Source organism: Balaenoptera ricei, chromosome 3 (genome assembly GCF_028023285.1).
Source record: "Balaenoptera ricei isolate mBalRic1 chromosome 3, mBalRic1.hap2, whole genome shotgun sequence".
Lineage (NCBI taxonomy): Eukaryota > Metazoa > Chordata > Mammalia > Artiodactyla > Balaenopteridae > Balaenoptera > Balaenoptera ricei.
The window spans coordinates 47,990,345-48,134,523 of record NC_082641.1 but is presented as its reverse complement, the minus strand read 5'-3'; the positions used below and the strand labels follow the sequence as shown (position 1 = coordinate 48,134,523).

The 144,179-nt window shown below is 38.5% G+C and overlaps 1 protein-coding gene across 1 annotated transcript; it reads left to right on the top strand.

The window, feature by feature from the left end:
• Positions 1 to 23,297: 23,297 nt before the first annotated feature.
• Positions 23,298 to 132,501, top strand: DEPDC1B (DEP domain containing 1B). Its single transcript, XM_059919311.1, has 11 exons — positions 23,298 to 23,376; positions 33,481 to 33,746; positions 69,872 to 70,007; positions 74,016 to 74,143; positions 76,034 to 76,164; positions 78,461 to 78,508; positions 87,296 to 87,436; positions 114,358 to 114,524; positions 117,158 to 117,334; positions 127,687 to 127,872; positions 132,340 to 132,501. Exons 1-11 carry the CDS (start codon positions 23,329 to 23,331, stop codon positions 132,499 to 132,501), a joined length of 1,590 nt encoding a protein of 529 aa, XP_059775294.1. The 5' UTR covers positions 23,298 to 23,328.
• Positions 132,502 to 144,179: the final 11,678 nt, after the last annotated feature.

The following is a 144,179-nucleotide window of genomic DNA, read 5'->3' as shown; positions in this document are numbered from 1 at the left end:
GTTCCAGGATCCCATCCAAGATACCGCTGCATTCAGTTGTCATGTCTCCTTAGGCTCCTCTTAGCTGTCATAGTTTCTCAGGCTTTCCTTGTTCTTGATGACATTGACAGTTTTGAGGAGTACTGGTCAGGTATTTTGTAGAATGTGCCTCTTTTGGAATTTGTCTAATGTTTTTCTCATGATTACATGTGTTGTTAGGTTTTAGAAGGAAGACAATAGAGGTAAAGTATCATTCTTTTATCATATAAATGGTACATACTATCACCATGACTTTTCACTGTTAATATTAACCCTGATCACCTGGTTGAGGTAATGTTACTCTTTTTTTTCTCCTTTTATACTTTATTCTTTGGAAGGAAGTGACTATGTACAGTCATACTTAAGGATACCCCCTTGAGGGCAAAGTATCTGCATAAATTATTTGGAATTCTTCTGCTTGAGTAAGTTACCTATTCTGTCCCACTTATTCATTCTCTCATTTATTTACAGTAGTATGGACTCATGAATATCTACTTTATACTCTGGGTTATAATCTAATACTACCTCATTTATTTTGTTGCTCAAATTCTTCCAGATTTCACCACTGGGAGCTCTTCCAGGTGGCTCCTGTATCACTTTGACATATCTCTACTTCCTTACTTTCTGGCACTACAAGATGCTCCAGACTTATCTTGCATATTTCCTGCCCCAGTCCTGGAATCAGCCAATTCTCCAAGGGGCCCTGGTTCCTTTGACTGGAGAATGGTATTAGAAACCAAGAGCTGGCACCAGGTGTGCTCACTGCTACTGGGATGTCATTGCTTCTAGGCCCTATCAGCTGACAGAGCAAGGAAGTATATGTGTGTATACTAACCAGTGCATATGCATATATCTATAAATGTTTCTATATGTAACCATCTGTATCTATATTAAGATAAGCATAAGTTCATATTAATATCTTCAATTCTAATCCATTACTAAATAGGTCACTCTAGCCTTTGCTCCTTGCTTATCTGTAACTGCTTCTGAGAAACCTTGCCCCAACATCTGCCATGTGTTTACTTAATAGTTCAATTCTAGTATACATGGATAGTGGTTTCAGAACTGTTAACCCATACCCCACTTGATCAACTAAAGTTCCTTTTGCCTTTCATTTACAGACTCCACTCATTTCCACAATTACTTAAGTCAGCACCTTTCCCCTTCATCCTCTTCAATGAGGTTGTTTCATATATTTGTAATAGATTATTTTGTCACATTCTACCTTCTATCCTGGGAACCTCTCACCTTCTAAACAATTTAAAAATTTTTTTTGCCTCCTTTAAGGTTGACCCTTTGTGCTTTAAATCTCTTTGAGTTTTGACAAATACATGGTGCCATATATCCACCATCACAGTATCATGCAGGATAGTTTCACTGTCCTAAAAAATCCTCTGTGTTTCACCGGTTCAACCCTTCCCCACCCTGAACCCCTGACATCCACTAATCTATTTACCATCTCTATAGTTTTGCCTTTTCCATAATGTCATATGAATGGAATCATGCAGTATGTAGCCTTTTTGGGTTAGATAGTTTCACTTAGAAATAGTCATTTAAGATACCTCCATGTCTTTGTGTAGTTTGATAGCTCATTCCTTTCTGTTGCTCAGTAATAATCCATTGTCTGGATGTACCACAGTTCTTTATGCATTCACCTATTGAAGGACATCTTGGTTGCTTACAGTGTGGGAAAATTATGAGTAAAGCTGCTATAAACATTCACATGCTGGGTTTTGTGAGGACATAGGCTTTCAAATCGAATGGATAAATGCCTAGGAGCACAATTGTATGGTAAGACCATGTGTAGCTTTGTAAAAAAACTGCCAAAATGTCTTCCAAAGTGGCTGTACCATTTTGCATTCCCACCAGCAATGAATGAGAGTTCCTGTTGCTCCATATTCTCATCAGAATTTGATATTTTCAGATTTTTGGATTTTAGACATTCTAGTAGGTATATAGTGTTATCTCAGTATTGTTTTAGTTTGCACTTTCCTCATGACAGACGATATTTAGTATAATCAAGTTCTTTCTATTCCTCACATGGGATGCTTTTTATTTTCTGATCTTTGCAAATTCCACACATTATCCAGCCTTTGTTCAAGTGCTTTCTCCTCCGTGATGTCTTTACAAACCTTATGAGCCCTTAACATCACCTTCCTTTTTTGACTTTCTATTGCACTATAGCGGAGTTACATCATACTCATATCTAACTTGCTCAAATTCAGTTACAGATCCACAATCTTTGTCTGTGATTATTAAACCCAAAGTTTTAAGTTTGCAGCACATGTATTTGGTGGCCAAACCTGACTTGGGCAATGAGAGACCATCTTTTTATTCATCCACACAGAGTGAATATTCACATATTTTACTGCAGAAATATGGATGTGTTTGATTATGTAGTGCTGCCCAAAGCTCTACTGTGATGTTAAGTAATATACTGTACATGTACCACATATTCTTCTCAAAAACATCCTAGGTTACATTTAGTAATCCTCAAGGGAGTAATGGTATTTTAATTTTCTAGGGACTGGGAGGAAATGGATCTGAAGAGGCTGAGAGATAACCTTTGGCTTCTGAGAGCAGAAGGGACCTTCACTTTCCTTTGATAGTATCTCTGGGGAGAAACGGCTGCAGGGGGCATCTGGTCAGACAGGTCCAAAAAGAGCCTAGTAAAGATTTCTGGGCCTTGAGGCTGTAGAAAGGGGATGTTGAATCCATGGGGAGAGGGAGGGAAGGTCAGTGGGCATAGCGAGGGCCATGTCTAAGGTCAGATGACAAAAGTCATGCTCCCTCACCCCACCTTCCCATACCTTCAGAAAACTGTGGAAAGAACTGAGGGTAAATTTTTATCTGTTATATAGGATCAAGCAAATAAGGATAAAGGTCAGGGTTAGAAATTAAGTTGGACTTATAAAAAACAGAAGCAGTTCTATTTCTTGGAGTCATGAGTTTTGGGGCTAAGAATCATACCTGACATATAGAGGTAAAATTACGTCTAGTCCTCACAGAGAGGTTGATCCATGTCATTGAAATAAACTGCTCAGGGTTTCACATCTTGGATGTCTTTGAATCAGCCTTCCAACCTGACTACTGATTCACAGATCAATGCAGTTTCTGATTTTCATTAGTAGATAGCCCTGTGGTGTCATGTGAACTGATTGCTTACATTATGGTACTTTTCCATGTATTTTCCTCACCTGTGTACTGTATAACTCTCCAGCTTTCTTCTTTGTACCATTTTGCAAAGTGAATCAAGATAAATGCTTTCTGCAATTCCCCTACCCATTGTAAGAGTAATCACAGTTGTCAAGAGAGAAGCTTTAAGACTTCGATTTTTAACAATATAAATCAATTTCATACCTACAGGCAAAGTAGCCTAGTATGGCAATTCTTCATTTAAAGTACATTTCCTTTGCCATTATTTACTTCTTTCACTAGAGAGCACTTTTGCATAAAACTGCAATATATTTTGTCCTAGTTGAATCAGAGTTACTCCAAAGGAGTAGTATCTAATTTTGTGTCCCTGGCTATAGGAGGGAAGGGAGCACCTGTTTCTGCTGGCTGGTGGTGATGGTGATGGTGGTGATGGTGATGGTGCTGGTGGTGTGATGTGTGATTGATTGTTTTTCGTATCTAGTGGCCTCCTTCGGCACTTCAGTGACTGTTCCAATTTCTTTCTTCTGGACTACTGTTGACTACTATGGACTAATTATGCAGATTCTTCTTGGTCTTCCCTCCTAGAGTCAAACACATGAATCCCCAAACTGAATATCACAATTACTTTTAGAATATCTTATCTGTGATTCACAATCACATTGTCATTTTTGTACAGGAGTCTTTCTTGTCATTTCTTAATAGGCTCTAACACTTAAGAAATGTGTGAGACCTGTACTACAATGAGTTTATCTTTGCCTAATTCATTGTTGTATGCGTGCATATTTTTCTTTTCTTTTTTCCAGCTTTACTGAGGTATTATTGACAAATAGGAATTGTATATATTTAAGGTATGCAACTTGATGTTTTAAATACATTGTGAAATGATCACCACAATCAATCTAATTAACAAATTCATCACTTCACATAGTTACCATTTCCTTCCTTCCTTCCTTTCTTCTTTCTTTCCTTTCTTCTTGCTTTCTTGCTTTTTTTGTGGTAAGAACACTTAAGATCTACTCTTTTAGCAAATATCAAGTATATAATACAGTATTGTTAACTACAGTTACCACACAGTACATTAGATATCCAGAACTTATTCATCTTGCATAACTGAAACTTTGTGCCCTTTGACCAATATCTCCCCATTTTCCCCTCCCACCCAGCCCCAGGCAACCACCATTCTACTCTCTGCTTCTATGAGTTTGACTACTTTAGATACCTCATATCGGCGAATCATGCAGTATTTGTCTTTCTGAGTCTGGCTTATTTCACTTAGTGTAATGTCGTCCAGGCTCATTCACGTTGTCACTAATTTTTTCAAATGTGTCCTTGTAGGGGATATGTTTTTATGGCTGTACATAGCCAGCTGGCAAACATATGTATGACACAATTTTTAATAATCGAAGATAATCTGGGATAATATGGAAAAAGACATGGGATATACTGATAAATAACTTTTTACTCTGATACATGAGGTAAGAAAATGGGGCAGAGTATTACCATGGCTTATAAATAGCCAGATGGTGGGATTCTTCAATACTGTAAGAGCTACATTTCAAATCTTTACCCCTAATTATTTAGTAGTTGAATAACATATTGATCCTTCAGTTTCTCCTTTCCTTGTTTTACAAATGGAAAACGTTGTTAGAATAAGGCAGAAATATGTGGTTTATGGGTTTAGAGGCAGTGGAGGAAAGACGGGTCAGTGCATCTGTCTAATTAGGGACGGCTTCAAGAAGAAGAGCACCAAGACAAGCCCATAATGATTTGGTTGTTAAGACATCACTTTTTTTTTTTTTTTACAGCGTTTACAATGTGAAACTTTCAATGCTTAGTTGATTGTACCTTGCATGTACTGTGGAAAGTAAACAAGTTTATTCTAGTTTAAGTACAGAATTGGGAAGAAGAAACAACTTCATTATTTTCATTGTTTTTTTTTTTCCGTCTAATGCTTCTTTTCAAATATATTATTTTTCCAAGTCTAATTTAAAAGATAGTATAAGCTAAAAGTAGAAAATGTGGAAAATACAAAAAGTACGATTGGAAAATGAAAAATCTACTTATATTCCCTCCATCCAAAGAAGTCCACTGTTAACATTTTGTTATAAATTTCAGGTAACTATCGACAAATAATGCTACTTAACAAAACAACCTCAAAAGCTCAGTGGTTTACAACAACAAATATTTATTTTTCCACTCATGGGTCTGTGGGTTGTTTGGGTTGATTTTGGCTGAGCTCAGGTTTGGCTCTAAGCAACAGGTCTGGGGTAAGTCCATGTCATGTGACTTATTTTGGGCCCCAGCTTAAGAAACAGTACTACAATTTTCCAGTGAAATGGTATGAAGCGGGTATAAGCTGGGCTGGGAAAGAGTGGGTGGGGCTATAGATGAAACAGCATTGGCCGTAAGTTGCTAATTACTGAACTTGTGGGTTTGCTATACTATTCTCTCCACTCATTCATATGTTTAAAATTTTACGTAATAAAGAGTTAAATTTGTATCCAAATACTGCTTTTACTATTAGAAAATTCTTTTGATAACAATCCTTTAATATTTGTATATATTATTATTATTATTATTTTATTTGTTAGCAAGTACTGTGGATTCAGTGTCTAACCTGTGATCGTGTAATGGTCATGAGCTCATCTTAAGATCCTTCCAAAGGTCCATCAATTTTTATTGAAGCTCCTGACTTGTTATATTTGTTTGATTCACTGTGTGTTCAATAATAGATGCAGACAAAATTGGAAAATGTTTTAATAATGGGTATACCAGGATCACCACTCCCTCCTCTGCCACTGCCCCCCACCCGCCCTAGCCAGAAATAATCACATCCAAAGTAAGTCTACAGTTTGTTTGTTCATAGACCATCTGTCATGCTATGTATTTACTGCAGATTCCCAGGGTTTATCAGCACTATAAACAGCCATTCCATCTTTCTGTTAAACCCCAAGAGGACTCCAAGGGACTGAGCAGAAGGGCTATCTACCCCGACCCCAGCCAGCTCTGTCCACCACTGCATTTAAGAAAGTAAGTCCTCAATGAGGGGCTAGCTCATCACAGTCTCGTCTAGACTGAGGTCTTGGAAGCTCACAGCCCTTAGGACAAAATCTTTTTCCCACATGGGGACTCTTACAGGACATCCTCTTTGTCATCAAACATTATTGCAAAATCCCTACAGACATAGGGAATGTCCACTGATGGAAGACTCAGCCATAAGATCAAGAGTGATCTACCTCCACAGCCCTACCAGGATTTTCACCCATGAGAATAATCTATCTGTGGAATGAGGACAGCATTCCTAGAAAGTGACTGCTAGCTGAATAGTCCAAGTTCTTTGATTTTTAAGTACCTGTAACACCACTAATTCTTCTACTACACACAGGTGAATTAATAGTCTTAACCAGTAGTTGAAATTACTTTCTTTGTAGTGCTAGTAATTTAACTGTTTGGTTTGGTTATCTGCTGTTGCACAACAAATGATCCCAAAGACGTTGAAAGATAAACTACCACAGGTTCTGTGGATCAGGAATTTAGACAGGGCATAGCATATACTGCTCATCTCTCTTCCATGACTGAGGCCTCTTGTTCTGAAGATTCTAAAGGCTGGGAATGCCTTGAAAGGCTGAGGGCTGAAATCATCTTGAGGCTTCTTTATTAACATGTGAGGCACCTGGGCTGAGCTGATTCCAAGGCTGGGCTCAGCTGGGCCATCAACCAGTGCCAACACTTGGCCTCTCCCAAGCTTGGCTTTTCACAGCATGGCGGCTGGGTTTCTAGAGTGAGGACCCAGTAAAGAAACTTCTGTAGAGTGAGTGGTCCAAGAAAACTGGGGGGAATCTGCATAGCCTTTCAGGACCCAACTCCAGAAATCACATGGCATCATTTCTGTCCTACTCTATCAGCTGAAACAGTCATAAGCCCACTGGATTCATTCGGGAGACAGAGCGGCCGCCTCTTGACGGGAGGTGTTTCCAAGCATTTTGGGGCCTGTTTTAAAACCACCACATAGCTTCAGATTCCAGTGGGAGCTGCTGCGCCTTCAGAGTTCCCCAGGTGAGCTGCTTCGCTATCGGCATGATAACTGAATGAGTGCAGGGTAAACTATTGTCTGGCATTGCAGTCTGGACAAAGTGCTTTAATATTCTTGCTTTTCCAAAATTCTTTCCCAGCATTCCTATCTCTAAACCAAAATGTGTAGTTTGACCACCTCATTTGTGTTTTTAGAGCTTTTTAAGGGCTCGATTCTCTTCTGTATTTTCTGTGGAGCATTCCAAATATATCATTTGTTTTGGTATTAGGGAAGGAAATGTTTCCTCTGGCTGTCTAGCCTCCATTTTCTGTAGTCAGTGGATAAACCGGTTGGGGTTATAGTCTGTGCAGGGCAGAACAGAGTATTTTTGACACCCCTCCAGCTGTGGTAGCTGCAGGAGGCCCCTTCCACAGTGTCCTCACCTGGTGGAAGTAGCCAGTGAACTAGGCAGGCTCCCACCCTTGTCTCCCCAGTACCAGATACCAACCCTTTTACGTAATATTGGCTACTTCTGTTTCATCCCTGGCAACCTTCCCGTGGCTGTCCTTTGCTCACTCTTCTATTAATTAATCTCTTTGCATTTCTTTAAACAAAGGCTCTTTTTATGTTTACATAGCAACCCTATGCTTTCTCATTTTAAAATGGAACATTTAAAAAGTTTTGTTTTTACTTTTTTCTTTCATTTATATTTTTCTGTATCTCTAATTTCCACAATAAACATGTATACTTTAAAAATAAATGCACACTCATTAGGATGGCCACTATGTAAAAGAAAAACCAGACAGGAACCAATAAAGATTGGTAAATTGGAGAAATTGAAATCCTTTTGCAGTTGCAATGGAGAAAAGTTTGGTATAATAGTTCCTCAAAAAATTAAAAATAGAATTACCATGTAATCCAGCAATTCCACCTTTGGGTATATATACAAAAGAATTGAAAGCAGGGACTCAAAGAGGTATTTGTACACCCATGTTCATAGCATTCTTTACATTAGCCAAAAGGTGGGAGCCACGCAAGTGTCCATTGATGGATAAATGGGTACAGAGTTTCAGTTTCACAAGATGAAAAGAGTTCTGGAGATTGGTTCCACAACAACGTGAATGTACTTAACACTACTTGAACTGTACACCTGAAAATGGTTAAGATGGTAACTTTTATGTTACTCCTTTCTCTTTGCATTTACTATGTCAATCAGATTTGGTGTCAGTTCTGCTAGCATTGTAAAAGGAGTTGGAAAACTTAAAAAAGAATTTTTTTTTAGAGCACTTCCACATGCCTCACAGATTGTATGTAGCTTTAAGGAATCATTCAGATTATTCTCTGGACTCCCTTCCTCCCAGCTATCACTGCTAAAATTTTCCACCTCTCCAGGGCTGAGACAGACCAGGTTTTCAGTGGTGCCACATCTTAGGAGAGCAAAAGGGCAGATCCTTCGGAGTAAGAGCAGGGTGAAGGTCAGCCCTGTGCTCAGACTCTTCCCTCCCTTCACCTCTCACCCATCCCTTCCTCCTCCCTGCAAAAGATCCAAACAAAATTCCAGCTCTTATCCATCTCTTTCTCTTCCTCCAGAGACCTCCACCCTGCCTTTGAAGGCTTTTGGAGCATGTTTGTTTATTGGCTTTGTGTACCTATGTGTTCCTAAACTCTCATCATTATCAACTCCAATCTCACTTCTGTGCCCTCAGGGTCCTATGGAGTGAGCACCTGCCCAGCCTGCCAGCTACCCCACAGTCCCTTACCCTAGCTTATGACAATAAAGACCTCAGCATTTTTTTGGTTTCTCAGATATTCCAATTTCCTCTCTTTACCTCAGAACCTGCTAGACTCACTACTCCCAAACCCTCTGCCACCAGCACCACTACCCCCAACACACACACACACACACACACACGAGCCTTTTCCCCTTGAACTGAGTAACTCCTATCCACTTTTCAGATCCTAGATCTCAGTTCCTATTTATTTATTTATTTATTGGTCGCGCCACGCAGCATGAGGGATCTTAGTTCCCCGACCAGGGATCGAACCTGTGTTCTCTGCAGTGGAAGTGCAGAGTCTTAATGACTGGATTGCCAGGGAAGTCCCTCTACGTTCCTATTTTAAGGGAACCCTTCCCAACCCAGAATATGCCAGACTCCTTGATGTATGCCTAGAACTCAGTGTGCCTATTTTTAGAGACTTACAGTGTTTTTAGTTAAATATTTATATGATCATTTGATTCATATTTGCCTTCTCCACTAGACTGTAAGCACAGGAAGGCCATGACTGTGTGTGTCTTGCTTCAAATTTTATCCCGGGTACTTAGCACAGTGTAAGCATTCAAAAAATATTTGTTGAATCAATATAGAACTGTAAAGATAAGTTGTGAGCCTATTCTATATTACACTGGGTCAGGTATTGAAGGGTAAAGGGTTTAATACATAACACCTTATTTTTCACCTGCCCGAGTTTGGAACAAACTTGGAGATAGATGTAGGAATCAGGCAGATAAAGATAAAAAAAAAAAAATTTGTATCAAAGAGAAATGGCATAATAAATACCATTTCCAGTTAAAAGGAATGGGAACTTCTTGGAGAAATGGCTGCTTCCAGGTCTGGAGAAGGAAATATATTATATGAGCTTAAAATATCTTGTAGCAGAAATAAAGACACTATTTAAAAACTAATGGGGATATATGGAAACAACACAAGAGCTGGTTTCAAAAAGACAAATGACAGAAATGGATCATAATTTGATAAATAAACAAGGAATCCCTGAGTCCATAATTATACTCAGAAATGCAGGCAGTGAGGGGAACGGAGGAAAGCTCTTTTTTATAAAAGAACTCCAGTTAAAAATGTAGAAGGAATGATAGAATTAGAAAATCACTATTTGCAAACACCACTATTGCAAATCACTATTTGCAATCAGTAATAACTGATTATCCATGGATGCTAAAACCATGGGTATAAGTTTGTTGGGGAACAGGATATTCGTATGGGCTCACAGTATCACCCAGCAGGTTACTTATTAAGTATAAAGGGAAAAGATACCTTTAAAATGAAGAGATCTGGTGGGCACCACCTTAACCAAAGTGATTAAATCCAGCATCGGAGATACTGGAACAAACTGACATTGTGTTCTTCCTGATGTGATGCAATTGGAAGCATACGACATCACAAACCTGGTATTCGTGCTAAATATTTAACATGAATTAATCATAAGGAAGCATCATTATGGCGTATTTTATGACACAGATAGTCTGGCCTTTTCAAACTTGTCAGTGTCTCCTGAAAAGGAGGGAGATTATTCTATAGATTATGGATAATAAAGAGACAAGACCATTAAATGCAGTGTACGGTCTTTAAAACAGGTATAAAGGAACTTTTGAGGTAAACTAGGGTAATATAAATATGGAATGTATAATAGATAATAATGTATCAATGTTAAACTTCCTGAGGGTAAAAATTGTATCATGATTAAGTAGAAAAATGCCTTTGTTCTTAAGAGATACCTATTGAACTATATAGGTTCAGCCAAAAAAAGGAAAAAAAAAAGAGAGAGAAAGATGACAAATGGAACACAATGTTAACAACTGATGAATGTACTGAATGTATGTGGCGAGTATATATGCTTTGAACTTTTTCCAAATAAAAGTTGGGGAGGTAAGGTTTTAGGAATAGATGGCTTTAAGTCTGTTGACTAAGTGGACTTCCTTATATCTGAACTAGCTAGATTTACCTTGTCATAGTCAGTCACTCCTGGACCGCCATAGTCTTCTCCCACCTCCTGTTCCCTCTGCCCCTTGCCGTACAATTTATGGCTCAGAGTAGCAGAACAGAATCAGTAAACTTTAAAGGCAGGCAGATCCCACAGAAAATCCAGTAGAGCCTGAGCCATGCTTGCCCAGTTTCACCTCCTAAACTCACTGTTCAGAGACGTTATCAGACCAGAAATATTCCTGTAGGGCAGTGGTTCTCAAGGTATGTTGTACATCAGAATTGGGGATCCTACGTCCAGGCCATACCTCAGTATAATTAAATCACAATCCGTGGAGGTGGAACCCAGGCAGCAGGAGTTTTCGAAGCTCCCCAAGTGATTCCAGTGTGCAGACAAGTTTGAGAGCCATGGCTCTTAGGAAGTTTCTCCTTGGAGAAATACGATTAAGTAAGGAATAAGTCTTCACTCTCAATATCAGTCAGGGAAGGCCCCCAGGTTGTGATAGGATGCAAGCTCAGAAGGAAAAAAAGCTCCTAGGGGTTTTAGAAAATAAAGATAGAAAGCCCTTCCCCACAGCCATCCATCTCCTACCCAGCCGTCGTGTCTGTCCTTGCCACAGTATTGCAAAACCTTCTTCTTAGTTCTAGCAGCTGTTCTGTAGACCTCAAAGGATTTTCTACATAGGCTATCATGCTGTCTGCAAATAAAGACGGTTTTACTTGTTCTTTCCGATTTGGATGCTTTTTCTTTCTTTTCTTGCCTCATTGTACTAGCTAGCGAGTACAATGTTGAATAGAAATGATGAGAGCAGATATCCTTGTCTCGCTGCTGATCTTAGGGAGAAAGTATTCAATCTTTCATCAGATACGACGTTACCTGAGGATTTTCATAGATTCTTATTAGGTTGAGGAAGCTCCCTTGTATTCTCTAGTTCGTTGAGAGATTTTTTTTAAAAATCAGGAATTGGATATTGTCAAATGCTTTTTCTATTTTTTTCTCTTCCCTTATCTTAAAAAAACTTTTAAAATAGAAATTTCAAACATAACAAGAGTAGACAGAATAGGAATAAAGAACCCTCATGTACCCATCATCCAGCTTGTTAAAAATGGAAATTTTCGGGCTCCAACAAAGTTCTACAGAATTAGAAAATCTTGGGGGTGAGGCACAGTAATCTGCATTTTAAGAAGTCCTGCAGGTGATTCTGATGCATGTTAAATTTCTAAAACTACAGCCCTTAAAGACTGAGTCTTTTAAAAGATAACTACAATACAATTTTTTTTTAAAAATTTTTATTTATTATTTATTTATTATGTTTATTTTTGGCTGTGTTGGGTCTTCGTTTCTGTGTGAGGGCTTTCTCCAGTTGCGGCAAGTGGGGGCCACTCTTCATCGCGGTGCGCGGGCCTGTCACTATCGCGGCCTCTCTTGTTGCGGAGCAGAGGCTCCAGACGCTCAGGCTCAGTAGTTGTGGCTCACGGGCCCAGTTGCTCCGCGGCATGTGGGATCTTCCCAGATCAGGGCTCGAACCCGTGTCCCCTGCATTGGCAGGCAGATTCTCAACCACTGCGCCACCAGGGAAGCCCCTACAATACAATTTTAAACTATAATTCTTGATTATCTTCAAATATCTGTTCAGTATTCCATCTTCCAATTGCTTTTTTTTTTTTTTTTAATTTTATTTATTTATTTATTTATTTATTTATTTATTTATTTATTTATTTATGGCTGTGTTGGGTCTTCGTTTCTGTGTGAGGGCTTTCTCTAGTTGCGGCAAGTGGGGACCACTCTTCATCGCGGTGAGCGGGCCTCTCACTATCGTGGCTTCTCCCGTTGCGGAGCACAGGCTCCAGACGCGCAGGCTCAGCAATTGTGGCTCACGGGCTTAGTCGCTCCGCAGCATGTGGGATCTTCCCAGACCAGGGCTCGAACCCGTGTCCCCTGCATTGGCAGGCAGATTCTCAACCACTGTGCCACCAGGGAAGCCCCTACAATACAATTTTAAACTATAATTCTTGATCATCTTCAAATATCTGTTCAGTATTCCATCTTCCAATTGTCTCCCAATTGCTTTTTAAAATTTTTAGTTTTTATAATTTTTATAGTAGGTTGAATTATGATCTAAATAACTCCACATGCTGTGAATGGTTGATTTGTCTCAAACCTCTATGGGCTCTCCCTCCACCCTCCATACCCCTCTTCCTTGTAATTGCAAGTACCCGGTCACTTATAGACTTCCCCACATTCCAGACGTTGCCAATTGCAATTCCCCATATTTTTCCGTCCTCTGCATTTCCTGTAAATCGGTAGTTGCATCATAAAAATGAGGTATGGTCAGGTTTAGTTTCAATTTTTTGGGCAAGAATCCTTAGTAGATGAAGCTGTGATCCTTGTCTCTTTAAAAGCTCCTGGCTAAAACTTGATGCTAGCTATTTGCACTGCAGCTCTGTAGTTACTCTAGGTTCTGCCTCAAACCTCCTGTCTCATTGTACCCCCCTGTTCCCATCTCCTTGGGCTCTGTATTATTCCTGGCCTCGCTGGGAGGCCTGACTTGACTCTCCTCAAGGCCTTTAACATTCCTTTAGGATGTTACTTCTGGAACTTCATCATCATGCAAAGAGGAACAGGTAAGAGGCACTTTCTCCTAGAATGCTGCCCAGGTCCTCAGGACACTCCTGGCAAGGCCTGCAGAACCCCGCCTCCAGCCCTCAGCTTGTCTGAGGGAGAGGATCAGATAATAATGGCATATCTGTGGTCACCCCTCTGGTGCCCCTATGCCCTGAGGGAGCTACTTTCAGGAGACCTGGAGTCAGGCCTGGCATCTGTGTTTTAAGTAAGTCTCCAGGGTTCTGGCATGTAGACAGGCTGGAGGTCACTTCATAGTGAGCTCTGAGGAGCTACTCTCCCTCCTAATCCCTCACTGGAGCTGGGATCACAGCACTGCCCTGTTGTTAATTCCAGGAGCAACCCATTCACTGACTTTTTTTTTTTAAGTTATTTATTTTTTGGCTGTGTGGGGTCATCGTTGCTGCGCACAGGCTTTCTCTAGTTGTGGTGAGCGGGGTCTACTCTTTGCTGCAGTGCGCGGGCTTCTCATTACGGTGGCCTCTCTTGTTGCGGAGGGCGGGCTCTAGGTGCGCGGGCTTCAGTAGTTGTGGCTCGCGGGCTCTAGAGCACAGGCTCAGCAGTTGTGGCGCACGGGCTTAGTTGCTCCGCGGCATGGCGGATCTTCCCGGACCAGGGCTCGAACCTGTGTCCCTTGCATTGGCAGGCGGATTCTCAACCACTATGCCAACAGGGAAGTCCCCAGTCATTGACTTTTCAGAGACAGCTGGATAAGGAAGTGTAGTCAAGCGGGTTTGAATGTCTAGAAAGTCTCTCTTTAATTAAAAAAAAATTTTTTTTATTTTGCCATATTACATACAGTAAGATATATTTTTTCAATGCTTTTCTTTTTAAAAAAAATTTATTTATTTTATTTATTTATTTTTGGTGGCACTGAGTCTTCGTTGCTGTGCGCAGGCTTTCTCTAGTTGAGGAGAGCGGGGGCTACTCTTCATTGCAGTGAGCAGGCTTCTCATTGCGGTGGCTTCTCTTGTTGCGGAGCACGGGCTCTAGAGAGCAGGCTCAGTAGTTGTGGCACACGGGCTCAGAAGTTGTGGCTCGCGGGCTCTAGAGCTCAGCTCAGTAGTTGTGGCGCACAGGCTTAGTTGCTCTGCGGCATGTGGGATCTTCCCGGACCAGGGATCAAACCTGTGTCCTCTGCATTGGCAGGCGGATTCTTAACCACTGTGCCACCAGGGAAGCCCCTCTCTTTCATTTTAAATGAAAAGGGAAACCCCACAAAAATCCACAGATGGTATATCCGGTCAAGCTTGAAACCAAATGCTGTGTTTTGTCCACTAAATAAAATCCTTTTGTCACTTCTCCCCTCCACTTTTTATAGTTGGCTTTCGGGTTACAACATAGATGGACTAAATTCCTGGTAATTTGTGAGTTGGCTCTTGTTCCCTCTTTAGTCTGGGGTAAACTCTTTCTTGTTTCTTTTTTTCTTACATAGTAGAAGATCCATACCAGTTATCTTTAGGCAGGTAGAGACTGGAGATCTGCTCAGGTCCTGGTCATGTTTTGTTTCTTGATTGGGGTGCTGGTTACAAGGATGGGTTCAGTTACTGAAAATTTCTCAAACCCTATACAGATAATGAGTGCTTTTCTCCATATGTTATAACCCAATAAAAAGTTGAAAGAAAGAAAAGAAAAAGGTCTGTGTCAGAAATAAACAAAGAAAAATATAAAGTATAAAGTAATCATCGGTAAGGACAAAATGCTTAAAATAACTTTGTTTTTTATATCCAAGCCAGTTTCAGCTACTTGCCTCTGAAAGAAAATAAGAGTGGCAGTGTCGTAGGCGAACACAATAACCACTGTTGCCTTTGTTAGCCCTTCAAGATAGCCCAACACATAACAGACACCCTGCCCCAGCTCACAGACCTTCCTTGTTCCCCAACTGCTTTCACCTCCCAGTCTCATTTTCATCCTGCTCTGGCTTGGTGCTGCCGCCTGCTGTCCCACTTCTCTGGGCTCTTGTGTTTGTTTGTGGTCCATGGGCCTTAGCTCCCAGGGTCCTCTGCTGCTGCCGCCAGGAGTAGGAGATTCCCTGTTAAGTATCTTACCTCTGCCCTGGGCAACTTACTACTTACAAGCGTCTGGCTGTGAGACCGGGCAGCAGCGTTTTCTAAAAGTTCTGCACATTCTTCTCCTTCTCCACTTTTTTTTTTTTTTTTGGTAAATTGAATTCTTTGGGGGCTATCCTAAGTATATTTGCTGTTTCAGGGACCATTTGTGATGCATCTTTTAAAAGTGCGATAATTTTATCCTACCTTTAGATTTTTCTTAAAACTGAGCTTAGGGGCTATGGGTCAGACAACTGATGTACTGATACTAGAATTTATCATTTAACTATTGGTTCGCTACCCGAAAGTTCAATAACATGTAATGATTTGTAATTCTGCTGAGGTGAAAACTTGAATCTTGAGCCTTTGACAGTGAAATAGAGGAGAAAGTCTTTGATGAATGCCCAGAGTTGAAGCCTCTAGGGAGGGAACCAAGAGAGTGGGGTAATCCCCTAACTGAGCTATCCCTGGCCCAGGACAGGCTGAGGAATCGCAGAAGATGAAGTGCCCAGAGTGGGCAGACAAGCCTAGACTCAGAGGTGAAGCAGCAGGTTTTTTTTTTTTTTTTTAAGAGCTAGAACAAACAGTTAATTCTCACTACTATCTTATTCTATTTAACTTTACACACACTTCTTTGTATGGAAACAAGAACTACACATCTAAGAAATATTCTAAACCCCGCAACAAAGCAGATATTGTGAAAGTTTATCAAAAAGATAACATTAATTTTAAGGTGACTTTAAAGATGTTTGGTGACAACAGGAAGATAGTTCAAAAATAATTTAATTTGTTGTACAACAAATGGCTGCTCTGTTAAAGTGTTTGGTCTTTATGAAGATAAATGAGACATATAATTTTTTAGACTGTCATGGGGCAAGGCAAATTTAAATTTACCTTATAAGAACCAACAGAAGTTTTCTATTGAAACAGCAGGTTTGAGGGCCAGAGAAACTTGTCAGTCAGGGTAGTAAGCTAAAGGGCTGAAATGGGACAGTGAAGGCCTCTGTTCTTCTCTCTATATTCTTCCTTCCTCAAAGTCCTCATTTATCTGTAGGTCTTCAACTTCCCCAACTCTACCCTGCCCTCTTCACCTAACATTTTCAACCATGGGTCACCTCTATTTGGATGTTTCACTGTCAGTCAAAGGCTGCATATCCAAATTCCAACTTCTTTTGGCTTTTAGCATTTATGAGGAATAGGTCCATTGACTTGGGTAATTCTGAAATACAACTATAGCATAATATTGTCCCCATAAGATACATAAACACAAACAGTAGAGAATATCAAAGTCACATTGGACATGAGATCCTAGGGGTTGGCTAGGCTCATGTACAAGCTGGATGACATTCTCTTGCATACCAGCCTCCAAGGTGGGAGTTTTAAAGTTTTGCCTCATCAAAATTAGAAATATGTACATGGATCTTTGGAGTTGCTGGTAAGGAGTCAAAACCATAAGTCACCTGTGGAATCTAGGTACCTAGGATTTTAAACAAGCTACCTTGGTGTTTGTTGTCTCTAGGATCTTCCTCCTCGAATCCTATGTTCCTTGGCCAGACAAATGTTCGTTTAAAATTTTTTTTTCTATCATATCACTTTCTTAGATGTAGAGAATTATACTTAGCCATAGCAACACAGAGGCATGGCTATGATATGCCAGAAACTGAACTTGTTTCCAAATATGAGAAACCATTCAGTTAGGTCCTTGCTAAAGATTTTCTTATGCTAACTTCAAACTATAATGGTGTGATCGTGAGGTGGCAGGAAGTCTGTGTGCATGTGTGTGTGTGTGTTTGCATGTGCATGATTATAACACAAGGCATGGGGTATGGATTGTATTGGGTTGGCCAAAAAGTTCGTTCGGGTTTTTCTGTAACATCTTATGAAAAATCCGAACAAACATTTGGCTAACCCAATATCTTCCCAGACTCAAAAGGGAGAAGCAAGAATGGATAATCTTTTAACAAAAAGACCTACCAGAATAGTAGGTTCAGCAGCAAATTGTATAGGTTAAATTGAAAATATAAAAGTTAGCTATTATATTGTGGAGTACATACCTATAAGAAATACACTTATAGATAAAATGAATCGATCTTTAGGAGATGAATAACTTTTTGGTTTTTTTGGTTGATCTGGGTCTTAGTTGCGGCAGGTGGGCTCCTTAGTTGTAGCACGAGGGCTCCCCAGTTGTGACATGTGAACTCTTAGTTGAGGCATGCATGTGGGAGCTAGTTCCCAGACCAGGGATTGAACCCGGGCCCCCTGCAGCGGGAGCATGGAGTCTTATCCACTGCACCACCATGGAAGTCCCGAGATAACTTTTTGAAGCTTAGTTTTACTTGCTCATTCATTTATTCATTCAACAAATATTTGTGGAATGTCACTATGTGCCAAGCACTGTGCCAACCAAATTTATTTATTTTTCCTGCAAGTGTATTGCAACAGTATCCCTAACTGGTTTTCCTGCTTCCACTCCATACCTACACCCATTCCAGTCCATTATCCACACAATGGCAAGAGTGCTGCTTAAAAAACCCTATTTAAGATCTTGACACACTCAAAACTTTTTAATACATTTGCAACAAATTCAGAGTAAAATCCAAATCCTGTGGCTCATAATGTGGCCTCAGAAGCTCCTTTCCACTCTGTATTCAACCCCATCTCCTCCTCTCTCCCTTTCACGCACCCCATTCCAGTAACACTGGCCTCCTTCCCGTGTTCCCTGGACGTGGCAAGTATGTGTCCACCTCAGGCTTTCACATGGGCTGTTGCTCCACTGGCGTGGAAGGTCCTCCCTTAGACAGCTACCCCTCTATTCCACTCAGATTGTCTACCCAATGTCACTTCATCAGAGAGAACTTTCCTGACCACCTGAGCCAAAATAGCATCCACTCCCTCCACCCTTCTCTCTTTCTTCTTCTACTTTTCTTCCCAGCAGCCAATTACCACCTGATATATTATATATATTTTTATATATTATAGTTAGCTTGTCATCCCTTTCCCCACTAGGATGTCAGCTTCTAGAAATGAGAACTTTGTTTTATTTACTTCAGTATTTCAGTGATTGGAACAGTGCCTGGCACATAGTCGGTACTCATACATACTTGTTGAATAAATGAATGAATGAATACAAATTCTCTATTTCTTTGGGACATTTATTTTTTAAATACTGAAATAAAAATATTATTCAACAGTTTCAATGAAATAGTATGGTTTTATGTTTTCCATATATTTTTATCCTTTCTTCTTCACCCATACCCCAAAGAATATGATGTTCCTATTAGTGAATAGGGTTAATACAAGCTCTGGGGGAACATTTCCTAATAGAACAGTGACAGTACAGACCAATAGCCATGGGAATCAAGTCACAGATATTACAACTTCTAAGAACCTTGGCAAATAGACAGTCTTGATGGCTTAAATGCCAACAAACACAACTGAATGTAGTTGTAGTACAATCTGAAAGGCTCAAGTTGAATGTAGGAACTGAGTGACTTGGGTTTCAGCAGAGGAGTTCTTTCAAAATGACCCATCCAATCGGCTGGGAGACCTTTCAGGCAGCAGCAGAACTGTATGTAGCAGTCAGGAATCCCCTGGGGAGTGAGGGCACCACTCCCAACTGTTCCCTACTGGGCATGATTGAGAAACACAGCTTCCAACCCCACAATATACTTGAGGCCTATGTTGCTTTCTTGCACCATAGCTTGGAACTTCCTAATATCAGTGACAAGTCAGGTGGTGATGGTGAAACTGCCCATTCTCAATGTGCTAATACTCACTTTATAAAGATGTTCTGAGGCTGAGGCAAAGCTGCTACAGGATCTTGATGGCCTTACACTTATATATGCCAAGAAGAGTATGCACAGCAATTTATTAAAATTGCTTCCACTGTGAATGTGGAAATAAATTTTAATTATTTAACTGAGAGTTCAACTTTCTTGGGGGGTAGTAATCTGAGTAAATACGTATTTCATATGCAATCAATCCCAATGAATACAAACATAGTAACAAGCCAAACTATAATCAGAGGGTTGAAAAGAACTCAAGTGTTTTGTGAAACTCAAGTTTTTTACTCAGGTTTTTATGAAACTCATTCCTAGGAATGATCATTTGGATAAACTTATGAAAGGTTTCTATCCTTCTCCCCCCTCCTGAAATGTGTCTTTGCATAAATATAAATGTGAAATTCTACTTTACATTTGGAAATTATCCTTTTTGATTTGTGAAGGCATTAGTAAAAACCAACCAACCAAGCAATCAAACCAAAGCAAACCAAACTCCACAGGCTTTGGCAGCAGAAGGTACAGGTTCAGTTCCAAGTTCTGTCAATTACTGGCTGTGGGACACTTAACCTCTCTAGTTAAGCAAGTCACTTAGTCCCTGAAGTTTAGCTTCCTCAACAGTAGGATGGTATTATCCATATTTGCATATCCGTATGGTTCTGAGGATCAAATGAGATAATGTGACAAAGCTTTGCAAGCAGCTTTACAACTGTAAGGATTGTAATTTATTTCTTAGAAGTAGTGGGTAACTCTTTCCAAAAAGGAACTGAGTCAACTTACGATGTATTTATATAATACCACAGAATACATAGAAAATAAATGTAGAAAAATGAAATAATGCACCATTATATTCTTTATAGTTGTTAATCTATCAAACAAAAAAATAAACTAGCATTTTTTGTGCTTATTCAACTGCGGTGCCTATGGATTTGGAAGGAAGATTATGGTATGCTCAGGCATGGAAAGCCAGAGGATAAACTGTAGACTCTCCCTCCTGCTTCAATTTTACTTGAGTAAGTTAAAACATTTTTACATTAAAACAAAGTTATATATTAATTTTTTTTTATTGAGTGTTTACTATGTATCAGATACTGTTTTTGGAACTGGGGTACAGTGGGAAACAAGAGGTCCTTGATCTCATGGAGTTTATAGTCTAGACAGAGCAACGGTTCACAACTGGATCAGGGCCAATACTCTTTATTCTGCTGAAATGAAATTCACAGGTAACCAACCTACACATAATTAAAATTAACATTTTTTTAATATAACGGTGAAATAAAAAGGAAGTAATTCATAACAAAGCAATATTCGTTTCAAAATTTAAATAAATACCTAAGCATGCTTACATCAGAAAGATATAATGAGATAGGCAAGTACTTGCATCTACTTATAAAAATTAATTTGGGGGACTTCCCTGGTGGCACAGTGGTTAAGAATCCGCCTGCCAATGCAGGGGACACGGGTTTGAGCCCTGGTCCAGGAAGATCCCACATGGTGCGGAGCAACTAAGCCCGTGCACCACAACTACTGAGCCTGTGGTCTAGAGCCCGCGTGCCGCAACTACTGAGGCCTGCGCGCCTAGAGCCTGTGCTCCGCAACAAAAGCCACCGCAATGAGAAGCCTGCACACCGCAACGAAGAGTAGCCCCAGCTCGCCACAACTAGAGAAAGCCCGCGTGCAGCAACGAAGACCCAACACAGCCAAAAATAAATAAATAAATAAATAAATTTGGATTAAAGAGAAGTAAAGATAAAGTCAACTGAATATTCTTGTCATTCTTCCTTTATATTTGACATTTTGAAATAAGGACTAAATAAGTATATAGCACCTGTATGCATAATTCTCATGAATTCAAGAGTTGCAGATACAGAATGACACAGATACATGTCTCAAATACCATTAGCTGCGTTGCCATTACTGATGCTCTTGTGACATGGCGAGCAACTTTTGGTACAATCCCAAATGGGACAGGGTATCATATTCCTGGAAACTTCAGTGTGTACTCTAGCCGGCTAAAACTACTTTTTATTTTACATGTAAAACAGTTAGGTTCTAGGCTCAGATAATAACAAACAGGTTATTCACTTACCTGAATGTCCAGTGGACAATAAAAAGGCATGTAGAACATGGGCTAATTGTAGGTTGTGTGGCCTGACTTAAGCACCAGAAGACATCTAGCTCCCCTGGCCCCTGCCCACAAAATACCAGTACTGGCCTTCCTACCTTTTAGAAGATCAGAAAACAACCTCAATGCCCAAATGCCCCAAATGCTCCCAGAAGCTGGAACCCCTTCATTTGACAACCATTATTGTAGAAGTAGAAGAGAAGAAAATAAGTAATTCTAGTTACAGGTAAGTGCTCAGAAGGAAATAAAACAGTGCAAGAGTAGGGTGGGCGTGTCAGGCTTCTCTATACAGGAAGGTCAAGGAAGGCTCTTCTAAGGTTGGCCGCATTATGAACTGAGACCTGAATGGTGAGATGGAGACGGCCTTGCAAAGAGCTGAGGCAAGAACATTCCCAGCAGGGGAACCAAGCGGACTGTGAGGTTTGAATGGAAAGAGGACCACTGTGGCTGAAACATAGGTCAGAAAGGTAGAAAGCACTGGCATTTTAGGGCAGAGAGAAGGTGAGAAATTTCCAAGTTGATTTATGTGATGCTGAAAGACTGGTAGATGATCAGCTGTCTAATTTGAACTACATTTACAAAGACTGTCTTGTGGCCTCTGATATGTAGATCATTGGGAGATATGCCTTTCCAGAAAAAGGAACTATCTTGTCTTTGGCTCATGACCAACCCTTGGGAGAATGTTCAGGAAGCAGGGCATGATGTCTTGTATCAGATCACAGTTCCACCACTGTGGCAGGTGCTGACAATTCCCAGATGGACAAGGCTCTGAAATTTCTCCTTCTGTCTCTTGTGCCCCATTGGTGTCCCTTGCCAAGGACAAGCAATATTTCTTCCACGGAGTTTAGAGGTCCAAAAAAAAGAAAAAGTTCTGATAAGGATTGGAAGTAAAAAAATATCTTTATTGCTTTTTTCTGATTACAAAAGTAATACATATGTTATCATCTCAGGAATTTTTGGGGCTTTCTAAAATGCAGCTAAATACATATCTAGGGCAGCAAATGCAGGAAGAGTATTAACAAAGGGTGAGAATCTGATCCTTTACTTATCTCTTACCTATGATATCTCATCCTGAATGGTCGCTGAGGTGACGAGATTTGAACTTTGAACTTGTAGGCATAGAGTGGTGACCTCATTTATCCCTTTGAACAATTGCAAATCAATTTGTAAACCATCAATTCCTAGGGGGAAAATTCTGAGCAGCAAAATGCACTCAGAGCCCTGTGGCATAAGACTGAAAATTTCAGTCAGATCCAAAAAACAAAGAACTCAAATTCCAGGGGAAGACTACTCTACCAAAAGAACAACACAGGAAGCTGAATGGGGCTCTTTTCCAGCTCTTTATTGTTCTTACACGCTGTCGACACTCCCTGTGGCCAAGGGCTCTTATCTAGTTTTTACAAGTCCCTCCACTTGAAGAGGCTGTCCCCTCGCTTCCTTTCACTACCCACTTCTCCCAAACTTCGCCGCACCACCAGGTTCACGGTGCACTTGGAAGGGCGGACAGGGATTTGCCTCTCCAGTCCAACCGGCTTTCGGTCACTGAATTACACACGTTCATCGACCCTTCTGCGGAGACTGCTTGCGTGTGCGCGGGGTGGGCGAGGGTGGGCGGCGGACTCTGCCCCTGGTGGTTGTGAGCCCATTGCCGCTCCGCAGCAGGAGGTCTCGGAGGAGACGCCCACCGCCCCCTCCCTGGGGCCCCGGCGGCCCCGCCCCGCAGTTCCCGTCACGTGCCGCCGCACCGCCCAATCAGAGCCTGCAGCGCGTGGGCTCGGGATTCAAACTGCGGCGCCTCGGACTCTCCGGGATCTGCGCTGGTGTGGCCGCGGCCGCCGCTGCGTGCGGGCCATGGAGCACCGCATCGTGGGGCCGGGCCCATACCGGGCCACCAAGCTGGTGAGTGTGCATGCGGGGATCCGGACGAAGCGAGGCCCCGGCCTGAGTGTCGGCCGCGTATTCGTCAGTCCTCGCTTCTCCAGGGCAGGCCGGGCCCGGGTCTGGAGGCGGGACGTGTTTCGGGTCGGGCGGCGGTATTCTGGACGACGCTCAAAGAAAGGTTAACCGGGCCTGGGGCCCAGCCCGTCCAGGGTGGGCGCAGCTTCGATCCCGAGACGTTGGCTGGGTTCTCGCCAATCAACGGCGCCTCCCTGTTTAAAGCGCCCGGAAGACCAGGGTGACACCCCTCTCCCCTCTCCTGTCCTCCGGAATCCAACACCCCAGTCCGTAACTTTAGGGCCACCCGCCGCCTGGACTGTGTCTCTGTCCCGAGTGTCACTTGTGGTGACACTTGAGGTTCTTTCTAACGGTGCCCAGAACAGAGGTGGATCGCCCTGACCCCGTTTCCGGCTCCTGACGTTTCTTTTTCTGTGAGCACCGACCTAAATGAGGAGGGTGGGCCCGGACTTATGGTTTGAAAGAGCCTTTGCAGACCCTGGTCCAGGGTGCTGCCTGTTTTCCTGGGAGAAGAGCTTTGGTAATCAGAGTTCTAAGGCGTACTTGATTTCTTTGTGACCTGGAGCAAGTGATTTTAGCGATTTCATAATGGAGTAAGTGGCGATAATTTGGTAACGTCTACAGCAAGTTTTAGACAACTTTCTATGAAAGCTTAAAGGTGATTTGGGAGGAAAGGACTGCTCCCCTTGGCCTGTCAACACTTCTGGCCACAGCTAACTTGGGAATTAGGCTCATTGTTCTATGCACCCCAAGGGATATCCAGGAAAAGATGAGAACAGGATGGAAGGAGTTACTGTACTCATCTTTGCAAACAATGCACTACAGACACCCATAATGATTCATTCATTGAAAAAAAATTCAACACATATAAATTTAGGTTTTCCTTTGGACCTGCCTCTAAGAGGTATGGATGCTGGTAGCAGGGAACAAATAGGATTTTAAAAAACCTCTTTTCATATCTGCTTCCACTTCACAATTGCCTCTACCACTTGAAACCATCTGGGGTCAAGGCTATTGGTAGGTCCATCTTTAAGGATGAGATACAGGTTGTGCTTTATAAGGGACTTTCAAAAACTTTACTATTCTTTGTGGAGGGAAAATAACACTCCCCTACTGCCAGTTTATTCACAGCACTAATGCAGGGGAAATAGAGAGACTCTGGATCTTGGGGTAACCAGTTCTCATTCTTCCAGCTTTAGACTAAAAAAATAAATTACATGATAATTGGAACTGATTTTTAATCTCATTCACAGAATTGTGTGAAGTACCACTTTTTAGAGATGCAGAGCGCCTATGTGAAAGGCATTCTTGATTCTGAGTCACATTAAAATATTATCAAAGGAATTTACAAAGAAAAGTACCCTGTTCTTCAGAAGTCTTCAGTCCCCAAGAAGTGATATTCAAGTCAGATTTAGCCAAGACTGATCAAGTTAAGTAGGAAATTAAATTATGTGAATAATTAATGAAAATACCTAAATATCACCAGAATTTCCTAGGTAGTCAATTCAGTTCTCAACTTTATTCTTTTTTTTTTTTTTTTTATAAATTTATTTATGTTATTTATTTATTTTTGGCTGAGTTGGGTCTTCGTTGCCACGCGGGCTTTCTCTAGTTGCGGCGAGCAGGGGCTACTCTTCATTGCGGTGCGTGGGCTTCTCATTGTGACGGCTTCTCTTGTTGCGGAGCACTGGCTCTAGGAACGCGGGCTTCAGTAGTTGTGGCACGTGGGATCAGTAGTTGTGGCTCACGGGCTCTAGAGCGCAGGCTCAGTAGTTGTGTCACACGGGCTTAGTTGCTCCGTGGCATGTGGGATCTTCCCAGACCAGGGCTCGAACCCGTATCACCTGCATTGGCAGGTGGATTCTTAACCACTGCGCCACCAGGGAAGTCCTCTCAACTTTATTCTATTTGAGAATCTTGATCGTAAACTAAGATTTTTGAAAACACAGAAAACAATAGCCATTTTTTTTTTAAGTGAGTATTACTGATTTATCAGTGATCTCCGTAGTCTTTACAGGTACTTTCCCCTCATTGTAAAATCTCTGTTTCCCTGAGCATAATTCAGTTGTGCTTTACAGCTTTCATCAGTTAAATCATAAAGTTTGTGATTAGTCCTCTCTTTATTTACCTGCCCCAGCTCGCCTTTCCTCCCTGGCTCCCAACTTAGCATTTCCATCTTCTCCCAACATCATCCTCAACCTAATCTTCGGGAAAAGCTTGGGAAAAACCTATTGGTACACAAAGAGCAGGCGTTTACTTCCTCCTTTCATAGCTCACTATACTTTCTCAAACCATGTACAGCTCCATTTTCTAAGACACCAAAGTCTTATCTGAAAATAGCATTTTATGGACTAGGTAAATTTCTATGCCCAAAATAAAATGACAGACTCTGTAAGTCAATTCATGGTGAATATGGAAGCTAATTAGCAACTTATTCATCTTCACTGAAATAGCTTTCATTTTAACCCACATATTAAATAGTTCATTAGTTAAAAAGAAATAATGAGAGGGCTTCCCTGGTGGTGCAGTGGTTAAGAATCTGCCTGCCAATGCAGGGGACACGGGTTCGAGCCCTGGCCCGGAAAGATCCCACATGCCATGGAGCAGTTAAGCCCGTGTGCCACAACTACTGAGCCTGAGCTCTAGAGCCTGTGAGCCACAACTACTGAGCCCACATGCCACAACTACTGAAGCCCGCATGCCTAGAGCCCGTGCTCTGCAACAAGAGAAACCACGACAATGAGAAGCCCTCGCACTGCAACGAAGAGTAGCCCCCGCTCACCGCAACTAGAGAAAGCCTGCGCACAGCAATGAAGACCCAACACAGCCAAAAATAAATAAATAAATAAGTTAAAAAAAAAAAAGAAATAATGAGGAGAAAGAAAATTGCTTTTTCTGAAAACTGCTTAAATCTACTGATACTTTCTTTGAACTTAATTCTGAGTTGTCTATATCTTCTGATGCAACTAGTGAACTTTAAAAGACTTATAGCCATCACTGAATCTGAGAGTTTGAATGGACTCTAAAGATTATCTAGTCCAATTCCCTCGTTTTATTGAGGCGTAAAGGGGTGCACTGACTTGATCAAGTTCACACTGCCAGTATGTGGCAAGTACATCTAGATCTAGCGTTTGTTTGCCTCTGAAGTCCCTGGCCAGGTGCTATATTATAGCACTACTATCATAATATTTTTGATATTAAGAAGTAAAGGAATGGAATAAATATTCAAGAGAAAAGAATAGGAAGCACATTTCAACACTCAGTATTTGTCATGTTGTTAAGCAAAAACAGTTGTATGATTTTTTTTATATAAATTTATTTTTATTTATTTTTATCTTTGGCTGTGTTGAGTCTTTGTTGCTGCATGCCGGCTTTCTCTAGTTGCGGCCAGTGGGAGCTACTCTTCCTTGCAGTGTGCGGGCTTCTCATTCTCTTGTTGCGGAGCACGGGCTCTAGGCACGCGGGCTTCAGTAGTTGTGGCATGTGGGCTTGGCAGTTGTGGCTTGCGGGCTCTAGAGCTCAGGCTCAGTAGTTGTGGAGCATGGGCTTAGTTGCTCCGCGGCATGTGGGATCTTCCTGGACCAGGGCTTGAACCCGTGTTCCCTGCATTGGCAGGTGGATTCTTAACCTCTGCGCCACCAGGGAAGCCCCAGTTGTATGTTCTTTATGCCTTAAACTAGGGGTTTGAAATAAACAAAAAATGTTTTTTAATCACAAAACAAACCTGTTTTGTCCCCTTTGCTATTAAGATTCTCTCGTAATATGTCATTGAAACAATCACATTCTCAAGCTCTATCTAGTTCTTTGTTGACGAAGGATATTTTCTTTCTAAATGTTACTGAGGATAGTGAGTTATTTTAAAGACAACTTTTTCCTTCTTGGCAGAGTAGCCAAATAACCACTGAATTATATTTGGAAATACGTGGGAGCAGAGATCACAGTCCTTGCTAGGTTTTGAAAATCTAAAGTGTCTCATGGATTGAGTAAATATCCTAAAGTTAAATGCTATTAAAAATCAAAATAAATAAATTCAAAATTCTTTTTATGAATTTTTCTAGAAAAGAGATATGAGTCTTTGATAAGGATGTCTTCTTAGAAAATTTCTAGTGTAAAATGAAAACTAGCTATCACCAGATTAGCTAAAAAACCAATCAGAATCCTAATAGATTTTTTTTCCCCCTGTGTGGGGATGCATTGAGTAGAAAGCTCATACAGAAGAGTAAAAGTGGAGGAATTAAAAGGTTTTAAAAAAGATGAGTATAGGTGATTTGACCTACCAGAAATTTAAATTTAGTATTAATAGACTGTAATCACACCATTGTAGTATTGTTCAGGAATAGACAAATAGCTCAGTGGGATTAAAAAAAAAAGAGTTCAGAAACAGAATCAAGGACTTCCCTGGTGGCGCAGTGGTTAAGAATTCGCCTGCCAGTGCAGGCGAGCCTGGGTTTGAGCCCTGGTCCGGGAAGATACCGCATGCCGTGGAGCAACTAAGCCCGTGTGCCACAACTACTGAAGCCCACGCACCTAGAGCCTGTGCTCCGCAACAAGAGAAGCCACCGCAATGAGAAGCCCACTCACCGCAACAAAGAGTAGCCCCTGCTCGCCACAACTAGAGAAAGCCCATGTGCAACAACGAAGACCCAATGCAGCCAAAATAAATAAATAAATAAAAATTAATTAAAAAAACAAAAAATACCAAAATAAAAAGTTTAAAAGTTTAAAAAAAAATAAAGTAAAACATAAACAATTTCAAAGTTCTTTCATAGCTGTCTATTAAAAAAAAAAAGAAAGAAACAATCAAGAAAGGTAGTATGTAAGGTAGCTTACTATTTCAGTTTAGTGAGAGAAGGGTAGCATAATTAACTCTCCATTTGGGAGAAAATAAAGTTGGAGATCTCCTCCCTCCCACCATAAAAAATTTCAGTTGAAGATTCAAATATTAAAATCCCTGTAAAATATTAAAAGAAAAATTTGATAAATATTTTTAATATCTCAGGATAGGGAAACTTTCCTAATTGAGGGAATAAACCCTGAAGCTATAAAGATAAGAAGATATATTTGTTTTCTTAAAACAATATAATCATCAGCGAAACCTTTATATAGCTAGACACCAAATAAACAAATTGATAAGTCAGGAGAAAACATTTCTAATATATTTGAAAAAGGATTAATATTCCCTATTTATATTCATTCAATACATACTTATTAAATACATGTACTGTATGTCAGGCACTGTCCTCAGTTGTGGGGATACTGAACTGAGCAAAATAGAGTAACTTTCCTGACTTCTATGCACTTAGATTCAAATTCTAGATTTAAACAGTTCTTAAAATTAAGTAAAAGATAGAGAAAGACAACCCAGAAGAAAAATGGCAAGTCTCAAATGAAGAAATAAAAATGACTGAAGATAAAGGCAGGAAAACACAAACAAAATATAAAGATACCATTTCTTGTATATAGATTGGCAGACACAAGAATGATAATATCTAGGAATGGCCAGAGATAAGGCAGTAGGCTCATACAGCATTGGTGGGAGTGTGAATTGCTACAACTGGTTTAAATAAGCTGATACCCTTTAGAAATCTGTTCTATCAAAAATAAATAAATAAAAGGATTGATACGTTAGGTTATGTAAACAAGGATATACTTGTGAAACAGCAAACTGGAAACAGCTTCATGCCCATTAGTTGGAAAATGGTTGAATAAATTATTGAACTCATTCATTCATAAAATGGGCTATATCTATAGGTACTGACACAAAGATATCCTGGTATGTTTAATGCAAAAGCAAGTTGTAGGATAATATGTACAATATGGTTGATCTCATTTCTTCAAAAAGGAAGTGAACAGCGACAGTGATAATAAACAATACATACATACAAAGGGAAGGATTCTATATATGTGTGTGTATGATTAATGGATATGTGGGATTGGAGAGAGACAGGGCAGACTCTTTTGTATACATTTCTGCATTTAATTTGTTACAGTGTGCATTATTCTGTAATTAAAGTGACAGTAGAGGAACTGCTAACCAGCTTGAGTCAAATAACAGGCATATTTACTTATATTTTGAAATATTGGGTCCCAGAGAGCCATATCTTCATTGTTTTATTAAGTAATGCATAAAGTACTATGCATTAAGTTTATCAATCAACCTAAAATAAATAAAACTCTTTTTTATTAACTCTTCTTGCCTCCCCATCTCCCAACATATATTAATCAGGACTGAAATGCAAGCTTGGTGTCAGCAGAGAACTGAAAAAAAGACCCAAACAACCAATGTTTAAAAATATGTGGAAATGGGGGCTTCCCTGGTGGCGCAGTGGTTGAGAATCTGCCTGCCAATTCAGGGGACACAGGTTCGAGCCCTGGTCTGGGAAGATCCCACATGCCGCGGAGCAACTAGGCCCGTGAGCCACAACTACTGAGCCTGCACATCTGGAGCCTGTGCTCCGCAACAAGAGAGGCCGTGATAGTGAGAGGCCCGCACACCGCAATGAAGAATGGCCCCCACTTGCCACAACTGGAGAAAGCCCTCGCACAGAAACGAAGACCCAACACAGCCATAAATAAATAAATAAATAAATAAATAAATAAATAAATAAATAAATAAATAAATAGAGTTTCTTTAAAAAAAAAAATGTGGAAATTGTTTAAAGCTATGTTGAAGTTCATAGGTTCTTGTTATAATGAAATGACCACTCGAGAAGCAGAGCATAGAGCAGGTTTCCAGATTTTATTATGAGGCTAAATACCTGAGTGACATGTGCCGACTTGCCTGTCCTCTTTGGATCTTGATTTTGCCCCACAGTTTTCTTCTAGCTCCAGAATAGATTGAACCTGTAATTTGTTTTAAGAGATTATCCTGGGAATTTTATATATTATCCTTACGCTTGAGGAATGCCTTATCTTTCACAGAGGGCTTTCGTAAGCATGATCTCATGAGACGTCACAGTAACCTGGTGAGGGAGGTGGGCAGAGAGTGAACTTAAATCAACGTTCATGGGCTCTTCCTGGGCTCTCTTTCTGCTGTTCATTATTTCATTCTAGCCAGTTTGCCCTGCTTCTCCTCTGTTTACATTCAAGTCCCTCTTTCATCCACTCTGTTTCTTCTTCGGCTACCCTTAATCTCTTCCGCATTCAGTGTACCAGTACAATCAGCTAGTTCATATTTATCAACTTTCAGGTTGGTAATTTAAAATTGTGGATTGCTCTCAAGGAGGATTTTAATATATGAGCATGTGTGTGTGTGTGTATATATATGTATGTTTTGTTTTTAGCCCTTTATTCTGCATAACGTGTACAGAAAAGCACACAAATTATAGGTATACAACTCAGTGCATTTTTACAATGTGAGCGCCCTATTTAGCCAATGACCAGATCAAGAAATATGACATTACCAGCAGCCCAGATGTCCCTCTGACCCTCCCAGTCTCTACCTCCATACATATTAACCACTACTTTGATTTCTAATACCATGGATTAGCTTTTGTCTGCTTTGAAACTTTATGTAAATACAATCGTATAGTACTTTTCATATCTGGCCTTCTTATATCAATTATATTTTATCTATGTTATTCATCTATGTTATTGCATGTAGCAATAGTTCATTCTCATTGCTATGCAGCATTCCATTGCATGAATAAATCAATTTGTTTATCTGTTCTTATGTTGATGGATATTTGGGTTGTTTTTGTCTATTAAGATAGTGCTATTATGAACAGGGTGGCTTTTGGTGAACATATTTCTGTGGCATATATACTTAAGAATGGAATTGCGGGGTTATACAGTGTGCATATAATTTCCAGTTGTTCCACGTTCCCTTGATAACACTTAGTATTGCCTGTCTTTTTCATTTTAGCCATTCTGTAGGCATGTAGTGGTATTGCATTATAGATTTCTTTCGCATTTCACTGCTAATTAATGAGATTGAATATCTGCATATGTTATGGTAAATTTGGAGATTCTTTTATGTGAAGTGCCTGTTTAAGTGTTTTTCCATTTTTCTGTGGAGTGTCTGTCCTTTCTTGATTTGAATTTTTTGTTTTGTTTTAGAAATTCTGGTTATAGGTTATCTTACTCTACAGCTTGTATTGTTTTTGTGTGTGGTTTTAAGAAAGTTAAAAAAAAAAGTTTAAATCTGGACCAACTTAATTTGGAGCATGGCTTATAGTAGTGTCAAATGAAGTAGAAAGATTGATATGCATAGGACAAAAAGATGTTTGAGTTTGGCCAGGAGAAAGACATGACTGGGAGTCAGAGTAGAATTAAGTTGCATGAAGTTAGGGGGTAGTTAAAAAAAAAAATAAGGAAAGTGAAAGACCAGTTAGGCGTTTGCTTGTTGAGTACCAAGTGTGTTTGTTGAGCCCGGTGCTGCACATCCAGGGTGCCTGCTTGCACAGACCCTACCTGGGCCCTTGAAGCACCTGGTGTTGTATACTCAGGGATGATTACTGTGGCTGAGAAAGTTAGCCATCAAAGGGAGAAGAGAAATGGGACAACAGGTGCAGAGGTGATTGGGCTGTAGAGCATATGAAGAGAAACCTGGAAGAAGAGGCCTGGTTGGAAGAGAAGACAAGGAACCAGTGTTGGGCAAAATAAAAAGAATATGCTGAGGTCAGAACTATCACTGAAAGAAAAAGGTGAAATCAGAAGAGCTGATTTCAGTAGGAAGGTAGGTGAAAAATAAGGTTCAGAGTCTGTAAAGTGATAGACTTGAAAGAGGAGCATGAGAGGAGAGAGAATGGTTACGAGAATAAGACTCTGAGTTTTGGGGACTTTTAGGAGGAATGGTGGGAAGACGAGGGTCCTAAGAAAATGTTGGAGTAATTATGCAGGAAGAACACCATATGTGAACATTTCATTTAATTTAGGGATGGCCGATGATGGCTTGGATGTCTAGATTTTTTTTTTAAATTAATTAATTTACTTATTTTTGGCTGTGTTGGGTCTTGGTTGCTGTGCATGGGCTTTCTCTGGTTGCAGCAAGCGGGGGCTACTCTTCGTTGCGGTGCACAGGCTTCTCATTGCGGTGGCTTCTCTTGTTGCGGAGCACGGGATCTAGGCATGCGGGCTTCAGTAGTTGCAGCATGCGGGCTCAGTAGTTGTGGCTCGTGGGCTCTAGAGCGCAGGCTCAGGAGTTGTGGCACAGGGGCTTAGTTGCTCCGCGGCATGTGGGATCTTCCCGGACCAGGTAGATTTTTTTTAAATAGGAAAATATTCTGCTGAATTTTTAAACATGCTTTGACACCAGGCATTGTATTTTATGCATCTCCCTTTTCCTCTCCCCATACAGTGCCTTTCGTGTAACAAACAGTAAATACTTGCTGAACGAGGTAAACTCATATTAAACATAGGGCTCTAAGAAGTGAATTATGCCTATTGAGCTCAGTTTCACCATTATTTTTGTTCATATGTTTCTCATTAATGTAAAAATCCGTTAAGTTCACATCATTGGACAACTTGATGGCAACATCTCCAGTAAATATTTATTGCATGAATAAATGCATTTGTAAAAGTTACTTTCTCTTTAGCGTGTAAAAGTTGTAAATAAAAAAAAATTTCAAGGCTCCATCTGTTATTAAGACAGTCTTTATTTATTTTTATTTTTTAAAAAAATTTATTTATTTTTGGCTGTGTTGGGTCTTCGTTGCTGCACATGGGCTTTCTCTAGTAGCGGCGAGAGGGGGCTACTCTTCATTGCGATGCGCGGGCTTCTCGTTGCGGTGGCTTCTCGTTGCGGAGCACGGGCTCTAGGCGTGCGGGATTCAGTAGTTGTGGCTTGTGGGCTCTAGAGCGCGGGCTCAGTAGTTGTGGTGCATGGGCTTAGTTGCTCCATGGCATGTGGGATCTTCCCCGACCAGGGCTCAAACCTGTGTCCCCTGCATTGGCAGGCGGATTCTTAACCATTGCGCTACCAGGGAAGTCCCCTTAAGGCAGTCTTTTATGGAAAAACTGCATTCATTGTCTTAAATATTTGGGATGTAATAACCTTGTAAAAAACTCAATCGATCACTAAATGCATTCCTCTCTTTTTGCCCCTAGTGGAATGAAACAGTTGAGCTTTTTCGCACCAAGATGCCGTTACGGAAACATCGCTGTCGTTTCAAAAGTTATGAATGTTGCTTCACGGCGGCCGAAGCTGTGGATTGGCTACACGAGCTGTTGAGGCGCAGCCAAAACTTTGGTCCCGAAGTGACCCGCAAACAGACGGTCCAGCTGCTAAAAAAATTCCTGAAGAATCACGTTATTGAAGACATCAAGGGAAAATGGGGCCAGGAAGACTTTGAAGACAACCGTCACTTGTACAGGTAATGGCAACAAGTCAGCTCCGAAGGGGAGGAGTTTGGGGAGGACCAGTGGATCTGGTCAGTCTATTGAAACTTCCTCATGTGAAAGAACTTACTTGTCCGTGGGCGTGATGCTTCTACTTGTGATTTGTTGGGTGGAGAACTGAATCTGCTGCTACAGTAAAATTGATTGCAGTTTTTCTTGGTGCTCTTTTCTTCATAGAGCACCCCTTAAGTAGTCTTTTGTTGCAGTGGCTTTTCAGTAAGGAAGCCTTTTTGTGCCTTTTGCACACTGGGAGGATGGCTATAGTAGCTTAGTACCTCTCCTGGGGAACCTGAAAGGGTGAAACAGTAGTTCTGGCTTGCACTTTTCTGAGCAGTGTGAAGGTGTGTGTTCAGGGAGTTAGTGGCAGAGGCGTCTGATCTTTAAGCAAAGCTCAGGCCTATAACGAAGAGTTGTACTAGAATTCCCCGATGTCTTAGATTAACCCTGCAGTGCGTGTCTGCTTTTCCCTAAACATTTTTGCTCATGTTTTAGTGCTGTTTTATGATTGCTCACTTACTACCACCCAGTAATCTGAGGGCAAGGATGTCTCTCTGCTGACACTTCTGTCCTCACTGCATGCTAGACTGTTCTATTGCTGGAGGTGGAGGAGACCTGCCTAGGATTCAGGGAATGGGAGAATACTAAAGAGGAATGAAGTCACACGAGTCCAGAAAAGAGGAATTGTTGAGCTATCTACAGAGAGGGCTACCAAAGTACTAAGAACCTGAGAGGTATTAAATGAAGAAACGAAGATATTTGCTGCCTTTTACTGCAACAGAAGAATAAGGAATGCTCTTACAGCACATTCAGTGAGGCATTTTGGGGTCACTGGGACAGCTGGGTTTGAGCAGAGAAAACGTGACTGTCTCCTACCTGAGTCCTTTCTTTGGTCCTTTGGGGACTAGGAGCTGAGAAAGGCCACAGAGCAAGGTGAGGGTGGTCACCAGACCAAGGCGAAGGCCAGACAACTTCGTATGTCTAGGATCTAACTTCATCACGGAATTTCATCAGCAGTCTCCCTCTTCTAGATGTCAAGATTGTCAGCTGGGCAATTAATTGTCTCTCCATTTGGCAGTTACTTCTGGCTTGCTGATCCAACTTTTAATTAGAATCTTGGGTGATTTTAGCCTGTTCTGAGACCATAGTGCTTATTAGTATCAGGCAGTGGAAACTCTATCCTTGGTTCCACATGCCATACTTCATTGGGGATTCTTTTTTTTTTTTTAAATTGCCTATGTTTTTTTAATTGAAGTATAAGTTGATTTACAATATTATATTAGTTTCAGATGTACAGCATCTTACTAAATTCTTACTTAGAACTTTCTTAGACATTAGTTCTAAGGTCTAAGAAAGGAACTGATAACAACACCACCGGTGATGTGCCAGACTCATTGCATAGTCGTCATTGAACTCAGCACCTGTAGATGTTGGTGGTATGATCTTGATCTTAAAGATTAGGAAATTAATGAGGCCAAAGTTACTGACTTGTCCAAAGTCACTCAAGTAGTAGTAAGAGTCAGGATTTAAACTGAGGTCTCTATCTCTGAAGCCTGTGTTCTTGTGGCGTGTCAGACTGCCTCCATTGCCACGGCATGAGGTTGACTAGCTTATTAAATAAACTAATGACTGAATGAGTAAACAGAATCATAAACAAGAAATATTTAGTGTAGTCAACACACGTTCATATATTCACAGAATTCCAGTAATGTATTAAGTACTATGTAATACATATTAAGTGATCAGCTGTCTTCTCAAATAAAGGAGGTAAGGTAAACATAATCAGCTTAAGCACTTACATAAATATAGCAGGGGATAGGTGGTTTCCTGGGTCTGTGAATTACAGAAAGGCATAGTTAGAGAAAGCAACATGAAATATAAAGACTCTTAAGAGTATTTTTTAAAGACAGAAATTACATACACACCACACACACCACAGGAGAATTTCATAACAGAAATGATGAGTGAAGCTTTTATTTTGGAATGTGTCAAAATCTTATTTTTAGTTTAAAAACATGTCATATTTGCTGTGTGACTGCATTTACATTTGTTAACTATGATTTTATTTTTCAAGAATCCAAGAGTTAAGTATAGAAAGTAGGGGGAAATAGTGAATTTTTGTGTGTAAGAAAGGAAAGTAAGATCCTAATATCTGAATGTCCCTAACAGAGGAGATTTTGCAGAGAAGGGCCCAGAGCTATTTACTGAACCACTCTTTGCTGTTAGTAACGTGGGTGACTAGAAAGAGAGCTGGACTGGCTGCCAGAGGAGACAATTTTAGATTTCACTAAAGGGTCCTCATAGTCGAGCCATATGCTGTCATCTGTGTCTTACAAAGCTTTGTGGCCCCAGACTTTGAATGAAGAGAACCAGTGACACTACCTTGTATTTTTATAAGAAATTTCAGTTTATGAAGCAATTCTTTATGATCTCATTTGATCTTCGTGACAACCCCGTATGGTAGACAGGGTGGATAGTTCATCCTCAGAGAACTAGACAGTTGTCTCTTTGAAACCTCTAAACAAAACATCAGTAAATTCCATGGTGATCATTGAATCGGCCCATTTATGTATGGGAACAGACAGTTACATAGGATTATTTAAACCTAATGAAGTGGGTTATATAGAAATAGAAGTGTGCATTATGATCATTACTTGTTTTGGACTATTAAATGAGGAAAGTGGCCTATTTTAGATCTTTAGCAGGATGGGTCCTTGGTCTGGAGCCTCCACTGGGCCCTTGCCCTGTTCTTACTACTGATGCTAGCTCTGGTATGCAGTTGTAACCAAGGTGTTCATGGCTTACAGATAGAAATTCACTGGCTCGGGTGTAGTGCTTGTGATCTAATGTGCAGGGAACCATTTTCTTTTTATTTTCCTACTTCTTCCTGTTCCTTTTTTTCTTTCCTTCTCTTTTTCTTTCTCTGTTTATACCACTTAATGTGTATGACTGGCATGTTCCCACTTCTTTCCCCTTTTCTTTTTCTTCTACTTCATTTCTCTCTCCTTTTCTTTCTGTCTTTTCCCTCATATTTGCTTTTTTTCTGGCTTATTTCCAAAATGTTTAATTTGAACCTAAAATTTGTTATGTAGATTTTGTCAGCTTTCTTGAACGTGACTTTCACTGTTCTCTATTTAAAAAGCAGGAGTCGTGCTACCCAGTTTTAAGACTTACTCTATAAAATCACAGTAATGAAGACTGGTGTTGGTGAAGGGCTGGATGGATGCTTGGGTCAGTGGAACAGAACAGAGTCCAGAAACATACACAAACATGGCCAGTTGATTTTTGACGAAGATGTAAAGGTAACTTAAAGGAAAAAAATTAGTCTTTTCGGCAAATGATGTTGGAACAATTGGAAGGCAGCTATGCTTACCAATATACCATCAACGCTCACAATGTTGGGACAGTTGGACATCTATTCATCTACATGCAAAAAAATGAACCTCAACCTAAACCTAATTTTTTTAATACAGAAATTCATTCATAGAATTCAATGTAAAACTAAAAAAATTTTAGAAAAACAGGAGAAAATCTTTATGCCCTGGGGTTAGGCAAGGAGATTTTAGACATGACACCAAAAGCATGATTTATAAAAGGAAAAACATGATAAATTGGACTTCATCAAAATTAAAAACTTTTGCTGTGTGAAAGGCACTATTAAGAGGATGAGAGGACAAGCGAATGTTGGGGAGAAAATATTTGTAAACCGCATATATGACAGTGAACTGGTATCAAGAATATATAAAGAATTCACAAAACTCAACTGTAAGAAAACAAACAACTCAACAAATAATAGATTTGAAAAGACACTTCATCAAAGATATGAAGATGCTCATCAAAGATATACAGACAGCAAATAAGCACTTGAAAAGATGTTTAACATCATCAGCACTAGGGAAATGCAAATTAAAACCATGGTGAGATACCACTACATATCTAGTAGAATGGCTAAAATAAGAATACTAATAATGCCAAAATCAAGAGAGGATGCAGAGCAATTGGAAATCTCCATTGATGGAGGGAAGCCTAGATTGGTAGTCACTTTGGAAAACAGTTTGGCAGTCTCTTTTAAAGTTAAACATGTACTTATATATGACTTCGTATTCCTGCTCCTGGGCATTTACCCTGGAGAAATGAAAACTTACGTTCACACAAAAACTTGTATGTGAATTTTTTTTTTTTTAACATCTTTATTGGAGTATAATTGCTTTACAATGTTGTGTTAGTTTCTGCTGTATAACAAAGTGAACAGCTATATGTATACATATAGGCCCATATCCCCTCCCTCTTGCGTCTCCCTCCCACCCTCCCTATCCCACCCCTCTAGGTGGTCACAAAGCACCCAGCTGATCTCCCTGTGCTATGCGGCTGCTTCCCACTAGCTACCTATTTTACATTTGGTAGTGTGTATATGTCACTATCGTCTCACTTTGTCCCAGCTTACCCTTCCGTATGTGAATATTTATAGCAGCTCTGTTAATTCAGATGTTCCTATGGGTGAATGGATAAACACTGAACATCTGTATGGAACGCTTCCGTGCGTATCCAGTGCAGTGGGAGGTGTGACTAAGTCAGAGCAGGAGGGAGGTTTTTTGTGAATAATTGAACTGTTCTGTTTGCTGATTGTGATGGTGGTTTTACAAAGTGTATATGTGTGTTAAAATTGATAGAGCAGTAAACACACACACACAAAAAAAAGAAAAAAGAATCAATTTTACTAGATGCTAATGACATTTTTTTAATGCTGGAGATTTGAAAAGTCTCTATTTGTACCTCTAGTGAAAGAAATCCGAATTTACATTGATTGAGGTATATGGCCCTTTAGTCATTTCCTGTGGCTCTGGGAAAAAGTCTTTGTTTTTTTTTGGGAAAAAGTCTTTATTATTACCCTATAGGTCTTTTGAAGGGGCCAATAGGAACTTCTTCAAGTTAATGGACTATTGGCTCCCTCTAGTGGACACCTTCTGTTTTTATAGTAAAGCTTAAAATTGTGATTGTGAGTTTTGTTTTTCTTTTGTTTTTATTCATTTCCTCAAGTCCTGAGTTTTGTTTTGTTTTTTTTTTTTTTTTTAAATTTTATTTATTTATTTATTTATGGCTGCGTTGGGTCTTCGTTTCTGTGCGAGGGCCTTCTCCAGTTGCGGCAAGCGGGGGCCACTCTTCATCGCCGTGTGCGGGCCTCTCACTATCGCGGCCTCTCCCGTTGCAGAGCACAGGCTCCAGACACGCAGGCTCAGCAATTGTGGCTCACGGGCCCAGTCGCTCCGCGGCATGTGGGATCTTCCCAGACCAGGGCTCGAACCCGCGTCCCCTGCATTGGCAGGCAGACTCTCAACCACTGCGCCACCAGGGAAGCCCCAAGTCCTGAGTTTTTATCCTGTGATAGTTGGATAAATTTTGTACATTTCCTATGCATCAGTTTTTTTCATCTATAAAATGACAGGGCTGGACTAGCTCTTTAAGGTCTTTTTCCATTCTAAACTTTTATGGTTCCAAATATTGAGTACTTATCATAGGTGTTTTCCAAGTCCTAGGCGATGAAGAAGATAAGAAAGAAATGTAACATTCTTTTCCTCCCTAATTTTGTAATCTCTTTTGAGAGAGAGTATGCATATATAAAAAAGATATGTAGCAGAACCAAGGCAGTATTGAATTAATTAACCAAAATGAACCTGTAACAAAAGCTTAGAGGTACTACACTGGCAGTCCTTGGGTTGACACAGCTGTTTTGTTTAAGTGGCATTGTGTTTTTAATCATTGAAATTTTTTTCTCATTTTTGTTTTTCAATTTTGTGTATTTTGTGAAGGTAATACATTCATGTGTTTCAAAATTTACAAAGTACCAAAGAGTATATACAATAAAAATTTCCCTTCTACCTTGCTCCCCCAGGTGGGGTTCAGGCCTTGAACTTGCATTGAAGCTTTCTTATTTTTATTATTTATTCTCAAGTTGTGTTGTTTTTTTTATACCTTAAATGCTAGTTTGTCCTGGATGAGAAGAAGCTAAATAACTTTCAGATGCACAATAGAAATAGAGTGGGGGGTAGAGGGGGAAGAGCAGGATAGAAAATAGTTTATTCTTACTTTTTCCCATGTAAAGGCTTAAGCAAAAAAATATAGAAAAGTCACAGTGTTAACAGTAGTTATTTCTGGATAGAGGGCTTAAAGACAGCATAGATTATTTTATCTCTTCTTAATTTTACACATTGAGTACATATTGCTTTTATTTTCAATTTTTAAAATCATTCCAGTAAAAGAATAATCAATAAATTGTATTGTTTGGAAGTTTACAATGATAGGATGAGTTCTTTTAGGCACCTCTGCTCCATACCAGTATCCCACTTGCTTCTGGATACTGTGGACTAAGAATGCTGCCTGCCATTATCAGTAAACAAAGGACGTTGCAGCCATCAAGCGATCAGCAACTGCAGCCACCCGCAACGTTGCACCCCCAGGGGACTCAGGATGGGAGAGCACAGGATACTGGCCCCAGATAGCTAAGGTGTATGTCAAAGGGATGATTTCAGTGAGCCCAGGCTCTTGCATCTTCCCATACATATAAAAGCGCTAAGTTAGTTAACTTGAGATTTGTGGTTTTCTTTAATTAATCTTTTGATGTTCCCACTATGTGGACTTTGTTACAAAACTCCTACATATATTGGTTCTCCCCTTACCTCTTCAGAGAAGTTTCTCAGAGCTATCTGAGAGGCTGCCTTCCAGGCTTGAAGTCCTGAGAAAGTTCGCCAAATAATACATGATTCTGAAGTTTTAGGTCGTCCATCTTTTTCAGTCAACAGTAGTAAAAATTCATCTGGAAGAGAGAAGGCACAAAAGTAGCCAACAAAATCTTGGGCAACGAGACCTTTTGCTTTATCAGAAACTAAAATGCCATAGGGCTAAACAGTGTGATAATAGACCTGGAATAAATAAATCTGGAACTGACTAGAGTAGAGAAAAAACAAAGTCTCCACCCAGTTCCCTTCCCCACAGGCACCTAATGTTATTAGCTGGTAACACAGCGTCTTAAAAAATTGTGAACCTGCAAGTCTTTAATTGGAGCAAATTCCCCGCAGTTGCCGCCCTTCCCACCACTTCACTACATCATACCAGACTGTATCATGGTAATGTTGTCTGTCTTGGTCAGTGCAGGAATTGTGTTAGTGACCCAGTCGGTGTGGACTGGAGTTTTGTGAGATCTCCTGGAGGAGGGAGGTGGAGGACGTCCGTCTGGGTCCTGAGAATGGGATAGGGTCTGGATGATCAGATGGGACGGGAAGGGGGAGCATATTTCAGGTGACAGGACCATGGCTCTCAGTCAGATATACCTAAGTCAGCTTCACTGGGAGAAGAGGGAGGAGACTAACCTGGCTGGAGAAGAAGTTTTAGGTCAGGAAGTCATAGGGCTAAATTTGGTGGTGTTTCTTAAATACCTGGCTATGGAGTTGACATTTATGTAAAAGGAAAAGGCAGCCAAGGTCCGTGTTTTGAGTAGGAATGAAGTCTGTGTTCTAGAATAGAGTTAATTGGACTTCCCTGGTGGTCCAGTGGTTAAGACTCTGTGCTTCCACTGCGGGGGGTGGGGCATGGGTTCTATCTCTGGTCAGGCAACCAAGATCCCACGTGCCACGCCATGTGGCCAAAAAAAAGGGAATAGAATAGAGTTAATTGAATAGTAGTAATAGAATAGATTTTTAAGGCAGTGAAACTGGTGAGGTTTTTAAGGTAACTTGTGGATGTTGCCAGGGGGTGATGTTGCCTGGATGAGAATGCCAGCCATGGGGCTGACAAAGAAGGAAGGGCCCACATTTTATAGCCAAATTCCAGGCTAGACCCTAACTGCTCCATAGGCCTTCAGGTTTGCCTGAAGTCTGACATTTTTTAAATGTATTATTCATTAGTCTGAAATAGCTATTTTCATTTAGAATCTTTGTTGATGTTTGGCATTTTCTTTTATTGAGGCCTGGAATGTAACTCAAGTCTTTTTCAAGGCGACTGTCAATCCTAATACCTTGCAGTTCTTCAGACACATCTACAGTGTTTAGTGGGTGTTTAAATCTTCGGAATGGCTTTGTTCCTATTTAATGTCTCAAGGAGTTTGGAGCCTCCGGAGCTGGAGCTGGGTGAATGTCTCAGAGTCTCTGTCCCCATACCTCCCACAAGGGTCAAGAATGAATGTCCAGGTCACAGTGTCATAGCTGTGGGATAATGATGGAAAAATATATAGTAGAGGGGACTTCCCTGGTGGCGCGGTGGTTAAGAATCCGCCTGCCAGTGCAGGGGACACGGGTTTGATCTCTGGTCCGGGAAGATCCCACATGCCGCGGAGCAACTAAGCCTGTGCGCCACAACTACTGAGCCCACGCGCTACAACTACTGAAGCTTGTGCGCTCTAGGGCCCACGTGCTGTAACTACTGAGCCCGCGTGCTGCAACTACTGAAGCCCGTGTACCTAGAGCCCGTGCTCCGCAACAAGAGAAGCCACTGCAGTGAGAAGCCCACGCACCGCCACGAAGAGCAGCCCCCGCTCGCCACGGCTAGAGAAAGCCCGTGCGCAGCAATGAAGACCCAACGCAGCCAAAAAAAAAAAGAAAAAAAAAATATATATAGTAGATGTTTGGCTTTTATTTGCTGCCACGCCTTCTAGACTCCTTTTCTAGTTTGTGGGATCCCTTGTTTGTGTGAGCCTTGGTGGGAAGCAGGGCCCCCCCCTCCCCCCCCCGCCCCAGTGGAAGCCTAGGCAGATGAGACGCTCTCTCCCTGCCCCTGAGCAGTTACGGTGCAGGCACACGTCCTGCCCTTGGCTGTTGGTATGTTCCTACCTAGGACTTTGGACAGCTGAGAGTTTGTTGCGATAGCGGTGGTGGCCTGCAGGAGCAAGGACAAGCAGCCCTGGTGCCAGCAGTGGCTTTCACACTAGCCTGTCGCTTGTGGTTCCTGCTGTGTGTGCTGTGGGGCTTCCTTTTGTCCCTTTTGTCCCAGCTTTTTTTTTTTTTTTTTTTTTTTTTTAACTTTCTGATCCTGGTTTTCCAGCTCTCCTATTGATTTTGTGACCTACTAGGATATCTTCAAACTCCTTTCTGGTTAAATTAGCCAGAATTGGTTTCTGCAACCGAGAACTCAGACTGATATAACAAGCAATGCCTATAGAGGTTGCAAAACTGGGGCAGCTCTTTGGGCCTAGGAAGTAGTGCCACAATTTCTGTGTGTATTGGGACTGCCTGAGAGCTAAGCACCAGATCAGATTGGCCTGTAGCAATCAGAGAAAAGGAGATGGAGCTCAGGATCCCTGAGGCACAGGAATGGAGTCTACTAAGAATAATGGCTACACATGGCGGGGCGGGGGGCGGTGCTGAAAGTTCTGTATTGGGCTGTTTAGTCTAACTGATTCTAACTGAGGTTGCATTGTAACTGCCGTCATTGGATGTAAAAGATGCCAGTATGGTGCGTTAAATAGAAGGTTGAAGTAGATTGCCCTCACTCAAAAAAGGCAACTCCTGGTAACTGATAAACTTTTGTTTTGTAACATCCTTTCTTAGGCTTTTTGGTGATTAATTTGTGAAAATTTCAAACTTGTGATTTATCTATCTTGGTCTTTAATTTGTGGTCATAGTTACACGTTCCCTATCAGGTTACTTTATCCTTCCCTTTATATTTGTTTGTTTTATCCACTTGGCCTTCACCAACTTGCTCTTTATTTCTTTAATCCTTACCCAGCTTTCTTTCCTATGAATTTATGATATCTGATTATTATCATTAATAGAGAATGATGCATCATTAGTAGGGAATGGGGCAATGGAATTCAGAAAAATCAAAGGAGCTTGGCTTACTGAATGCTCCCATTTCAGATGGAGAGAAAGCTCTTTAGGCCAGAGAAGGTAGATTGAACAGGGGTAGTTCTCAAATACTATTGACCTTGAAACAAAATATAGTTGACCCTTGAACAATGCAGGGATTAGGAGCGCCGACCCCCTGCACAGTCAAAAATCCGACTATAACATTTTTTTTTGTTCTCTGTATCTGCACATTTGCAGATTCAACCAACCGCAGATTGTATTGTGCTGTGCTTTGTATTTTTTCTTTTTTAGTGTGTATTTTATTTTATTTTTTTTAAGTTTTGAATTTATTTATTTTTTTGTACAACAGGGTCTTATTAGTCATCCATTTTATACACATCAGTGTATACATGTCAATCCCAATCGCCCAATTCATCACACCACCACCACCACCACCACCCCACACCACTTACCCCCCTTGGTGTCCATACGTTTGCTCTCTACATCTGTGTCTCAATTTCTGCCCTGCAAACCGGTTCATCTGTACCATTTTTCTAGGTTCCACATATATGCGTTAATATACGATATTTGTTTTTCTCTTTCTGACTTAGTTCACTCTGTATGACAGTCTCTAGATTCATCTACGTCTCTACAAGTGACCCAATTTCATTCCTTTTTATAGCTGAGTAATATTCCATTGTATATAATATGTACCACATCTTCTTTATCCATTCGTCTGTTGATGGACATTTAAGTTGCTTCCAGGACCTGGCTATTGTAAATAGTGCTGCAATGAACATTGGGGTGCATTTGTCTTTTTGAATTATGGTTTTCTCTGGGTATATGCCTGGTAGTGGGATTGCTGGGTCATATGGTAATTCTATTTTTAGTTTCTTAAGGAACTTCCATACTGTTCTCCATAGTGACTGTATCACTTTATATTCCCACCAACAGTGCAGGAGGGTTCCCTTTTCTCCACACCCTCTCCAGCATTTGTTGTTTGTAGATTTTCTGATGATGCCCATTCTAACTGATGTGAGGTGATACCTCATTGTAGTTTCGATTTGCACTTCTCTAATAATTAGTGATGTTGAGCAGCTTTTCATGTTCTTCTTGGCCATCTGTATGTCTTCTTTGGAGAAATGTCTATTTAGGTCTTCTGCCCATTTTTGGTTTGGGTTATTTGTTTTTTTAATCTTGAGCTGCATGAGCTGTTTATATATTTTGGAGATTAATCCTTTGTCCGTTGATTTGTTTGCAAATATTTTCTCCAATTCTGAGGGTTGTCTTTTTGTCGTGTTTGTAGTTTCCTTTGCTGTGCAAAAGCTTTGACGTTTCATTAGGTCCCATTTGTTTATTTTTGTTTTTATTTCCATTACTCTAGGAGGTGGATCAAAAAAGATCTTGCTGTGATTTATGTCAAAGAGTGTCCTTCCTATGTTTTCCTCTAAGAGTTTGATAGTGTCCAGTCTTACATTTAGGTCTCGAATCCATTTTGAGTTTATTTTTGTGTATGGTGTTAGGGAGTGTTCTAATTTCATTCTTTTACATGTAGCTGTCCAGTTTTCCCAGCACCACTTATTGAAGAGACTGTCTTTTCTCCATTGTATATCCTTGCCTCCTTTGTCATAGATTAGTTGACCATAGGTGCGTGGGTTTATCTCTGGGCTTTCTATCCTGTTCCATTGATCTATATTTCTGTTTTTGTGCCAGTACCATATTGTCTTGATTACTGTAGCTTTGTAGTATAGTCTGAAGCCAGGGAGTCTGATTCCTCCAGCTGTGTTTTTTTCCCTCAAGACTGCTTTGGCTATCCGGGGTCTTTTGTGTCTCCATACAAATTTTAAGATTTTTTGTTCTAGTTCTGTAAAAAATGCCATTGGCAATTTGATAGGGGTTGCATTGAATCTGTAGATTGCTTTGAGTAGTGTCGTCATTTTCACAATGTTGATTCTTCCAATCCAAGAACATGGTATATCTCTCCATCTGTTGGTATCATCTTTAATTTCTTTCATCAGTGTCTTATAGTTTTCTTCATACAGGTCTTTTGTCTCCCTAGGTAGGTTTATTCCTGGGTATTTTATTCTTTTTGTTGCAGTGATAAATGGGAGTATTTCCTTAATTTCTCTTTCATATTTTTCATTATTAGTGTATAGGAATGCAAGAGATTGCTGTGCGTTAAATTTGTATCCTGTAACTTTACCACATTCATTGATGAGCTCTAGTAGTTTTCTGGTGGCACCTTTAGGATTCTCTATGTATAGTATCATGTCATCTGCAAACAGTGACAGTTTTACTTCTTCTTTTCCAATTTGTATTCCTTTTATTTCTTTTTCCTCTCTGATTGCTGTGGCTAGGACTTCCAAAACTATGTTGAATAATAGTGGTGAGAATGAACATCCTTGTCTTGTTCCTGATCTTAGAGGAAATGCTTTCAGCTTTTCACCATTGAGAATGAAGTTTGCTCTGGGTTTGTCGTATATGGCCTTTATTATGTTGAGGTAGGTTCCCTCTATACCCACTGCCTGGAGAGTTTTTATCATAAATGGGTGCTGAATTTTGTCGAAAGCTTTTTCTGCATCTATTGAGATGATCATATGTTTTGATTTCTTCAGTGATCTCTTGGTTATTTAGTAATGTATTGTTCAGCCTCCATGTGTTTGTGTTTTTTACGTTTTTTCCCCTGTAATTGATTTCTAACCTCATAGCGTTGTGGTCAGAAAAGATGCTTGATCTTATTTTAATTTTCTTAAATTTACTGAGGCTTGATTTGTGACCCAAGATGTGATCTATCCTGGAGAATGTTCCATGCGCACTTGAGAAGAAAGTGTAATCTGCTATTTTTGGATGGAATGTCCTATAAATATCAATTAAATCTATCTGGTCTATTGTGTCATTTAAAGGTTGTGTTTCTTTATTAATTTTCTGTTTGGATAACCTGTGCATTGGTGTAAGTGAGGTGTTAAAATCCCCCACTATTATTGTGTTACTGTCAATTTCCTCTTTTAGAGCTGTTAGCAGTTGCCTTGTGTATTGAGGTGCTCCTATGTTGGGTGCATATATATTTATAACTGTTATATCTTCTTCTTGAATTGATCCCTTGATCATTATGTAGTGTCCGTACTTGTCTCTTGTAACATTCTTTATTTTAAAGTCTATTTTATCTGATATGAGTATTGCTACTTCAGCTTTCTTTGATTTCCATTTGCATAGGATATCTTTTTCCATCCCCTCACTTTCAGTCTATATGTGTCTCTAGGTCTGAAGTGGGTCTCTTGTAGACAGCATATATATGGGTCTTGTTTTTTTATCCATTCAGCCAGCCTGTGTCTTTTGGTTGGAGCATTTATTCCATTCACGTTTAAGGTAATTATTGATATGTATGTTCCTATGACCATTTTCTTAATTGTTATAGGTTTGTTTTTGTAGGTCCTTTTCTTCTCTTGTGTCTCCCACTTAGAGAAGTTCCTTTAGCATTTGTTGTAGAGCTGGTTTGGTGGTGCTGAATTCTCTTAGCTTTTGCTTGTCTGTAAAGCTTTTGATTTCTCCATTGAATCTGAATGAGATCCTTGCCGGGTAGAGTAATCTTGGTTGTAAGTTCTTCCCTTTCATCACTGTAATTATGTCCTGCCACTCCCTTCTTGCTTGTAGAGTTTCTGCTGAGAAATCAGCTGTTAAACTTATGGGAGTTCCCTTGTATGTTATTTGTCGTTTTTCCCTCGCTGCTTTCAATAATTTTTCTTTGTCTTTAATTTTTGCCACTTTGATTACTATGTGTCTCGGCGTGTTTCTCCTTGGGTTTATCCTGTATGGGACTCTCTGCGCTTCCTGGACTTGGGTGGCTATTTCCTTTCCCATGTTAGGGAAGTTTTTGACTATAATCTCTTCAAATATTTTCTTGGGTTTTTTCTCTCTCTCTTTTCCTTCTGGGACCTCTATAATGCGAATGTTGTTGTGTTTAATGTTGTCCCAGAGGTCTCTAAGGCTGTCTTCATTTCTTTTCATTCTTTTTTCTTTATTCTGTTCCGTGGCAGTGAATTCCAGCATTCTGTCTTCCAGGTCACTTTTCCGTTCTTCTGCCTCAGTTATTCTGCTGTTGATTCCTTCTAGTGTATTTTTCATTTCAGTTATTGTATTGTTCATCTCTGTTTGTTTGTTCTTTAATTCTTCTTAGTCTTTGTTACACATTTCTTGCATCTTCTCGATCTTTGCCTCCATTCTTTCTCTGAGGTCCTGGATCATCTTCACTATGATTATTCTGAATTCTTTTTCTGGAAGGTTACCTATCTCCACTTCATTTAGTTGTTTTTCTGGGGTTTTAGCTTGTTCCTTCATCTGGTACATAGCCCTCTGCCTTTTCATCTTGTCTATCTTTCTGTGAATGTGGTTTTTGTTCCACAGGCTGCAGGACTGTAGTTTTTCTTGCTTCTGCTGTCTGCCCTCTGGTGGATGAGGCTATCTAAGAGGTTTGTGCAAGCTTCCTGATGGGAGGGACTGGTGGTGGGTAGAGATGGCTGTTGTTCTGGTGGGCAGAGCTCAGTAAAACTTTAATCCTCTTGTCTGCTTATGAGTGGGGCTGGGTTCCCTCCCTGTTGGTTGTTTGGCCTGAGGCGACCCAACACTGGAGCCTACCCGGGCTCTTTGGTGGGGCTAATGGAGAACTCTGGGAGGGTTCACGCCAAGGAGTACTTCCCAGAACTTCTGCTGCCAGTGTCCTTTGCCCTTGTCCTCACGGTGAGACACAGCCACCCCCTGCCTCTGTGGGAGACCCTCCAACACTAGCAGGTAGGTCTGGTTCAGTCTCCTGTGGGGTCACTGCTCCTTCCCCTGGGTCCCCATGCACACACTGCTTTCTGTGTGTGCCCTCCAAGAGTGAAGTCTCTGTTCCCCCCAGTCCTGTCAAAGTTCTGCAATCAAATCCCGCTAGCCTTCAAAGTCTGATTCTCTAGGAATTCCTCCTCCTGTTTCTGGATCCCCAGGTTGGGAAGCCTGACGTGGGGCTCAGTACCTTCACTCCAGTGGGTGGACTTCTGTGGTATAAGTGTTCTCCAGTTTGTGAGTCACCCACCCAGCAGTTAAGGGATTTGATTTTATTGTGATTGTGCCCTTCCTCCCGTCTCATTGTGGCTTCTCCTTTGTCTTTGCATGTGGGGTATCTTTTTTGGTGAGTTCCAGTGTCTTGCTGTCGATGATTGTTCAACAGTTACTTGTGATTCAGGTGCTCTCGCAAGAGGGAGTCCTAGTATAACTTTTGATTCCTCCTCCCAAATTTAAGTACTAAGAGCCTACTGTTGACTGGGAGCCTTACCAATAATAATTAACTGTCAGTTAACACATACTTTGTATGTTATATGTATCATATACTGTATTCTTACAATGAAATAAGTTAGAGAAAAGAAAATCATAAGGAAGAGAAAATACATTTATAGTACTATACTATATTTGTTATATTCATTCATTCTTTTTTTTTTTTATGATTCCACATGCAAATGAAAATAAACAATATTTGTCTTTCTCTGACTTATTTTGCTAAGCATAATACCCTTCAGGTCCATCTATGCTGTTGCAGATGGCAAAATTTCATTTTTTTTATGGCTGGGTAATATTCCATTGTATATATCTACCACATCTTCTTTATCCACTCATCTGTTGATGGACACTTAGGTTGCTTCCATATCTTGGCTGTTGTAAATAATGCTGCTATGAACATTGGGGTGCATATAATCTTGAATTGGTGTTCATTTTCTTTAGAGCTAAACCCAGGAGTGCAATTGCTGGGTCATATGGTCATTCTATTTTTAGTTTTTCGAGGAAACTCCATACTGTTTTCCATAGTGGCTATACCAATTTACCTTCCCACCAACAGTGTACTAGGGTTCCCTTTTCTCCACATCCTCAGTAACACTTATATTTGTTGCCTTTTTGACAATAGCCATTTTGACAGGTTTGAGATGATATCTCATTGATTTTTAAAAAACATTTATTTATTTTAATTAATTTTTTTTTGGCTGCGTTGGGTCTTTGTTGCTGTGTGCTGGCTTGTCATTGCAATGGCTTCTCTTGTTGCGGTGCGGGCTTCTCATTGCAGTGGCTTCTTGTTGCGGAGCACGGGCTCTAGGTGTGCAGGCTTCAGTAGTTGTGGTGTGCGGGCTCAGTAGTTGTGGATCACGGGCTTAGTTGCTCCACGGCATGTGGAATCTTCCCAGACCAGGGCTTGAACCCGTGTCCCCTGCATTGGCAGGTGGATTCTTAACCACTGCGCCAACCAGGGAAGTCCGTCTCATTGTGATTTGGATTTGCATTTCCCTGATGATTAGCGATGTTGAACATCTTTTCATGTGCCGGTTGGCCATAGAACTCCAAGAAGAAAACAGACAGTACACTCTGACATAAGTCTTAGCAGTATTTTTTTTGCATCTGTCTTCTCAGGCAAGGGAAAGAAAATAAAAAATAAACAAATGGGACCTAATTAAACTTAAGAGCTTTTTGCCCAGCACAGGAAACCACTGACAAAATGAAGACATCCTACTGAATGGGAGAAAATATTTGGAAAGCATATGTAGATAAAGGGTTAATACCCAAAATATATAAACAGCTCATACAACTCAATATCAAAAAAACAAACAACCTGATTAAAAAATGGGCAGAAGACCTGAATAGCCATTTTTCCAAAAAAGACATACAGATAGACAGTGTTTATTGATACTGTAAGTTTACATCATCTGTTTACAAGATGAATTGTCTGTCAGTATGTAACATCAATATTGTCTTATATGGTACAAAACACTGTAGATGTTATATGTATCACTAACACTAGACATCACAAATGAAAAGATAATGTGATAACTCTTAAACTCTCCCTTCAAATGTTTCATAAATTTAGGATTTAAAAGAATATCTTAAAAAAAAGATAATGTGAAAAAGAAATTCATATTTATTTACAGGTATAATCATCCATGCATTGATAACAAAGAAGCAACAATATGATTGCTCCATAGTAGACTACCCTATACCCTAGTGTATGAATTCTTACAAAATTTTTATGGCACACAGTATTACAGTCATATAATACTGTTACATGTAAGAAAAAAAAAGCCACTTACCTGTGGTGATAGGCTGATACATGGTTTCTCCAAACACAAGAGAGAGAGGCATATGGTATGGTAATATAATTCTTTGAAAGCAAGGTTATGAAATAGTAAGAAAAGTAACACAGTAGTAGTTTTATATTAAATATCACTCATCTTATGCCTATGTAAGGATAGGCTATTCACTTCGAGTCTTGGACAGGATGTTCTACACAATGAATACTTAGGTGATGATGATGATGATGATGATGACACAAAAATGTCTCGTACAGTCCTTCTGTACAGTTATGAGATTTTCACATGAAGACACACTCATACACAACAGATAAACTTATTAACTGTACGGGATGATGATTATTTACTATTCATTAGGTATCAGTGGATCATCATAAAGGCTTCATCCTTGTATTCACAATGAGTAGGCTGAGGGGGAGGAGGGAGAGGAAGGGTTGGTCTTGCTGTCTCAGGGGTGACAAGAGGTGGAAGAGGAGGAGGAGGTGGAAGGGGAGGGAGGAGAGGCAGGCACACGTGGTGAACTTTACAGAATACATCATAATTTCTGACTGTTTTGCTTTTTCATTTGTCTAAAAATGTTTCTATATGGTATCAATCCTTCTTCTACCATTTGCTTTAGTTTCAGTGCCTGTATCATAGAAGGGTCCATGCTGTAAAAGAAGTCAAAAGCAGTCTTGAATAATTGGAATCCTCTGCCAGATTGTCTAATGTCAATTTGTTTTCTGACACTGCTCCTTCTGTATCTTCTTCCTCATTGTCTGGCACTGGTTAGGAAGCACCCATCTCCATCAAGTTGTCTTCTGTTATTTCTTCTGGTGTGGTGTCTATTAGCTTTTGAATTTCTCCTAGATCCATGTCTTGAACCCTTCAACCTCCACCTTTTTTGTCATATCCACAATATCTTTCATGATTTCCTTGATTGGCTCTTTAGTAATTCCTATGAAGTCATGTACAACATCTGGACATATTTGTCTCCAGCAGGAATTTATTGTTTCAGTCTTGACAGCTTTCACAGCTTTTTCTGTAACAACGATGGCATATTCAGTGATGTAATCCTTCCAGACTTTCATGACGTTCTCTCGATTAGGGTTCTCTTCCATAATGTGACAGTCCTTTCCATAAGGTACTGTGTGTATTAGCCTTAAAGGTCCTTATGATCTCCTGATGTAGAGGCTGAATTAGAGACGTTGTGTTTGGGGGCAAGTAGACCACTTTGACGCCTTCAGTGTTGAACTCATGGGGTTCCGGGTGGCCAGGGGCATTGTCCAATATCAAAAGAACTTTAAAAGGTAGTCCCTTACTGCCAAGATATTTTCAGGGACAAAGCATCGATGGAACTGGTCCAGAAAAGGGGTTCTCGTTGTCCAGACCTTCTTCTTGTACAACCAGAAGACTGGCAGCTGGTGTTTAGCTTTCCCTTCAAGGCTCATGGGTTAGCAGCTTCTTATAGATAAGGGCAGTCCTGATCGTAAACCCGACTGCGTCTCCACACAGCAATAGAGTTAGCCTGTCCCTTCCTGCCTTAAATCCTGGTGCTCACTTTTCTTCCTTACTAATAAATGTTCTTTGTGGCATTTTGCCCCCAGAATAGGGTACTTTCATCTATGTTAAAAACCTGTTAAGGCAGATATCTGAGTTTCTCCTCATTGATTGTCTTAATGGTGTCGGGGAATTCATGTGCTGCATCTTGGTCAGCAGAAGCTGCTTGTCCTGTTATCTTGACATTTTTTAAGCCAAACCTTTTTCTGAAATTACTAAACCATCCCTTGCTGGTATTAAATTCTCCAGTTTTAGATCCTTCACCTTCCTTTTGCTTTAAGTTTTCATGTAATGATTTTGCTTTTCCTCGAATCATATTAGAGTCTATATGCCTTTCTTATAGCAATCCTGTACCTACCTAAAAACTGCATTTTCAACGTGAGATAAAAAGGTATTTCTCAAAAAGTGCAAGGTTTTTGCACCTGCTGGATTATTAGCAGCAGCAACAGCTTCACGAATTTTTTTTTTTTTTTTTTTTTTACAATGTTCCTTACACTGAATTCATTTGTCTTGAACTGGTGGACAACCACAGCTTCCTACTTCAATCTATGGAACATTTCAAGGAATTCCACTTTTTCTTGTCATGTCATGACTTTTCTCTGCTTCTTGGGAGCACTTCCAGCATCACTAGTGGCACTTTGTGTGGGTCCCGTGGTGTTATGCAAGCTTTACGGCCCTAAACATGACGAAAAATACATGAGAACAGTGAGAGATCACTTTTTACTTCAAAACACAATTTACTGGAGATATGAACTGCTCCCGTGGAGATGATTAGCGTCACAGGGCATTTTAAGCAGGTATTGGCAACACTTGAGCTCACTGTAATGGCAACAGGAAGTGGCTACCAAATTACTAGTAGTACATTGTGTACACAGTTAATTCTATGCAGTTTTAATACTGCATTTTTATGTTTGTTTACCTTTTTCTCAACTGCAAATGGTGCCATGTACAGTCTGTAAGAGTTTGTGTGTAAGTTTTGACCAATTTTAACTTTTTATAATAGATTTGTATATATTTTATGGTAGTAAATGATAAAATAGACTAGTCTCTACATATAGTTTATGCATTCAGGACATACCTAACTTTTTCTTAATTTTTTTTGATAGTTCTAGGCTACATCGTTTGTCTGTTAGTTTTTTTCAAATTGTTGCAAATCTCCAAAAAAATTTCCACTATCTTTATAGAAAATAATCCGTGTGTAAGTGGACTCATGCAGTTCAAACCCATGTTGTTCAAGGGTCAACTGTGATATAGATCATGTGGGCATCAATCAGTTCTTCTCAGTTAATCCTAAAACTGTAACTTTCTGAGAAGAGTGGGAACTTGCCTTGAGTTGCAGTTTATAAGACTAGACTTATAAAAGTCGTTGAAAGATGCCTGATACATAGCATGCACTTACACTGTTTGAATTGATTTGAAGTCATCACACAGAAAGGAGTACAGATTAATAGAAGATTCTGTTAGTTCAGGTCCTCTGAGAAGAGAAGGAGATGCCAGGAAGGGACTAGATGTGCAGGCATTATAATGCTAGGGTTGGTGAGGCGGGGCGGGGCACCTGGAAAGGATAAAGGGAAGGCAAGAGGAGTTGAGGTGAGCCTTCAGACTGTGGTGCAGATCTGACCTCTGTGGAAAGCAGAGAAGGAAAGAGGAATCGGGAAAGAAGAGCCTAAGCCCACAGGGTGCAATTCTGAGAAGGTCTCGGCCGGGCCGATGTGATGGGGAGGCCTTGGGCAAAGGTTGCCTGCTGGAGGAGTCCTGTGTCTTCTGGTGGGATTGGCCTGCCTCCATATCCGCACTGTGCTCACTGATGTGCTGGAAGCATCCTGGGGGAAGCGTGAAATGTGCAGCAGCTAGAGGCTGGAGGCTGTCCTGGAGGCTGCTGCTCTTTTTTTCTTAATTTTTAAAATTTATTTATATTTATTTTTGGCTGTGTTGGGTCTTCGTTTCTGTGCGAGGGCTTTCTCTAGCTGCGGCAAGCGGGGGCCACTCTTCATTGCGGTGCGCGGGCCTCTCACTATCGCGGCCTCTCTTGTTGCGGAGCACAAGCTCCAGATGCGCAGGCTCAGTAGTTGTGGCTCACGGGCCCAGTTGCTCCGCGGCATGTGGGAATCTTCCCAGACCAGGGCTCGAACCCGTGTCCCCTGCATTGGCAGGCAGATTCTCAACCGCTGCGCCACCAGGGTAGCCCAGGCTGCTACTCTTGAAGGGAGATATGAGCCGTGCACCTCCATGGCTGGCACTGTCCATTTCTGGTGCTGCACAGATCTGCTTCTCCACATGTGTTTATAGGCCTTTCTTCCTGGGGCAAAATCTAGGAGATGGAAATTACTAGAAAGAATATGTTCTCTGCTGCTGTAGCTGATCTCATGGATGCAACTGGTGCTGATTCTTTCCCTTCTCCACTCTCCATTGTAGATTCTCCCACCCTCAGCTGTCATGTTGGCAGACTTTGGGTGTATTATCTAGAAGTGTGACCCAGAAGTTCATTCTGAGACTCTGGACCCTTGATAGCCGTGAACTTCTCAGGTGTGATGTTGGTGCACATGCCCATTCACGGTACAGTGGGGCAAGGGAGTACAAGAGGTGCACGGGTATTCATTCCTTCCTGCCCCCGGGGGCTGAGAGCAGCCCTGCCTCGTCCTGCTGGTCAGGATCAGTTACCCCTGCTATGACAGGGGTTCCTATTCTTGCCTGTTGCTCCCTGCTGTGACTCCTGGCAAGAGTACTTACTTCTCTTTGGGGGACAGAACTTCTAACTGCAGAGCCCAGGGTTGTAGGGATGGGAAGCACAAAGTCCCCCAGTGGGTCACTGGGAGGGATGGTAAGAAGGGCTACTCCTCCTTCCACCCCTTGGTCCCAGGACGTGTATTCATGTGTATATTGGACCCAGCACTGTATAAAGCCCTCTGACTTAATTCATACACTATTCCATTGTCCTGTATGTCCACCTTGTCTCCAGTACCATCTCGATTACAGTAGGTTTATAATAAATCTTGAATTCAGATAATGACCCCTAACTTCTTTTTTTTTTCCAAAATTGTTTTGGCTAGTCTAGTTCTTTTGTCTTTTCATATAAATTTTAGAATCAACTTGTTTATTTCTATAAAAATTTCTTTTGAGATTTGGAATGAAATTGTGTGGAATCCATAGATCAGCTTGGGGAGATTTGATAACAAAATTGAGCCTTCCAAATCATCATGGTGTATCTCTCAGTTAATTTAGGTTTTAAATCTCTCAGCAGTGTTTGTAGCTTTAAGTATAAAGATTCTGCACAAGTTTTGGAGATTTAGATCTAAGTAGTTCATGTTTTTTGGTGCTATTGTAAATGGTGGTAGTTTTCCCTATAGATCTTGTGCATTTCTTTTATTTTTTTGTCATAGGTATTTAATATATTTTATTTTGTTGTAAATGGAATTTATTTTCTAAATAGTTATTGCTGATCTAAAGTAGGAATGTCTTTCAGATCAGATCATATCTCTCCCCTTCTTGAAAATACTCATTTGATTCTTTACTCATAGAGGAATCTTTATTCGTACAGAATACGGAATGATTCTGAGCTTGTAGTTCAAAGAGTTCCTCAGTTTATCAAGTAACTTTTTCTAGCTTCATCCATCATTGTCCTTCCCTCAGATACTTTTAGTTCCTGATGCACCTTTAAGCAGTATCGTGAGATGTAATCATTGGCAGTTTTTCAACATTTAAGTGATACAGTACTATATACCACTATTGGGCTCGAAAAATATGTTGAATGGGTTTACAGAGCATAGTGAAACCCAGAAAAATACTATAAATTTGCCTAACCCATGGGTTTCTGGGAAACAGTGGTCTCAGAGAGATCAGCTCCTATAATAATCACTACTGGATTGCTTTTTTTAATACAAAGGCTTTAGGCTACTAAGGCAAAGAGGCAGGGTGGTAAAAGCTGTAGATGCTGCAAATTTCTACAGATGCTAAAGGAAAAATTTTAGTATATATTGTGGAAAGGACTTTAAGTCATTCTGTCCTCTGTCATTGATGAGTGAAATTTATTAAGATTTATAAACTTTGTTTTCCTTGGGGTTTAGATGCCCTAGAATATTTTTATTGATTGATTAGGTAATGAATTCTGGTTTGTTTCAAGTACATTCATCAAAGGATAGTAGCTTTGGTATGGATTATTTTTTAATTGCTTTTTTCCAACCAGTATTTGGCAACAGAGGTGGCAGTAGGAGACCTGGGTTGTTTTGTTGAATGATTAGCTGTGGCCAATTCCTTTTCTGGCCTCACATTTTTCAGTGTGCAAATGTGGAGTTTGTGCTAGATCATTCTAAGGGGACTTTGTAATTTTGGAATCCATGATCATGTTGGGATTAAATTTATAGTTGGTGTTTATTTATTTATTTTTTGGCCATGCCTTGCAGCCTGCAGGATCCCAGCTCCCCAGTTAGGGGAGCGAACCCGGGCCCTTGGCAACGAAAGCAAGGAGTCCCAACCACTGGACCGCCGGGGAATTCCCTATAGTTTTTAAAGACAAATGTTGCCCACTAGAGAGAGCTCTGCTCTATTTGAATGTCCTCAATCTTGAGAAATACATTTTTTCATGCAAGAGTGTATAAACTATATTTGAACAATTTATATAGGAATAACAAAGCAAACACTTAACTACCCACAATTTATTTCTTCTCTAGAGAGGTCATCAATATCCTGACCTCATTTGTTAATGTGTTAATAATTTCCTTGCTTTTCTTTATTGTTTTAACACTTAGATTTGTATCCTTAAACAATATAGTATTTTTGTTTGAAACATTTTTCTTTGTTTTGAACTTTATATTAAAGATATCAAAGAGTGTATGTTCTCTGACTTATTCTTTTGTTGCTCATGATTTTTGAGATTTCATCCATGTTGGTGTGTTTAATTATAGTCGTGGAATTTCCTCAGCTATATTATGTTCTATTATATTGATATAATCTCTGTAATCTGTCTCTTCTCCTGTCAGTAGAGATTTGGGTTGCTTTGAGTTTTTTGCTATTATAAACAATGCTGCCATCAACATTTATGAACATGTATCCTTTGCACATGTGTGTTTCTTTAGGTTACCCAGAGTTACCGAGGAATGGAATTAGTATACAGGATATGGGTATGTTCATATGTGCATGTTCAACTTTACTAGGTCATGCCAGCTGTTTTCCGTAGTGAATATGCAAATTTTTATTTCAGTAGTAGAAAATATTTGATATTGACTGACTCTACCTTTTGCCGATCTGTGAAATGATCTTCCATTGTGATGTTATTTTGAATTTCCTTGATTGCTAATGAGATTAAGTATCTTTTTTTTTTAATTGAAGTATAGTTGATTTACAATATTGTGTTAGTATCAGGTGTACAACAAAATGACTTGGTTTCATATATTCTTTATTTTTTGATTCTTTTCCATTATAGGTTATTTCAAGATATTGAATGTAGTTCCCTGTCCTATACAGTAAATCCCTGTTGTTTATTCTGTACATGGTTGTGTGTATCTGTTAATCCCATACTCCTAATTTATCCTCCCCCACCCCAAGATTAAGTATCTTTTTATATGTTTATTCATCATTCCTGATTCCACACCTGGAAGTGCCTGCTTCATGTCTTTGTCTTCTCTATAGGATTTTTTTTTCTTATAAATCCTTAGCAGTTTTAAAAAATATTCTGGATATTAATCCTTTGTCAATTATATAGATTACAAAATCTCACTTGTTTTTCACCTTATGGTGTCTTGATGAACAGAAAAGTTTTTAATTGTGATGTAAGTGAATGTATCAGGCTTTTTTTTTTATACCGTGTGGTTTTTATGTCTTGCTTAAAAAAATTCCTTTATTGCCCAAGGTCAGAGAGATATTTTCTTATATTGTGCCCTGAATTTTATGGTTTTGCCCATGATTCTTATTCATAGTGTGATTTTGGGATTGTTCTGGTTTTCTACTGCTGAAAAACAATTTACCCCAAACTTTAATGGCTGAAAGCAACCATTTTATTTAGCTCATGGTTTTTGTGTCAAGGATTTAGAAAAAGCTCAGCTGGCAGTTTGCCCCTTACCCACAAGGCATTAGTTGGGCTAGAAAATTCACTTCCAAGACGGCTTCTTTCTCTGCTCACAATAGTGGTGTCTTTGTGCTTCCTGGCTCCTTTCTCTTTCTACATGAGCTTTTATCCTCTAGGGCATCTCCCATGGCTTGTGCTTCTTGAAGCATGATGGGCTTAGGGTAGTTGCTATTCTTATAGCAACTATAACAGCAAGGGGTTGTTGGCTTCTAAGAGGTATATTCCAAGAATGAGCCTCCCAAGAGCAAGTATTTACAATAGGCAAGAAGAGGAAACTGCCAGGCAGCTAAGATCTATGCCTGCAGTTGGCAAAGTGTCACTTCTGCTTATTCTATTTATTCAGAAGAATCACGGAGCTCACTCACGTTCAAAGGAGTAGAGAAATAATCTCCTCCTGTTGATGGGGAGTGTTAAAGTCACATTGTGGAAGAGGCATAAAGAATGGGAGATATTGTCGTGGCCATCCTTGAAAAATACAATCTGACCACAACAACATTCATTTGCAAACTATATTCACCCCCTTCCTCAAGACTCCCAAAATTCATCCTGTTATGGCATCACATACAGGAATCAGTAGCCCATACATTGCACTTCTAAAATGCAGTTGAGGGACTTCGCTGGTGGCGCAGTGGTTAAGAATCCTCCCGCCAGTGCAGGGGACACGGGTTGGAGCCCTGGTCCGGGAAGATCCCACGTGCTGTGGAGCAACTAAGCCCGTGCGTCACAACTACTGAGCCTGCGCTCTAGAGCCTGCGAGCCACAACTACTGAGCCCACGCCCCACAGCTACTGAAGCCCGCGCACCTAGAGCCCGTGCTCCGCAACAAAGAGAAACCACTGCAAGGAGAAGCCTGTGCACTGCAGCGAAGAGTAGCCCCCACTCGCTGCAACTAGAGAAAGCCTGCACGCAACAACGAAGACCCAACGCAGCCAAAAATGAATAAATAAATAAATTTAATAAATTAGGAGGAAGCCATTTGATGCCTTAAAAAAAAAAAAAAAAGTAAGTTAAAAAAAAATGCAGTTGAACATACGTCTGCCATTCCTTGATTAGGTCACAGTTCTGCTTCCTGAGAGTGATTCTGTGTGGTTCCTGCCTACACCCTTGTACTCTTAGCTCTAATTTCTGAGTCATTCTGGCCCATGACTGCAGTGGAAAGCTTTCTCAGATGCTTCCTGCTTATAGAAGCTTGAGATTCTTGACTGTTCGTTTAATTTTGAATTGTTTCTTTTTTAGTCCAAGTGGCTGGTGATTCTGTTAGTATTATTATCTTTAAAATGCTGTGGCTTTTCTATGAATTTCATTGTGCTTTTATCCATTAGACAAAAGTCACACTCATAAATCTCTTTGAGATAGACTCTCCCCTGCCTTGGGCTGTTATAAGTCTGCTGTGGTACAACACTCTTAAGATTCTTAAAGTACTACTTTGTAAGGTACTACCTTAAATTTTCCTGAAGTTATAGCAAAAGTTTTATAGCCACACACTTGTGACTGCTCTGAGACAGTAGTTTACTAGAAACATCTTGAATTTGATATTTGTCATAAGACCATTTTTACTTTGAGAACCTTTTGCTGGGAGAGATTAGGGATGAGAAATAGCTTTGTTTTCAAATCATTCAAGTCACGACTCCTTTATATTGCCTCTAAATTCTGCTTAAAAACTAAAAAGTTCCTTCTTCAGTTTCTCTCTCTCTGTCTATATCTTGTTATCAAGGCTAAAAGAAACAAGTCGGCACTTTGAACATTCATCCTGGAAAACTCCCTAGATCCACCTTTTGTATTTTCCTTGTTACCGAAGGGGCCAGTTTTAACTGAACTTTATGCCACTGTGTAACATGGGTCTTTCTCTGTCTTCCAATAACAACTGCCTCGCTGTTCTTCCAGCCTCCACTAACAAGTCTCTCTGAGCTCCTTCAGACCTCCACTCACTCCCTGGCCCTGATGCCACACACTTCTGTTCTGGCTATCTATTGTTGTGTAACAAAGCTATGCCCAAACCTAGTGGCTTAAAACAATCATTGTAATTTTTACGTAATTTTGTGGGTTGGGAATTTGGAAGGACTTAGCTGGACATCAGCTGAGGCTGCGGAATCCACCTCCATGATAACTTCTTCATCCACAAGTCTGGAACTTTGGTGCTCCTTGACCTCAATTTCTTTCCATGCAGGGTCTCATCTTCTAGGGCCTCTTCCTGTTGCTCAGGCATCTCACAGCATGCTGGGCTCAGGGTAGTCGCACTTCTTACGTGATGACTGGTTTCCAAGAGGGAGCTTTGCAAGAATGAATGATACAAGAGCAAGAGTTCCAAGAGGCAGGAAGAAAGTTTCAGGCTAGTTAAAGGCTAGTGCCCAGAACTGCCACACTGTCACTTCTGCCATCTTCTATTTATCAAGTCAGTTAGAGAGGGCTCACCCTAACTCAGATACACTCTACCTCTTGTTGGGGTAGTGGCAAGATCACGTTGCAGAAGCACGTGTAGGTGGGAGATAATGTTGCAAAACATCTTTGGAAGTGCAGTCTGCCACAGGGATGCAATATCACTGTTCCCAAATGGATAACCAGTTGGATCAGAATTCTTTATTGAACAGTCTGTACTTTTTCATTGATCTGTAATGTCTGTTCTGTCATAAATCAGGTTTCTAAACATGTGTGTATTTGTTTTAGATTGCCTGTTTTTACTCATGGTTTACAACTGGGGGCCATTCTGCAGGGGACAATATTTGGAGACATTTTTGGTTGTCACGCTTGGGAGAACATGCTGCTAGCATCTAGTGGATCTGCACAGTGTGCAGAACTGCCTCCCACGACAAAGAATTATACAGCGCAAATGTCAATAATTCTGAGTTGAGGAATCATGGTCCATGCCACCAGTATCATCCTACCGTATTATCTTATTTAGCTTAATAGCTGGTACAGTAAGTCACCTCACTTTGCTTTTCTTCTTTAAGAATGTCTTGATTATATTTGGTCCCTTGCATTTCCGTATAAATTTTAGAATCAGTTTATCTTGTGTCATGGAAAACTTTATATGTTGACTGGAATTTCGTTGTAACTATATATCTTCATGATGAAAATTGACATTTTATGATATTGAATCTTCTTATTCACTAACATGATATCTCTATCAATTTAGTTCTTTGATGCCTTTTAATAAAACTTTATAATTTTCTTATTAAAGAGCTTGCAAATCTTTTGTGCAAGATTTGCTCTCTTGGCCAGGTAGCTGCTGGGCTTTTAATAAGTTGTGTTCCTCTTTTGGGCCTTAATTCCCCTAAGTGAAAAATGTGACATTTGGAATAGAGATGACATGATTAAAACGTTAGAAATTGAACACTGTCAATGCACGAAATACAGGTGGTCCTCTAGAGGGAGCTCTTCTGCATTTCATCTCAGGTCAGGTTGCCAGTCGGCTGTGAAGATACCGCATCAGTACTGACAGCTGCAGATGTTACAGCACAGACCTCATCTCATCGGGGCAGAGGAAGAAAGTGACTCCCTAGTATCTCATCAATCACAGTTCTCCACATAAGATATTCTGCTTTGGTCTTTGGAAGATATTACTTGTTTCTGGGTATGGGAATACAGGAAACATATTTTGAACCTAGGAGGAAATTTATGGATCATCCAATTTAATCCCTTCATTTAACAAGTAAAAAAGCTATGATTTAGAGACGCTTTCACTTTGCAAAGGACAGTTTGTGAGAGAGCCAAGGCTGGAACTCAGGTCCATACTTTTCACACTATAGTTGAAGGAATGGGGAAAAGAAGTAAGCAGTGGGTATTAGTGATGGGGTGGGGGTAGGGATTATGTTTAATTTTGAAAGGATTGAGAGGTGGGTGGTCTGTGAATTCCTGAAATTATATGCAATATTGTATATGTGAATGTGAGAGTGTATGTGTGTATGCGAGTGAGTGTGTGTGTGTGTGCATGTGTGTGCATACACATGCTATACTTTGGCTGGAAATAGGACTTTTGCTGTGATTGTTGGCTTCTAAGAAATAGGATTGGACTTTGGTAAGCCAGCCTTTACTTACAAAGTAGGATAACTTTCACTGGAATCATTTGGAAATACCTGCGTTGGTAACTTGAGTACCAGAAATTTAAGCTGTCTTTCAGTTTATTTATCCTTAATTTGATTTAATGATTTCAAGACCTCTTTTTTTTCTTACTGACTCAAAACTGACTTTTCAAGTAAAGTGCAGTTATTGGATGTTCTTTTCAGAGAAGATGAAGCTCAACTTCTCTCTGTTAGTCATCCTTTTTGAAGTCTATTGTGACTGTTTTTGAAATGTTTCTCCATAGTTCTCTTATTATTTATGATTCTTCTGATTCACCTCAATACAAACTTTCCTTGTAAACAGTAGACATTTTAAAATTCTTTATTTCTGCAGTTGCCTTATGAATAAGATCTTTATAGTTTATTTGGATTATTTTTTTGTGGATATCATGGACAAGATTTTAAGCCTTTATTTCGGCTTAAATAAAGAAAAAATGAAGAGAAAAAGTCATTACCTACTAACTTCTATGTCTACTTTTTAATTTATTTTATTTTATTTTTGGCTGCATTGGGTCTTATTTGCAGCACTCAGGATCTTTGTTGTGGCATGTGGGATCTTTCTTTGCGGCGCGTGGGCTCTCAGTTGTGGTGTGTGGGCATGTCTCTAGTTGTGGTGCGCGGGCTCAGTAGTTGCAGTGTGTGGGCTCTCTAGTTGCGGCATGAGGGTTCTGTAGTTGCAGCATGCAGGCTCTCTAGTTGTGGCTTGTGTGCCTCAGTAGTTGTGGTGTGTGGGCTTAGTTGCCCCGCAGCATGTGGGATCTTAGTTCCCCGACCAGGCATTGATCTCGCATCCCCTGCATTGGAAGGCGGATTCTTAACCACTGGACCACCAGGGAAGTCCCTATGTCAACTTTAAGAACTAGAGTTCTTGCATTGCTTTTTCAGTGCAATGCAATATATCCTTCTCTAGCAAGCTAACGGAAAAAGATGCTCTGAGAAAAATATGTATTTAATTACCTCTATTGTTCTTTAGACTTCTATGTATTCATCCAAGGAATGATGATGTTGATTCCCAGGGGGAATAAAAACAGAAAGGAGTATAAAAGGGCAGAATAAGGATATTGGGAAGCTTTATATCTCCTCCGAGATGGATTTTTAGACTGAAGCTTCAGTCTCATTGTGAGGTGTTGGATATTCAAGGAGAGGAGGATTAATCTTTATTAGAAATAGTTATGGAAATGAATTTTAGGCCAAATGATTTTTGTGCTGTTAGTTTCCTCAACAAGTATTACTGAAGATTTATCTGTCAATAATTTCTATTTGCATACTTACCACCTAAAAGTTTCAGCAGGAGTTATGAAGCAGTAAGGATTTTGAGCTGGGTGAAAGAAATGGCTTACCCTTGTATCCCATTAAGAGCATGTTTAATCATGAAAATCAAGTGACAGACCAAGGTTTATTTATTTATTTATTTAAAACTACATCACATGTTTGATTCCTGTTTTTCTTCATAAATGTTATTTAATGGGCATAATGAACAGATGTTTTTATTTAAAAAATTAAAAAAAAATTTTTTTACTTCTTTAACGTCTTTATTGGAGTATAATTGCTTTAAAATTGTGTGTTAGTTTCTGCTATATAACAAAGTGTATCAGCTATACATATACATATATCCCCATATTTCCTCCCTCTTTCATCTCCCTCCCACCCTCCCTATCCCACCCCTCTAGGTGGACACAAAGCACCGAGCTGATCTCCCTGTGCTATGTGGCTGCTTCCCACTAGCTATCTATTTTACATTTGGTAGTGTATATATGTCCATGCCACTCTCTCACTTTGTCCCAGCTTACCCTTCCCCCTTCCTGTGTCCTCAAGTCCATGCTCTACATCTGTATCTTTATTCCTGTCCTGCCCTTAGGTACTTCAGAACCCTTTTTTTTTTTTTAAATTCCATATATATGTGTTAGCATATGGTATTTGTTTTTCTCTTTCTGACTTACTTCACTCTGCATGACAGTCTCTAGGTCCATCCACCTCACTATAAATAACTCAATTTCGTTTCTTTTTATGGCTGAGTAACATTCCATTGTATATATGTGCCACATCTTCTTTATCCATTCATCTGTTGATGGACACTTAGGTTGCTTGCATGTCATGGCTATTGTAAATAGAGCTGCAGTGAACATTGTGGTACATGACTTTTTGAATTATGGTTTTCTCAGGGTATATGTGCATTAGTGGGATTGCTGGGTTGTATGCTAGTTCTATTTTTAGTTTTCTGAGAAACCTCCATACTGTTCTCCATACTGGCTGCATCAATTTACATTCCCACCAACAGTGCAAGAGGGTTCCCCTTTCTCCACACCCTCTCCAGCATTTATTGTTTGTAGATTTTTTCATGATGGCCCTTTTGACCGGTGTGAGGTGATACCTCATTGTAGTTTTGATTTGCATTTCTCTAATGATTAGTGATGTTGAGCATCCTTTCATGTGTTTGTTGGCAATCTGTATATCTTCTTTGGAGAAATGTCTATTTCGGTCTTCTGCCCATTTTTGGATTGGGTTTTATGTTTTTTTGATATTGAGCTGCATGAGCTGCTTGTAAATTTTGGAGATTAATCCTTTGTCAATTGCTTCATTTGCAAATATTTTCCCCCATTCTGAGGGTTGTCTTTTCGTCTTGTTTATGGTTTCCTTTGCTGTGGAAAAGCTTTGAAGTTTCATTAGGTCCCATTTGTTTATTTTTATTTTTATTTCCATTTCTCTAGGAGATGGGTCAAAAAGGATCTTGCTGTGATTTATAGAGTCATAGAGTGTTCTGCCTATGTTTTCCTCTAAGAGTTTGATAGTGTCTGGCCTTACATATAGGTTTTTAATCCATTTTGAGTTTATTTTTGTGTATGGTGTTAGGGAGTGTTCTAATTTCATTCTTTTACATGTAGCTGTCCAGTTTTCCCAGCACCACTTATTGAAGAGGCTCTCTTTTCTCCACTGTATATTCTTGCCTCCTTTATCAAAGATAAGGTGACCATATGTGTGTGGGTTTATCTCTGGGCTTTCTATCCTGTTCCATTGATCTATATTTCTGTTTTTGTGCCAGTACCATACTGTCTTGATTACTGTAGCTTTGTAGTATAGCCTGACGTCCGGGAGCCTGATTCCTCCAGCTCTGTTTTTCTTTCTCAAGCTTGCTTTGGCTATTCGGGGTCTTTTGTGTTTCCATACAAATTGTGAAATTTTTTGTTCTAGTTCTGTGAAAAATGCCATTGGTAATTCGATAGGGATTGCATTGAATCTGTAGATTGCTTTGGATAGTATATTCATTTTCACAATGTTGATTCTTCCAATCCAAGAACATGGTACATCTCTCCATCTGTTTGTATCCTCTTTAATTTCTTTCATCAGTGTCTTATAGTTTTCTTCAGACAGATCTTTTGTCTCCTTAGGTAGGTTTATTCCTAAGTATTTTATTCGTTTTGTTGCAATGGTAAATGGGAGTGTTTCCTAAATTTCTCTTTCAAACATTTTATCATTTGTGTATAGGAATGCAAGAGACTTCGGTGCATTAATTTTGTATCCTGCTACTTTACCAAATTCATTGATTAGCTCTAGGAGTTTTCTGGTAGCGTCTTTAGGATTCGCTATGTATAGTATCATGTCATCTGCAAACAGTGACAGCTTTACTTCTTCTTTTCCAATTTGGATTCCTTTTATTTCTTTTTCTTCTCTGATTGCTGTGGCTAACACTTCCAAAACTATGTTGAATAATAGTGGTGAGAGTGGGCAACCTTGTCTTGTTCCTGATCTTAGTGGAAATGGTTTCAGTTTTTCACCATTGAGAACGATGTTGGCTGTGGGTCTGTCATATATGGCCTTTATTATATTGAAGTAACTTCCCTCTATGCCTACTTTCTGGAGGGTTTTTATCATAACTGGATGTTGGCTTTGTCGAAAGCTTTTTCTGCATCTATTGAGATGATCATGTGGTTTTTCTCCTTCAATTTGTTAGTGTGGTTTATCACATTGATTGATTTGCGTATATTGAAGAATCCTTGCATTCCTGGGATAAACCCCACTTGATCATGGTGTATGATCTTTTTAATGTGCTGTTTGATTCTGTTGGCCAGTATTTTGTTGAGGATTTTTGCATCTATGTTCATCAGTGATATTAGCCTGTAGTTTTCTTTCTTTGTGACATCTTTGTCTGCTTCTGGTATCAGGGTGATGGTGGCCTCGTAGAATGAGTTTGAGAGTGTTCCTCCTTCTGCCATATTTTGGAAGACTTTGAGAAGGATAGGTGTTAGCTCTTCTCTAAATGTTTGATATTATTCTCCAGTGAAGCCATCTGGTCCTGGGCTTTTGTTTGTTGGAAGATTTTTAATCACAGTTTCAATTTTAGTGCTTGTGATTGGTCTGTATATATTTTATATTTCTTCCTGGTTCAGTCTCGGAAGGTTGTGCTTTTCTAAGAATTTTTCCGTTTCTTCCAGGTTTTGCATTTTATTGGCATATAATAACTTTTTGGCTTGTAGTAATCGCTCATGGTCCTTTGTATTTCTGCAGTGTCAGTTGTTACTTCTCCTTTTTTATTTCTAATTCTATTGATTTGAGTCTTCTCCCTTTTTTTCTTGATGAGTCTGGCTAATGGTTTATCAATTTTTTTTATGTGCTCAAAGAACCAGCTTTTAGTTTTATTGATCTTTGTTATTGTTTCCTTCATTTCTTTTTCATTTATTTCTGATCTGATCTTTATGCTTTCTTTCCTTCTGCTAACTTTGGGGTTTTTTTGTTCTTCTTTCTCTAATTGCTTTAGGTATAAGGTTAGGTTGTTTGTTTGAGATGTTTCTTGTTTCTTGAGGTAAGATTGTATTGCTGTCAGCTTCCCTCTTAGAACTGCTTTTGCTGCATCCCATAGGTTTTGGGTCGTCATGTTTTTATTGTCATTTGTTTCTAGGTATTTTTCGATTTCCTCTTTGATTTCTTCAGTGATCTCTTGGTTATTAAGTAGTGTATGGTTTAGCCTCCATGTGTTTGTATTTTTTACAGAATTTTTCCTGTAATTGATATCTAGTCTCATAGCATTGTGGTCAGAAAAGTTACTTGATACGATTTCAATTTTCCTAAATTTACCAAGGCTTTTTTGTGACTCAATATATGATCTATCCTGGAGAATATTCCATGAGCACGTGAGAAAAAAGTGTAATCTGCTGTTTTTGGATGGAATGTCCAATAAATATAGGTTAAGTCCATCTGTTTAATGTATCATTTAAAGCTTGTGTTTCCTTATTTATTTTCATTTTGGATGATCTGTCCATTGGTGAAAGTGGGGTGTTAAAGTCCCTTCTTCCTATTGTGTTATTGTCGATTTCCCCTTTTATGGCTGTTAACATTTGCCTTACGTATTGAGGTGCTCCTATGTTGGGTGCATAAATATTTACAATTTTATCTCTTTTTTGTTGGATTGATCCCTTGATCATTATGTAGTATCCTTCTTTGTCTCTTGTACTAGTCTTTATTTTAAAGTCTGTTTTGTCTGATATGAGAATTGCTACTCCAGCTTTCTTGTGATTTGCATTTGCATGGAATATCTTTTTCCATCCCCTCACTTTCAGTCTGTATGTGTCCCTAGGTCTGAAGTGGGTCTCTTGTAGACAGCATATTTACGGGTCTTTTTTTTGTATCCATTCAGCCAGACAGTGTCTTTTGGTTGGAGCATTTAATCCATTTACAATTAAGGTAATTATCAATATGTATGTTCCTATTACCATTTTCTTAATTGTTTTGGGTTTGTTATTGTAGGTCTTTTCCTTCTCTTGTGTTTCCTGCCTAGAGAAGTTCCTTTAGCATTTGTTGTAAAGCTGGTTTGGTGTTGCTGAATTCTCTTAGCTTCTGATTGTCTGTAAAGGTTTTAATTTCTCCATCGAATCTGAATGAGATCCTTGCTGGGTAGAGTAATCTTGGTTGTAGGTTTTTCCCTTTCATTACTTTAATTATGTCCTGCTACTCCCTTCTGGCTTGCAGAGTTTCTGCTGAAAGATCCGCTGTTAGCCTTATGTGGATTCCCTTGTATGTTATTTGTTGATTTTCCCTTGATGCTTTTAATATTTTTTTGTATTTAATTTTTGATAGTTTGATTAATATGTGTCTTGGCTTGTTTCTCCTTGGATTTATCCTGTATGGGACTGTCTGTGCTTCCTGGACTTGATTTGACTATTTCCTTTCCCATGTTAAGGAAGTTTTCAACTATAATCTCTTCAAGTATTTTCTCAGTCACTTTTTTTTCCTCTTCTTCTTCTGGGACCCCTATAATTCGAATGTTGGTGCGTTTAATGTTGTCCCAGAAGTCTCTGAGATTGTCCTTAATTCTTTTCATTCTTTTTTCTTTATTCTGCTCTGTGGTAATTATTTCCACTATTTTATCTTCCAGGTCACTTATCCGTTCTTCTGCCTCAGTTATTCTGCTATTGATTCTTTCTAGAGAATTTTTAATTTCATTTATTGTGTTGTTCATCATTGTTTTTTTGCTCTTTAGTTCTTCTAGTTCCTTGTTAAACGTTTCTTGTATATTCTCCATTCTATTTCCAAGATTTTGGATCATCTTTACTATCATTACTCTGAATTCTTTTTCAGGTAGACTGCCTATGTCCTCTTCATTTGTTTGGTCAGGTGGGTTTTTACCTTGCTCCTTAATCTGGAGCATCTGTGTATTTCTCTGTCTTCTCATTTTGCTTAACTTACTGTGTTTGGGGTCTCCTTTTTGCAGGCTGCAGGTTCTTAGTTCCCGTTGTTTTTGGTGTCTGCTCCCATTGGGTAAAGTTGGTTCAGTGGGTTGTGTAGGCTTCCTGGTGGAGGAGACTGGTGCCTGTGTTTTGGTGGACGAGGCTGGATCTTGTCTTTCTGGTGGGCAGGACCACGTCCAGTGGTGTGTTTTGGGGTGTCTGTGAATTTATTATGATTTTAGGCAGCCTCTCTGCTCATGGGTGGGGTTGTGTTCCTGTCTTGCTAGTTGTTTGGCATAGGGTGTCCAGCACTGTAGCTTGCTGGTCGTTGAGTGGAGCTGGGTCTTAGTGTTGTGATGGAGATCTCTGGGAGAGCTTTCGCCGTTTGATACTACGTGGGGCCGGGAGGTCTCTGGTGGACCAGTGTCCTGAGCTCGGCTCTCCCACCTCAGAGGCTCAGGCCTGACACCCGGCCAGAGCACCAAGAGCCTGTCAGCCACACGGCTCCAGGAGTCATCTTTATGACAGCCCTTCACTCCCCCACAGTGAACTCAGCAGCCGTACAGACAGTGTGCTTCAAATTGCCAATCTGGCAGGCTGCCTGCAGAATCATTCCTCCTCCTCCTCGTCCCCCTTGGGGGGAGCTGGCGGAGCCAACCTGGCCAAGAAGACGAGGAAAAGGTGGGGGGTCTGCGTGCCCTGCAAGAGGCTCATCAGCTGTGGCCGAATGAATGCTTTTAAAAAATCATACATTGTTGGGTACTATTAGCCGTATGTAATGATTTAAGTATGAATTCATTACCTGAAGTTTGGAGTTATATAAACTCTCAAGGATAAAAGAAGTGGGGACTGTTGTTAAAATATCTGTGTTTCCCACTGACTGCAATAATATTTTCTTTTTGGTTTTTAGATTTCCTCCTTCCTCACCCCTGAGACCATATCCAAAGAGGCCCCCATATCAAAAGGATGTTATTAAATTTCCAGAATGGAATGATCCCCCACCAGGCACCTCACAAGAGAATATCCCAGTGAGGCCAGTTGTGATGGTAAGTGCCATTATAGAAGCTGGAGGACTAGCAGAGGGAAAGATAAGAAATAGTCTGTGAACCATCAGGCTTAGTCCAGTTTTTCTGTCGGTCCCTTGGAAACAGTGGTCTGAAAGCACTTTAAAACAATATCTTATCCGTTAATAGCTGAGAGACTAGTAACACAGGAAGATTGGCTTTTGCATTTTTTCACTCTTGCCTATTGACACTATGACTGAATATACGGTAGCTGTTTTCATATGTTTAGACTGAGCAGTTTTCTCTTAAAACTCCCTTATAATTTCCTTTTCCTTTCTATTCTATAATTTTTCTCTTCTCCCTCCTTCTCTTCTCTTCCTGAACTTTGTTATAATTATTACCAGTTGAAAGTGTGAAGTTTGGGGCATGGAAGATTGTGGAGTGAGTCCTGACACAATATGAACAAAGGTAGGTTCTGCTAGTTTTGGGAAACCTAAGCACATTGTAGAATAAACTACCTTTTTTGGGGTGTACTTTTTCCTTGAAATATCCTCAGTAGAAAACTATTAAGATTGCCATAATGCTAAAAAATAAAATGCAGACAAAAATTTTATACGGCAGTTTTTAAGAATTGTACTAACACCAATGTTTTAAGTTAATCTAGTCTTATAGGACTGGATGTCCAGTTCATACGTTTGCAAAGATATGTTGTAAACATTTTTAGGCGATGTGATTGAAAAGAAAAAAAAATTTTTTAAAAGAGGTTATATTGTATCTCAGTTTGGAGAGAATAATTAAGCAGCTTAAGCTTTATCAAAAATAATTTAAGAAAAAGAGTGGCACCAGTGACAGAAATGGGGACTCCATATGAACTTGCAGATTTGTCAGGGACAGTGATGAATGTAGTTTTAAATATATTTGATGAGAAAGGTGGGTTGTATTAAATGGAAGTATCTAACAGGCAGGTGGAGATAAAAGCTCTGGAACTTAGATAAGAGGTCGTATTTGAAAGTCATTAACATTCATTCAACAAAGATTTGTTGATTGTCTACTGTGTGCCATGCGTCCTGCCAGGTTCTACAGATGCAGTTGTATGTAATATGGTTTTTCCTCCAAAAGGGCTCATAGTCTAGTGAAGTATTCAATACGACGATAGATTATTAGAAAACAAAGTGGAACTACTCTGAAAGAGTGAGTACAAAGGGTATTTGAGGACTATTTAATTCATTACTAATGAGGAGAACTTAATTAAGGTCTAGCTGATAGTTCCTGTACTTAAGAAAGTTAAAATATCAGCTCCATGAAATCAGGTTCATTTTTTTTAACATTTGTGTTTAAACACCTAATATGACCCCATCAGTAGAGTGGTTATTCAACAGCCATTTTTTCATTATAATGTCATCTAGTATTGTTTATACAAAAGAGGTAAAATCCCATATTAAACTAATGTGTATTTATGTCATCGATATAATAACTTCCCTTTTTTGTTCTTTTTGGTTCTGTGAACCTTTAGGAAGACCAGCTGCTCATTAGCACACTTTCATGCACCAATGAAGAAGACAGTGTCGTCTCTCTTCTCTCTTCTGTTTTCAGTTTCTAATTTTTCATCAGCCCTGAAGTGGTGGTATACCAGTGTCTCAGATTCATCAAGCATTTCCCCCACAGCTTGTCATGTCACTGGTCGTCTGTGTGTATATTTCTGATAATGTTGCTCTTGCCTTTTCTTGTACTTCCCCCTAAATCAAGTGGTGGAGGTTTGAGCTCCTTACTTGCTACAGTTCCTCTAAAGCTTGGGCTGTCCGGAGGAAGAGGACTGTCCAGAGGAAGAATGGCAGAGCAGGATCTGTTTCCCCAGTTGGGCCTTATGCAGGTTTTAGGTTGATGAGGTTAGTAGTCAATAGAGAAACAGTCCATCTTTCTTAAAGGACCTGAGCTCGTATTCATTTCTTCTATCTTACTTTGCCTCTTTGTATCTCTGCCTCCACTTTGCTTGTTCGTTTTTGTTTTTGTTCTGTCCTACCCTCTCTCTTGCCTAGCCATTTTATAAAATAAAATGAACTGAGGCAAATAAAATGATTTGTTGTGTTTGCTGAGGGGCAGTGTAATGTGGAGAGTACAAGTGTGAGCTCTGGAGACAGACTGCTGGATTTGAATCTTGGCTCCTTCATTTACTAGCTGTGCGATCTTGTTTCTCTGTTTTATTCACTGTGTCTGTGTCTCAGTTTTCTTTTTGGTGAAAGTGGGATGAAAACACCCCCCTGGGGTAAGGTCATTATGAAAATCAAGTGACTTCCTATCTATAAAGTGTTTAGAAGGTGCCTGACACACAGGTTTTCAGAAACTGTTAACTGCTATTGCTGTTATTAACAGAATTGTTCATAGGTAGAGACAAAAGAAAAAAAAAATTACTCATAATATCATCCAGAGAGAATTAATATTAACGTTTTTGTTGTGTTTTATTTTTTCCACGCATGTTTTTAACAACAAAATGAGATCGTGCTGTGCTGTTTTGGTAGCCTATATTCTTCACTTAGAACAGTGTATTGTGTCCATTTTTTCATGTTATTCAACATTCAACATCATTTTTAATATCTGTATCATGTCTATAAAGGATTATGGTTTATTTATCCAGTTCTTTTTTTTTAAAGTCTTTTTATTTATTTATTTATTTATTTATTTATTTATTTATTTATGGCTGTGTTGGGTCTTCGTTTCTGTGCAAGGGCTTTCTCTAGTTGTGGCAAGTGGGGGCCACTCTTCATCGCGGTGCGCGGGCCTCTCACTATTGCGGCCTCTCTTGTTGCGGAGCACAGGCTCCAGACGCGCAGGCTCAGTAATTGTGGCTCACGGGCCTGGTTGCTCCGCGGCATGTGGGATCTTCCCAGACCAGGGCTCGAACCCGTGTCCCCTGCATTGGCAGGCAGATTCTCAACCACTGCGCCACCAGGGAAGCCCTATTTATCCAGTTCTTTACTGTTAGATATGTACCATGTTTCAGTATGTGTGTAAACAATGCAATGAACAGTATCTTTACAGATAAATAGTTGAGTATTTCTTTTTGAGTATTTCTTTAAGATAACTTTTAGAAGTGAATTTGCTAGGCAAATGCAACAACTGATATTCCTGCCTTTAAAAGAGAACACCTAATTTGGATACTTTAAAAAAAAAAAAGTCACAAATCCATGTGAGCTTCAAGTTTCTTTTGTAGTTCAGTAATTCTCCAAAAACGAAACCAAAAACCACATCAAAAAACAACTTTCCAGTTCATTTTTTCCAATTAATAAGATATTTTCTATAATGACACTTCTGTAAAAAACTATTATAAAAACCCTTTGTAGGTGATTTCTTATATGTTTTGCCTTTAAAAATTCATAGTTCCTCTCTGTGATTACCAAAAGGAAGTTTTAAGATTTCTGTCTAGTAGCCTAAATGTGAGAAGGGAGGTGCTAAGAATGTTGAAGCGTTAAAGCTGTGTGACTTTGAGCAAATTACTTAACCTCTCTGGGCTTTAGTTTTTCTTCCCGGCCATCTCCAGCTGTCCTTGTGGAGCTCTTTTTTTCCCTGCCTTCTTCAGATGCCTAAGATCTGGGGCCTGCTATCTAACATTGTACTTATTTGATCTTTCCTTATAAAAAACAGAATTCTTGAAAGTGATAGACTTTAATGTTATTTTTAACAATCACTTAATTTGGACAGTGTGTGAATTTGCATAGATATTCCTCGATATTAATTAATTTGAATTAATGAAATTTTATTTTACTGCTACTTCACTGATTAGTTGGAACTCCCACAGGGAAAAATAGCTAATGTCATGCTTATTGCCATAGCTCTTTTGCAATTCTTGAATATTCATTTATGATATGACCTGATCTTTGAGTCATACTTTATTACTCTGCAGTCCATGCAAAGAAAGTTAATATTTCAAATTATTATTTTAAAACAAGTTAAAAATAACCAAATCACAGAAATTTCTCATAAAATCATACCTCTGTCTATTGAAATACTTATTCTCTCTCTTTCTGTCTTACTCTCCTCCCCCACCCCAATTAGAATTCTGAGATGTGGTACAAGCGTCACAGCATTGCTATTGGAGAGGTGCCGGCTTGCCGTCTCGTCCACCGCAGACAGCTGACAGAGGCCAATGTAGAAGAGATATGGAAGACTATGACATTATCATAGTGCGTGCATTTGGTATTAATGAGAACTTTAAGTATTTTTCTTTTTTTTTTCTGTTTTGCTTCTCTACTGCTCTCTGCATATTTAATTTTCTGAAACTGTGTATAAAACTCTCAAATTTGATTGCATTATTTGCAGCTTTGCTGCTTAGCAAACAATTTAACTGAATTCTGGGGATTTTCTATTGTCATTTATATACTAGTTAAGAATAGAACTTTAAAAGTTCTTTTTTTTTTTTTTTTTTTTTTGCCACTGGTCCAAAATCACCTAATGTTTAATTATTTTGTTTGTTTGGTTTTTTTTTAAATATATGTTTTTAAAAATTTATTTATTTATTTATTTATGGCTGTGTTGGGTCTTCGTTTCTGTGAGAGGGCTTTCTCCAGTTGCGGCGAGCGGGGGCCACTCTTCATCGCGGTGCGCGGGCCTCTCACTATCGCGGCCTCTCTTGTTGCGGAGCACAGGCTCCAGACGCGCAGGCTCAGTAGCTGTGGCTCACGGGCTTAGTTGCTCCGCGGCATGTGGGATCTTCCCAGACCAGGGCTCAAACCCGTGTCCCCTGCATTGGCAGGCAGACTCTCAACCACTGCGCCACCAGGGAAACCCTGTTTAATTATTTTTATTTTTGTTTTTTTAAATTTAACTATAGTTGATTTACAATATTGTGTTAGTTTTCAGGTGTACAGCTTCAGATTCTTTTCCATTATAGGTTATTACAAGATATTGAATATAGTTCCATGTGCTATACAGTAAATCCTTGATGTTTATCTATTTTATATATAGTGGTGTGTATCTGTTAATCCCATACTCCTAATTTACCCCTCCCCCTCCCCTTTACCCTTTGGTAACCATAAATTTGTTTCTATGTCTGTGAGTCTATTTCTGTTCTGTAAATAAGTTGATTTGTATTATTTTTTTAGATTCCACATATAAGTGATATCATATAATATTTGTCTTTTTCTGTCTCACTGACTTCACTTAGTATGATAATCTGTAGGTCCATCCATGTTGCTGCAGATGGCAATATTTCATTCTTTCTTATGGCTGAGTAATATTCCATTGTGTATATGTACCATATCTTTATCCATTCATCTGTCGATGGACACTTAGGTTGCTTGCATGTCTGGGCTATTGTAAATAGGGCTGCAGTGAACCTTGGGGTGCATATATCTTTTTGAATTAGAGTTTTCATCTTTTCCGGGTATATGCCCAGGAGTAGGATTGCTGGATCATATGGTAGCTCTATTTTCAGTTTTTTAAGGAACTTCCAGACTGTTTTCCATAGTGGCTGCACCAATTTATATTCCCACTAACAGTGTAGGAGGGTTCCCTTTTCTCCACACCCTCTCCAGCATTTATTATTTGCAGACTTTTTGATGATAGCCATTCTGACCAGTATGAGGTGGTAACTTGTAGTTTTGATTTGTATTTCTCTAATAATTAGTGATGTAAAAGTCTTTAAACTTTCTAGTTACACTGAAATCTTAAGCTTAATGAAACATGTAATGGAAAATTTGGTCTCCTAGATTAAAGTTAACAATGTCATAGCAAGTTTTTTTTTTTTTTTAATTCTTATAAAGATGTACTCACAGCAGTTTCTCATCATTGGATAAGCTAGTTTTTGTTATTATAATATTTTACTTAGAAAGTCATTTTCTTGACATTCAGTGTGTTGTGTTTTTAAATTAGTGAAGTACTACGTTAATAACAAAATGATCTCTTTTAAGTTTGTTTTATATATGCAATGTCTAGCCTTTTTGCCCCACAAAGATTGGATGAAATGTACGAAAACAGCACATTCTAAAGATTGATCTTTTACAGTGCCAGTTCTTGGGCAGATAATGATTTTTAAAAAGTAACTAATTAATTTAATCATTATTTATCTTTTTTAGTTTACAGAAAATCCTTGGCCTGGATTCCTTAGAAGAAGTTTTAGACGTTAAACTTGTCAACTCCAAGTTCATCATCCATAATGTATATAGTGTGAGCAAGCAGGGAGTTGTTATCCTTGATGACAAGTCAAGTAAGTGCATAAAAGCCATTTTGTTCCCGGTTGATCCAGTACATTGGCTGTACAGGTCCATCAGCTTCTATTTGACCCTTCCCTAAACCTTACATATGTTTACCCCCTCATTACATATAGCCTTAGCTCACTTCCAGAGACCTTTAAACTAATTGTTTGGAGTCAGGAAATGTCATAGAAAGATGAATACCCTGGAGTGAAAGCCTCAGCAAGATCCATCCAGATGCTAGTTCAGTGTTAGCCACACAGGGCATTAAGTGGTTCTTTATCATCCCCAGAAAATCCCTGAGACGTGAGTAAGTTTAATGCCTAACAGAAAGCTTGAGTCAGTTTTTACGTGGGTCCTGGGGTCTGACTGATTTTTTTAGAGCTCTCACTGACCTTTTCATTGTGGTGTCTCTGTGTCAGATTTTCTGGGATACTCTTGGTTTATGTCATTTTTTTTTTCCTTTTTAATAAAGGTAGCTTTCCAGATGTTGAAGGTGTTTAATTTTTTTATACTTTTTCCTCCAAGCCAGTTTAGAAATTGGGAAAAAAGACATTTAGCAGCCGCCTATCCTGGTTTTTGATTAGGAAAAATAAGGTCCTGGTAACTGTAGTGAGCCAGAATCCCCAAACTGATTTAAAAATTTTCTTCCCCTGGATAAGGGATAGACCAGAATTGGATGGACTCTTCTTTTACTTCAAACACTTGATCCTAGGAATTAGCTGGAGCTAGAATGACGTTTGGATGTGGGAAGATGGTATAGTACTTTTGGGCTTTTGTAAATTATTATTAAATGTAGGGCTGGAGGCTCCTGGGCAGCAAAGAAACCTGGCCTAGAAGGAGCCTGAGCAGTGAGAGAGGAAGAGGGTTTTCTAGGCCATGTTTCCTGACATGAGCAGAATGTGTCTTTGAAACCTGAAACGCTTCCCCTTTAAAACCCCTCTATCAGGGATGAAGAACATTAGGAAACAGAAATAAACAGATTTGTGACTTCATGAGTTGTCAGGTTAATATCAACATATAAAATTAAATTACGTAGAATGAGGGGGGTATTGTTGCCTTTGAAGTACATCTAAAATCTTTCCACATTCTCTGAGTAGAGCAAACATGAATACTTTCAGCTACCAGTTGGATGATCAGTCGTCTTTTTTTTTTTAAATTTATTTAATTAATTAATTTTTTATTTTTGGCTGTGTTGGGTCTTCATTGCTGTGCGCCGGCTTTCTCTAGTTGCGGTGAGCGAGGGCTGCTCTTCGTTGCAGTGCTTGGGCTTCTCATTGCGGTGGCTTCTCTTGTTGCAGAGCATGGGCTCTAGGTGCGCAGGCTTCAGTAGTTGTGGCACGTGGACTCAGTAGTTGTGGCTCGCGGGCTCTAGAGCGCAGGCTCAGTAGTTGTGACGCACAGGCTTAGTTGCTCTGCGGCATGTGGGATCCTCCCGGACCAGGGCTGGAACCTGTGTCCCCTGCATTGGCAGGTGGATTCTTAACCACTGCGCCACCAGGGAAGCCCCGATCAGTTGTCTTTTATTTTATTAAGTACATTCTTCAGAAAGAAGAGAGCACTTTACAAGCCTCAGGTTCATTAGCTCTAATACAAGTCAACCAACCAGTGTCTGTGCAGTTTCACAGACTGTGGAGAAGGTGAGAAGTGGAAGCGTGAGTGCTGGCCCCGCTCATCAGATGTCTGTGGCAGGGCCAGGGGAAGAGACCCTGTACCAAATGGCTCAGTTGGGTTTTTTTGTAGCAATGCTAGTGATTATTATTTTAAGGCTGTCCTAATACTAATAACCTATATTGATATGTCAGTGGAACTTCCTTGCCTTAAAACATTTTGAAAATTGAAACATGTAAAATGATACTTATATTGGACATCGGACATACAGAGTTTAACTTTTTTTTTTTTTTTTAAGGTATCTGGTGAACTGGTTTCATAAATGCATTTGATAACTCATACTTTTGCTTTTTATGTTTTTTTCTTCTCTTTCTAAAATTCTTAGGATAATTGATTTGTTTGTTAGTGTGTTTCTTTGGAACAAACTATCAAATTTCTTCTTTTCCCTAAAACTTATACAAGTGCATCTTGTCTTTAGAGAAATTTATAGTTATGGTTTATATAATCACGTGCTGTAACATCGCTTCTAAGGAAAAATTATCTTTTAAATGTTCTGATACATAAGCAGGTGATTTGTGATTAGCAGGTATGTTTCATATTACTTGGGCAAGTATCATTCTTATGATACCAAGTGTGTATATAATCCCTTGAGTTATATGCAATTGAATAAAACATCTTTTTATTTTCCTTTTTCTGCAGAAGAACTTCCTCACTGGGTACTGTCAGCTATGAAGTGTTTGGCAAATTGTAAGTACTAAGTACCTGCCATTTTTATGAAATTAACAGAAATTAGTGCCCTAAATTAGAAAATTTTTTTGCTCAATGCCCTGAACATTGATTTGAGACCTTTGAGACTGGCAGTTAATTGTTTGGGGATTACTGTGCTTTTAATGATAAATTTGTGACTTAGTGAAAGGGCTGAGTTACAGAGCATTTTTAAAGGAGTTTTGTGCTTCCATTTTCTTGTGGATATAATCACACTACAGATAAGGTCCATACTGCTGCTTCTGAATGCTTCATCACAGGAAAGAATAATTAGTAATACTGAATGCAATATTGTAATAGATAAATGCCTGTTAACAGTTTATAGGTTTTTATTCCTAAAACCTAAATTTTTATTCCTAACACATGTATTCCTAAGTATGCCTTATATTTACCTCATCAGTTTACTCAGCAGGTCCTGTTTCCCACTGGTTTTTTATAGGGCGTTGGTTTAAGTTGGAGAGAAATGTTTTAGAAAACTAATCTAATTGGTATGCAGCATGGTTTGGAAGGAGAAGAACATGCATGCAGAGAAACAGAAAAGGCCATTTCAGCAATTTGGCTGTAAAACGAGGGGGCCTGGACCAGGGCGGTCCCTCTGAAGTTTTTCATAGGCATATGAAATCTCCTTTACTGGATATCATAGGCACTGTGAAGAAATGAGTTATTATGGTATCTCATTAACACTACTATTTTTCTGGGATTTTCAGAAGGCTTAACCCAAAGAAGGGATTCTAATGGTTAATGGCTTAACCCAAACAAGTGATTTTAATGAGAAGAATTCTAGTTATTTTAGCTGACTAATAATGGTGATATTTGTTCTGTAGGGTCTTTTGAGTCTCAAAGATCACCTCAGAGAGGTGGTTTCTTTCTTCCCTTTTGGGTAAGACTAGCATGTACAGAGATACGTGTATAAATTCTTGAATTAGTAGGCTCTGAATTATTAATTTCACTGAAGTTAGTTTTGTTTGATTATAGAATGAAACTAAAATAACTGTTCAGCTCACTGTGGGTGATCTCAGTGGTAATATGTAGAAAATGATTATATACTATCATCCTAAATATAAATAGCAGTGTTAGTTTATGAGAAGCCCAAAGTTCTCTGTGTTTAACTATTAAGATTTTCATAGGTTTTTGGTTCATGTTTCAGAACCCCTCTGAGATGTAGAGTCCTTTGGTTTTTAGTTTGGGGGAGTGCTTTTTATTCTTGCTCAGTCATTTGAAGTAAATTAATCTAAATTATATCTTTGGCCGGAATGACAAAATAGAAGGTATAAATGGGTTAAATGACCCATTTATGAATTTTTGGAAAACCAAGGATTTTGGAAGTTGATCAACTGGAAATGAACAGAGGAAGCCAGTCTAACAAGTCTAGGCTATAATACGTTGTAAAGTGTATATTAAGGTGTGGTTATGATGTTGAATTCTCAGTGGTGATCAAAATGTAATGAAGAGTATAATTTTCCCTCAAGCAAGATTTATACATAATGCCACAAAACTTCTGCAGAAAGGTTAGAATAACTGGAATTATCAGTGGAGAGGAAAGATGTGAGGATCGACTTAGTAATGTTCTCCACATTAACGTTACGTTAGGTGGAAATTCTTGGGAACAGGGACACCTCTCACACGTATCAAGTGCAGTGCTTTACAGATGGTTGGCACATCCATAAACATGCTTGTTTACATGTCAAAGAAAAAAAGGTGGCCGAAGGGCGAGGTCAGCCTTTTGAATAGTTGTATAAAATTATTAATTTTTCCAAATTCTCATTGGCCTCCCCAAATTTACTTTGAGTCTTCTCAAAGTCCTGGTCTGTTCCTTATCCTTCTTATCCTTAACGAGTCTAGGTTCCCATTATAGTCCTCTAATAGGGAACAGAAAGGATAGGCTGATTATATGAGATTTTGAAGGCCCTGTGCCTCTTTTTCTGTAGGTTTACTGCTCATCTCTTCCCTTTGGGCCCGTCTGCATTTATTGCAGACCATCGGCCTGGGTGCTTTCATTGTTGGCCAGCCTCATGGTGGGCCACAGAATGAGGGACTGATGCTAAATAAATACAAAACCAGGTTAACTGTTTTTCTTCCTTGTGCACGTAGATTGCAAGAATTCAATAAAAAGTGGATGTAAACAGTTCTTTTCCAAAGTCTTTCAGGAATAACATTTATAAAAACTAGATTAAAAAATATTCTGAAATTCAACATGATAGAGAAACAAAAGATCTTAGAACTATGGCCTCCTCTCATAGGGCTTGCCACGCACTGGCATTTTTAGGGAAACCTTTTTTTGGTTTGTTTTTGCATATTTTTATCAAGAATGATGAAGTGTTCACAAGGGGGTACAACCGCTTAGAATGAACTGCATATTATCCTGGGAGGGAGTAATTCAAGGCAATGTGTATTGCTTGCTGAGACATATCCCACTATTTCAAGTGACTAAGCTTGGGATATTATAGAGGAGGAAGCAAGTAAAAATGGCTATGTTTGCTGCTAGGTTAACGAGGTACCACACATATAGATATTTAATAATTTTCATCATTTTAGTCAATTTTAGAACAGTAAAAGGTAAGAGAATTTTAAAGGAGACCAACAAAAAGCTGTTTCCACAATGTTCCAATGGCCTTGAAATGTGAAGGCCCACAATACTTAACTGTTCTTTTTTGTTTGATACTTTCTCTTTAGTTACAGTGATGCTGTAGGAAGAATTTCCTTTCAATTTTTACTGGCTTCTCCGGCTGTCCTGAGAGTAGAGATCCATTCTGGTACAGTTGTTAGTCTTGTGTTCTGCTGGCCCAGAACTGGCCAATCCATTTGCGTCCCTTTCTTCCACACTGTGATGGAAATAGACAAGGCTGGCCAAGCAGCTCCTCGTGAACCACTTACCATTTCCCTCAGGCATGGGCAGATCCAGTTCTTCTCTCCACTTGGCGATGTAAATCTTGCCATCTGTGTACCGATTGTTGGGGGCGTTTGCTGCCAGCTCTGTAGAGAGCTAAGAGTTTCTTGTTCCTCTTTGGTCCCTGATACAAGGGGATCTCTGCCTCACTTGTTCCAGGCTTCTTGGTTCCTAGGTTGTTCCAGGTTTCTTAGAGTTACTTTGCAATATGACTCTGCTTGATAAACTATCTTTTTTATTTTTAAACTTGTTTTTAGCAGAAACATCAGTTTGTTTCTGCTTTGGTGTTATTTTCTATTATAATTTTGTTTAATAAAAATTCATTCAATGCCACTAATCACTCAAAAGCATTGCTGGGGAAATAAAACCTAGACTCTTAGATCAAAGAATTCAATAGGAATTTAGAGGTCATTTTATCCAGTCTCCCATAGTCTTTGTTTGAGCAGCTTTAAAATTTTTTTAAAAAAATTTTTTATAAACTATCTTTTGATGGTTGGTGATCAAATGGAGAGTTTTGTAATCAGAATGAATTTAAGACACAATGTAAAATCTCCTTTTCAGAATATCTTTAGGAAAAAGAGTATACATTCTTTTTTTTTTTTTAACATCTTTATTGGAGTATAATTGCTTTACAATGGTGTGTTAGTTTCTGCTTTATAACTAAGTGAATCAGTTATACATATACATATGTTCCCATATCTCTTCCCTCTTGCATCTCCCTCCCTCCCACCCTCCCTATCCCACCCCTCTAGGTGGTCACAAAGCACCGAGCTGATCTCGCTGTGCTATGCGGCTGCTTCCCACTAGCTATCTATTTTACGTTTGGTAGTGTATATATGTCCATGCCACTCTCTCACTTTGTCACATCTTACCCTTCCCCCTCCCCATATCCTCAAGTCCATTCTCTAGTAGGTCTGTGTCTTTATTCCCATCTTGCCACTAGGTTCTTCATGACCTTTTTTTTTTTTCCCTTAGATTCCATATATATGTGTTAGCATACTGTATTTGTTTTTCTCTTTCTGACTTACTTCACTCTGTATGACAGACTCTAACTCCATCCACCACACTACAAATAACTCCATTTCGTTTCTTTTTATGCCTGAGTAATATTCCATTGTATATATGTGCCACATCTTCTTTATCCATTCATCTGATGATGGACATTTAGGTTGCTTCCATGTCCTAGCTATTGTAAATAGAGTTGCAATGAACATTTTGGTACATGACTCTTTTTGAATTATGGTTTTCTCAGGGTATATGCCCAGTAGTGGGATTGCTGGGTCGTATGGTAGTTCTATTTTTAGTTTTTTAAGGAACCTCCATACTGTTCTCCATGGTGGCTGTATCAATTTACATTCCCACCAACAGTGCAAGAGTGTTCCCTTTTCTCCACACCCTCTCCAGCATTTATTGTTTGTAGATTTGTTGATGATGGCCACTCTGACTGGTGTGAGACGATATCTCATTGTAGTTTTGATTTGCATTTCTCTAATGATTAATGATGTTGAGCATTCTTTCATGTGTTTATTGGCAATCTGTATATCTTCTTTGGAGAAATGTCTGTTTAGGTCTTCTGCCCATTTTTGGATTGGGTTATTTGTTTTTTTGTTATTGAACTGCATGAGCTGCTTGTAAATTTTGGAGATTAATCCTTTGTCAGTTGCTTCATTTGCAAATATTTTCTCCCATTCTGAGGGCTGTCTTTTCCTCTTGTTTATGGTTTCCTTTGCTGTGCAAAAGCTTTTAAGTTTCATTAGGTCCCATTTGTTTATTTTCGTTTTTATTTCCATTTCTCTAGGGGCTGGGTCAAAAAGGATCTTGCTGTGATTTATGTCATAGAGTGTTCTGCCTATGTTTTCCTCTAAGAGTTTGATAGTGTCTGGTCTTACATTTAGGTCTTTAATCCATTTTGAGTTTATTTTAGTGTATGGTGTTAGGAAGTGTTCTAATTTCATTCTTTTACATGTAGCTGTCCAGTTTTCCCAGCACCACTTATTGAAGAGGCTCTCTTTTCTCCACTGTATATGCTTGCCTCCTTTATCAAAGATAAGGTGACCATATGTGCGTGGGTTTATCTCTGGGCTTTCTATCCTGTTCCATTGATCTATGTTTCTGTTTTTGTGCCAGTACCATACTGTCTTGATTACTGTAGCTTTGTAGTATAGTCTGAAGTCAGGGAGCCTGATTCCTCCAGCTCCATTTTTCGTTCTCAAGATTGCTTTGGGTAGTCAGGGTCTTTTGTGTTTCCATACAAATTGTGAAATTTTTTGTTCTAGTTCTGTGAACAATGCCAGTGGTAGTTTGATAGGGATTGCATTGAATCTGTAGATTGCTTTGGGTAGTAGAGTCATTTTCACAATGTTGATTCTTCCAATCCAAGAACATGGTATATCTCTCCATCTATTTGTATCATCTTTAATTTCTTTCATCAGTGTCTTATAATTTTCTGCATACAGGTCCTTTGTCTCCTTAGGTAGGTTTATTCCTAGATATTTTATTCTTTTTGTTGCAATGGTAAATGGGAGTGTTTTCTTAATTTCACTTTCAGATTTTTCATCATTAGTGTATGGAATGCAAGAGATTTCTGTGCATTAATTTTGTATCCTGCTACTTTACCAAATTCATTGATTAGCTCTAGTAGTTTTCTGGTGGCATCTTTAGGATTCTCTATGTATAGTATCATGTCATCTGCAAACAGTGACAGCTTTACTTCTTTTCCAATTTGGATTCCTTTTATTTCTTTTTCTTCTCTGATTGCTGTGGCTAACACTTCCAAAACTATGTTGAATAATAGTGGTGAGAGTGGGCAACCTTGTCTTGTTCCTGATCTTAGTGGAAATGGTTTCAGTTTTTCACCATTGAGGACGATGTTGGCTGTGGGTTTGTCGTATATGGCCTTCATTATGTTGAGGAAAGTTCCCTCTATGCCTACTTTCTGCAGGGCTTTTCTCATAAATGGGTGTTGAATTTTGTCGAAAGCTTTCTCTGCATCTATTGAGATGATCCTATGGTTTTTCTCCTTCAGTTTGTTAATATGGTGTATCACATTGATTGATTTGCATATATTGAAGAATCCTTGCATTCCTGGAATAAACCCCACTTGATCATGGTGTATGATCGTTTTAGTGTGCTGTTGGATTCTGTTTGCTAGTATTTTGTTGAGGATTTTTGCATCTATGTTCATCAGTGATATTGGCTTGTAGTTTTCTTTCTTTGTGACATCTTTGTCTGGTTTTGGTATCAGGGTGATGGTGGCCTCGTAGAATGAGTTTGGGAGTGTTCCTCCCTCTGCAATATTTCAGTCTGTATGTGTCCCTAGGTCTGAAATGGGTCTCTTGTAGACAGCATATATACGGGTCTTGTTTTTGTATCCATTCAGCCAGTCTGTGTCTTTTGGTGGGAGCATTTAATTCATTTACATTTAAGGTAATTATTGATATGTATGTTCATATTCCCATTTTCTTAAATGTTTTGGGTTTGTTATTGTAGGTGTTTTTATTCTCTTGTGTTTCTTTCCTAGAGAAGTTTCTTTAGCGTTTGTTGTAAAGCTGGTTTGGTGGTGCTGAACTCTCTCAGCTTTTGCTTGTCTGTAAAGGTTTTAATTTCTCCATCAAATCTGAATGAGATCCTTGCTGGGTAGAGTAATCTTGGTTGTAGGTTTTTCTCCTTCATCACTTTAAATATGTTCTGCCACTCCCTTCTGGCTTGCAGAGTTTCTGCTGAAAGATCAGCTGTTAACCTTATGGGGATTCCCTCGTGTGTTATTTGTTGTTTTTCCCTTGCTGCTTTTAATATGTTTTCTTTATATTTAATTTTTGATAGTTTGATTAATATGTGTCTTGGCGTGTTTCTCCTTGGTTTTATCCTAGGAGTCTCCTTGGACTCTCTGTGCTTCCTGGACTTTTTTAACTATTTCCTTTCCCATATTAGGGAAGTTTTCAACTATAATCTCTTCAAATATTTTCTCAGTCCCTTTCTTTTTCTCTTCTTCTTCTGGGATCCCTATAATTTGAATGTTGGTGCGTTTAATGTTGTCCCAGAGGTCTCTGAGACTGTCCTCAGTTCTTTTCATTCTTTTTTCTTTATTCTGCTCTGCAGTAGTTATTTCCAGTATTTTATCTTCCAGGTCACTTATCCGTTCTTCTGCCTCAGTTATTCTGCTATTGATCCCTTCTAGAGTATTTTTAATTTCATTTATTGTGTTGTTCATCATTGTTTGTTTGCTCTTTAGTTCTTCTAGGTCCTTGTTAAATGTTTCTTGCATTTTGTCTATTCTATTTCCAAGATTTTGGATCATCCTTACTATCATTACTCTGAATTCTTTTTCAGGTAGACTGCCTATTTCCTCTTCATTTGTTAGGTCTGGTGTGTTTTGACCCTGCTTGTTCATCTGCTGTGTGTTTTTCTGTCTTCTCATTTTGCGTAACTTACTGTGTTTGGGGTCTCCTTTTCGCAGGCTGCAGGTTCGTAGTTCCTGTTGTTTTTGGTGTCTGTCCCCAGTGGCTAAGGTTGGTTCAGTGGGTTGTGTAGGCTTCCTGGTGGAGGGGACTAGTGCCTGTGTTCTGGTGGATGAGGCTGGATCTTGTCTTTCTGGTGGGCAGGTCCACGTCTGGTGGTGTGTTTTGGGGTGTCTCTGGCCTTATTATGATTTTAGGCAGCCTCTGCTAATGGATGGGGCTGTGTTCCTGTCTTGCTAGTTGTTTGGCATAGGGTGTCCAGCACTATAGCTTGCTGGTCGTTGAGTGAAGCTGGGTCTTGGTGTTGAGATGGAGATCTCTGGGAGATTTTCGTCTTTTGGTATTACGTGGAGCTGGGAGGTCTCTTGTGGACCAGTGTCCTGAAGTTGGCTCTCCCACCTCAGAGGCACAGCCCTGATGCCTGGCTGGAGCACCAAGAGCCTTTCATCCACACAGCTCTTTCGCCAGGACTGAGCACTGTCAGACCAGAGGGAGAAAGACGCCAAGGCTTAGAGGTATATATTGTCTTCTGCACCAAGCTGAGCTCTTTTGCAGTCAGGGATCAGGAGGGAGCCTCCTAGGCCCAGCACTGACAGCCCACCTTTAAGATGATGGCACAGACCGTACTGTGTTGTGATAATTGCTCTACATGTCTCTTCTTTCCCACCAGGTTCACAGCACCTGCTAGTGTTGGAGGGTCTCCTGCAGAGGCAAGGGTGGGGGGCTGTGGCTCACCGTGGGGACAAGGACACTGGCAGCAGAAGTTCTGGGAAGTACTCCTTGGCGTGAGCCCTCCCAGAGTCTGTCCATACATTCTTATTAGTCTAAAATAGTTTAGAGGCAGCAATTATTTCACTCAACTCTGATTCTTGAATTTTATAATATAGCAATGATGAAATAATAAAAAGCTTTAAAAATTGCTTTATAGCTTATCTATTACATATATGAGGTAATTACTATGTTGGTTAACTGTGTCAAGACTAGGAAAATATCTGGACTTCCCTGGCGGTCCAGTGGTTAGGACTGTGTGCTTCCACTGCAGGGAGCGTGGGTTCCATCCCTGGTCGGGGAACTAAGATCCCATATTCTGCGTGGCGAAAAAAGACTAGGAGAAATATTGACTATTTCAAAGAGAATTATCACTGTTTACATTTAATAAAAATGTCTTTCAGAACGTCATAAAAGAAAAAGTCGGTTTCTTTGAAAATGGAAGTAAGCCAGTGACTTTCCTCATTGTTTTATAATAGATTTCAATTTAGATATAAAGTATATTTATATAAGCAGAATGTATAATATCAGTTTTCTCCTTGAAAACTTTTCTGATCTTAAGTATCTGTACACACCACACCTATGCACAGAGACTAATACTTAGAGATGATTGCCCCATTAATGTTTCTCTTTCTTTCTCTTTCCCTTTTTTAACAGGGCCTAATTGTTCGGATTTGAAGCAGCCTATGTATTTAGGATTTGAAAAAGATGTCTTTAAAACTATAGCTGATTACTATGGTCACCTGAAAGAGCCTTTGCTTACGTTTCACCTTTTTGACGCCTTTGTCAATGTATTAGGTAAGTTGGAATATAATGAGCGTATATCTTCACTACTGATATGGAATCATTTCATTTTTCACTATCTTGAGACTTCCATAGCTTTTTTGAAATAAAAACAGATGGGATGCTTGCCTAGTTGGAGTCCTGCTCTATAAAGGAGGAAAAGAAAATAGTTAAGCTCTGTTATGAAACCTAAACAAGGACCACTAGTTTTTATTTCTTAGGGAGGAGTAATATGTTCTATGTCATTTCTGTACAAAGAAGTATGACTTTATTGGTAGAGAAGAATGTAAATTTGACATTTACTCTTCATGAGTAAATCTACTACTCTGGATATGACTTCATGAATAGTCAAGTGTGAGAGAGATATTTTCATATAGAAATCTTATTTCTTTTTATAGAAGTAACAGGTTTTTGTAGGACTATTTGTTATCTGTGACATGTAAAATATAGTAACTACTGTTCTCTAAAACTTGTTGCTACTTCTCACATAGATTTATATTTCAGAATTTACACTGTCAAAGAAACATGGTAAAAAGGAAAAAGAAATCAATATTATTGGTATAGGTTTTTCTGATATTGTTCCTTTCTTCTTGGAAATCAGATTTTTCTGTTGATGTTGTGATTGTTCAATAAATATTATTGTTTTCTTGTCCAAAAGTTTGCTTTAGTGACCAAATCACTGTGTGGGTATCATACTCTGTTATGTAGATTTGTAGGAATTAGCATCCTCTTGGTTTTGAGTGTTGTGGGCTTAGCAGTCTTCGCCTTCCCATTCCTCCTTCCCCGTCTCTTCCCTTTCTACTATCTTATTTTCTTGTCGGAAAGTAGGGACGCAGCCATAGTATCCTAACAAAATAAAGTATCAGCAATATGTGAATAATATACCTGATCTCTTAGCACAATACTTCAATTTTAAGATTTCATAGGATTTCTGATAATAAGAAGCAAAATGGAACAATTATAAATCATGTACATAAGAGTGAGTTTGTTCTCAGAGAGACCAATATTGAGAACAGATGAAGGGATTAGACCTAGTACTGTGTTTTGAGACCACTGGGTCTTCTTGGTATTTTGTTTTCCACCAGGGAGAATTGGGGGCTTATGTCCTTGTGAATATCATGCCTAATGATGACTACTTGCTGTTATTTAAGATGCATAAAGACTAATTGAGTAGATTCTCATTATAGCCACTTAATGCCATTATGTGACTGGTAAAAGACAAATTCTAAAGACAGGATTAAAAACCACTTAGATTTTCTTCTCATTTTCCATTTTCATAATGTTTTACAGTAGAATTTAGAAACAAAAGAACTTGGAACTTAAAAAAAAATGAATTCCAATTTTTAAAAAATTTTAATTTTTTATTGGAGTATAGTTGATTAACAATGTTGTGTTAGTTTCAGGTGAACAGCAAAGTGATCCAGTTATACATGTATCTATTCTTTTTCCCATTTAGGTTATTACAGAGTACAGAGCAGAGTTCCCTGTGCCGTACAGTAGATCCTTGTTGGTTATCTATTTTAAATATAGCAGTGTGTACATGTCAATCCCAAACTCCCTATCTATCCCTCCCTCCCAACCTTCCCCTCTGGTAACCATAAATTCATTCTCTAAGTCTGTGAGTCTGTTTCTGTTTTGTAATAAGTTCATTTGTATCAATTTTTTTAGATTCCACATATAATCGATATCATATGTTATTTGTCTTTCTCTGTCTGACTTACTTCACTTAGTATGATAATCTCCAGGTCCATCCATGTTGCTGCAAATGACATTATTTCATTTATTTTGATGGCTGAGTAATATTCTTTTGTACATATGTACCACTTCTTTATCCATTCATCTGTTGGTGGACATTTAGGTTGCTTCCATGTCTTGGCTGTTGTAAACAGTGCTGCAGGAACATTGGGGTGCATGTATCCCTTTGATCTATGTTTTGTTCTGGATATATGCCCAGGAGTGGAATTGTTGAATCGTGAGGTAGGTCTATTTTTACTTTCTTAAGGAATCTCCATACTGTTCTCCACAGTGGCTGTATCAATTTACATTCCCACCAACAGTGTAGGAGGGTTCCCTTTTCTCCACACCCTCTCCAGCATTTATTGTTTGTAGATTTTTTGATGATGGCCATTCTGACTGGTGTGAGGTGATATCTCATTGTAGTTTTGATTTACATTTCTCTAATAATTAGTGATGTTGATTATCTGTTCGTATGCCTCTTGGCCACCTGTATCTTCTTTGGAGAAATGTCTATTTAGGTCTTCTGCCCATTTTTTGATTGTGTTTTTTTTTTTTTTTTTTTTTTTTATATTGAGCCACATGAGCTGTTTGTAAATTTTGGAGATTAATTGCTTGTTGGTAGTATCATTTGCAAATATTTTCTGTCATTCTGTGGGTTGTCTTTTCATCTTGTTTATGGTTTCCTTTGCTGTGCAAAAGCTTTTAAGTTTAATTAGGTCCCATTTGTTTTTGTTTTTATTTCCATTACTCTAGGAGATGGATCAAAAAAGATCTTTCTGTGATTTATGTCAAAGAGTGTTCTGCCTATGTTTTCCTCTAAGAGTTTAATAGTATCTGGCCTTACATTTAGGTCTTTAATTCATTTTGAGTTTATTTTTGTGTTTGGTGTTAAAGAATGTTCTAATTTCATTTCTTTATGTGTAGCTGTCCAGTTTTCCCAGTACCACTTATTGAAGAAACTGTCTTTTCTCCAGTGTATAGTCTTGCCTCCTTTGTCATAGATTAATTAACCATAGGTACGTGGGTTTACTTCTTGGCTTTCTATCCTGTTTCATTGATCTATATTTCTGTTTTTCTGCCAGTACCATACTGTCTTGATTACTGTAGCTTTGTAGTATAGTTTGAAGTCAGGGAGCCTGATTCCTCCAGCTCCGTTTTCCGTTCTCAAGATTGCTTTGGCTATTGGTGGTCTTTTGTGTTTCCATACAAATTGTGAAAGTTTTTGTTCTAGTTCTGTGAAAAATGCCACTTGTAATTAGATAGGGATTGCACTGAATCTGTAGATTACCTTGGGTAGTATAGTCATTTTGACAATATTGGTTCTTCCAATCCAGGAACATGGTATATCTTTCCATCTGTTTGTGTCATCTTCGATTTCTTTCATCAGTGTCTTACAGTTCCCAGAGTACAGGTCTTTTGTCTCCTTAGGTAGGTTTATTCCTAGGTATTTTCATCTTTTTAATGTGATGGTAAATGGGATTGTTTCTTTAATTTCTCTTTCTGATCATTCATAGTTAGTGTATAGAAATGCAGCAGATTTCTGTGCGTTAATTTTGTATCCTGCAACTTTACCCAATTCATTGATTAGCCCTAGTAGTTTTCTGGTGGCATTTTTAGGATTCTCTATGTATAGTATCATGTCATCTGCAAACAGTGACAGTTTTACTTCTTCTTTTCCAATTTGGATTCCTTTTATTTCTTTTTCCTCCCTGATTGCTGTGGCTAGGACTTCCAAAACTATCTTGAATAATGGTGAGAGTGGACATCCTTGTCTCGTTCCTGATCTTAGAGGAAATGATTTCAGTTTTTCACCATTGAGAATGATGTTTGCTGTGGGTTTGTCATATATGGCCTTTATTATGTTGAGGTAGGTTCCCTCTATGCCCGCTTTCTGGAGAGTTTTTTTTTTTTTTTAATCATAAATGGGTGTTGAATTTTGTCAAAAGCTTTTTCTGCATCTATTGAGATGATCATATGATTTTTATTCTTCAATTTGTTGATGTGGTGTATAACACTGATTGATTTGCAGATATTGAAAAATCTTTACATCCCTGCGATAAATCCAACTTGATCATAGTGTATGATCATTGTAATGCAGTGTTGGATTTGGTTTGCTAGTATTTTGCTGAGGATTTTTGAATCTATGTTAATCAATGATATTGGCCTGTGATTTTCTTTTTGTGTGGTATCTTTGTCTGGTTTTGGTATCAGGGTGAGGGTGGCCTCATAGAATGATTTTGAGGGTGTTCCTTCCTCAGCAATGTTTTGGAATAGTTCAGAAGGGTAGGTGTTAACTCTTCTCTAAATGTTCGATGGAATTTGCCTGTGAAGCCAACTGGTTCTGGACTTTTGTTTGTTGGGAGTTTTTTTTTTTTAACATCTTTATTGGAGTATAATTGCTTTACAATGGTGTGTTAGTTTCTGCTGTATAACAAAGTGAATCAGCTATACATATACATACATCCCCATATCTCCTCCCTCTTGCTTCTCTCTCCCACCCTCCCTATCCCACCCTTCTAGGTGGACACAAAGCACCGAGCTGACCTCTCTGTGCTATGCGGCTGCTTCCCACTAGCTATCTGTTTTACATTTGGTAGTGTATATTATGTCCATGCCACTCTGTCTCTTTGTCCCAGCTTACCCTTCCCCCTCCCTGTGTCCTCAAGTCCATTCTCTATGTCTGCATCTTTATTCCTGTCCTGCTGTTGAGAGTTTTTTTTATCACAGTTTCAGTTTCAGTACTTGTGATAGGTCTGTTCATAGTTTCTGTTTCTTCCTGGCTCACTCTTGGGAGACTGTACCTTTCTAAGAATTTGTCCATTTCTTCTTGGTTGTCCTTTTTATTGGCATATAGTTGCTTGTAGTAGTCTCTTATGATCCTTTGTATTTCTGTGGTGTCGATTGTAACTTCTCCTTTTTCATTTCTCATTTTATTGATTTGAGCCCTCTCCCTCTTTTTCTTAATCTGTCTGGCTAAAGGTTTGTTAATTTTATCTTTACAAAGAACCAGCTTTTGGTTTCATTGATCTTTTCTATTTTCTTCATTTGTATTTCATTTATTTCTGCTCTGATCTTTATGATTTCTTTCCTTCTACTAACTGTGTGTTTTGTTTGTTCTTTCTCTAGTTGCTTTAAGGTGCATGGTTAGGTTGTTTATTTGTGATTTTTCTTGTTTCCTGATGTAAGATTGTATTGCTCTGAACTTCCCCCTTAGAACTGCTTTTGCTGTATCCCATAGGTTTTGGATTTTCGTGTTTTCATTTTTATATGTCTCTAGGTATTTTTTGATTTCCCCTTTTGATTTCTTCAGTGATGCATTGGTTGTTTAGTAGCATATTGTTTAGCCTCCATGTGTTTGTGTTTTTCACCTTTTTTTTTGTGTGTGTGGTTGATTTCTGATCTCGTAGTGTTGTGGCTGGAAAAGTTGCTTGATATGATTTCAATTTTCTTAAATTTACTGAGGCTTGCTTTGTGGCCCAGCATGTGATCAAGCCTGGAGAATGTTCCATGTGCACTTGAGAAGAATGTGTATTCTGCTGCTTTTGGATGGAATGCTTTATAAATATCAATTAAGTCCTTCTGGTCTAATGTGTCATTTAAGGCCTGTGTTTCCTTATTGATTTTCTATCTGGATGATCTGATAGAAATGGATGGACCATCTGGATGGTCCATTGATGAAAGTTTGGTGTTAAAGTCCCCCACTATTATTGTGTTACTGTTGATTTCTCCTTTTATCACGGTTAGTATTTGCCTTATATATTGAGGTGCTCCTATGTTGGGTGCATATATATTTACAATTGTTATACCTTCTTCTTGGATTGATTCCTTGATCATTATGTAGTGTCCTTCTTTGTCTGTTATTACAGTCTGATATGAGCATTGCTACTCCAGCTTTCTTTTGATTTCCATTTGCATGGAATACCTTTTTCCATCCCCTCACTTTCAGTGTGTATGTCTCTAGATCTGAAGTGGTTCTCCTGTAGACATGATATATACGGGTCTTGCTTTTATATCCATTCAGCCAGTCTATGTCTTTTGGTTGGAGCATTTAATCCATTTACATTTAAGGTAATTATTTATATGCATGTTCTTACTGCCATTTTGTTAATTGTTTTGGATTTGTTTTTGTAGGTGTTTTTTCTTCCCTTCCTCTTTTATTCTCTTGTGATTTGATAACTAACTTTAGTGTTGTGTTTGGATTCCTTTTTCTTTCTCATGTGTATCTATTGTAGATTTTCAGTTTGTTGTTATCATGAGGTTTTGATATAGCAGTCTATATATAAACAAGATTGTTTTAAGTTGCTGGTCTTTTAATTTCAAGTGCATTTCCAATATCCTGCATTTGTGTTCTCTTCTTCTCGCAGTTGCTGGTTTTGATATCATATTTGTGTGCAGATGATTTCCAACCTTTACTGTATGTTTGCCTTTACCAGTGAGCTTTTCCGTTTGTTATTTTCTTGTTTCTAGTTGTGGCCTTTTCTTTTCCACTTAGAGAAGTTCCTTTAACATTTGTTGCAAAGCTGGTCTAGTGCTGCTGAATTCTCTTAGCTTTTGCTTGTCTGTAAAGCTTTTGATTTCTCTGTGGAATCTGAATGAGAGCCTTTCTGGGTAGAGTCAGTTGGAAGCTTAGTGGAAGCTGACTGAAGAAATTCTCATTTGAGCACTGGCTTCTAGGAAATCAAATGGAAGGTGTTTAAAAATGTATGAGTTCCAATTTGCATCAGTTACATTTGTGATGTCACTGGTCTGTTCTACCCCCAATTGTTCATTTTGATCCCATCTAGGAATTAAAGCTGGTTGTTTCCAAATTGATGTTAGAGTCAGCCATCAGCTAAAATATTTTCAGCAGAGGCTTTGAGGTGGAAAAGGATGGATAGAATGGAGAATTTATTATTCTTAGGTGTCAGCAAGAATAGACTAATGTGTATAGATGGTGACATATATTAACCTTCCCTGATCAGTCCTTCTCAAGTGAATATATTTCAGACACCCTGCATTGAAAACCATAGTTTTTAGAACTTTACATAGTGAAAGAAGAAAGTCTTCTAGGTTATGGAGGACCATAATTTGTTTATATGAATAACAAAGATTATCTAATATAGCAATCCTGTTAGAATCTGTGGGAAAGTGTATCATATCTAGGTCTATGCAAACTAGATACATAGGTTGAATCCCAGGAGGAATTAGTCATTCCTTAAACCTTTTGACTTACTTTGATTGGAATAGGATCCCCTTAGATAAAATGCTTTAAAGTAGGTAATCAGTCTGCTTTGTTGTAGAAGCTAATTCTGCAGCAATTTCAATGGAAATCATTTTTAGTTTAGTTAATGAATTTCTTTTGAGGGTTATTCCTTTGCTTCTTGCATGAAATAATTCTGGCTTTATGCCATAACTGTGACCCTGAGAACAGTCATTGATAGGTGAAGCAGGATATCGAAGTGTTCTTAAAGAAAAAAATGAAAAAAAAAAAAAAGACATTTTTGGAGGTTTAAGACTTACCCTTTATTTATACTATACTTCGTCTCAGCAGTCTGACCTAACAACATAACTGTGACTAGTAATAAATCTTCATTTCCAAAATGGCAGTTCCTTATATTAAGATCAGAGTTCGGCTGACTCTTGAATAGGGTGAGTGAGATAGTATAGCAACCTTTACACACACTTCATATGCACCCTAGAATCCACTGAGCTGTGTAGCTTGCAATAAGTTGGCATACTGAGGAAAAGAGAAGGCAGAAAGGAAGCACAAAGGGGCATGGGAGCAGGGAATAGTGTTTTGGAAAATTGGCTGGCTTGTGTGTTATATGATGTTAATATCTGAGATCCTAGACTGGTGATCTATGGGCCAAATCTGGCTCATGAATACATCTGGTTTAACTTGTGTGTTTTAAAAAGAAAATTTAATTAATTGCCAAACTTTAAGAAATTGGAAATTCACATAAGAGTTTATATTTTTGGTTTCTGCTCCTATAGGCAAGTGAGTTCGTGGCTCCTGGTTTATGTGCTAATAGGCTGGAAGGCTGACACAATAGGTCTTTGCTGTTTGCTTTCTCATAGATATAAAGTTTAGAAAATGCCATTGAAATTCACTAGACTGGTTATACATTGGATCATGTAACTCAAAGGCTGAGATCTCCTCCTATGTTTTTCAACCTAGAAATATCCATAAGATTAGGTTTTCCATTCTTTGGTTCTTTTGTACAGTGATTTCTAGGAGATCCTCTGGAGCTGTGTGCCATCTTGCTTTGTAACCTCTTTGCCCTCATGCGCTTCAGGTTATCTCAGGGTCCTTATCCCATGGTAATCCTTACGGGAAAACAATTCCTTTTTTCAGAGAGTGCCTACTTGGTGCACTTGACCAGACAGAGAGCTCTTGCCCATGTTAGTCTGAAGTTCTTGCTGGTGGTGCTCTCTGCTCTCAGGTCCCAGGGCTTATGGCCCAAGCTTTTGAAGTTGCAGATGGGCCAAGGTAAAGATACTGAATAACCTCCAAATGTAATGACTACTGTTATGTCAAGATTATTGGAATAAAGTGAGTTAGGTAGTTCTTAAAGATGGAAATTTAGGCAAATGCCTAGGTATTCACTGGCTGTAACTAAAAACATAAATTATTTATAAGTAGACTAGTAATCACTAGGATAATTGACAAAACTTGGGAAAAAAATTAAGACCTTTCTCATACTATTCAGCAGGATTAATTCCAGCCGTATTAGAGAATTAAATTTTAAAAATACAAATCTAAAATAGTTGATACTTCTCTGATGTTGGGGTGGGTGAAGGACTTTCTAAGAATAAAAGCGAAAGTACTCATAAAAATGCTATAGCAGTTTGGGACTCTTCGTGTAGGAAAGGGCATCACTGTGTGTGCGTGGATCTGTATCTACCTTTAAGCAATTCACGAAGTCAACTTGTTTGCTTTTCCTCAAAAGCCTCCAGAGAAGTAGTCCCACTTACTGTGTCTCTCTGTAGGCAGGGAGTTCTTGCTAATTGATATGTAGTTTGAATTCTTTCCGCTTAGTATAAACCGTTTCCTTTTTATACCTTTTCTCAGTGAAAATGAAACTGTGGCATATTTTTTTATTTCTTTGGTTGTTTGAAAACTACAATGAACACTTCTCGAGTCTCTTACCCTCTGTCTGAACAGACGTAGTCCATTGACTTTCTGGGAACTCCAAGCCTTCTCAAAAGTCTTCCAATTTCACTTCTGTTTTGAAGCTCCCATAAGGAATAGCTTATTGTTAACATTGTATATGTTAGTGGAATGATCAAGTCTACTTTGCAAAAATGAAAATTTGTGTTTCCAATGATTTGAAAATAGAAATCTAATGTCACCTTTGGAGAACGGGAAGGAGGGTGCCAAAAGTAGGTGTCACATAAAGCACTGAAGAATTCTGAACCTGTCACATGGTCATTATGGCCAAAGTGTCACCTAACTTCTAAAACACAGAACATTACAAATTCCCATTGATTTTTATTTTATTACTTTCATAAGGAACAGTTGGGTTTCTTTGAGATTTAATTATTTATTCACTTATCCTTCCTTAATTCAGCTAAATAATGAAATGTTTCCCTGATTGAAAAAAGTCTCATGGATGAATTGCTTAAGTAATTTCGTGGATAGTTTATTATCTTTTCACTATTATGTTCTTTTTTCACCAGTGGAAACATCACCAAGCTCAGGTAACTTGGTGGTTTGTTGACCTAGTTTTACCCATTCTGATAAATCACTCTGCCTTTCTGGGCCTGTTTTTGCATTGTTAAATGGCAGTAATGCCTGTCATACTCATAGATATGAAAACATGAAACTTAAAGTGATGGGTAACACTTCCTACTAAGTATCTATTTTGTTTTGTTTCGTTTTGAAAACTACAAAAAATCGGAACAATGTGTAAGTTGAGCTAGGATGATCATATGCTGCTATCTAGCCATTTCTTCTCTCAAAAGATAGGAAGATTTTTTAATGTAAAACTATTTGTGATAGATCTTTACAATCTATAATTAGGATAAGCACTATTATATCATTCTGAAATGCAAGAAACAAGTTACTTCTGAGGCTACAGAAGGCCCTTGTCATTTTCTTAAAAGAAGGAGGATTCAGTATTTTTGTGATGATGTTGAGATTGTAGAAATGGTGAAAGATGAAAAAGTTACTCTTTTAGCTTTTGTTTAGCAAAATGAAATGAATCCAAAGAATAAAAGTTAAAACACTGAAACGCTTTTGTTATAAAATAAGGATAGAATGCTAATGTCCTTCAGAAGTTCTTAAAACAGAACCTTAAACAAAACCAAGAAGCTCTTTAAAATCAGTGAGGAATCTGCAAGTACTTGTTGAACATGTCTTGAGTTCAACTGTAGACTGTCATGGATATTTGAAAGCTAAATTCTCTTGCAATCATTTTTTTTTTTTTTTTTTTACTGAATCCTGTAGTGTGCTTTTGTCAGTAAGCTTTTAATGAAGGGGAAGAAAAAGATTAGGTAATGGTTAGCAATGAGAAAGAGTTAGGAAATAGAAGCGGAGAGCTCAAATTAAACTGTTTTTTGAGAATTTAAGTATTCCTACGTGTAATTTAACTGAGGAAAGCAATATATAGCACTCCAAGATTCAAAGGCAGAAAGAACTAAAAACGAGTCCTGCTTTGACATTTGAACAGATTGAAAAATAACAACATCCTTGGAACAGGATGCCAAGAGGGACTTAGGTATTACAGATATATCAGATCTTCTCTTTGATCACATCATACCACTTCATGGATCACCCATATGCTGAGAATTTTCAATTCTTATCTTCATCTCAGATCTATCTCCTAAACTCAAGACTAGAATATCTGTTTGACTTCTGCCTGTGTATTCCTGGATGTTTGTTATACGAGAGCCTTGGTTCAAACTTAGTAGTCCCTAAGCCATTGTTTCAGAAACTACTACATGTTGGATGTGAATTCTATGTAGTAGAACAGCATTAAAAAACAAACAAACCCATAGAATAGTGTACAAAATATCAGAGTGCATTGTATATAATAAGAGTAGGTATTTTTATAAACTTTTTTGTTTTAAATGCCTATGTATTTATATATTGTGATATAAAATATGTTTCTTAATTTTAGTTGTAAAAAATTTTTGAAAAAAAAAGAGTACTCTAAATGTCATCTCTACCTTCCTACATAGTAAGATGATTGTGAGGATTTAATGAATGTGAAGGTTTTTCAGAAAGTATACTATTATTCAAATATTGCTAGTAACAATAGGCAATTGTGAAAGATGCTTACATTACATGATTTATCCTTTATGAATCATTAAAAATCACATGATTTGTCCTTTACATTTAGATAAAAATACCTTTTACCTATGGCTCATTCTATAGAGTTATATTCAGTTTTTCATCTCTAATTGTTGTGGAATTAACATTTTTTTTTCATTGTTTACTTTTTTTTCACACACACACACACACACACTGTATTTTATTTTTACAAGAGATAAATAGACTGACACCAAGCATTGTAAATGGATGACCACAACAAAAGCAACAATGATTGCAATTACCAAACACAAAACACACTCATGCTATGTCATAATATTGACGTTCAGTCCAGTAATCCTCCACTGTAACAGCTCCTTTACTTTGCAGTGAAAATTGATTTGTATATTCTTTGCCTCTGAGCCCTTGTGGGATTTTTTTTTTTTTTAATTCAAACAGAAAGTCACAAAAATTATAATCATCCTCATCAGTTCACTCAGTCCCATGTAATTAATTTTTTTTTTATCTTGATCTTTTGTTAGCACTTTTATGAGTTCATCAGTTTTTCATTAGAGTTCTGAAAATGCTTATTCATTCAGTTCAGCAGTACAGTTACCAGAAACCTGTACTTGTCAGAGTCTTTTCTATGAATTCCTTGAAGATGAACCCCTTTTATAGGAACATATTTGCAAAAGCATCAGAGTATACCCAGAACTGTCTGTAAATGACAAAAGACTTAAAAGTGACCACAGTTAAAGATTTGATGAAAGTTCATAATAGTGCAATTGACAAGGAAATTTAGTTATTTCTGAGATATACATTTTAAAGTAATAACTAGAATTATGACTTATAACATTATACCAGAACATATAAGATTTTTAGAAATTTCATGTAATGTCTGAAACATTTATATTAACATACTTCCATACAAATAACCCAATGAAAGTTTAGTATTAGTTGTTTTGTTTGTTTTTTTATACTGCAGGTTCTTATTAGGCATCAATTTTATACACATCAGTGTATACATGTCAATCCCAATCGCCCAATTCAGCACACCACCATCCCCACCCCACCGCAGTTTTCCCCCCTTGGTGTCCATATGTCTGTTCTCTACATCTGTGTCTCAACTTCTGCCCTGCAAACTGGCTCATCTGTAGGAATTAACATTTTAAAGTGATTAGAGAGTTTCTTCAGGGATAAACTACATTCTGTTTTTACTTTGTGGGAGGGAAACTGGCAGTAATTTTCATTTTGAAACCTGGCTTTCATTTTGAATTCTCAAGAAAATGGTTTTGTGTACCCTTGTTGGTGTAAAGGAGCTAGTTTCAAATTTGAGAAATTCTCTGTTCTTTTTACTCTCTAATCCTTGCCTCAAGTTGAGGAACGCAGAATGACATTTTATTTGATTATCTGCTTATTGAATATTTGTGCGTACTCTTTGAACCAACATTTCTACTTCTATGAATTTATCCTTAGGAAGTAATTGGCCTCTTGGTAATTCAGCATGGTATTTAGGGTGCATGGCCTAGACTGTGTGGACCCAAATCCCCTTCTACCGCTGACCAGCTATGTGATTTGGGCAAATGATATAATCTCTTGAAGCCTCACTTTTCTTTATCTGTAAATGGAAATTATAATAGTATCTATCTCATAGGGATTGTTGTAAAGATTCAATGAGATACTGTTAGTGTTTAGAACACTATTAGATACATAATGAAATGCTTAATAAATGTTAGCTATTTTCATAATCATTATAAATTAGGTTTATCATTATAAATATTAGCTGCTATCCTTAGTTTTAATTTTTTTTTTTTTTTTTTTTTTAATTTATTTATTTTTGGCTGTGTTGGGTCTTCGTTTCTGTGCGAGGGCTTTCTCTAGTTGCGGCAAGCGGGGGCCACTCTTCATCGCGGTGCGCGGGCCTCTCACCATCGCGGCCTCTCTTGTTGCGGAGCACAGGCTCCAGACGCGCAGGCTCAGTAGTTGTGGCACACGGGCCTAGTTGCTCCGCAGCATGTGGGATCTTCCCAGACCAGGGCTCGAACCCGTGTCCCCTGCATTGGCAGGCAGATTCTTAACCACTGCGCCACCAGGGAAGCCCAACAAACACCTTTTAAATCACCTAGGAGGGTTGTGGACGAGACGTGGTTAACGCCGGTGTTTGGGTCGCTGGTTCGCCTCCGGCGCCGCAGCCCCTCGTGCGACTGCTGCCTCCGCGCTGCCTCGTCCCCCTCCGCCATCTTGTACCGATTTAAAATTTCAGTTTTAATTTTTAAAGAAGGAAAAATAGCTCCAAAACCACTATCAAACTTTTAAAATTCTTTTCTGCTGTAGTGGAAGATCTTCTATTCAAGTTCTAAAATATTTTGTGAAATTCACGTGCTTTTACAAGTAATAGAACAATTTGCTCCCGTCAAGATTAATAGCATGCAGATCTCTACTTTCTGCAAACATAGCTTGTATTTTACTTTTAATCTGTTTTTCTGGTTTTATTTGGTATGTACAATGATGTGATAAACTGGAGCACAGCTAAGTATCCTTATGACCCAATTTCCCCTGCTGTCTGTAGCATCTGTGTTCCTAATACCAAGGGAGTTATAGGATTGTGACTTTTTACATTACTGCCTCTTTAAACATTCAAAAATATTAAAAAGGAATAATTTATATTCACCTGCCAATTTTCTAAACTTTCTACCAATTAATATTTTTGTGATTTCAAATTGTAGCCTTGGTGTGGTTGAAAAATTCTATTAGTTTATGTCTGTTTTATACCCTAGGTTCAACCTCTTTTAAAATAAATACGTATTTACTTGATAGCCACTAGAGCTTTTTTTGGATCCCTGGAGATTTTGCCAAAAGATTACTTAAGACATAATACAATGATGATAGGTGGCTGATGGATGAACGTTTTAAATATAATCCAAGATTAAAATGGTTTTTATCTAGGACACATATAGTATCCAAGAAAAGTTTGCCTATGAGTGTGTTAATATGTATATAGAGTATGGTAGCATGGTATTAAGTAGAGAGTGTAATCTTTTAATTGATAATTAATAATTGCTGACCATTCACTTTTTAAAATTTAATTTAATTAATTAATTTATTTATTATTAACTGTTTTGGCTGTGTTGGGTCTTTGTTGCTGTGCAAGGGCTTTCTCTAGTTGTGGCGAGCATTGAGGTGTGCAGGCTTCTCATTGCGGTGGCTTCTTTTGTTGCGGAGCTTGGGCTCTAGGTGTGTGGGCTTCAGTAGTTGTGGCTCGTGGGCTCACTAGTTGCGGCACATGGGCTTAGTGGCCCATGGGCTTAGTTGCTCCGCGGCATGTAGGGTCTTCCCGGACCAGGGATCGAACCCGTGCCCCCTGTGTCGGCAGGTGGATTCTTAACCACTGCGCCACCAGGGAAGCCCTTGACCATTCACTTTTAATACCAAATTAAAACCAAGTAGGATTTATTGAGAGGAGATTCCTAATTATGTGTTGTTAATTATGTATGTAAGGATTTCATAGGTTTGAATCTCAGCTAAGGGAAAACTCTCAGTCTTAACTACTTTGGGCTTCGGTTTCCTTGTATATAAAATGGGGCAGTACTTCCTACTTCATAGAATAGTCAAAATGATTAAATGTGAACAGATAAAATTGCTTAATATATAGTAACTTGGGCCTAGAAGGCATTCAGTAATGTTGTTCAGACTTCCAAGATGGGGAAGCAGGATTTTCAAAATCTCATTTGATTCATAAGCAAACAAAATGGTGGTATGAATGATCTCCCAAGTCTTTTCAGTCACTCAAGACATTAATTTAGTACCTATAGTGTTCTAGGCACCAGAGCAGAAAATAAAAATTATATGCTTGCCAGAATCAAGGGTTGAAGTGTATAAAATATTCCTGTATTAATTATGTATTTAATTTTAATAAACATACAGGTATTCTTTTGTACATTGTGAATAAAAAGAGTATTGTTCCAAATTTTGGACTCACTTTAATATATAGTATTATTTTTATAACCTTCACAATACCCTGTGAGATTGGTGCTAGTATTATTTCCATTTCCAGATGAGGAAAATCTCAGTAGACCTGAAAAGAAGTTGAGTAGTTTTTCCAAAGTCATTTGGTTCTATACCATCTTACCATGCTCCTAGTATTTCTGCTTTCCTAATGCTGAGTATATGAATGACATGCCCTTTTTTTTTTTTTTTTTTTATAATTTTTCTTTGATAACTTTGGAGAAATTTTACAAATTCGAGGTTATCGGAAATTATTTATATAAGAGTTTCTATGATTTTTAAATCTCATTTCTACAAACATAGCAAACAGAGCTGATATCATTATGGAATGAGAATGAAGAATAGTTTTTTCTTGTCAGTAGCAATATAATATAGGGGTTAGGAATGCAGACTCTGCAACTGGTTCAAACTCCAGCTTCTACGGTTACAAGCTGTGTGATTTGGCCTTAGTCTAATATGACTGGTGTCCTAATAAGAAGAGGAGATTAATCTTGGACACAGACCGAGGGATGACCATGTGAGGTCAGAGCAAGCAGGCAGCCATTTGTAAGCCATAGAGAGAGGCCTCAGGAGAAACCAACCCTGCTGTCACCTTGATCTCAGACTTCTAGCCTCCAAAACTGTGAGAGAAAAAATTTTTGTTGTTTAAGCCACCCAGTCTGTGATATTTTGTTATGGAAGCACTAGCAAACTAATATAAGGCAATTATACAGAGAAAAAGCTCCACAACTCTGCATGGGGATCCCCTTGAATCTGTTGCTGAATATACTCTAAGCTGTACATCTCTAGGGCGATACTCCTCAAAACTGGGCAAATCATAACCACAATGAGATACCACTTAACACCCACTAGGATGACTATATAAAAAAGATGGTTAACAAGTATTAGTTGAGAATGTGGAGAAATTGGAAACCTCATGCATTACTGGTGGCAATGTAAAACGGCATGGCCATTTTGTAAAACAGTTTTGCTGTTCCTTAAAAAGTTAATCATAGAGTTACCATGTGATTCATCAATTTCACCCTTAGGCATATACCCAAGTCAATTGAAAGTATGTGTCACCACAACTTGTACATGAATGTTCAGAGCAGCATTACTCAGAATATTCAAAAAGTCCATCAAATAATGAATGAAAAAAATGCAGTATATTTATACAATGGCATGTTATTCAGCAATCAAAAGGAAAGTACTGTTAACATGCTACAACATGGATGAATCTTGAAAACATTATTTTAAATGAAAGAAGCCAGATACAAAAGATCACATATTTTATGATTCCATTTATATGAAATGTTCAAAACAGGCAGATCTACAGAGACAGATTAGTGGTTTCCAGGGAATTGAGGGGAGGAGAAAATGGGGAGTGATTGCTAATAGGTATGGATATTTCTTTTTGGAGTGACAAAAACATTCTGGAATTAGATAGTGGTGATAGGCATAACTTAGTGAATATACCAAAACCCACTGAATTGTATACTTGTAAAAAAAAAAAAAAAAAAAGATTATCTCATAAAAAACGAACAGAGAGAAAAGAACCAAATTGGACTTCAGGAGTTAGAAAGACTGTGGATAGAGGGAATTAAACTGAGCACAGCCCCCGAGATGTATAGTGTAATATTAGGCAGTCTAATATGCATGTATTTGGAATCCCTGGAGGGGGTCCTTTAAAATGGCTCATGTATCCTTTTGCCACATCCCCAGCATCCTTGAAGCACTGTCTTTACTTTTGCCACTAGAGGCTCATCTTTTACTTTCTGTCACCACCCTGGAATCAGCCATTTCTTTAAGGATTCTTGGTTCCTTTCTGTAGACAACAGTATTTAGAAGACGAGATCTAGTGCTCGATGTGCTCATTGTTATAGGTGGTATTGTTCATAGAAAGAAAACAACGTTTTCAAATAGTACGTTAAGGAGTAACCCTGCAATTTAATTTCCAAATTTTCACCAAAAGTACTGTTTGGAAGGAGGGTGGTTTTTAAATTGGCAGAATGGAGAGTAATAAAACAGACATCATGTGCCCACCACCCTGATCCAACACATACATTTCGCCATGTTGCAAAGATATCCATGTGTTTCTCTGTATCTAGAAGCAGAATTGCTAAGTTGTTTGGTATTCAGGTCTTTACTGGTTCTAGCAAATTGCTTTCCAGAGTCGTTCTAGCAATTTATACACTGGTTAGTGATATATTCCTATTTGCCTGTTTCCTTACCAATACTTGGTTTCATCAGGCTTTTTAATTTTTCTAGTCTGATGGATATGAAAATGAATCTTATTGATGTTTATTGGTCATGTGGGTTTCTTCTTGGGTAAAATACTTTTTCTATCCTTTACCCATTTTTTTTCTTTTGGTTTTTCTTTTTTGTCTTTATAAAAATACATTCTGGATACTAATCCTTAAGTCTGGCAAATATCATTTCATAGTCTGTGGCTTGTCTTTTGATTGTAATCACAAGGTAAAAAACTTCTGTGCCTTACTTTGGTCAAATTACTTTGTGTGTCTCAAGAAATCTTTTTGTATCTTTAAATCACAAAGAGATTCTGTACTAAGATTTTTGAGTTTTACTTTGGTTATGCTTAGGTCTCTTAAATCATTTTCTTAAATTGTTTATTTTTTTTATTTTTAAAGTTTTCTTTATTTTTTTTGGCTGTGTCGGGTCTTCATTGCGGGGTGTGGGCTTCATGGTCTTCTCTCTAGTTGCGGCGCAGGGGCTCCAGGGTGTGTGGGCTCTGTAGTTTGTGGCACGCAGGCTCTCTAGTTGAGGCACGCGAGCTCAGTAGTTGTGGCGTGCAGGCTTAGTTGCCCCACAGCATGTGGGATCTTAGTTCCCTGACCAGGGATAGGACCCGTGACCCCTGCATTGGAAGGCAGATTCTTTACCACTGGACCACCTGGGGAGTCTCCTTAAATCATTTATTTTTAAATTAACTTTATTGAGGTATAATTAACAAAATTAAAATGCACCCATTTTAAGTACAGTTTTGGTCAATTTATACTAGTGTAATTACCATTGCAATTAAAATATAGGCCATTTCCATTCCCCTTAAAGGTTTCCTTGTGCGCTCTTTTAGTCCTCACCCCAACGCTGGCACCAGACAACCAGGAATAGAAGCTTCCTATCCATATAGATTAGGTTTTCTTTTTAAGAGTTTCATACAAGTGGAATACATACAGTGTGTACTTCTTATCTGGCTTCTTTTGCTCTGTAATGTTTTTGAGATTTTTGTTCATGCTGTCGCATGTACCAGTAGTTTGTTACATTCTATTGCTGAGTATTCTGTTATATGGATATGCCACAATTTATTTATCCATTCATCTGTTGGGATGCGAAGTTTTTTCGTCTTGAGCTATTATGAATATACCTGTTTTGAATATTCGTGTACAAGACTTTGTGTGAATATATGTCTTTCTTCTTTTGGGTAAGTATCTAGAAATGGAATTGCTGGATCATGTGGTAAATGTGTGTTCACTTTTATATGAAAGTGACCATCTATTTTCCAAAATAATTGTGTATTTTTACATTCCCATCAGTGATGCATGAGAATTCCAGTAGCTTTTCCTTCTTGTCAACACGTCACATTGTTAGTCTTCTAAATTTTAGGCAGTCTAGTGGGCGCATAGTGGTATATATTTTTGGTTTTAATTTGCATTTTTCTCATGACTACTAACATTGGGCATCCATTTATTTGCTCAGTGGCCATTCATATATCTTCTTTTGTAAAGTGTCTATTGAAATCTTCATTTCTGTCATTTTTTAAATTGGTTTGTTTGTTCTCTTATTACTGAGTTATTGGTATGTTTGAAAACAGAAATAGACTCACAGATATGGAAAACAAACTTATGGTTTCTAAAGGGAATGGGGGGGAGATAAATTAGGAGTTTGGGATTAACATATACACACTACTATATATAAAATAGATAAGCAACAAAAACCTTCTGTATAGCACAGGGAACTATATTCAATATCTTATAATAACCTATAATGGAAAAGAATCTGAAAAAGAATTATATATATATATATATATATATATATATATATATATATGCACATATAAATAAATCTATGTGATATAGTAAATATATATATAACTGAATCACTTTGCTGTACACCTGAAACTAACACAACATTGTAAATTCATTATTCTTCAATAAAAATGGTTATTAAAAAAGAGTTATTGGTATGTTCTTCATGTAAATCCTTTGTTAGATATATTTATTGCAAATATTTTCTCCTGGAGTGTGGTTCTTTTCCCCCCTTTTCTTAACAATGTCTTTCGAAAAGCAGAAGTTTTCAGTTTTGAAGTCTATTTTATCATTTTCTTTTATGGTTCATGCTTTTTGTATCTCAAGAAAATTTTACCTACCTTTAAATATTGTACTATTTCATTTATAATGTTACTACCTTACAACAATATTCTTTCATTTTTTTCCACTGCCCTTTGTGCTATTGTTATCATACATTTTAGTGCTACATATATTTTTAATAACGTGTTATAACCCTACTATATATTGTTATTTTTTTCTTTAAACAGATGATTTTCTTTCTTTATTTTGTTTCTGTTTGCTTTCTTTTTTCTTTTTTAATATTTTTTCTTCCAGTTTTATTAAGATATTATTGACATACAGCACCTTATAAGTTTAACATAAACAGCATAATGATTTGACTTGCATACATCCTGAAATGATTACCAGAATAAGTTTAGTGAACATCCATCATGTCATTATAGATGCAGAATTAAAGAAATAGACAAAAATGTTTTTTTTTTCCTTGTGAGGAGAACTCTTAGGATATACTCTGTTATCAATTTTCATATATAACATACAGCAGTGTTGATTATATTTATTTTGTTGTACATCACATTCCTAGTACTTATTTACCTTATAACTGGATCTTTGTACCTTTGATTGCCTTCATCCAATCCCCCCAACCCCTGCCTCTGGTAACCAGAAATCTGATCTCTTTTGCTATGAGTTTGTCTATTTGTTTGTTTTCGATGTATAATTGACCTGCAACACTACGTTAATTCCTGTTATACAGCATAGTGATTTGATATTTCTGTACATTTTAAAGTGATCACCAAGATGAGTCTTTTTATAGTATGTCACCATACAAGATATTACATAGTTATTGACTATATTCCCCTAATGTACTAAATGTATGTATATGTAATTTCATACCTGTGACGCATTTATTTTGCAACTGGAAGTTTGTACCTCTTAGTCTTCCTCACTTTTTCTTTCCTCTCCCCACACATCTCCCCTCTGGCAACCACCTGTTCGTTCTACGTATCTATAGTTCTGTTTTTGTTTTACTATGTTTGTTCATTTCTTTGGTTTTTTAGATTGCACATATAAGTGAAATCACACAGTATTTGTCTTTCTTTGACTTATTTTACTTAGCATAATACCCTCTAGGTACATCCATGTTGTTGCAGTGGCAAGATTTCATTCTTTTTAATGGCTGAGTAATATTCCATTGTGTGTGTGTGATATATACATACATACATACACACACACACACACACACACACACACACACACACACCCCTTCTTTATCCATTCATCTATTGATGGTCACTTTGGTTGCTTCCATATCTTGGCTATTGTAAATAATGCTGGAATGAAATAGGGGTGCATGTATCTTTTATAATTAGTGTTTTTGTTTTCTTCAGATATATACCCAAGAGTGGAATTGCTAGATCATATGGTAGTTATATTTTTTAATTTTTGAAGAATCTCTATAATGTTTTCCATAATGGCTGCACCAATTTGCATTCCCATTAACAGTGCACAAGAGTTCCCTTTTCTCCACATCTTTGCCAACCCTTACTTGTTGTCTTTTTGATAACAGCCATTCTGACAGGTGTGAGGTGGTATCTCACTGTGGTTTTGATTTGCATTTCCCTGATGATGAGTGATGTTGAACATCTTTCCATGTGCCTGTAGGCCATTTGTATGTTTTCTTTGGAAAAATGTCTGTTCAGATCCTCTGTCCCCTTTTTAATCAGGTTGTTTGGTTTTCTGATGTTGAATTGTATGAGTTCTGTTTTTTTGTGGGGGGGTATTAACCCCTTATTGGATACATTGTTTGTAAATATCTTCTCCCATTCAGTAATTGGCCTTTTCCTTTTGTTCATAGTTTCCTTCACCATGCAAAAAGCTTTTTAGTTTGATGTTGTCCCATTTGTTTACTTTTGCTTTTGTTTTTTTGGATACATATCCAAAAAATATTATAAGACCAGTGTCAAAGAGCACGCTGCCTGTTTTCTTCTAGAAGTTTTATGGTTTCAGGTGTTACATTTAAGTCTTTAATCCATTTTGAATTTATTTTTGTGCATGGTGTGAGAGAGTACTCCAGTTCGATTCTTTTACGTGTAGTTTTCCAGTTTTCCCAGCGCCAATTATTGAAGTGGCTGTCTTATCCCTATTGTATATTCTTGCCTCCTTTATTGAAGATTAATTGCCCATATTAGTGTGGTTCACTTCTGGCCTGTCTATTCTGTTCCATTGATCTGTGTGTCTGTTTTTGTACCAGTACCATACTGTTTTGATGACTGAAGCTTTGTAGTATAGTTTTAAATCAGGGAGTATGCTACCTTCAGCATTGTTTTTCCTTCTCAAGATTGTTTTGGCTATTCAGGGTCTTTTGTGTTTCCATAAAAATTATTTAGAATTATTTATTCTTGTTCTGTAGAAAATGCCAGTTGTGTTTTGCTAAGGATTACATTGAATTTGTAGATTGCCCTGGGTAGTATGGCCATTTTAACAATGAGCACGAATGCATGAGCACTGCACATCTGTCCAGTTGTTTTTGTCATCTTTGAATTCTTTCATTAATGTCTCATTGTTTTCAGAGTACAAGTTTTTTATCTCCTAGGTATTTTATTCTTTCTGATGCAATTGTAAATGGGATTTTCTTAATTTCTTTTTCTGATAGTTCATTATTAGTGTACAGTAATGCAACAGATTTTTGTATATTGATTTTGTATCCTGCAGCTTTACTGAATTTGTTTATTAGTTCTAACAGTTTTCTGGTCCTGGACTTTTGTTTGTTTGGGGTTTTTTGATTACTGATTCAATTTCTTTATTGGTAATTGGTCTGTTCAAGTTTTCTATTTCTTTTGGATTTAGTCTTGGGAGACTGTACATTTCTAGGAAGTTATCCATTTCTTTTAGGTTGTCCAATTTACTGGCATATAATTTTTGTTTGCGGTAATCTCTTATGATCCTTTGTATTTCTGTGGTATCTGTTTAACTTCTCCTCTTTCATTTCTGATTTTATTGATTTGGGCCCTCTCTCTTTTTTCTTGATGAATCTAACGATTTATCAATTTTGTTTATCTTTTTAAAGAACCAGCCTTTAGTGTAATTGGTGTTTTTTATTTTTTGGTTTGTCTTTTGTTTTTAGTCTTTTTTTCATTTGTTTCTTCTCTGATATTTCTTTCTTTCCTTCTACTAACTTTAGATTTTGTTTGTTTTTCTTTTTCTAGTTCCTTTAGGTGTAAGTTTAGGTTGTTTGAGATTTTCTTGTTTCCTGAAGTAAGCTTGTGTCACTTCGCTCTCAGAACTGCTTTTGCTTCATCCCATCAATTTTGGATCATTGTATTTCCGCTCTCATTTGCCTCCAGGTATTTTTTGATTTCTTCATCTTTTTGTTTTGTGTATCCTTTGACTACTTATTGTGGATATAGGTGAATTTTACTACTTTTGCCTTTTAAACTTCCTATTAGCTTTATAACTGGTTGATCCACTACCTTTACTGTATGTTTGCCTTTACCAGTGAGATTTTTCCTTTCATAATTTTTACATTTCTAGTTGTGGCCTTTTCTTTTTTGCTTCGAGAAGTCCCTTAACATTTTGTGTAAGGCCAGTTTGGTGGTGCTGAAGCCTTTCTAGCTTTTGCATATCTGTAAAACTCTTTATCTCTCCTTCAAATCTGAATGATAACCTTGTTGGGTAGAGTATTCTTGGTTGTAGCTATTTTTCCTTTCATCTCTTTGGGTATATTGTTCCACTCCCTTCTGGCCCACAAAGTTTCTGCTGAAAAGTCACCTTGTGGTTTTATGGGACTTCCCTCCTACCTAACTAGTTGATTTTCTCTTGCTGCTTTTAGGATTCTCTCTTTACATTTAATTTTTGCCATTTTAATTATAATGTGTCTTGTTGTGGACCTTTTGGGGTTAATCTTGTTTGGGACTCTCTACTTCCTGGGCCTGGATGTTTTTTTCCTTTGCTAGGTTAGGGATATTTTCAGCTGTGATTTCTTCAAATAAGTTCTCTGCCCCCTTCTCTCTCTGTTCTCCTTCTGGGACCCCTATAATTCAAATGTTAGCATACTTAATGCTGTTCCAGAGGTCTCTTAAACTATCCTCATTTTAAAAAATTCTTTTTCTGTTTTTTTTTTGTTCAGCTGGGTGAATTTCCACTACTCTGTCTTCCAGATTGCTGATTTGTTCCTCTGGGTCTACTATATCTAGTCTACTATTGATTCCTTCTAGTGTATTTCAATGATTGTATTTTCCACTTCGTTTGGTTCTTTATGTTTTCTAACTCTTTGTTGAAATTCTCACTGTGTTTGTCCATTCCTCTCCTGAGTTCAGTGAGTATCTTTATTGTCATTACCCAGAACTCTTTATTGGGTAGATTGCTTATCTCCACTTTAAGTTTTTTCCCTGAGGTTTTGTATTGTTCCTTCTTTTGGAATATATTGCTTCTTATCCTCATTTTGCATAATTCTCTGTTTTTATGTCTATGTATTTAGTAGGTTGGTTACATTTCCTGATCTTGGAGAAGTAGCTTTGTATAGGAGATGTATTGTGGGACCCAGAGGCACATCACCCCCTTCTGGTCACCAGAGCTATATGCCCTGCGGGTGCTCCCTATGTAGGCTGTGTTTGCCCTTTTGTTGTGGTGAGGCCACCTACTGTGGGTGCACTGGGAGGTGGGGCTGCTCCCCTTCACCCCCAGCCCAATTGACTGCAAAGCCCTGAGTCGTGTGGTGGATGTGGCCTTGCTGGAGGGCGGGGTAGGCTTCACACATGGCTGGCTCTGTGATCTGGTGGTCCATGGCTGCTGTGGACCCGCTGGTGGGTGGGGCAGGCCCCCTGGCACTAATAGATTAGAGGGAGGATTCCAAAATGGTGCTTGCCAGCACTGGTTCATCACGGTACAATGAGCTCCCCAAAATGGCTGCTGCCAGTGTCTCCACCCCCAGGGAGAATCCCAGTCTCCTCCTCCCTCTCTGGGAGACTCTCCAAGATGAGCAAGTTGGTTTGACCCAGGCTCCTTTCAAACTACTGCTTCTGTGCTGGGACTCAGAGTGCATGAGATTTTGCACATGCCCTTTAAGAGTGGAGTCTTGGGGCTTCCCTGGTGGCGCAGTGGTTGAGAGTCCGCCTGCCAGTGCAGGGGACATGGGTTCGTGCCCTGGTCTGGGAGGATCCCACGTGCCGCGGAGCAACTGGGCCCGTGAGCCACAACTACTGAGCCTGCGCATCTGGAGCCTGTGCTCCGCAACAAGAGAGGCCGCAATGGTGAGAGGCCCGCGCACCGCGATGAAGAGTGGCCCCCGCTTGCTGCAACTGGAGAAAGCCCTCGCACAGAAACGAAGACCCAACACAGCCAAAAATAAATAAATAAATAAATTAAGAATGCAAATGAAAAAAAAAAAAAAAGAGTGGAGTCTCTGTTGTTTCCTCCAGCCCTCCAGCCCTCCTGAATGTAAGCCCCACTTGGTTTCAAAGCCAAATGTCCTGGGTGCTTGTCCTTCTGGTGCAGGAACCCCAAGCTGGTGAGCACCATGTAGGATCTGACCCCTCACTTTCTGGGGAGGACCTCTGCAGTTGTGATATTCCTACCATTTGTGGGTTGCCCACTCATTTATGTGGGTCCTTTAATATTGAATCTCTACTCCTCCTACCTGTTTCATTGTGACTCTTTCTTTATATCTTTAGTTGTGGAAAATCTTTTCTGCTAGTCTTCAGGTCATTTTCATAGCTCTGTAAGCAGTTGCAACTTTGGTGTGCCCATGAGAGAAGGTGAGTTCAGGGTCTTTCTACTCTACCATTTTGTCCCTCTCCCAACCCTTGAATGTTTACTTTTATGCTTTGTACCATATACTAGGAAATAGGGCTTGCCAAAAGAAATGCATTATGATTTCAATTATCTTGAAGTCTTATTTATAAAACTGTGTGTGTGTATATATGTATATGAAACATATAAAGTTAAGGTGAAATTTGACTCTGCAGGTGTTTATAATTTGGTAGAAGAAGGGATTTGTGGCCTAATGTGATAGAAGCCTTTGTCGCAAAAGTAAAAGACTTCGTGGAGAAATAGATGTAGAATTTAATTGGTCTTGACCAGATCCAACTGCTACCAGTTCCAACCTCATACAGACTGCAATCATGCCTTGAATCTTCCTTCCTCCCTCCCTGTTACCCCCTTATAGTCTATTCTCTATACAGCTGCCAGAGTAAAAATAATTCAAATTAAATGGCTCTCCTGCCCAGAATCCTTCAATGGCTTCTTGGGTCACTTACAGTGAAAACCAGAGTCCTTAATGATGGTCTACAAGGTTCTACATGATCTGGCTCTTGACTTCCTCTCTAACCTCATTTCTGACTTGAATATTCCTTGCATACTCCTCTCTCTTTCACACTGCCCTCATTGCTGTTCCTCAAACATTCCAGACATACTCCCTTGTCACAATCTTTGTAATTGCTATTTCCTTTACCTTGAAAATTTGTCTCTGTGATATTTGCCAGGCTTACTCTCATTTTCTTCAGATTTCTGCTCAAATGTCCTTAGCGAGTAACTTTCCCCAAAACTCTAGGAGTATTTTCTCATCATTCCCCAGCTCCTTTCCTTTTTTCTCTTCAAACCCAAAGTCCTTAGTCTGGCATTCAAGGCCTTCTAAGATCTCATCTCTGCTAACCTTTTTTGCTTCATTTCTATTGGACACTCACAGCCTATGCTATAGTCTTATTGAGTGACTTACAGGTTCCCTAATATGCCTGTTGCACATGTCTCTTGCAGCACCTCTCACATTTTGCTACTTACTTTTTTATGGGCCTCTCCTTCTCACAGTGCATAAGCTCTTTAAAGGAAGGTACCTGGCATATTTTTATATTTCTGAGACCTAGCATTGTTCCTGGCATATCGTACATGGCCAGTAAATATTTACTGAATATAAAAGATGGTTTTGTCTCCAAGCAGAGACTAGTTGGAACTTGAAAAAGTTGGATATGAACCAGTAAATCGGTGAAAGCAGTCTCATCTCTTCAGAAGGCTTGGAGGTGTGTGTGTCCAGAGACAAATATGGTTGAAGAGAGCACAATATTAGAATACCCTAATTTTTAGCAAAATCATATTGGGTGAGGAGGGATGACATGTAACACAATTGAATCATCACACTTAGCTAGAAAAAGTAGCTTAAGTGGGAGGAAGGTATTATTTAGAAAGAAGCAGAGCCATTAGGCACCAGAACGACTCTAACAGCATTAGTCCTATTATTTAGTCTATGAGAGTCATGCAGGATGGTGACCATGCTCCTCATGAGGAAATAGTACAAAAGGGGAAACTTCAGGGCAGTGATGGCACATTCATGTTCTTGCTCATGCTGTCTTGGACCTCTTACAGAGTGTTGAGAGTTAAGTTAGGCTTAACCTGACTGCTCTTGGTTCAGAGGGAAAGAATGCTATGAAAATTTAGTTGTATCTGTCCAGGGTGTGGGAGGGGGAAATGGCTGTATTTGTTTTATATATTTGCCAACGCTAGTTGGTGGTTCGTGTTTTCTATGCTTATTTGTGACAGTGGATCTATGTCAGTTAGCCCAGTATAATTGCACATGCAAACATGCTTTATATAATTTTAGTAATACATGTTTTGTAAAAATGTGAACATAATAGAGTCAGGTAGGCTATAGGTTTTTAAAGGATTAGAACCTTTTTTTTTTTCTAAATCAGGTTTGTTACAGAAAGAGGAAATGGCCATTGAAGCATTTCAAATTTGCTGCCTCCTCCTGCCTCCTGAAAATAGAAGAAAGTTACAGCTGTTGATGAGGATGATGGCAAGGATCTGCTTAAATAAGGAGATGCCACCACTGTGTGATGGCTTTGGCACCCGAACACTGGTAGGTTGATTTCTGACATCTACGAGGACTGGAGTTTTGGGGTTAAAATTCACTTGAGTAAAGTTTACTAGCTTGGCAACCAGAGGAAGGTACAAGGCAGGCTCGCTTAAAGAGCCATGGCTTGGAATCCACCCAGACTGGTATTGTGCTTTTGGTCTTAGTGACTTAAAGAACATAATGAAAAGTAAAGAGTGAGTAGAGGTAGACACTGCGTGTAGAGATAGCTGCTGCATCCTGCCTGCTGTCAACACAAAGAGAAGGAAGCATGGACAGAAAGGATTACTGGCCTGTCAAGAAACAGCATTCTCTCCTCCAGGACAAAAAGGGTCGCAAAGCCTTTGTTACTATAACCAGTAAGAGAAGATGCAGCATATATCATGGATTAAAGAGGGAAGAAGTAAAATATGGAGTTAGACCAGACAACTTGGAAGGAAAGAATGTGTATCTTTCAGGGTATGATCTAAGGGTCCATGAGTGAGGATATTTCTTAATATATTCTCAGTTTTGCTTAAAAACATAGGCTAATTTTGAATTCTACTTTGTCATGTCAGCATGTGTTTTAAAATAGGGTCTAGGTTTAGAATTATTTACTAGCAAAATTTATTAATTTTCCTCAAAAAATATCTTAGAGCAAAATTGATGTTTCATTGGGATGTACATCCTTTCCATATGTTGGTGAACCATTGTGTATGCCTGAGGGTCCACTGTTCGACTTTTAGAGGTGTGGCATAAGATCAGAGGACAAATCAGCACCCAGTAGAGTGATTCTTGACCTTTTTTGGGGGGTGGGTGGATGGGTAGGTGGGCTAATGGACCTTTTTGAAAAGCTGAAGAAAACTTTGCATCTATTCCCCAGAAGAATGCATGTGTAAAATTTTCTATACAATTTCAAGGCACTCACAGATCCCCTGGGGTCCCTATTCTCCAAATAAAGAGTCTCTGTGTGTGTCTCTCCCTCTGTACATACATGTGAGTGAAGAGAAAGTATCATCTGCAGTATGTTGATGAAATGAAGTCTTATTAAACAGAATTACATGATGTCATGCTTATAGGTTTTTTAAAATTGTAGTTGATGTACAATATTATATAAGTTGCAGGCGTATAATATAGTGATTTACAATTTTTAAACGTTATGTTCCACTTATAGTTGGTATAAAATATTGGCTATATTTCTTGTGCTGTATAATATATCCTTGTAGCTTATTTTATACATAATAGTTTGTAATTCTTTTTTTTTTAATTGGAGTATAGTTGATTTACAATGTTGTGTTAGTTTCTGCTGTACAGAAAAGTGAGTCAGTTATGCATGTACATATATCTACTCTTTTTTCGGTTCTGTTTCCATATAGGTCATTACAGAGTGTTGAATAGATACAGTAGGTGCTATACAGTAGGTTCTTATTAGCTATCTATTTTATATATAGTAGTATGTATATGTCAATCCCAGTCTCCCAATTTATCCCTCTGCCCCTTTCCCTTTTGGTACCTATAAGTTTGTTTTCTACATCTGTGACTCAATTTCTGTTTTGTAAATAGGTTCATTTGTACCATTTTTTTAGATTCCACATATTGTGCCTCCCCTCTTCACTCTCCCCACTGGTAACCACTTGTTTGTTCACTATATCTGTGAGTCTGTTTCTTTTTTGTTATATTCACTAGTTTCTTGTATTTTTTAGTTTCCATATATAAGTGATATCATATAGTATTTGTCTTTCTGTGCCTGACTTGTTTCATTTACATGCTTATAGATTTTGAAATAAGATTGTCAACAATAAAATTAGTAGGAAAAGGGAAAAAAAGTCCATCCAAAGGATTGCATTAAGAATGGATTAGTTAAAATGAATTCTATGGAAACAACTGCTATAATATTTTTTGTATTTCATCACCTAATGCACTTCTGATGGTTTTGTTCAAAGGTGGTTGTCAAATGTACATACAAAATCCTGAAGAAAATAACAATTAACTAGGAAAAACTAATCGTTGAGGCACATAGATTAGTTAAAATGAATTCTATGGAAACAACTGCTATAATATTTTTTGTATTTCATCACCTAATGCACTTCTGATGGTTTTGTTCAAAGGTGGTTGTCAAATGTACATACAAAATCCTGAAGAAAATAACAATTAACTAGGAAAAACTAATCGTTGAGGCACATAGATTGTGCTAGCAAAAAAAATTTTTTTTAAAAAAACAACGAAATAAGACAATAATGAAATTAGGATATTATTAGACTAAATGGCTATAAAGTACTTTTAACTTAAAAGTGCTACATGATCCAAGTTGTGATGGTGATAATAATTTTCAGAATTTGTTTAAAATATATATTTAAAACCATCTATAAAAGGGGGTGCCTTTAAAAACTGCTCAGACAAGCATCTCTGCTAAGTCTCTGTGAGATGTGACGCACATTCTCTTCACGCTGGTTGATGAGAAGATCAGCCCATCTGAGATGACTAGGTGTGGCCAGGTGCCAGGTGAGATGTGCACCCTGTGCTGTGGGCCATTTCTCACTAACTGGTCACATTTGCTTTTTGCAAATTAGATGGCATTCAGTTCAGAGTAGGGAAAAAACCTCATCTGTGTTTATTTAAAAATTCACCCTCCCTACCCCCTATTTTCTTTTTTTTTTTAGATGGTTCAGACATTTTCCCATTGCATCTTGTGTTCCAAAGATGAAGTGGACTTGGATGATTTATTAGCTGCTAGGTTGGTGACGTTTCTGATGGACAATTACCAAGAGATTCTGAAAGTCCCTTTGGCCTTGCAGACCTCCATAGAGGAACGTGTGGCCCATCTACGAAGAGTCCAGGTAAAGGAAGGGATATTATAATTATATAATTATGTATATTATTTAATATAATTAAATATATTATTATAATTATATAAATATAATTTTATAATTATAAAATTGCCAGTAGAAAGTTATGTAAGTTTGCTAGGCTTCTTGGCATTTTTTGTTTTGAAGATTGAGTGAGTTAATTTGTGCAAAGTGCTTATAACCGGGCGTGGCACATAGTAGGCACTGCACATGTTTGTTATTATCTTTGAAAATTTGTGGAATGTCCACTAGGTTTTGTTGTGTTGATCAATGCTGCATACTTTTGGTTGCAAATTCCTAAAATGAGTTTGTTCAGAATCTACATATACTTCCTGATGGAAGTGATTTATGTGCAATAAAGTCTTGATCCATAATAGCCCTGCCACCTAGGTACTATTTTTTGAATGAGAAAGCCGAGGCACAGAGAGCATAAGTAATTTGTCCAAGGTCACAGAGCTAGGATTCAAATTGATAAAATTGTTTTCCAGAATCAGTGCTCTTAACTACTATGCCATACTGCCTCACTGTAAAACATGGTGTGGTAGAAGAACCCTGCTTCAGAGCCATATGGACCTGGGCCAAACTCCTGGCTCCCCACTTTCCTGGTTATGTGGCTTTGGGCAAGTCCCTTAAGCCCTCTGGATTTTAGTTTCTGCAAGTGTTAAAATGGTCAATACCTACTCGATGAAGTTGTTGTAAAGAGTAGATACTACATTGTAAAACCCCTGGCAAAAATGTCTGTCATATGGCAGATACTTTTTGAAAGGTATTTATTGTTTTTGTCATTGCAGTCATTATAATAAAATGGTGCAAAAGAAATGTAATGTATTACTATCACGTGGGCCCCCCAGAAGGGTTTGTTGTCAGCCTGCAGGAGCAGAAACGTTGGTTAAAGGCAGGCAGTTCTGCTTGTCTCCTTCTGAATGACTGGCCCTCTTTCCCCTTAAGCATTTTTTGAGGCTCCACAATTAAGGACCAGTGAGCTGCTACCTCCCAAAGTATCATTAAAGTAAATAACCATCTGTTTTCAGTGTGCAGTTTAAAAATTAAAATAAAAATTTTTCCTATTTTTTGGTAATTATCACCTAATACATTGAAGGAATTTGGAAAATAGAGAAAACACACATTAAAAAATATCAGAGTAACTCTAAATGTTCAGTCAGTGTTAAGTCTTTTCTATTTCCCCCTCTCCCTCCCTTCCTTCCTTCTTTCCCTCCTTCCTTTGTTCCTCTTTTATAACTTACTTTCTCTTAACAATACAACAAGAAGAAGTTTCCACATCGTTAAATATTCTTTATTGACCCAGAATGGCCAGGAGCACAGACTAAATGGTGTTTGAATTTCTTATGTGCCCTTTATTAGCCATGTGACCTTGGCATGTTGTATAACGACTCTCTGCTTTAGCATCTGCCCCACCATCTCTTTTTTTCCTCTGTAAAATGGGATAACAATAGTTAATAGCTACCTCCTAAGGCTATTTTGGGGATTGAATGGCTTAAGACATGTAAAGTGCTTAGAATAATGTTTATCACATAGTAAGCCCTCATCTGGTACTGCTGCTGTTATTATTATCAACATTATTGTTATATATTCCACAATATCATTATGATTGGTAACATAATATTCCATAATATGAATATACCATAATTTATTTAAATGATTTTCTTTGGTTGATATTTATACTGTTTCCATTTTTTTTTTTCTATTTTACAAACATTATAACAGTAAATATTTTTATAGTTAGATTTTTTTTTTTGGTCCATCTGTGATTACTTTCTAAGAATAAATTCCTAGGAGTGGCATTTCATGGTGAAAGACCATGAATGTGTGTTAAACATTGATTGCATATTGTCAAATTTCCATTTAGAGTGATTGTTCCAAGTTACATTCCCATTGTTGGTATAAGAAAGTGTTCATTTCTTTACACCCTTGACTACTTTGGGTATTATTATTAACATACATACCTTTGCCATTTAAATGGGTGAAAAGTGTAATATTACTGTTCTTTTAATCTCCCACCTCCCCTTGATACTTTATGAGCCAAACTGAAAAAAAAAAACATGAAAATGAAGAGAAATACTTTTACTGAATTTCTGTAAAAGGAAAAGTGATGGCAGTGACCCCGTTGCTCTGCATCCTTGCTGGGCTTGTGTATTCACGTGGCACAGGCGTGTACTGCAGGAACGTAACCCTGTGAGCCCTTCACTGTCAGCGGAAGATCAGAAGGCTGAGTGATGATTAACTTAACCGCAGAGTAGCATGACCTGTGATGGCCCTGAATAAAATCAGTAACCACCCAACTGTCCAGTTACATTTTCTCTCTTAGAAGTACACACTCATTAGAATTGCCAAACAATTGTTTGTTTTAGTGCTCAAAACCTATAGATCTCTCTTCTCTCACACAGGGTACTCAGCCCCTCCATCATAACACATTTAGGGTGGTACCTTTATGAAAACGAAGTGTTACTTGGACTGTTCTGGTGAATTGTTTTGGGGCAGTTTCAGGGCTGATCCTGGGATAGATAAAAACAGTGAGGTCAGCATTGTTTTTGACACCAACCTTCTGTTGACCTTGTCTGTAACCCTCTTCTTCCTCTTGTACCCTTTAATCATAGATATATGGTGTTTTTCTCATGTCCTAGGCTTCGGCTGGCACATTTTACCTGGGCCTCACCCTTTATTCTGGCTCTTTTCTACTTTTTCCAGAATTCTTGGTTCAAATAAAAATTAAGTGTTGTGTGTGTCCTCCTTTCCTTGTGGTTCTGGTCTGTTTCTCTTGGGTTGTCTCTAAATGACCTGGTAAACTGATGCTGAGACATGGAATGTTCTCCATGGAATAACCCTTCTTGGCAACACATTTATTTATTTAAAAATTTTTTTTTTATTTTTGAATTTTATTTAATTTATTTTTTTATACAGCAGGTTATTAGTCATCAGTTTTATACACATCAGTGTACACATGTCAATCCCAATCGCCCAATTCATCACATCACCATTCCCATCCCCCCACGGCTTTCCCCCCTTGGTGTCCATACGTTTATTCTCTACATCTGTGTCTCAACTTCTGCCCTGCAAACCAGTTCATCTATACCATTTTTCTAGGTTCCACATACATGCGTTAATATATGATATTTGTTTTTCTCTTTTTGACTTACTTCACTCTGTATTACAGTCTCTAGATCTATCCACGTCTCAACAAATGACCCAGTTTCGTTCCTTTTTATGGCTAAGTAATATTCCATTGTATATATGTACCACATCTTCTTTATCCATTCGTCTGTCGATGGGCATTTAGGTTGCTTCCATGTCCTGGCTGTTGTAAATAGTGCTGCAATGAACATTGGGGTGCATGTGTCTTTTTGAATTATGGTTTTCTCTGGGTATATGCCCAGTAGTGGGATTGCTGGATCATATGGTAATTCTATTTTTAGTTTTTTAAGGAACCCCCATACTGTTCTCCATAGTGGCTGTATCAATTTACATTTCCACCAACAGTGCAAGAGTGTTCCCTTTTCTCCACATCCTCTCCAGCATTTGTTGTTTGTAGATTTTCTGATGATGCCCATTCTAAGTGGTGTGAGGTGATACCTCATTGTAGTTTTGATTTGCATTTCTCTAATAATTAGTGATGTTGGGCAGCTTTTCATATGCTTCTTGGCCATCTGTATGTCTTCTTTGGAGAAATGTCTATTTAGGCCTTCTGCCCATTTTTGGATGTTTTTTTAATATTGACCTGCATGAGCTGTTTGTATATTTTAGAGATTAATCCTTTGGCCGTTGATTCGTTTGCGAATATTTTCTCCCATTCTGAGGGTTGTGTTTTCGTCTTGTTTATGGTTTCCTTTGCTGTGCAAAAGCTTTGAAGTTTCATTAGGTCCCATTTGTTTATTTTTGTTTTTATTTCCATTACTGTAGGAGGTGGATCAAAAAAAGATCTTGCTGTGATTTATGTCAAAGAGTGTTCTTCCTATGTTTTCCTCTAAGAGTTTTATAGTGTCCTGTCTTACATTTAGGTCTCTAATCCATTTTGAGTTTATTTTTGTGCATGGTGTTAGGAAGTGTTCTAATTTCATTCTTTTACATGTAGCTGTCCAGTTTTCCCAGCACCACTTACTGAAGAGACTGTCTTTTCTCCATTGTATATCCTTGCCCCCTTTGTTGTAGATTAGTTGACCATAGGTGCGTGGGTTTATCTCTGGGCTTTCTATCTTGTTCCATTGATCTATGTTTCTGTTTTTGTGCCAGTACCATATTGTCTTGATTACTGTAGCTTTGTAGTATAGTCTGAAATCAGGGAGTCTAATTCCTCCAGCTCCGTTTTTTTCCCTCAAGACTGCTTTGGCTATTCGGGGTCTTTTGTGTCTCCATACAAATTTTAAGATTTTTTGTTCTAGTTCCGTAAAAAATGCCATTGGTAATTTGATAGGGATTGCATTGAATCTGTAGATTGCTTTGGGTAGTATAGTCATTTTCACAATTTTGATTCTTCCAATCCAAGAACATGGTATATCTCTCCATCTCTTGGTATCATCTTTAATTTCTTTCATCAGTGTCTTATAGTTTTCTGCATACAGGTCTTTTGTCTTCCTAGGTAGGTATATACCTAGGTATTTTATTCGTTTTGTTGCAATGGTAAATGGGAGTGTTTCCTTAATTTCTCTTTCAGATTTTTCATCATTAGTGTATAGGAATGCAAGAGATTTCTGTGCATTAATTTTGTACCCTGCAACTTTACCAAATTCATTGATGAGCTCTAGTAGTTTTCTGTTGACCTTTTTAGGATTCTCTATGTATACTATCATGTCATCTGCAAACAGTGACAGTTTTACCTCTTCTTTTCCAATTTGTATTCCTTTTATTTCTTTTTCTTCTCTGATTGCCGTGACTACGACTTCCAAAACTATGTTGAATAATAGTGGTGAGAGTGGACATCCTTGTCTTGTTCCTGATCTTAGAGGAAATGCTTTCAGTTTTTCACCATTGAGAGTGATGTTTGCTGTGGGTTTGTCGTATATGGTCTTTATTATGTTGAGGTAGGTTCCCTCTGTGCCCACTTTCTGGAGAGCTTTTATCGTAAATGGGTGTTGAATTTTGTCAAAAGCTTTTTCTGCATCTATTGAGATGATCATATGGTTTTTATTCTTCAGTTTGTTAATATGGTGTATCACACTGATTGATTTGCGTATATTGAAGAATCCTTGCATCCCTGGGATAAATCCCACTTGATCATGGTGTATGATCCTTTTAATGTGTTGATGGATTCTGTTTGCTAGTATTTTGTTGAGGATTTTTGCATCTATATTCATCAGTGATATTGGTCTGTAATTTTCTTTGTTTGTAGTATCTTTGTCTGGTTTTGGTGTCAGGGTGATGGTGGCCTCATAGAATGAGTTTGGGAGTGTTCCTTCCTCTGCAGTTTTTTGGAAGAGTTTGAGAAGGGTGGCTGTTAGCTCTTTTCTAAATGTTTGATAGAATTCACCCGTGAAGCCATCTGGTCCTGGACTTTTGTTTGTTGGAAGATTTTTAATCACAGTTTCAATTTCATTACTTGTGATTGGTCTGTTCATATTTTCTGTTTCTTCCTGGTTCAGTCTTGGAAGGTTATACCTTTCTAAGAATTTGTCCATTTCTTGCAGGTTTTCCATTTTATTGGCATAGAGTTGCTTGTAGTAGTCTCTTAGGATGCTTTGTATTTCTGTGGTGTCTGTTGTAACTTCTCCTTTTTCGTTTCATTCTATTCAATTTTATTGATTTGAGTCCTCTCCCTCTTTTTCTTGATGAGTCTGGCTAATTGTTAATCAATTTTGTTTATCTTCTCAAAGAACCAGCTTTTAGTTTTTTTGATCTTTGCTATTGTTTTCTTTGTTTCTATTTCATTTATTTCTGCACTGATCTTTATGATTTCTTTCCTTCTGCTAACTTTGGGTTTTGTTTGTTCTTCTTTCTCTAGTTCCTTTAGGTGTAAAGTTAGATTGTTTATTTAAGTGTTTTCTTGTTTCTTGAGGTAGGCTTGTATAGCTATAAACTTCCCTCTTAGAACTGCTTTTGCTGCATCCCATAGGTTTTGGATTGTTGTGTTTCTATTGTCATTTGTCTCTAGGTATTTTTTGATTTCCTCTTTGATTTCTTCAGTGATCTCTTGGTTATTTAGTAATGTAATGTTTAGCTTCCTTGTGTTTGTGTTTTTTACATTTTTTCCCCTGTAATTCATTTCTAATCTCATAGTGTTGTGGTAGAAAAGATACTTGATATGATTTCAATTTTCTGAAATTTACTGAGGTTTGATTTGTGACCCAAGATATGATCTATCCTGGAGAATGTTCCATGCGCACTTGAGAAGAAAGTATAATCTGCTGTTTTTGGATGGAATGTCCTGTAAATATCAATTAAACCTATGTGGTCTATTGTGTCATTTAAAGCTTCTGTTTCCTTATTTATTTTCATTTTGGATGATGTGTCCATTGGTGTAAGTGAGGTGTTAAAGTCCCCCACTATTATTGTGTTACTGTCAGTTTCCTCTTTTAGAGCTGTTAGCAGTTGCCTTATGTATTGAGGTGCTCCTATGTTGGGTGCATATATATTTATAATTGTTCTATCTTCTTCTTGGACTGATCCCTTGATCATTATGTAGTGTCCTTCCTTGTCTCTTGTAACATTCTTTATTTTAAAGTCTATTTTATCTGATATGAGTATTGCCACTCCAGCTTTCTTTTGATTTCCATGTGCATGGAATATCTTTTTCCATCCCCTCACTTTCAGTCTGTATGTGTCCCTAGGTCTGAAGTGGGTCTCTTGTAGACAGCATATGTATGGGTCTTGGTTTTGTATCCATTCAGCAAGACTGTGTCTTTTGGTTGGAGCATTTAATCCATTCACGTTTAAGGTAATTATGGATATGTATGTTCCTATGACCATTTTCTTAATTGTTTTGGGGTGTTTTTGTAGGTCCTTTTCTTCTCTTGTGTTTCCCACTTAGGGAAGTTCCTTTAGCATTTGTTGTAGAGCTGGTTTGGTGGTGCTGAATTCTCTTAGCTTTTGCTTCTCTGTAAAGATTTTGATTTCTCCATCGAATCTGAATGAGATCCTTGCTGGGTAGAGTAATCTTGGTTGTAGGTTCTTCCCTTTCATCACTTTAAGTATATCGTGCCACTCCCTTCTGGCTTGTAGAGTTTCTGCTGAGAAATCAGCTGTTAACCTTATGGGAGTTCCCTTGTATGTTATTTGTTGTTTTTCCCTTGCTGCTTTCAATAATTTTTCTTTGTCTTTAGTTTTTTCCAATTTGATTACTATGTGTCTCGGTGTATTTCTCCTTGGGTTTATCCTGTATGGGACTCACTGTGCTTCCTGGACTTGGGTGGCTATTTCCTTTCCCATGTTAGGGAACTTTTCGACTATAATCTCTTCAAATATTTTCTCTGGTCCTTTCTCTCTCTCTTCTCCTTCTGGGACCCCTATAATGCGAATGTTGTTGTGTTTAGTGTTGTCCCAGAGGTCTCTTAGGCTGTCTTCATTTCTTTTCATTCTTTTTTCTTTATTCTGTTCTGCAGCAGTCAATTCCCCCATTCTGTCTTCCAGGTCACTTATCCGTTCTTCTGCCTCAGTTATTCTGCTATTGATTCCTTCTAGTGTAGTTTTCATTTCAGTTATTGTATTGTTCATCTCTGTTTGTTTGTTCTTTAATTCTTGTAGGTCTTTGTTAAACATTTCTTGCATCTTCTCGATCTTGCCTCCATTCTTTTTCTGAGGTCCTGGATCATTTTCACTATCATTTTTCTGAATTCTTTTTCTGGAAGGTTGCCTATTTCCACTTCATTTAGTTGTTTTCCTGGGGTTCTATCTTGTTCCTCCACCTGGTACATAGCCCACTGCCTTTGCATCTTGTCTATCTTTCTGTGAATGTGGTTTTTGTTCCACAAGCTGCAGGACTGTAGTTCTTCTTGCTTCTGCTGTCTGCCCTCTGGTGGATGAGGCTATCTAGGAGGCTTGTGCAAGTTTCCTGATGGGAGGGACTGGTGGTGGGTAGAGCTGACTGTTGCTGTGGTGGGCATAGCTCAGTAAAACTTTAATCTGCTTGACTGGTGATGGGTGGGGCTGGGTTCCCTCCCTGTTGGTTGTTTGGCCTGAGGCAACCCAACACTGGAGCCTACCTGGGCTCTTTGGTGGAGCTAATGACAGACTCTGGGAGGGCGCACGCCAAGGAGTATGTCACAGAACTTTTGCTGCCAGTGTCCTTGTCCCCACGTTGAGCCACAGCCACCCCCCGCCTCTGCAGGAGACCCTCCAACACTAGCAGGTAGGTCTGGTTCAGTCTCCCCTGGAGTCACTGCTCCTTCCCCTGGGTCCCGATGCACACACTACTTTGTCTGTGCCCTCCAAGAGTGGAGTCTCTGTTTCTCCCAGTCCTGTCGAAGTCCTGCAATCAAATCCCACTAGGCTCCAAAGTCTGATTCTCTAGGAATTCCTCCTCCCGTTGCCGGACCCCCAGGTTGGGAAGCCTGACCTGGGGCTCAGAACCTTCACTCCAGTGGGTGGACTTCTGTGGTATAAGTGTTCTCCAGTCTGTGAGTCACCCACCCAGTAGTTATGGGATTTGATTTTACTGTGATTGTGCCCCTTCTACCATCTCATTTTGGCTTCTCCTTTGTCTTTGGATGTGGGTTATCTTTTTTGGTGAGTTCCAGTGTCTTCCTGTCGATGATGGTCCAGCAGCTAATAGTGATTCTGGTATTCTCACAAAAGGGAGTGAGAGCACGTCCTTCTACTCCACCATCTTGGTTCCTCTTCTGTATTCTCTTAACACATTTATTTTTAACTGTGGCTTCTGGGAAAAGAAAAATCTTAAACCAAAGACATGAATGTAATGGTAGGAATTTTATCCACTGCAGAAGGACAGTAGGTGCTATATTTTTGAGAAGATGAACCTCTTGGACTCTGAAAAAGTTTTTTTAACTTTTTATTTTATATCGGAATATAGCGATTAACAATGTTGTGACAGTTTCAGGTGCACAGCAAAGCAACTCAGCCATACATATGCGTGTATCCATTCTCTCCCAAACTCCCCTCCCATCCAGGCTGCACATAACATTGAGCAGAGTTTCCTGTGCTATACAGTCGGTCCTTGTTGGTTATCCATTTTAAATATGGCAGCGTGTACATGTCAATCCCAAACCCCCTAACTATCCCTTCCCCCCACATTTGCCCCTTGGTAACGATAAGTTCATTCTCTAAGTCTGTGAGTCTGTTTCTGTTTTGTAAATAAGTTCATTTGTATCATTTCTTTTTAGATTGCACATGTAAGCCATATCATATGATACTTCTTTCTCTGTCTGACTTACTTCACTCAGTTTGACAATCTCTAGGTCCATCCATGTTGCTGCAAATGGCATTATTTCATTCTTTTTAATGGCTGGTAATATTTCATTGTATATATGTACCATATCTTCTTTATCCATTCCTCTGTCGATGGACATTTAGGTTGCTTCCATGTCTTGCCTATAGTAAACAGTACTGCAATGAACATTGGGTTGCATGTATCCTGTCGGACCATGTTTTTCTCTGGATATATGCCCAGGAGTGGGATTGCGCGGTCATGTGGTAGCTCTATTTTTAGTTTTTTTAGGAACCTTCGTGCTGTGAAGGTGGCTGTACTAATTTACATTCCCACCAAGAGTGTAGGAGGGTTCCCTTCTTTCCACACCCTGTCCAGCATTTATCATTTGTGGATTTTTTTGATGATGACCATTCTGACTTGTGTGAGGTGATATCTCATTGTAGTTTTGATTTGGATGAAATTAAGTATTTTTAATGGATGCTTTTATTTATAGATCTTGGTACCTTTTTCCCTCTTATTTCACCCTTCTGCCTTTTGCCCTGTAGTGTCTGCACATTCGTTTTCACTAGTTTCATGCTATGAACATGTTTGGAGATGGGTGCAGTACTTCGCTCTACACAGCAGCTGAGCTAAACTTGTACCTTTGTCAGTGCCCAAGGGAGGGAGGAACAGACTCTCTAGATGTGGGAAGAAACTACATAGTTCATTGTGTGTGCTTGGAATCGTTCTAGTCAATATGTTCAGTTTGTGTATAAATTTCAGATCTTATTAGAAGGGAGCACAAGGTTTTTTGTTTATGAAAATGGCTTTGGGGTTTAAAAAGGCAAAAACTCATATGCGAAACTGTGGCTTTACATGAATTTTTTTTGAAGTTATGGAAACACTTTTTACTTTTCAATATAGTTTTCCTCAAATTGAATGTCATATCATTCCTGCTAGGAGATCTATGATGTGAATTAATTTTTGAAATTTATTTGAAAATGCGCTTTCACTAATAATCCCTTTGCCCCAGATAAAATACCCAGGAGCTGATATGGATATCACTCTGTCTGCTCCATCATTTTGCCGTCAAATTAGCCCAGAGGAATTTGAATACCAAAGAGCATACGGCTCTCAGGAACCTCTGGCAGCGTTGTTGGAGGAAGTCATCACAGATGCCAAACTCTCCAGTAAAGAAAAGAAGAAAAAATTGAAGCAGGTAAAAAGGATATTCTTCACAAGTCATTTCTTCTCCCTACCATTCTTATGTTGTTTTTTTTTTCTTTTTATTCTCTATTTTAATAGGTTTCATATGCATCTCATCTTCTGAGACAGAGCAGTTTTGAAAGTAAATTATTTATTTCGTATATTAATTTACACAATTATGGTCAGTTTTCCAGATCTTTATTCTCCAATGTAGATCTTTTACCATTATTGATCTCTTCATTTATGAAGCTATTCTCTAATATTTGTCCTTGGTTTTGATGTGTGGTATGATGTGAGTTAGTGGAGCAATTACTTTAAATTCAGAGAAGCTGTCAAATGAGGACAGTTTCTCTGGATTTTTTTGAAAGGGAAATGAGGCTGAATTCACAGGTGTAAAATGTCCAGAATTTAATAAGGGTCTTTGGTTTTACATAGCCACTATCAAATTGACTTCTTGCTGCAGGCATCACTAAAAGTTTTTAGTTCTCATTAAACAACACAGCCTAGGGTTTCAGAGAAGAGTTTTCAACTCAGCATAGGTTTAACTTGATCTTTTTTAAAACTTGAAGTGTAATTGATTTGCAATGTTGTGTTAGTTTCAGGTATACATACCTTGATCTTTTTTTTTTGTTTGTTTGCTTTTGTTTTTGTTTTTGTCTCATAAGTCTCTTTTATTCAACACACCCACCAGTTTCTTTCTTTTTTAAAAATTGTTTTTAACATCTTTTTTTTTTAACATCTTTATTGGAGTGTAATTGCTTTACAATGGTGTGTTGGTTTCTGCTTTATAACAAAGTGAATCAGCTATACATATACATATATCCCCATATCCCCTCCCTCTTGTGTCTCCCTCCCAACCTCCCTATCCCACCCCTCTAGGTGGTCACAAAGCACCGAGCTGATCTCCCTGTGCTATGTGGCTGCTTCCCACTAGCTATCAGTTTTACATTTGGTACTGTATATATGTCCATGCTACTCTGTCACTTCATCCCAGCTTACCCTTCCCCCTCCTCGTGTCCTGAAGTCCATTCTCTACATCTGCGCCTTTATTCCTGTCCCGCCTCTAGGTTCTTCAGAATCATTTTTTTTTTTTTTTTTTTAGATTCCATGTGTATGTATTGGCATACGGTATTTGTTTTTCTCTTTCTGAGTTACCCCTCTGTATGACAGACTCTGGGTCCACCCACCTCACTACAAATAACTCAATTTCGTTTCTTTTTATGGCTGAGTGATATTCCATTGTATATATGTGCCACATCTTCTTCATCCATTTATCTGTTGATGGACACTTAGGTTGCTTCTATGTCCTGGCTGTTGTAAATAGAGCTGCAATGAACATTGTGGTACATGACTGTTTTTGAACTATGGTTTTCTCAGGGTATATGCCCATTAGTGGGATTGCTGGGTCATATGGTAGTTCTATTTTTAGTTTTTTAAGGAACCTCCATACTGCTCTCCATAGTGGCTGTATCAATTTACATTCCTACCAACAATGCAAGAGGGTTACATTTTCTCCACACCGTCTCCAGCATTTACTGTTTGTAGATTTTTTGATGATAGCCATTCTGGCCGGTGTGAGGTGATACCTCATTGTAGTTTTGAGTTGCGTTTCTCTAATGATTAGTGACATTGAGCATCCTTTCATGTGTTTGTTGGCAATCTGTATATCTTAGAAGAAAGTGTATTCTGTTGTTTTTGGATGGAATGTCCTATAAATATCAATTAAGTCCATCTTGTTTAATGTATCATTTAAAGCTTGTGTTTCCTTATTTATTTTCATTTTGGATGATCTGTCCATTGGTGAAAGTGGGGTGTTAAAGTCCCCTAGTATGATTGTGTTACTGTCAATTTCCCCTTTTATGGCTGTTAGCATTTGCCTTATGCGTTGAGGTGCTCCTATGTCAGGTGCATAAATATTTACAATTGTTCTATCTTCTTCTTGGATTGATCCCTTGATCATTATGTAGTGTCCTTCTTTGTCTCTTGTAATAGTCTTTATTTTAAAATCTGTTTTATCTGATATGAGAATTACTACTCCAGCTTTCTTTTGATTTCCAATTGCATGGAATATCTTTTTCCATCCCCTCACTTTCAGTCTGTATGTGTCCCTAGGTCTGAAGTGGATATCTTGTAGACAGCCTATATACGGGTCTTGTTTTTGTATCCATTCAGCCAGTCTATGTCTTTTGGTTGGAGCATTTAATCCATTTACATTTAAGGTAATTATCGATATGTATTTTCCTATTCCCATTTTCTTAAATGTTTTGGGTTTGTTATTGTAGGTCTTTTCCTTCTCTTGTGTTTCCTGCCTAGAGAAATTCCTTTAGCATTTGTTGTAAAGCTGGCTCGGTGGTGCTGAATTCTCTTAGTTTTGCCCATCTGTAAAGGTTTTAATTTCTCCGTTGAATCTGAATGAGATCCTTGCTGGGTAGAGTAATCTTGGTTGTAGGTTTTTCCCTTTCATCACTTTAAATATGACCTGCCACTCCCTTCTGGCTTGCAGAGTTTCTGCTGAAAGATCAGCTGTTAGCCATATGGGGATTCCCTTGTATGTTATTTGTTGCTTTTCCCTTGCTGCTTTTAATATTTTTTCTTTGTATTAATTTTTGATAATTTGATTAATATGTGTCTTGGTGTGTTTCTCCCTGGATTTATCCTGTATGGTACTCTCTGCGATTCCTGGACTTGATTATTTCCTTTCCCATATTAGGATAGTTTTCAACTATAATCTCTTCAAATATTTTCTCAGTCCCTCTTTTTTTCTCTTCTTCTTCTGGGACCCCTATAATTCAAATGTTGGTGTGTTTAATGTTGTCCCAGAGGTCTCTGAGACTGTCCTCAGTTCTTTTCATTCTTTTTTCTTTATTCTGTTGTGCAGTAGTTATTTCCACTGTTTTATCTTCAGGTCACTTATCTGTTCTTCTGCCTCAGTTATTCTGCTATTGATTCCTTCTAGAGAATGTTTAATTTCATTTATTGTGTTGTTCATCATTGTTTGTGTGCTCTTTAGTTCTTCTAGTTCCTTGTTAAACATTTCTTGTATTTTCTCCATTCTATTTCCAAGATTTTGGATCATCTTTACTATCATTACTCTGAATTCTTTTCAGGTAGACTGCCTATGTCCTCTTCATTTGTTTGGTCAGGTGGGTTTTTACCTTGCTCCTTCACCTGGAGCATCTGTGTATTTCTCTGTCTTCTCATTTTGTTTAACTTACTGTGTTTGGGGTCTCCTTTCTGCAGGCTGCAAGTTTGTAGTTTCCGTTGTTTTTGGTGTCTGCTCCCATTGGGTAAGGTTGGTTCAGTGGGTTGTGTAGGCTTCCTGGTGGAGGGGACTGGTGCCTGTGTTTTGGTGGATGAGGCTGAATCTTGTCTTTCTGGTGGGCAGGACTGCGTCCAGTTGTGTGTTTTGTGGTGTCTGTGACCTTGTTGTGATTTTAGGCAGCCTGTCTGCTAATGGATGGGGTTGTGTTCCTGTCTTGCTAGTTGTTTGGCATAGGGTGTCCAGCACTGTAGCTTGCTGGTCATTGAGTGGAGCTGGGTCTTAACATTGAGCTGGAGATCTCTGGGAGAGCTTTTGCCATTTGATATTATGTGAGGCTGGGAGGTCTCTGGTGGACCAATGTCCTGAACTCGGCTCTTCCACCTCAGAGGCTCAGGCCTGACACCCGACCAGAGCACCAAGACCCTGTCAGCCACACGGCTCCGAACTCCGGAACTCCACGCTCCAGAGGCCCTCCTTTGGAGGTGCTGCCTCTCCCCTTCTGCACAGGTCCTACCTTGATCATTTTTAAAGTATTGATTCAAGAGCAAGTGAATGGTGTTTATTTTTAAAGACTGAATCCTGTATAGCTTGATATCTGATCACACCACATAAGATTATACACAAAGCACAAGGGTTCTAGATTCCCATCATGTTTTTCTCAGAGTAATTTTGGAGAAGAGTTCAGTGGTGATGATCAAAGGAAAAACATATTGCTTCTCTGTAAGCTTTTTGTAAAGTAATGTATACCAGCATGTTTTCTCTTCCATTTGGGTAGAAGCAGGTGGGGCTAAGCTGGAGAAGCAGGGAGATGGGGAAATGTTGTTGGGCCCAGATTTTCTTTGACTGTGTAGAACATAAGTCAGAATTACTTGTGAATATTTTAGAAGGGAGGTGTGTTTATAGTTGGCAGGGGAGAAATTTTAAGAAGTATGACTAAAACGAGTTTATTGGAAGATTAGATCAAATTAAATATGAATCTGATCTATTGAAAGTGCAATCCAATGATTTAACAAAAAGAAATGGATTTGTGTTGAAGTGAACTTGTGATCTGTTTTCTTCTTATTTTCTTTTCTGATGAAAAGCAGTAAACATTAAAACAAAACAAAAATAGGGAACTATTGCATCGGAAGCTTATTTTAAAATTACAGTGCCCAATTTTATTGACTTTTATTTGTTTTTTTGACACTTCTTGGATTTTTTTTTTTTTTTTTTTTTTAGTTTCAAAAGTCCTATCCTGAAGTCTACCAAGAACGATTTCCTACACCAGAAAGTGAAGCACTTCTGTTTCCTGAAAAACCTAAAGCAAAACCACAGCTGCTGATGTGGGCACTAAAAAACCCCTTCCAACCATTTCAAAGAACTAGAAGTTTTCGGATGTAATACTTGGATAGCTGTTAAAGACCTCTGTTGTTGCTGTTGTTTTTGAGTAAATAGGTGGTTAGAGGACTATGGTGTTGGAAGAAACAAGCACATAAACCACAGACTACTGAATTATAAAGATTTCCTGACTTCAAAAAATGTTGAGCCATTATCAGTATTTTTATAAAACTCAATGCTGTTTTTAAAGTGTACAAACCAATTAAAAATAATGAGACAAATATATAGTGGTAAAGTTAACATGTTTTAAATTTGTTACAAAATTTAAGGGTATTTTCATTTTTTTATTTGTTGTTTCCTATGGTGTTTATAAAATATTTGTGTGTACATCCTAGTTACTGATGTCTTTGTGATAACCAAGACTGAAAAATAGTGTATATGTTTGAATAAGAATGACACTGGGTACTGTTACTGTGATGCTGTTGACCTAATAGCCAGTTGTGATTTCTGCTGTGTAAATTGTTTTTCACTGTTGCACAAAGATTCTTATTGTTCTTTATTACAATGGCTGTGTCTTTTATTGCAGATCTGTTGGGTGCTATGACAGATTTTATGAAAGGTAGTTCTTTTATGATGTGTATATTAGTTAGTGTTTACTTGTAAGTGAAGTAGATTTTCATCTGCCTGCAGTGGTATAATTTCAGTCTTGGCTAAAGATGGAAAATTGAACTGGATAAATTCTTTTGGTCTCACTAGCCCTGTGATTCTAAGTCAAATCTTTGTTGTTTCATGAAAAACACAAATGGGTTAAGTAAAATGAGACTACTTCCTTTATAAGTATCAATACATTTTCTCCAGCTTCCTCATCCTTTTGAAAGTAAATGGAATGTAAATAAATACTGTTCTTTTTAATACTGTACATGGTGTTTCTTTTTTGGCATTTATTTAGGTCAGGGAGTTCCCTGGTGGTCCATTGGTAAAGAATCCGCCTTACAACGCAGGGGACGTGGGTTCAATCCCTGGTCAGGGAACTAGGATTCCACATGCCACGGGGAAACTAAGCCCGTGTGCCACAACTACAGAGACCACGCGCTCTGGAACCTGTGCACCACAACTAGAGAGAAGCCCGCGCACCACAACGAAGAGACCGCATGCTGCAGTGAAAGATCCCACATGCCTCAACGAAGATCCCGCGTGTGGCAACTAAGACCCAACGCGGCCAAAAGTAAATAAAATAAATAGATAAAATTAAAAAAAAAAGAATATATATATTTAGGTCAGTCAGAGAGCATCTTCAGATGCTAAACGTCATTGCCTTAACTAATGTTCTCACATCAATCATTTATTTCTATGATAAAATAAGAAGTGAGTTTTGGGCTTTTGTACTAGACTTTAGGAGGTGCTTTGTCCATTTCTTTTCCTTTGCTTTTCCCTCTTGCAAATAGTGGTACACTTAAATTATGGAGCAGGTGGAATGCTTCTTTTGAGAGTGATTACCCAAAAAGCTAAGAGCAACACTCACTAATTGGCTTGCTCTGCTCTTTGGACTGAATTTTCCTTGCACTTGAGACCCCCCTCTGTTCTTTCGTAGCAGAATGCCTCCTGCAGTGGACTTCCTCTTCAAAGACGGAAAGAAGTATTCCTACTGGTATGAGTACCCCTTATCATGCAAGTGTGGAAAGTAATGGGAGATTTTTAGTGTTTCAGGATTTTATTCTTAGGCCTTGGAATTCTGTTTAGAGCAAATAATAAATCTACTTTCTGCTCTATTTGTTCCCTGAGGTAGAATTTACTTTCCAGGGTCTCCTCTTCTGTGGCTTATCTTTCGGAATATATGTTACTGTTTTCTTTTTTTTCCCTCAAGGTTATTTTTTTATTGTTAAATATCACATACTTATAGAGAGATCATAAAACATAACCACCACCTACATGTGAAATTGAGGAGTGGATAAAACCAGTTTTTCAAAGTGAGTGTGCCAATTCACAGCCCATCAGCAGTGTATAAGAGTTCCTGTTACTTACCATCCTCACCAAAACTTGCTGTTGTCAGTTTGAATTGTCAGTGCGGTGGATGTATAATGGCATCTCATTATGGTTTTACTTTGTGTTATTAATATGGCTGAAGACTTTTCCCACATTTTTTGGGACTTTTTTCACTTTTGTTCTAATTTTAATATCAGCTTGTCAGGCTACACACACACACACACACACACACACACAGAGTTGAGATTTTGATTTTGATTGTAGTGAACTTATAACTCTATGTGGAGAGAATTGCAATCTTTACGATATTGAGCCTTCTAGTCCGTGAACATGCTTTATCTCTCCGTTTGTTTAGAATAAATTAGAAAAAAATAAAAATTTCTCTGTAAACGTTTGCAAATCTTTTATTAGATTTGTTTCCAGATATTTGATACTTAAAAAAAAAGTTAATATCAAATTTTTCTTTTTTTTATGGCCGCGCTGCATGACCTGCGGAACTTCCCCAACCAGGGATTGAACCTGTGCCCCTTGCAGTGGAAGCACGGAGTCTTAACCACTGGACCACCAGGGAAGTCCCAAAGTTTTCAGATATATGAAAAGGTAAAGATAATAGAACCCATCCCTAGCGTCAACAGTTATTATTTAACTGTTTGCTCCTATGGTAAATGGGGTTATTTATTTATTTTTTTCTATATTTATTTTATTTTTTTAATTTTTATTTATTTATTTAAGTTTTGGCTGCATTGGGTCTTTGTTGCTGTGCTTGGGCTTCTCATTGCGGTGGCTTCTCTTGTTGTGGAGCGTGGGCTCTAGGCGCGCGGGTTTCAGTAGTTGTGGCACACGGGCTTAGTTGCTCCACGGCATGTAGGATCTTCCCGGACCAGGGCTCGAACCCTTGTCCCCTGCACTGGCAGGCAGATTCTTAACCACTGCACCACCAGGGAAGTCCAATGGGGTTATTTTTAAATTTCCATTTTCTGTTTGTTGCTTATATATAGTATAAACTGATTTTTGTGTACAGATTTTTGTACCCAACAAGCTTGCTAGACTTTCCTATTCACTCTAAATATCTAGTGTGATTCTTCTGGATTTTCTGCATTCACCACATAATAAGCAAACAATGACACTTTTTGTTTTTCATTTCTGTGGTTGACAGCATCTAAAATGTCCCCAGTGATCCCTGCCTTTTGGTGATTATGCCCTTGTGTAATCTCCTCTCCTTGAGTGTGTGACCTTGGATCTCATGACACACTTTTAACAAGTAGAATATGGCAAAAGGGATGGGATATCACTTTTGAGATTAGATCACAAAGACTCTGGCTTCCATCTTGCTGACCCTCTCTCTTGTTCTCTTCCGGGCTTCCTCTGAGGGAAGCCAGCTTCCCTCTTGTGAACTGCCCTATGGAGAGGCCCCTCAGGCAAGGATCTGACATCTCTGCTGAATAGCCAGTGAGGACAGAAGGCCTGCCAGCAGCTGTATGAGTAATCTTGGAAGTGGATCTTCTGACGCCTGCCAACAGCCATGTGAGTGATGTTGTTTCGGTTTTGATTTTTTTTGGCTGTACCACGCAGCATGCGGGATTCTTAGTTCCCTGACCAGGGATCCAACCCACGCCCCCTGGAGTGGAAGCGTGGAGTCTTAACCACTGGACCACCAGGGAAGTCCCCATGTGAGTGATGTTGGAAGTGGATTCTCCCTTAGTTGAGCCTTGAGATGAAGGCAGCCTTAGCTGACACCTTGATTGCAGCCTGTGAGAGATTCAGCTAAACTGTTTCTGGATTCTGGACCCACAGAAAATATGAGATAATATTTGTTGCTTTAAGCCATTTAATCTAGGGTGATTTGTTATGAAGCAATAGATACAATACAGTTTATACTTCTTTCTTCCCTACATCCCTGCATGCTTCCCTCTTTTGCTTTTTTTTAAACCACTGTGAAAATCACTCCTTATCTTTAGTGATGCATTTATTTGCAATCTTTGTGCATTCTTATATTTTAATTTTGTACCTTATAAACAGTATACAGTTGGAATATTTTTTTTTAAGAAGCCAACTTGATAATCTTTATTTTTAATTGTAACATTTAGACAAATTGTATTTAATATAATTACTTTATATTTTGGTATAAATCTTTATTGAATTTTCTAACACTTTGTCTCCACTTTCTTGCCTTTGTTTGGAGTTAAAAAATAATTTCATGTTTTCTTCTACTAATTTGAAACTTAAACACTCTGTTTCTAATCTTATTGGATCCCTAGAAATTACATCTTGCATGCTAATTTATCAAAGTTTAAAGTTAGTCATTACCTTTTAACCCTCCTCAGACTCTTCAGGGACTTGAAGGCACTAAGAACACCCTCCCAAATTAGATATTATTGTTGTAATATATTTTAATTTTGTTGTTTTTAAGCCTCATAACATGTTATTACATACAGTCCTTGTTTAATAGGCTTATCTACATACTTTACCACTTTTTTTCCTTCTGAAAGTACATTCTTTAGAATTTATCTTTAGTAAGGGTTTGTTGGTTTTTGTTAGCCTGAAAACATTTTATTTTGCTATTATTCTTTTTTAAAACAGCTTTATTGTGATAGAATTCACACACCATACAATTAACCCCTTTAAAGTGTGGTTAGCACCATAATTAAATGGTTTTTGGTATGTGACATTTAACATTTTTTAAAGTTGTGGTAAAATATATATAACATAAAACTGACCATTTTAACCATTTTTAAGTGTACATTCAGTATAAGGAATGCCCTCGTTCTTTAAAGGTATTTCTGCTGCATGTAGAATTCTAGGTTGATAGTTATTTTATTTCAGTACATTGTAGTTATCATTCCTTTGGTAGCTGGTTTCTGTTGTTATGGTGAGAAGTCAACTGCCACTCTAATTGTCATTCCTCTGCAGATATTGTATCTTTTTTTGGCAGGCTGCTTTATCAGATTTTCTCATCATCTTTGGTGGTCTGCAGTTTATGATGCTGTATCTAATTTACATGATGTGCTTTTTAAACAGTTATTCTACTTGGGATTTGTGGGGCCTCTTAAGAGGATTGAAGTCTTTTATCACTTTAAATATTGCCTTTGTCACAATCTCAACTCTGCTTTTGAATCTCTAATTAAACTATTTTAGATCTTTTCTATCCTCTGTTTTAACCTCTAGCTTCCATAGTTCTGTATTTCTGTGCTGCATTATGGATAATTTCTTCAGTCTTTCTTCCTTTTCAGCACTTTTCCCTTTAGGTATGTCTAGTTTCCTATTAAATGCTTATATCCGCTATTATGGAATTTATATCCATTTACAGCTCAGGAAACAGAGACTCAGTTAAGACTGGGTAACTTCCCCAAGACTACCCATCTTGTAAGTAGCAACATAATAGGCAGTCACAACCAGCTCTTTCTGACTGCACAGCCCAGGCTCCTCGCTAAGATGTCTTATTGTCTCCCAATGAGCACTGTTTTATATATATATATTTTTAAAATATTTATTTATTTATTTTATTTTTGGCTGTGTTGGGTCTTCGTTTCTGTGCGAGGGCTTTCTCTAGTTGTGGCAAGCGGGGGCCACTCTTCATCGTGTTGCGCGGGCCTCTCGCTGTTGCGGCCTCTCTTGTTGCGGAGCACAGGCTCCAGATGTGCAGGCTCAGTAACTGTGGCTCACGGGCCTAGTTGCTCCGCGGCATGTGGGATCTTCCCAGACTAGGGCTCGAACCCGTGTCCCCTGCATTGGCAGGCAGATTCTCAACCACTGCGCCACCAGGGAAGCCCACTGTTTTATATTTTTATGTGCACTTTTTAGATCTTACTTATAAGCTCACATGTTATTTTTCAGCCTATACTTTCTAAAAATTTAATATCTCAAATTTCTTTTTGATTTGCAGTGTTTTCATTGTCTTGACCTAGCATTTTGCCGAATTCACTTCCAGTTTCTTCTGGTCACTGTCTACAGATATCTGCTGAAGATTTTTTCATTGCATTTCCCACAAATTCCCACAAAAAATTTGCAGCAGTGATGAAAACAAAGTATTTCTTTGAAGCTCTGTGGATGCAGTCATGTATTTGCTTTACTTGTAGGTATGATTTTTAAGGTATTTTTAATTTTTATGTGTAATTGCTTTTATTTGTAGGTATGATGAGTAGAAAATATGCTATAGATTATCAGTGCTCTGAGAGACTATGATAAGGAATTTATCAAGTGAGTCTTCCGTATAGAAAATCTGAGAGCAATACAGCAATTTTTTAAGGTTGAATATACCACATGTATGAGCATGGTGATGAAATTCAGCCATTCATCACTCTGATTTCTCACACATCTTTGTGTTCCTGCATCTGCCTTTGGGGAAGTCATATCTGGGGTCTAGCAAATGTAATAGACATATGGGTCATGACTTAACATTTGTGTTGTCCAGGAGCTTGATTCTGATTCCCACCTCTAGAAGAGAGTTTCTGTACCTTTTTATAGGAAATATAACTTAAAAAGAGCCAGTATTTGTGAACTGTTTATGTACAAGAAGAGGAAACTAAATATTCCCATGTTTGGTATGTCACACAAATCTTTTATCATGATTAAAAGAGGAATCAGTTAAAATGGCTCTTTACTAAATGGGTGTGGCTGTATCAACTTACATCTTTATTTTTACCCTCAAGAGCAACAACCTGCAAACATTAAAATCCTGGAGTAAAGTAAGAGTGTTATTACCTGCTAAAGTCAGTATTAAGAGGCAATTCAGCTGTGTGTCTAGCCATCATCATAGTATTTGCCTAAATTTGAAGTATTCACTTCAGAATGAGACATAGGATATTCTAATTTTATGGCATTTGGAATCATTCTTGCTTTTCCTTTCTTCTTAACACTGTATACCTGCAAAAAAGTATAATACCTTGACATCATTGCATATCGGGTCTTCCACACGAACAAATTACTGTAAAATATAAACTATGATTATCAAGCCTTAGAGAAATTATTTGCTCCTGGGTATTCAAGTTGAAATTTGGGATCTGGTACCACATTCATAAACAGAGAATTTGCTTATTTGTATCAACTCGTGAATGCATTTATTATTGAATTTCATAGAAAAAATACACTGCCTGGAATAAGTGGAGGATATATTCACTAATTTAACGATGTAATGAGTAACTTCTGATGGACTTTTTTGTGTTTCAGTGTCTACTTAACCTTAATGCTCAAATTTTCAATTTGAGGAAATAAAATGGGAAGAATAATGGGATAAAAGGGTACTAGCCTAATAAAAAATGTCACTTTCAGTTGTTGAGTACATGTTTGTGTTGCTACATAAGTTCCATCATTTCTAGTGAATTTAAGATTTAGTTAAAAATCTATTTACAGTTTTTGTAAATTCCATCTTGGAGAACTGTTATGTGAATCGTTTGCTTCAAGGATCTAGAATATATTATGTTTTCCATAAACTGTGCCTATTTCAAAATAAAAAATAATATATGTATTTGGCTAGGTCTACTCACTTTATAATACCTCTTTTGGGGCTCCTGGCCAGAACTGAGAACGCTCATAGCATTCGGAGCCTCTTGTAGAGAATGTAATGGAAGTTATTCTTTGCTCTCCCAGCCCCCGCAAGTTTTACGTATTACTGCCAGCATCTCTCTGATGGTAATAACATGGTGGTCTTCTTGAGTAGTCTAGTAAAACAAAGACTTACTTAATAAAAAAAAAAAAAAAAGGACTAAAGATTATTTTCATAAGAAATAAGTAAACTGTAATTGATTTTTTAAATTGAAGTAGTTTTATTTTGATCAGTTGTAAGGCTAATCCAACATGGGAATAAAGAGGCCTTTTGCTTACTGTTTCCACTAAGAACTTGTGACCTTTTGAAGGATCTTGGCAACAGTGATAACTTACCATGATAGCAGAGCAGTTTATTGCTAAAAATAGTTAGGCTGGGATAAAATGCAATCTCTGACTTTCTGAGAGCCCATGAGTCCAGTTTATCTCTAGTTAACTGATATCTTTATTTATGTATGTATGTTTTAGAATCAGGTGTATTTGACTCAGTTATTAAGAAAAAAAACAACTAAGTCAAACCATGGAAAGCTGTCTTGAAGATTAGAATCACGTGACTGAAAACTACTTCACATGAGATCTGAAAACAGACCATAATATGAGGCACAGAGGAAAATATAAAATGAAATCAGCCTTCTTGCTTACCGATTCTGCATAATTTATTAAACCTGGGTTTTTGTGCATATGCAAGTTTGGCCTAAAAGACTCCAATCCTTTAAAAGCTTTTTGTTACTTAGAAAAGATTTTAAGACTTTTCTAAAGAATGCACAGGGTGGTCAAGTCTGATTGGGTAATATTGCTTCAGTGTTTGAACTCTTAATAATTATCTGAAGCAATAATTAACATTTACTGACAAATTAACATTTAATTAACATTTACTAATAAAAAACATACACTGACATCATTTGTAAATTTCTTAAAACTTTCTACTATTAAAATACCAAGTATAATTAGACACAATAACTGCTTAAAGACGATTTTGATTTCAAAAAGTTTTGATTTCAAAAAGTTCTCACTCTTAACCTTTTCACAGAGAATTGAATTCAATAATCTATTAAGGCCCTAGAAGTGTCTGGTTTAGGCTGTTTCACTTTTCCCAAGTCATGATCCATGTAACAAGGACAGATATTCCCAGTAGGGGTCAGTCTTGTGTTGGTAATTATTGTACCAAAAGGAAAAACTACGGATTTTATTTAAAAGTCAAGTATATTTTGTATAATTAGTAAGCCATTAATTGTGGGAAGAAGAAACTTAAAAATCAGTCATCTCTGTTGCAACAAAAGGATCTGTGGGTAATATTTTGGCTCCTCTATTACCATATTTACCCCCAAAGCTTCAGAAGGCTTCTGTTCAGAAGGCTTGCTAAATACTCTCCAAAAGTGAGCTATAAATGGTAAAAATGAGAAGTTATCTAAATGCAGCAGCAGATAATTTGGGATAAATGTCAGATTATTAGACTTTAAAGTGAAAAAAATACTGCCTGCAAAATTGAGGTTGAGGAGAAAACCCACAGAGGTAGGATAATTTTGTGCATGTCAGTCGCTTGCCTTAGCTGCCTTCTGCAGTGTGGGGATAACTGTGCCTGTCCTCTTTCCTTAAAATAAATCTTGTTTACTCTCATTACTGAGATTAAGCTAATCTTTTGATCTCTAAACCAAGCTCTTTATAATAGATTCAGAGATGGAGATCTGGGATAAAACATGTGTTTTCAATAATGCCTTTGGAGTTGCTGATGTCAACATACTATAAGCAGCCAAACAAGCATAGCCCAGAAAACATCTTAGAGGTTACTGAGTTAATCAGTGTGTTGGCAACAGCAGTGATGGCACAGGATAGCTTGGGGAGGCTTTCATTTCCCTCACCTGAAACAAATGTGATTAAGCAAGATGCTCAGTCCCTTCTTTCCAACTAAATTATTACCCAAGGGTCCTTCCTGCTAGAATTTGTAGCGCCAGTATTGGTTAGAAATGAGAATATTTGGATTTTATTTATTTATTTTTTAAAAATTATTTACTTATTTATTTTTGGCTGCATTGGGTCTTTGTTGCTGCACGCGGGCTTTCTCTAGTTGCGGCGAGCGGGGGCTACTCTTTGTTGCGGCGCACGGGCTTCTCATTGCGGTGGCTTCTCTTGTTGTGGAGCACGGGCTCTAGGCGCACGGGCTTCAGTAGTTGCAGCACACAGGCTCAGTAGTTGTGGCTCGCGGGCTCTAGAGTGCAGGCTCAGTAGTTGTGGCGCACGGGCTTAGTTGCTCCGCGGCATGTGGGATCTTCCCGGACCAGGGCTCGAACCCCTGTCCCCTGCATTGGCAGGCGGATTCTTAACCACTACGCCACCAGGGAAGCCCAATATTTGGATTTTAAATTCTAGCACTACCAGTAAACAGTTGGGCAAGTGGCCTTGAGCAAGTCACAACCTTTCTGGGCTTGGGTTTGCTCCTCAGTGAAGGGAAGGGATTACATTTCAGAGGTCACAGACTCCAGCGTCTTCCAGGGACAGGAAGATATCAGTTGCTGAGAGTGGAGGAGCCAGTGGAGTGTGCAGGTCCTACACTAAGTATTGGATAACCAAAAAAAAAAAAAGAAAAATGTTGAATGACCCATGTTAGTGAAACTGATCCTAAGGGTAGAGATGACGGTCTTTGGATTAGGAGATTTTGTAATAGGGAAGAAACTTTGTATTCTATTACAAGTTAATCACTAAAGGGATGTTGCCTATAAGCTTAAATTATACATACTGGCCCATCTCTGGGAACACTGCCTCCCAGGTAATAAAGCATTAAGCTAAAATACCTTTGTTTAGCTCACAGGAAACACCAGGCCCACCTGTGAATGAATGTGGGAAGAAAGAAATTAACACATCCCCTTCGGAGGCTGGCCTGAACCAGGAAATGTTTGGCTTGACTCCCTCCCCTTTTAGTATAAAAGAAGCCTGAATTCTAACTCAGGCAAGATGGTTCTTTGGGATATGAGTCCACTATCTTCTCGGCCTGCTGGCTTTCCAAATAAAGTCACTATTCCTTGCCCCCAACAACTTGTCCCTTGGTTTATTGGCCTGTAATGTGGTGAGCAGTATGAGCTTGGACTCAGTAACAGTTTGTAAGGTCACTTCCATTTCTAGTGTTTTGTGATTTTTTTTTTAAACCATTTTCCACACTTGGCCCCTTATTGCCTTGTGCTTATTTTCCTATCTACATCTCTTCTCTTTTTCTTCTGAGTGGAACAGCTTCTCGTATCAGCAAGCTCAGTTCTGTATCAAATAGGATAAAGCTGATCAGGGTGGATTTAAAGTCAATGCTAAGTCAACATTTTCTGAGAAATGTTATCCTCATCCTTAGGCTTATCATAATGTGCCTAACTTAACTTGAACTGCCGTCTGCCTATGTTTATATTATTACGCCAGTTGGTTTAATCCATGATAGCTAACGAAAGTTTTCCTTCATTAGTGTCGATATTTGTGTGTTATATGTCTGTACCTATTTCATCAAAGTTGTTGGTAAAATACTCAAGAAATTTTGGTAGGCATTGTGCCCACTAAATTGCTGGAGCCAACCTTCAGTCTCCTTACATATGTTCATTGTCACTAGCAGGTGGCTCTTCACCTACATTGTCTTATTGGTTAGACCAAAACAAATAATACTTTTCATTCCATGAGCACTTTGTACAGTGATTTCACTTGTATTTTCTGACTAAATCCTTTCAAATCCCAGTGAGCAGACAGATGCAGATGAGGAAACTGAGGTTCAGAGTGGTACCCAGTTACAAATGTAAAACCTTAACTCTGGTCTTCTTTGATGATCTGGTACTTTTCCACTTTACCACACTGTCACTGTGAAATCCTGTCACTGTCAGGCAAGGTATGTGGGCTGAATCCAAGCAAATCTATAAAAGAGGGGGCTTATTTTTGGTTCCTCATATCCTCCATCTGTGCCTCTTCTTTCTTATTGGGGTCCTTTTCTTTTCATCCCCCACCTCCTGGACTGTGCTCATATGCTTATTGAGCATAGGTTTTGTATGAAACACCTTTTAGGAGTTGGTGAAACAGCCTAGTGCCTGCATGGTACTGCCCTCTCACTTCAGGGTCACCACTATGATGCTGACCTTTGCCCTCAGCATAACTTATCCAGGCTGCACTACATTTCTTTATGAAGACTGGTTAGCTATCCAAATAGTTAGAGCTCTTTGACTTAGTCATTTTTTTTTAGAGCCTTAATATGCCAG

What these genes read in the sequence shown, in the direction of transcription:
- DEPDC1B (XM_059919311.1), top strand. Translation starts at nt 23,329, where the DNA reads ATGGAGCACCGCATCGTGGGGCCGGGCCCATACCGGGCCACCAAGCTG. An exon ending in CAGTGAGGCCAGTTGTGATG is followed by an intron (nt 70,008 to 74,015) that starts GTAAGTGCCATT and finishes CACCCCAATTAG; the next exon opens with AATTCTGAGATGTGGTACAA. An exon ending in AAGACTATGACATTATCATA is followed by an intron (nt 74,144 to 76,033) that starts GTGCGTGCATTT and finishes TATCTTTTTTAG; the next exon opens with TTTACAGAAAATCCTTGGCC.